This window comes from Hippocampus guttulatus, chromosome 11 (assembly GCF_054856545.1).
Source record: "Hippocampus guttulatus isolate MCC_2025c chromosome 11, RoL_Hgut_1.0, whole genome shotgun sequence".
Classification (NCBI taxonomy): domain Eukaryota; kingdom Metazoa; phylum Chordata; class Actinopteri; order Syngnathiformes; family Syngnathidae; genus Hippocampus; species Hippocampus guttulatus.
Genome location: NC_141271.1, coordinates 13615288 through 13756964, shown reverse-complemented (window position 1 = coordinate 13756964; position 141677 = coordinate 13615288). Strand labels below are relative to the sequence as shown.

Sequence of the window (141677 nt, the reverse complement as noted above, 5' to 3'; positions counted from 1 at the left end):
ATGTTGCTTTACCAAGGGGGAAGAGGAATAAAAAGGAGATCCTATGGAGAGAAATGTGTGTGTGTGTGTTGGGAGTGTATTGTAAAGAATGAAAGAGAGAGAGAGAGAGAGAGAAGCTGCTGCAGTGCGGCTGTTGGCTGCACTGACAGGTTAAGAGCGTGTCAGTCAGTCTTAAACTAGCCGCAAATGGATCGGAATGGGTAAGTGTCCCTTCCAAATACGTGTGTAGTTTGTGGCCAGGGCGCCTCCACGAACACACGCATAGTGCACACACTTTGAACTTCCTGTGTGTGAGTCAGTGCCGTGTCATGTCGGTGTGTCTGTAGGTCAAGCTCTTGGCCGCATTCACATGGGAATGAATGGGGGAAGCTTTGCGTTTCAAAAGATAATTCGCATGCAGGAGGGTGACAACGTCAGGCAGAATCCCCCCCCCCCCCCTCCCCCCCAAAAAGTCTATTTTAGAAACACAACATATACAGTGGCATTAAAGGCACGAAATAGAAGGAGCGGCATATGTTACTTTTTGCTGGATAACGGAAACTTCATCTTGTACGAAAATGCTGCCTAGTACAACAAAATGCCTATATCACGAACAAAATTATATTTATGAATCCATCTCTTGTCTTGCTGGAGCTTATCCTAGCTGACATTGGGCAAAAAGTAGCCGAAACCCTGGACTGCTTGCTCGTCAATCACTGGTCACATACAGACAGTCAGACGGCCATTCACACTCACATTCGCAGGTTACTGAGTAGGAACTGAACCCTCACCGCCTGCAGAGAAATCAGACGAGTGAAACACAAATTGAAAAGAAAGAATTTATTTTTATCTTCTTCAAAACAAAATGAAGGTGGAGCTATCAGCCGAGCTATCATGATTATCATTATTCCTTTAGGTGTGCAGCGGTGAGTCTTTATTCATTCATATTACGGTATTCAATCTGATAATATAAACGGGCGTATTATTCATGGGAAATTACGGTCGCTCACCGGTGATGAGACGTTGCGATTTCCTCGGACTGTTGTGGGTGAAGTGATAGTTATCTGGTTTGTAATTTGTGAAACCAACATTTATAATTATTTCTTCATGTTTTTGCAAAGTGGGAGGAAACCGGAATACCCGGAGAAAACCCACGCAGGCACGGGGAGAACATTCAAATGCCACACAGCAAGGCTGGAGCTAGAATCGAACCTTGCACCTCTGCACAGTGAGGCGGACGTGGTATCCAGTTCAGCCAAGCACAATAATGCTGCCAGATAATTATTTTTTATTACCAACAGTAAATGTATCTTTCTTAATCCACCTTTGCCAACGATGCAGCAAAATGTAATGCAAATAACCTATTACCATTCATACAACAGAATAACAGCTTTGTGTTGATCTATACATACTTAAATTTCACGCTTTGGACATATAAATAAATACAACTGTATTCTGTCAATTGAGTGGAATGGACTGTTTAATTGGGACTTGAAGCAACTGAGAGTGTAGTACTCGCAACCAGCCAGCAAAGACACAGTCTGACGAGAGCAACATGACGTCAGCTACTGAGAGAAGAGCTAAATCCAGTTCATTACTAAAAATAACATTTGATGGGCCATTTCACCATAGCCAATGATAGTCAAATGTTTGCACAGTGTGACAAAAAACAACTTGTGACACACATTTACGAAACGTGACATCATGCACTCATCTGTGGGTTTTTGTTGCATTATCTGCTGGGAGATTATGAGCCCATCTGCCAAAATAATAAAACGCATACGAAAGGCAGGTGAGGTTTATTTGGTGGAGAGAGTGGAACTGCGGAGCCATCTTGAAAGGAAAGCAGAGAAGAAAAGGAGAGTGGGAATAGGAGGCACAGATGGATGTGTACTTATGTGTTTGAGTAATTCCTGTCATTAGAAATCAGGTCAGAGAAATGTGTTACGTCTTCTGACAAACGACGCCGGGACAACTGCGAGAAGTGAGTCTGTAGTGAGTGCATGTCTGGATGCAGAGACAACCCCAAGAAGCCTGCACTAAAATTGCACCCGATAAATAATGCATAGGCACATTTGGGAAGACGCAGAAATTCACACCTCAGCTGCAGTGGTGAAACAATCACCCCCCCACCACCACCACTCACCACCCCCAACACTCTGCCAATGACACCACACGCTAACAGCGGAGGATGTGACCGTGAAAATGTCATGCTTTGAGATCCAAATGTCACATGACATTAGAGCAAGCGGGTGGAATAATTGTTTGGATTTGGCTTTGCTCTCAGGCTCCCCCTACATGTGTAGGGGGAGCCTACACCTGTAGCAACACCAAAACCACAGTTGTGACCCCCCCCCCCCCAAAAAAACTGTTTGACAGACGTTAAATTATTTTTTACTGGATTGCACTAAATGGTTCAAGTGAGGGTGACGATTATTTTTTGTTTTATGCTTGGGTGGGCCAATTTGGAAGTACATGATAAAAGTGTTGAAAAAAAATGAACGCAATCGAATAAATATTCTGTACTCATATCTGAAAGAGGTCTTCATTATGATTGCGTGTAGATTGGATTAACTCCATCAATGCAAGTATGATATCATCAAAATACACTGAGTACAAGTCCCCCGAACATACAGTATATGGTGGACCACAGCTATTTGCCTGGCTTTGAATAGTGAAAATACATTTTTATATACCGTATATATTTTTTTTTAACTTCCAAAATTTTTGCAAAATCTCAAAGGATTTTCTTATAAACATTTTATTCTCATGACAGAATGACTTTTTCTAAAATCGTTCATTAAAAAAACTACAACTATTAAATGTGACATGACAACTTTTTTCTCAGAATAGTCTGACATTCCTCCAAGCAACTTCTTCTCGAATACATTCAGGGCCCTATTTTCATGTGTAGTACAAAGTGTAGTCCACCCGTGTACATGGGTGGAGTTTGCGCCGTTGTGGGAGTGAACATGGCCAACTCAATTCCTGGCCATTGAAAGCAGCTCCACTCATAATTAATAAATATAATAAATATTATGATGATTAAAATAATATGTTCAGCTAATTCATTTTGGAAATTATTCCGAGAGTTCGCTGAATGCTGTTGGCATATTTTTATGAACGAAATATGATGACAGTCCCCCACACATATCAGTAGAGCACAGAATCTGTCTTCCTGCACTTTGATCAAATCCAACAAAATTGTGTTACGCTACCTGCGCCACAAGTTAGACCTGCTTTCAGCGGGTCTAGCACATATTGTGAACTTTGTCATCAAACAACCTCGATTTTCCATATTCCCACCATGGTGCAATGCGGTCTGCCAAATTCACAAACTAGACTTGCTCTGGCACGAAAATAATGATGTGCATGTGCACCTGTCTCTTTTTTTGGTTTCTACTTTTCAGTTCATCTTCTGAAGCTATTATAGAAAAGTAAAAATACGACAAGAATATCCTGTTTTTTAAAATACTCCACATCCTGCTATTAGCGCCCGCAGGGATGCGCCTCTATGGAGCACTGAAGGGCCGCAGTTACAAGGTGACACAAGTTCTCGGTGTGAAACACGACGCTGGAAGGCAAATCGAGACATCTCCAGCGAAGTAGTGAGCACGTAATGTGTGCGAGTCACGTCCTAATAATTTTTACCCCACCGCTGCTACAATTAGGTCATGCACCAGAACACAGTGGAGCTCACAGACAGTGCAGACTGACTGGAGAAAATATATTTCTTCTGGTGTTTCAATGTTTCACCGGAGCCTACAGTGGAAGAACATATCATCATTCTCACAGAAGATGACAAGTATGCTCACTTTGACGCGTGTCATCTGTCAGCGTTGCCCTCAGGGGCCAGTCAGCATTGTGGCTGTGTTACCACCACATATGAGCACTTTGAAGTCGGCGTACTGCTAGAAATGATTGAAGTCTTATTATCATTATTATTTATTTATAATTTTTTTTTTTTTTATATAATCAACACGAATATTGTATGACTCTGGCTGCTGAAAAATCCCCAATTATGGCAAAGCCAAACGTGGGTGAGGAGGGTTGGCGGTGAATGCATTAAACATGAAAAGAGAGATCTCTTTGGATTAATAATTCAGCATGTTTGACATATTTACACAAATAAATATTTATCGCTCATACCGGCTAGATTTTAACATTTTTTTTATTTGCATCAGGATTACGGCGTTTATGTTCTGAACTGCACGCAGGAGCAATGTGAGAAAAACCTTCAAATACTAACAACGTACAAGAGAACATTATTTAGAATTATTGTTCGTGAGAGCAAAATAACCCCCCCCCCACCCTCTTTAGATGAAACCCCCACCATCTGAATGAGAGCATTTTCTCCTTTTGCATTTCTTCTGCGTCTCTTCAAGGTTCAGTTTCAAGTTTGTAATCTATTATCTATTGCTGTTGCTGCAGAAGGGGTTGAAATTAAGAACTGAATATTACATGTGAACCAAATAGAGCTTGGGGGTTGCGTGGGGGAGTGCGTGGGTGTGTTCTGGCCAATGACCATTTGTTTCTTTTCCTCTCATAGGATACAATGGAAACATAACGATATCTGTCGATCTGTCCCACGATCAAACAGTTATCATCATAAAATCTCCATTAACTGTACAGTCAGCTTTCTAGGCATGATTTCCACGTTATTAAATCTCTGAGCAGCTTGGACAGAGAGGCATGTACAAAGTGAGCAATTTTGCGCTGGTTCCCATCTGGGAAATAGTCTAATAAGGTGACGTTTCATCAGATTTGGGTACTTAAAAAAACCAAAAAAAACAATTAGTACAGTAGATGAGTGCTTTTACTGTTTTTATGAGAAAGTTCAAGTTCCTGTTCAATGGTCGGCATCCCACTTATCCTCTGTCATCACTGGCTGCCTTCTGTGGTGGTATCCCCCCCACCCTGGAAAAAAAAAAGAAAAAACGTCTTTCCCGTTAGTCCTTAACTCATTCACTCCCAAAGACGTATTTAAACGTCTTTTCAGACTTGGTCCAGAATTGGCTGGTACTGAATGAGTTAACAAGCCCATCTAACAGGATTCGACAGTGTCTTGGGATTTTTTTTTTTTGTAACGACTGAGACTTATCTTCCCTCAATATTTTTCTTTTGTTAGTCGAGTTAATTGCATGACCCCAGGGGTGTTCAACTATAATTATAATTTTTAAAACTTGAACATCCATGGCCTTCCGATGATCTTTGCCTGCAGGGGAAAAGGTGGGGCGGGAATGATGACACAAAATAACTGAACATAAAGACGCATTGCATCACTAATGTAATAAAATTATTGCATCATTTATGCTTTTTGTGGCAAACCGCCTTCGAAACTACAGCACATTCACATTTCTTCGAGGAGAACCATTTAAGACAACAAAAATTAGGACATGATGGAGTCATGGCACGGGTGGGGAAATCTATCACAAAATAAGAGTTGAATGGAACCGTTCAAACGGATCAACGTGACACAAAGTCATGAAGAGAGATGGCGAGATTGCATGAAATGCTTGAGGCTTACGATCTGCTTCCTTATCATCAAAGTCCAAATATGTTTATCTGCTACCGTGTTTTTAGACCATATTTGACATTTAACAGTACAAACATTTCAGCACTTTGTCACTGAAGGCAGCGAGGGTGACCTCGTCACTTCAGCCCGCATCTCATCCGCAAATGTGTGCGCATGTAGTGTATGTTTTTTTTTGGGGGGGGGGGGGGGGGTCAGGGTTCATTCAGGTGCAAATAGGTGCAAACACGATCACCAGACATTCCCAAACAGTTTTAATGGTTGGGAGCAGTTTTTTTGGTAAATTCCAATTTTGAACATGCTCGGAATTTCCAAGAAAAAAAACATTTGTGACCATTAAAATTGTTGGCGACCGTCTTTGCTGCCACCTGCGACCTTGAGCGAACCCTGACGAGAATGTGAATGTTTGTATGTCTATATGTGCGCTACGGCTGAGTGGCGACCACCCTTCTCACCTTCAGTAAGGTGCAGGAAATGAGATACAGTATTTCACAAGAATCCCATAAAAACGTCAGTGCTCGGCATGGTCTCATGGGAAAAGACTTTGTTCCTTAGGTCATTCCGGAGCTTCTCACAACAGTGAACGGGCGACTATCAAAACCATTGTAAGTAGCAGATTGAGTCAGCAATCAAACAAAAGTGCAGTGCAGTTGTGCACAAGCCTGACTGAAACACACAATCGCCGCCGCTGACTAACACCAAGTGAATTTGTGAGTCAGGCAAGAAGCGTTGGCTGCGATGGTCCTCATCGTTCAGCTTATGTGCTCACAGCTGCTACGATGCGGGGAGCCGTTTTCCCGCAGATACCTGCTGTGAATGTCAGCAAATGTGCAATAACGCCATACTGATCGAATACCGAATATGCACACCACAAATAAAGTTGGAAAGTCTAATGTTTAGAACGATTTGAGTCGGCTATACACTGTTTAACAAACACCCTGGATGGTTACCTGGTTTCCATCTATTCATTTTCAAAAGGTCTTAGCGTTGAAGGTGAGATGTAACTTATCCCAGCTGACCTTGGCACCACCAAGTTCAGCTGACAGTGGTAAACTCGTGTTTACACGTGTGTGACGAGGACGTCAACAAACAGGAAGACACTTTGGCAGCACGCCTTCACTCAATGTCACACTTGAGACGCAGTGTTTTGTTGTTTATAGCATGTGGGCAGCCATTGTGGCTAACCATCATTGACTGATCTTGTGCGTGCAAAGCATATACACTACGGCATCTCGACTCCAAGAAACCTTAGCCACGGAAGTGCGAATATCAATGCGGATCATGTGCCTTCGAGGTACAATTGTGCATAATCAAGTGCAATTGTTGTTACGAGATCAGAGAAAACAGGATATTCAGTGTTGAGCGATGGTTAGATAAATGACTTCACGCAAATGCGTATGCAAATTTATCACTGTTGCATTTCCTCCCCAGACACGATCTGTCAGCACTGTTCTCACGCGCTTGCCTGAGGAGGCCCAAAACAGAGTAGAGCACGGGTGTGCAGCTCAAATGCTGGAGGTGGCCACATTTTTCTCATCAGTGCTGCTGAGAACTCGGCGAAAATGCAATTTGGAATATGGGCGAAATACTTGCATACGTGCCAAATATGTGCTCTGAGTATACTGTATTTCAATTGGGTAATGCATTTTTCAGTGCAAGTATAAAAGATCCACTTTCCTAACCAACAACAAAATGTTTGAAGCAAACAACAAAATAACCAAATACTGTGTTTTTTTTTTCCTATGCAAAGAGCTCTCTTGCATAAAAACGACCATTCAAGGGTGGCACAAAACTACTAAACAAGAAATCAACATTCAATGCAAGAGCTCATTTTGTCCTTTTTTTTTCACCCACAAAAAAATCAACTCACCCAAAATGTTGAGAGACTAGCTTTGTCCCGCATAATACTCCAGATCTGCCAAAAAAGATTAGGCTTACTCACGTAGTATTGGGTAGTACAAGACCCACTATAAAGACATGTCTGCCACCTAGTGGTTAAAGGAGATATTAAAACGTATGTGATCTCTTCATTATTTTTTTTAGGGTTTTTTAAAAAAAAAAAATCATATTTTGTGGGTTTCTTGGGGGACGGCAGGTGACTTATATCCCCATTTCATCCTTGTTTTTCATTGAAAACATGCATTGAATGTTAGCAGCATTTTTTAAAAGAATTTCTTGGGTTTGTTAAAAAAAAGGAAAATTCCCCCAAAATGATGTTTAAAAAACAAAATTGATCAAAGGGCCAATCAGAGTGGGCCATGTGGTCCGCAGGATGCCAGTTGCACATCCCTGCAATTGAAGGTTTGAATCTTGCGCTCAACGTAAACCACCACTTAGTCAGAGCAACAGATCTGTTGATCAGCTGGTAGTCCGGGGTACAGATTATGCATCCCATATCTAAATGCTGATCCTTTTATCCCTGATGTAATCCCTTTCCTCATTCAGGATGGCGTCCAAAATGGGGGGGGGGGGGGGGGGGGGGGAACCAAAAGACTGTTAAAGACTGCCGTCTGGTTTTGTAGTGACCCCTGCCAACTTGAGCTGTTTGTCCCTCAGGGGTCAGCGTGGGTCAACTGGGTCATTAATCACCCCGCCAGATGAATAGCATTGACTTTGCCAGTGAAGCCGCCGTGGGGTGACATGCTGAGACCAGGAACAACTGCTAACTCCAGGGACCTAGTTGGGTATGGCCAAGGGCAAGTGATTGACCTTGCGGTTTGATCGCCTAGAGGAGTCGTGACCACCAAACTTCCCTAAAATGACTTCGCCCTAAACGAAAGCCCAGCATGGCGTAACAAGTTGTCAAACTCGTGACAAACCTTGTTGTGAGTGCGCTCTGAAATCAATCATGCACAATCAGCTGTTCATTCCTCGCCCTACACGCGCATACATTCTTCCACAGCAAACTATATATTTAGATCTGAGGCAACTGCAACGCTGCACATCTGCTTTTTCTTTCATTCTCCAAGCGGCAGCCCCGAAGAATCACATGACAATCACGGACCTACACACAGACCATTCCATCACTTGGGTCAACCAAGAGAGGAATCACACGTGCGAAATAACACAGAGGAGAGCCGAGGTTTGGAGAAAAAAAGAAGACTTACCAGTGAGAATGCATCCACCGTGAAAAAAAACGCAAAAGGGGAGAAATGTGTGCCCGCCCGCCCGACTGACTGAGACCCAACGACAGCCGCCTCCCCTGCGCTCCGCCACCAAATCAATTTCACACTCCCCGACCTCCCCGTTGCTGTGATGTCATTCATTCATGCGTTTCTGCCATCGCCATGGCAACTCGACCGCTTGGATCCGCTCACACTTTCACATCTCTCTCGCCGGCTTTCTTTGTCCCTCCTCCACCCAACTCTCCAGACCCTAATGAACCCAGCCCACTTACTCCAGCCGAGAGGTACAGTTACACCCCCCTCCCGCCACTCCATCCACACAAGCACCGCTTCGCTCCCATACATGTAGGAGGAGTACTCCATACAAAAAAAAAAAAAAAAAAACACAGAGGAGGCGCGTGGACTCTCTCAAGCTGAAGAGTTTTGCAACGGAGTGCACTTTTATCAAGACGAGTGTCCGATAAAGACAACTGGCGGACCAGCCAGACACAAAGTAGCGCCTGGAATCTCGCCCATTTCGACACAAGGCAGCTGTCGCATTTGCACACAGACACACAACAAAAACAAAAGACGTGTTTGAGCCCACAGAACAGATGGGTTTGTCTGTGCTGCGCTGATATGGCGACATGAGTCCCCCCCCCCCCCCCAAAAAAAGAAGCATGAATAGTTAATGACTGCCGCTGTCGTTAATTGGGTGCTACGTTGACCTTGGGAAAGAGGAAGGTAAACCTTGCGTGCACTTTACACTCTCACAAGCTGTTTTCTCCAGAAGCTGCAAAGTCTTTCCCGATTTTTTGCATTTCCGGACGATTGCATAATCAGCTGGTCAGTCAAACGGGGGTTGGGCTTGACAGATCTTCAAAAGCTTCCCGCAGACAAACCACAAAATCTGTCAAAAGGCTTTCACAAAAGAGTGGAAGCTTTTCTAGGTGCAAATGGTCGGGGAATGAACTTGATATTTTGTTCCATTTTCACTTTCTGTCTGGCCATTGAATAAAACAATTCAATGCCGGCCCGGTAGTCCAGTGGTTAGCACGTCGGCTTCACAGTGCAGAGGTACCGGGTTCGATTCCAGCTCCGGCCTCCCTGTGTGGCGTTTGCATGTTCTCCCCGGGCCTGCGTGGGTTTTCTCCGGGTGCTCCGGTTTCCTCCCACATTCCAAAAACATGCATGGCAGGCTGATTGGGCGCTCTAAATTGTCCCTGGGTGTGAGTGTGGGCGTGGATGGTTGTTCGTCTCTGTGTGCCCTGCGATTGGCTGGCAACTGATTCAGGGTGTCCCCCGCCTACTGCCCGAAGACGGCTGGGATAGGCTCCAGCACCCCCCAAGACCCTAGTGAGGATCAAGCGGTTCGGAAAATGGATGGATGGATGGATGGAAATACGAAAGGGTGCTGCGCGTTGCCTCAAGTAATCGCACTGAGGCCTCTGCAGCACAAAGAGTTGCTTCACTGATAAAAAGAACTGGGGGATCGAAAGGTGAGTACTTCAGAGAAAATGGAGATTGCTTCAGCCTATCAAATTGATCAGCACATCATCTGCCTCTTAATTAGCTTCTCAAACGTTCCTCTTGGAAATCTCCGAAACGAACGTCTCACTCAGCTTCTAAACTGCCTTTCACACAATTACCGCCTCGCCCACCGCAAATTAGGCCAGCACTCTTTCAGACGCACTTTAGGTTCGTCTAACACGGCTTGTCAACACCGCCCACTCTTGCTTTTGCCACAGTTGCAACTGTGCTTGAAAGCTGATTCAAACTAAAAGCGTCTCCAGAAAAGCAAAAGCTGATGAATACGCACAGGTGGGACGGGATGAGCAGACATGGTGTACTGCAAACAGTGCCAATCAAGAACACGATGAATCAACAATGAATTGGTCACAATGAACCACATGAACAATAAATCTATTCCCATGACCAGCCCGAACTCAAAATCTTTAAGCGGGGTTCCGCTACACCGTCTGTGGTCCGAATTTCCAGATGGCCCAGCTCTTGAATGCGACATGACCGATTTATCAGTCATTGGGGGATCTACATTAAAAATAAAATCATAGAAGTGTAAATTCAAGGAGAAAAATTTCAACCACCTTACACGGACGGGTCCAATGGATTCTAGAAAGAGAGCATAAGCACACTCTCGAGAGGGATTCCATAAGCCCCTTCTCTTTTAATGCATCCCCCCCCCCCACTTCAACACTTCAAAACCCCAGGCCCTCCAGTGCCCCGCCTTGATGCGCTCTCTCATTGTTTTGATCGTGAACTCCTTCTTCTGCACGCTCACAAATTTCCTTTATCTTCCGTTCTATTGTTGAAGACACCAATGTGACACTTGGTTCGAGTATCATAGCATTAACAGTCAACGGCGGTGGGGAGGAGTGAGGGGGGATATCATGCTCCATTAAGTTTCGACCTAATTTGATTAGAATTGAATATGGGTGGTGACACGCTTGAAGTCACAACCAGACATCATCTTTCATCTCAGTTAAAAGTCCCTTCACAGCATCTCTGATGGATCAAAGTGCCACTTGAAAAACGGTTGTATAACCAATGGAGCAACCCCCGTAGGTGGACAAGTGTTTTTGTGCAAGGGGGGAAGGGCCTTGTGTGTGTGTGTGTGTATGTGTTACAGGGTTGATAGCAATACTCTAGTAGGAGCGCAGCAGTGGCATGATTACATTTCACACACCTGCCCTCCTACACGAGGGGAGGACCGGCTGCCTCTTGAATGGCTCATTCTCGCCTTTCACTTCCGTTCCACCTCTTCGATCGTGTCATCTCATCTAGAAAACCACACAACAGTCATCTCTCAATACCTTTTCCTGCTCAGTAAGCAAGTTAAAAGTTGGCCTCAATGGTCGGCACTGTAAGGCGCCATTTTGAATTTGTTCAAGGGACGAAAATCTGTATTTTTGCTGGCTTGGGACTCCTAAATCTTGAAACCACAAACATTTCGAGTCACACAAACAGAAACTGATTTCAAGAAAGTAGGTCGAAGGTGGACAGAGAGTGAAGCTTTGAAGGTCGGGGAGGAATCAAGTTTAGTCTGGGTTGTTTGTGGCAGTTACAGAGTGTCTTCAGCGAATGCACATGCATAAGTACAGTACATGCTAGGTTACCACAATGAAATTAATGTCAGATGAGTTTGAAACTATACCAAGGGTCACAGTTTGTGGGATAATTAAAGTCAAGTCAAGTCAAGTCAACAGTATTTATAGAGCACTTTCAAACAGCCATCGCTGCATACAAAGTGCTGTACATGGAGCAATTTAACATGCACAATAAACAGTAAGACAAATCGGTAATAAAGGCGGTAGAAAGCACCAAACAGTAAAACCAAGAACAAATCTAAGTCATGCTGAGTCGAATGCCAAAGAATACAAGTGAGTTTTGACGAGGGTTTTGAAGATGGGCAGCGAGGAGGCTTGCCGAATGTTTAGTGGGAGGTCATTCCAGAGAGAGGGACCAGCAACAGAAAAGGCTCGATCCCCTCTGAGCCTCAGTTTAGTTCTTGGTACTTCTAATAAAGTCTGGTCCACAGACCTGAGGCGCCGGGCAGGTGTGTAGGGGCGGATGAGCTCAGAAAATCGTAAGTATTTGTATTAGCAATTGTAAACATTTGGGAGGGCATAAATAACGGTACTCGAGGGCGGCCCGGTAGTCCAGTGGTTAGCACGTCGACTTCACAGTGCAGAGGTACCGGGTTCAATTCCAGCTCCGGCCTCCCTGTGTGGAGTTTGCATGTTCTCCCCGGGCCTGCGTGGGTTTTCTCCGGGTACTCCGGTTTAATTCCACATTCCAAAAAAACATGCATGGCAGGCTGATTGGACGCTCTAAATTGTCCCTAGGTGTGAATGTGAGTGTGGATGGTTGTTCGTCTCTGTGTGCCCTGCGATTGGCTGGCAACCGATTCAGGGTGTCCCCCGCCTACTGCCCGAAGACAGCTGGGATAGGCTCCAGCACCCCCCGCGACCCTAGTGAGGATCAAGCGGTTCGGAAAATGGATGGATAAATTACTCGAGGCATTTCGTTCTTCGCAGTCGGGCTGATATGAAATTCAGTGCACTACTTGACTGCAGCTAAGCAAAGGTGCTGTGGATTTATTCTCAACTTCACTATCTGAAGAACAACAACAATACAATTTCCTGCATAGTTGTTGAAAGAAATTTTCAGTCAAATGCCTACCACACACACACACACACGATGATTCCCACTACAAACAGATGAGCAGGAATCCATGGTCACATGCAAATACAGTACAGTAAATATAGCTTTGTCAAGTCCTGGCAAGTCCAGAGAACGACCCTGATGCTCCTTCTTGACATAGTGTCCAATAATAGTCTTGGAAGGGAACCAAGGTGCGGGACTTCCACCAGCAAGAGCAGGGCCAGCTTTCATATGAGGAAGGGCCATCGTGTGTCATGAGCTCACAAGAGAAGATCGTAAAGTCAAAAGGTCATGCTTTGGTTCTGATACACACGATACATTTTTTTTTCTTTTCACAGAAGGAGATCAACTCAGAGCAAATGTTGGAATTTAATCTTGGCCTCCTGGAAGTGTCCCATTTCCCAAATAAATCGCTGCTACCAGCTGTGACCCCGCGACTACCACCTGTCGTTAGCTTTAGCTGGACAACTGCCTGGTCTACTGAGCCTCACTCGGGACACAGTCCAAGATGTCCTCCTCAACTCGGGTCGTTTTCCTCCACCCAGGCTGAACAATCCTAAACATGTCTGTTCTTACAAAAAAAATAAAAAATAATAAATCATAATGGAAATCATGCTGTGCAGTTCCATTCCAGTCACATAGAGGAATGCACACTACACAGCGAGTGCCAAGATACAATAAATTTCTGACAGGCAGCTCTAGGTACTGGTCACCGAATCACTTGAATCCCAATGAAAGCAGACTGTAACGGTGAAAAGTGTAACTAAACTACTGTGCATCATCTTTTATACTCCTGGAAATCATTTTTTTTTTGTGCACCCTGCTAATTTTCTAGCACAGGAACATTTCATTACTCAAATGTCTCAATTACTATTACGCCTACATATGACCCACATAAACCGATGTTAAATACACTGTACATATCTGGTGCATTATACTGACATGTCATTATATATCACTGCCAATAATATTATCCTTCTCAATTAGACAAGATTTCTTATTTAGCATCTAATAACAGGCAACTAAATGTTCTTTTTCTTGTTTGGAGATTCAATTAAAAGGTTTTGTAATCCCTCCTCAATGCAGATCTTTTTTTTTTTTTTCGGTTGTACTCCATTATTTATTATGAGTGGTGATGTGTGAATATTGCTGCAGAGACCATTTAATTTCCTTCAGGGGATGAATAAAGCATCCATTTATCTACCGCTGTAATCTATCTAACAGTGGTCAAAACAGCAGTTTGTGAGGTGTGATTGACGGCGTGAAAATGATAACCTAACCCTTGGCAACAATTGCACCTTTTTCCCCCCACCACAAGTGCGCATCGCAGTCTGCCCTAATTCAATTTGCTGGTGAGTCAACTCCCCCCCCCCCCCCCTAATCCCACCTCCACTCCCCAGCATCAATCCCGTCTGCTCAGTCAGCTGTTCGGCCTCTGATGTCAGCCACGTGAAACGCTATCTAAATGAAATCTATCGACTTGCTGTGTCACAATAGGAACCGGGTGGGGCGGGGGTGGCGAAGGAAGGGCGGCGGGTATAAAGACTTCATAAAATGGCGAACCTCTTCAACCTTTCCGTATTTTGACATGGCCCTCACCAGGGAAATACAAAATGTGTTTTCGCTTCACTTCTGCCATTGCTGCAGGGTCAGCGAGCTGTTTGAATAGGTTCTGAACACATCTCAATCAACCTATAAGCACTGCATAAAGATCATGTGGCTCAACAGAGCTGACGACAGCAGCATCATCTGACTGAATGAGAAAGTGCTGATCTTTCTAGCTCAGTGCTGGTAAAAAAATAAAATAAATGGGTGGGGGTGTTTTTTAAAATTTCTTCTGCAAAATCCTCAAACATCTGCAAATACGCAAAACTGTGAGTGAACAAATCAAATATGCCAGGAGGACTGCAGTTTTACATCGTGTGTAGTAATCTATAGAAAATAGATTCACTTTTTTTTTTAATATAACTAGCGAAATGATTGTTTTATTTTTTTCCTGATATTCTAATTCAAGATGTCAAACCCAAGGCCCGTGGGCCAGATCCGGCCCGCTAGGTCGTTTTATGTGGCCCGCGAAAGCAAATCATGTGTGTCAACTTGCTAAAATGTGTCCCGGAATGTCATATTGTCATGTGTAATAAATAACATTGAGATTTTGCAATAATTTTGTTACACAGTTTACACTCACTTGAACAAACTATTATAATTGCCTTGACTGATTTCAAAGCTAGTAATCTGTTAATTTGTTGTGTACAAATAATAATTTTGTGGTTTCACTGTCATACCGGCCCTCCGAGGCAAGACGTAACTCCAAATTAGCCCGTGACTAAAATGAGTTTGACACCTCTGTTCCAATGGATTCCAATGCCACCCCTGATTTAGAGTCTTCAATGAACCGAAGATACATTTTGGAGTGAAGAAAGAAAAGGAAAACCTACGCAAGCAAGAGGAGAAAAATGAGCTTGTCGATCCTGCGGACTTAAACTCGTGTTCTCCTGCTGCTCAAAAACTTCTGAGATATGATACGACTATGAGCCTAAAAAAACACACACACACACATTTTGTGCGTGTAGGCCTCCTGTGTGAATGAGCCCATCTGTGAGTTCCTGTGAAACAAAAGCAGAGTTTGGTTTGGTGACACACAGCCAGAGTTATGTTCTTCTCCAACACTGTGCACTGTAAAGAACACAGATCCCTTTTTTCTTATGGGCCCCGTGTTTTGTTTCTACTTCCTTTGGTTTAACATCCCCTCTCTCTTGTTTCCTGCGCATCTCCTTCCACAAGACTGCCAGCAAACAAGCGCAGACTGACGAGGTCTTCTGAGAGGGGGATGATTTCCCCCAGGTGGCATTCACAGACAGCCTCGCAGGCCTTTTGGAGTGCTTGTGTGCACGACGAAAATCTTTATTTCATTTATTTATTTATTTTAGTGCTGCCGGCAGTATCTCAAGGCAAACAACAGCTTGTAAGACTGGGTGAGACAAAGGAGAAAAAAAAAAAAGCACCAGTTCGTCAACGATGGATACTTTCAAACATCTCTTCATAGGCAAGCAGGTGAGAGGAATGAACGCAGACAAAGATAGACTGTTTTCATTATTACAGAGCAATAAGGCCAACTGAATATTAACCAGCATACCGTCGCGGAACACACAAACAGACCTCAAAGTGACAGCATCCTTCAGTTCTTGATGAGCTCCTCTCCGACAAGAGGTAACATCCAAGAGGCCTTGGCGTAAAAAAGAAAAGAAAAAAAAAGACCTGAACCACTTTGACATGCAGCGGGTGGGAATGAAAACTCTACAGCTCCCTCCAACATCCACTCTCATGAGCTCCAATCCTCTACTGACATCCCATCAGAGACACTCACAGAGAAGGGTAGACAGGGGAGGGGAGGTGTTTGGTAGCGGGCAGGGGTGGGAAGTGTGCCAGTTGGGGTGAACCATGGAGGCGAAGGAGGTTATTTTAAAGTCCAGAGAGATGAGAAAGTTTACAAGTGCGTGTGTGCCCTTTCACATCATGCTTTGGGGGATGTTTTTCTTTCACCGGAACTGGGGCCTTAGACAAGATGGAGGACATTATGGAGAGTTGCAAATAGCACTCAATGCTAGTATAAAACCTTCAGGCTTCAAATAGAAAGAAAATAAATGTCAGAAAAAGCCGACTAGAACCGCTGGGGTTCATGAGAGGCACCTTAAATGATTGCAGGTGCTGACTCCGATGATTGAACACGAATTTGAATGTCGGCCACATCCCAGGTGATAAGAGGGTGTACAAACTTCCCTCAATTTATTTTACTTCCCCGGCCTCTCAAAATATATATTTCAAATTCTATTGACATGTGTAGGTCAATTTAATGGCTACAAAAAAGGTACGACCCGCCCCCCCCCCGTCATATTGTTTACATCACAAAAACCTTTCAACAGGGGTGTGTGCTCTTGAGAAACAACTGCACTTGCACTGAAACACCACGAAAAATAACAATCTTCACTATATTTCTACTCATTTTACGGCTTTTTTTCTTTCCCAATGGCCTGAAAATCTTTTGTAGATATGAAGCAGGAGGAGGATCAAATCTTGCCAGTCCTTGGTGGCAATGCGCGAAACCGGACTTAAAGCGCAGTTCAGTGTGTGTGTGTGTGTGAGAGAGACACAGCGGTTGGGAGGGGAGTCAAACAAACGGTCAGACAATAGAGTGAAAAGGAAAGCGTGTCGTTAAAACAGAAAGAGCAAATAAAAGAGTCGTGAGGAGCAGATGCGGAGAGGATGAATACAAGAACGAACCAAACCACCACCACAGCGTTAGCCTCCCTGGCCCACTCCTCTAATCCCCTTAAGACTCTTCTCCATTCCTACTCGCTTACTGCATCTGTTGGTCACCAGCAGGACAAACATAGCCGCGAGCAAAGATGCAGTCCAAATGGAGGAGGAGGAGAATTTACGTTTTAACCTCGGGTGAATTAAGGTAATTAAAGAAAAAATACCAAAATAAAGATTCCCAAACACTCATTTGAACGACAAAACACATTCCAAAGAAATTGGGATGCTGTTAAACATAAATAAAAACAGACTATGAAGAACAAGGTCCCAACTTTCATTGGAATTGCGTTTGTACTTTAAAAAAAAAACAAAAAACGATACAATCAAGCCTCCAAACCAGCAGGTGGCATTCCAGGGTGTATTGGTCAAGTGACCATTACAGAGCAGTTGTAATAGAACATTCCTGGAATGTAATAAAGGGCCAGCGTGAGCAGTGGTAATTTTTCCGATATACTCTTTGCGTTACTTCCCAAAATGAATAACAATTATACACTTTGAAATGACCAGCCACTTTAAAATTTTGAATTCCATAAATTTTCATGGCAAACTGAAAAGTGTAGAGAAGTGTAGTTTAGTGCGAATGTTCTTTGGAGTGTGTTGCTGGGTTGGTGAAAAATAAAAATTATATAGCTTTTATTTTAAATTCTTCTAAACTGAAGTACCATTTAATACATTTTAAGATTCTGATTATATTTCATTCATCAACTAATTTATTTAAAAGGAGACATGATGAATTTTTCCTACCATTTAAAACATGTTTGTGACATGCTTTTGCCAACCTACCAAAAATCAGGAAATAGAGCAAACATTCCACTTCCTATATATCATCTTGCTAAATTTAGACAAGGTTTAGGGCCTGGCCCCGTCTCATGCACTGTACACAGGTTCCTTCTACTGTTCTGCTAGTGGCAACTTCAGCTTCTGTTGCCAGGACAACCAAGGGTGTTCAAAGAGCCCCCCGCCCCCATTTACCAGAAGCACATGCTGTTAGCTTAAGTGTGTCTATGCTATCCAACAAAGAATCAATGCAGCTCTGCTTACCTTTTGGCTTTGACATGATAGCAGGGGGTGTTGCGCTGGTGAGGGATGCGGAGGTGCAAGATACGTCCTTTGCCCGATCGCTGCCCCATTGACGAATTGTTCGCCATGGCCACATGTAAGCCTCTCTAGCACTTGTCCGTGAATTGATCATCTGTTGCTGACCCCGTCTGGATAGTTTTTATCAAATGGAAATTCCAACGACAGTAATGCTTTGTTCCAGTGTTCTGCATTTGGATTCGACACACACCCCAATATCAGGCTGCTGCTTAAAAGTGGCTCAGGATCTTCTGGTTCTGGGTTAAAAAGTGCCACTGTTGCATAACTGAGGGTTGAAAGAGCACGAACGGCTGGAGATACAGTACGTTTTAAGAAAAAGGCACATCAAAGATTTACCCTGTAATGTAATTACAACTCCATAGACTAGTTTGCATACTCGCAAATACAAAAAAAACTCCCTTTTCCGATATGTCCCCTTTAATATTGTTTTCCTCTCTGTGAACGTTCCTCCTTTCTGTTCAAATTGTGAAGTTTTATAATGACTCACAGAGACTTTTTGATGTCCGTTTGTTTCAGGACATTGCCACTGGGAAATTAATTCCACTTTTAAAAAGTGCATCTGAAAGACAGAGTGCTGTTGTTTTCATGACTCAGGATAAAATTGGAGGGCATAGGATGAGATGCGCTCAATATTTACAGAGACAGTACAGACTCCCTCAGCCTTCAAGTGTGTGTGTGCGTGTGCGGTCTGTCAGAGCTCCATCCTGAAGCTATAAAACAGAGTAAAGTGCACGATGGAGAGTTTGACAAGTGGCTCTCGTACATCTCCTGCATGGGAGCCGTTTTCCAATGAGAGAGCATTTCACTTTTGCTAAAGTCCTATGCGCATACTATAGTAAACGAAGACAGATGAATAGTTTAAATTGTAAACATACTGCACCACAAACTAATCATCCCAAAGCACTTCAAAATATTTTCAAACTCATTTTCATGACACATAAAATAAATGGCTTGCAGATGATTGAATTTCATGTACATGCACGAAGCAAACACTTTGCATAACTTCCATGAACGACCCAGGCTAAACTTAGTTCCTCCAGACATGCAAAGCTCTCAGTCAACAATATTTCCTTGACATCGGATAATAGTTTATTAGATGGGGCTTTGTCTCTATCTTAGGGCCGAACAGAAAAAAAAATGAGTAAAGGAGAATTTATGAAAAGCGAATAGGGGTGGGGTTCATTGTACATTCCTGAAAAAAAATGTCACCCAATCAAAAAAATATTCATGCTTTTATTAAGGTACCAGCAACTGCCTGGCTAATTCTTTCTGTCTTGATTTTCAATAAAAAGGTTGAATTACGAACACCAAAGGTCACAAAAAAGCCAACAAAATAACTTGTTTTATTGCCACTGCCAATTAAAGTGTACTGGAAAACTAAACATAAAACAAAGACAGTTAAACGTTTCGTATATAACTTTGTTCTTCCAGTAGCAACGTTAACACCCAATGCAAAACGCCACAGATGGGCTAATGAAAGTGGATGTTGCTGTAGTTATAACCCTTTTTCCAATGGAAATATAAACACAAATGACGCAACACATGTAGACAGATAATACAACAATACTCACCATCTTGGGAGAGCTGCAACAGTTTAATGCGTCGTCATTCATTTCAATGGGGAACGATGATTTAAGATAGTTTTGCGCTCCAAGCGTGCCTGTTGGAGTGATGAAATTCATAAATCAAAGCACAACTGTGTATTTTATGTATAGTTTCTAAGTTTCCTCTACAAATGAAAGGATGCAAAGTTGAAACATAAAACCCATGAAGAACTGAACTTTTCAACCTGCTTTTAATTTCCTTCCGTGCAGATAGGGTCACGTTCCCCACAGCTTCACCGTACTTTCATTCCGAGACGAAGCTCAACCATCTGAATTATAGATCAGCGTATTTTCAGGCGGAGGAGAGATTAATAACGCTGTTAAAAACAAATAAAAGCTCCCACTGGGCTTTCGCTCCAGATCAAAAATAATTAGCGTCGAACCAGGCTGGATCGGTTGAAAAAAAAATTTGCCTTTACATCCAGTTTCATTGAGCGACTAAATTCTCAGCCAGTCCTGAAACGATAAACCCAAACGCTGATGCTGCCAGTTCGACTGGGGAGCTCTGGATCAGCGTGATTACTTTGGGCTGCCTACAGCAGATCAAAGTAATCCCCAAATACAACACAGAACAAGAATGCCATACCCGTATGCACGGTTAGGAAATGTCGTTTACCACATTTGGGGAAAACAATTTTACCTGCTATCACAGCTATTGAGCAAGCTGCTAACTTCTGTGGTGTTTCCCCTCAAACTTTTAGAGCAATTGTAGAAATGTGATTTCTAGAATATTGGCAGAGAATATGTTAAAATGTGTTCCAATAACAAGATTTCACCGAACCATATATTCTCATCGTGCTTGAGAGAGGAAAGCGGAGTACCCGGAGAAAACCCACGTAGGCACAGGGAGAACATGCAAATTTCACACAGGAAGGCGGGAGCCAGAATCGAACCCTACTCCTCTGCACTGTGAGGCGGATGTGTTAACCAGTCGTCCACCGCACCGGCCGTTATTGAGGGGTCCCCGACTTGCATATTCGCACGGGCAGTTGCCCCACTCCTCGCCCAGCATCACTCGGAAAAGGCTCCCGCGCACCCTCAACCTTTGCCGGCATAAGCCGAATCAAAAACATACATTCCATTAATTAGTAGGACAGATGAGCGTTGCGATAAGCGTCTACAAAACAAGCTATAAATATTACAATAGCCGAAATAAACGTTCGTTAGCTCTAATAATCTTTGTGTTAGTGTATCTAAATGTATGCGCCTCTGTGTCTTGTGCTGTGGGGTTTCTTCCCCCCAATGTATAGTCAGTGCCAGCATGTGTACTCGGTGGGTCTCATTTCCTGATTTCCCGGTCAGATGCTGATTTCTCTTTTGTGTGTCGGCTCCACAATGTCATGAGCTTCCGCCAAACATGCCAGTCGTCGCCATGGAATCACACAAAGACCTTTGAAAAAGGGAGGGTGGGTCAAGACATTTTTATATCATGTTTGACCCATTTTTCCTCCAAACAGGACGAATGCTTCTCCAATACAGCTGCTTCTTCTTCTTCTTAGCATTTCATGATAAATGGCTTCCGACCCCGGGCCTTGTCTCCTGCGATACACAGGCCTCTTTCCGCTAATGGCTGCAGCTCCGTCTCCATTTATCCATTAAGGCCATTTGGAATCGGTCTTCCTGTGCCTTCTATTTTTGACTTTCTTCTCCAACTGCTTCTATCACACAACCAGTCTCTCAATTTGCCAAATGGAGTCATGACTCTCAGGGCACGACACGGTAGAGAGGAGGCGACCACCCACTGGGCTTTGTGCCACGTTGGATAGTCGAGTAGATACAACGAGAATACTCACACAAAATCTCCAAAAGTCCAATAACACACAAACAACGAGCAATACTAGAACAACCAAAATACTTACAAGGATTTATGAACAAAATGAGGGTGACTGGAAATGGTATTGAGAAGTCTAGAAAAACCAGACTTGGATCACAACAGCAAGCTAATAATCAGGGTCCTTAAATACACAGCCAAGCTTGATGGAGAAACGAGGCACAGGTGCACCTGCCGGAGGGAAATGCCCTTCATTCCAGCTGACAAGACAAAAACATGACATACAGGAAGCACAAAGTATTAATATAAATTATCATTACTACTACTGGGCGGCCCGGTAGTCCAGTGGTTAGCACGTCGGCTTCACAGTGCAGAGGTACCGGGTTCGATTCCAGCTCCGGCCTCCCTGTGTGGAGTTTGCATGTTCTCCCCGGGCCTGCGTGGGTTTTCTCCGGGTGCTCCGGTTTCCTCCCACATTCCAAAAACATGCATGGCAGGCTGATTGGACGCTCTAAATTGTCCCTAGGTGTGAGTGTGGGCGTGGATGGTTGTTCGTCTCTGTGTGCCCTGCGATTGGCTGGCAACTGATTCAGGGTGTCCCCCGCCTACTGCCCGGAGATGGCTGGGATAGGCTCCAGCACCCCCCGCGACCCTAGTGAGGATCAAGCGGTTCGGAAAATGGATGGATGGATTACTACTACTACTACTATAATGGTTAGCATTTTTTTCAAACTAAATGTATGTGATGCTGTGAGTTGTTTGCGCTGATTCCAATACCCTAATTTTATTCTGTAGCACATCAGGTTTGCATGATAGCCATAATAATGGTGGCCTGGTGGTCCAGTGGTTAGCGTGTCGACCTCACAGTGGAGAGGTACCAGGTTCAATTCCAGCTCTGGCCTTCCTGTGTGGAGTTTGCATGTTCTGCCTGTGTGGGTTTTCTCCGGGTACTCTGGTTTCCTCCTATATTCCAAAAACATGCATAGTAGGCTGATTGAACAAGCACCAGGCACATTTCTCCATCATAGGTGGGGTGGCCATTTTGCCATGAGCTGTCAACAGAAAACGACAGCAAAGTGCATCAGAGCTCAGGTTGTGAATGTCACATGACCAAACTCAAAAAACAGGTGAGTCATGATTGTTCATTACCTGATCTGTGATTAAAGATTTGCTGTTGATCAATGTTATTATGACCTTCACTGTCATTATTAATTTTTGTTATCGCCAAGCCTCTCTGGGTGGCCTAAAAGCATGACGAGTGTCCAATATTTTATGATGATGATGTGTGTGACAGATCATATTTTATTACAGTGTAGCCCCCCGTGGACAAGCGGAATGCCAGTGTTACCCATCCTAATGTGCATGCTCTTATGAACCAATTAAATGTTTTTACCAGCTCGAAAATACAATAATGGGCCATGTGAATATCTGCTCCAAGATATTTTTTTCCATCCACTATATATTCATTTTACAGATGTTTTTTTTTCATCACGTCTTTCTTTATTGCAAATGGAGGAGTTTATATGATAATAACAAAGATCATCACAATGCATTTGCAGTCACTGTTGATTACAATATTATATAGCATTGCCATGGGGTCTTGATAATCTACTGTCCGAAAGTGACTTGCCTCTGGTTTAAATGAACATTACACACCAAAGATCAAAATCAGCATTGATGTGATCCAAAAACATTTAATGTTCATAAAAAAAGCTCATTTGAATCCCAGATCAATGAAACAACAACCAGCCAGGAATCAGCAATGAGTCCTTCAATTGTATCACTCGTATTTTAAATTGTTGACAAGTAATTTTAGAAATTAAAGACAAAGGTAAAAAAATAAAATAAAAACAAACAACCCCCCCCCCCCCCCCCGTCATAAAACAATCGCCAGCGTTGTGTGCACGTAGCGTCAAAAATGTCTTTTCTCGTCTTTGAGGTCACCAGAATTGCAGCTCCCTCTGCTCTCATGTGAGGCGACAGGCTTTAAACCAGCTTGACAGCGCCAACGAAGGTGGCGTCCCCATCCAGGGACACATTGGCAGTGGACCTGGGGATCAGCAGCTCCAACTGGTCACCGACTTCCAGCTTCGCGACACCTGAGGGGAACGTCGGCACACTTCACACCTTGAACTGGCATTGCTGTTTGCTGCTTAGCTCACGACGCACTGCACCGCTGTTAAAGGCGATGTACAAAGTACAGTGCATAATAAATAATAATAATGCACCTCCTGTGTAACACGTGTTGTAAGGGTACACGCTGTCCATGCTCTGGATGCAGCGGAACAGGATCACGTACTGAGCCTCGTCGCCCACCACCGTCCTCTTCCTGCGGATCACCACGTGGCCCATTGCAAACCTGCTGTCCATGTAGTAGACCTGACCGTGAGGTACAAATTAGGTCTAAAGATAATACAAGAACGATAATGCACTATCATGAATTTAACAATATGTTTAGCACCGTGGTAAAAGTGATTAGTCGATTTTAGCATCGGGGAATTCAAGCTAATTTCGCAGAAAATATATTTTTAAAACCTTTTTTATTTAACACAATTTTCTTATCTTATGTGTCCTAATGCACTGAAAGAAATTTGAAATGAAATTCAAATTCCATTTTATTACAGATTTTTCTTAAGGAAATGCTATTTCATATGTAGAGCACATTACATTATAAGGCGCATAGAACAGAAGCTACAATAGTGGCTGTGGTTGCGTTATGCATCCACTAGATGGCGCTACGCTAAAGGAAATACAATACAATACAATACCTTTTGTTTGTTTATTGAACATAAAACATATATACAGTAATAATTTGACAGAAAATAAGGTAGATAAAAAAAGTAAAAAGAAAGAAATCAATCTTCATTCAACACAGTTATTATGTTCAAGGGAGTAGGAAGAAGTAAAAAACTTATCTAGTCCTACCCCGTTATGTGATTGTATCTAATAAATCATTTTTATATCAATCAGAAAAGAAAAAAGTAAGAAGAAAGAAGTCTCCATTAAGGCTCATACTTTACCCTTAACCGTGATATTTTTACAACTTTTGGTTTGTATCGGGATTATATACTTCCACACCCTGACACTCGTGTCAATTTTCTCTTGTATTCATAATGGATATTTATATACCTTTCTCTATTTATCAACTTAGTTCTGATTTATCATTATATTTAATGTTTTGAATTTATCATTTTAACTCTGATTGATGTAGGTTGTTTGTACTATTTTTTTGAATTTGTTTTTGAACTCAGCAAGCATTTTAATGATATAGAGCCTTCATAGATATAGAGTCTGTGGCAGCTGTAACAAAGCACTTTACAGAAAATTTAAAATACTACGTCCAAGAAATCAGAGTATCAATCCCTCTAGAAGGCGCATTGGATTATCAGGTGCACTGTCGGCTTTTCAGAAAATATCTTCAGTTCACGACAAAAACAAAGGAATTGACCTTGCCGTTCCAATACTTTTAGAGAGGACTGTATTGCTGTGAAATAACAAAAGAGATACAGGACCAGGTAAAATGCATGAGCAGATTTAAAAAAAAAAAAATCTATCTGATGATTTTGTTTTTGGCCACAATGCATTCCGACTTGTGGAGAACTGCTGCTTTGTACTATAAATAGCCTTTAGTCAGCCCATAAATAGCCCTGTGCTGGATACAACATATTCGGATCTGCCATAGAACTGGAGATGTTTTTTTTTTCCAGACGTATACCAGTACAAATACTCACTCATGACTACTCACCGATACCAAGTACCGAGACAACCGATTACTTTTGATACACGAAATTGCAATGAACAATAATGACAGAAACCCGCGAACAAAGACATTTCTTTCTTTCTGTTACCCATGATGCCTGAATTATAAGTGGCTCGCAGCGGCAACCTCGAGGAGTACAAATACCTTGAAATTTGGCTGCTTTCGGAAGGAAACAATACTGATAGCTGCACTCACACACCTGCACATAGAACTAAATCACACACTGAAACCTCTGTGACAATATTCATGATTAATCAATATCTTACAGAGGTGGACTTTTTTGGGGGGATACGGCTCTTGTAATGGATTTCATTAGATTGGTGTAACTAATGAAGTATTCTTTGCATGGGACTGGTCGATTACCTGGGTTTTATCATGCGTGAACAATGATGTGTCATTAAATATTCATTTTACAAGCATGCATCATTTGCATAGATCGTTTTCTGCGCTGATTGCAAAGGAGTTCTTCTCCTCTGGAAAGCCAGGCAGTTTGAAACGCGGGCTGGCGGCGCCCCTGTGTGGTAAAACTAAGAACTAACTTGGGCATGCGCTACTAACCTGACTGTAGACAAAGTAAAAGCCCTCCTCTCGGACCAGCATGCTGTCTCCCACCACCTCCAGCGAAGACCCTCTCCTCAGACCAGTCATCCACGGGATGCCCGTGTATGGCTCTAGGGCAAAATCTGATACGAGAAGATACATTTATTATATTGATTTTGTTGATGATTTTGAAACTGTTGAAATCGGTTGTTGGTCTACAGCATGGTTGCCCATTACGCCGATCGCGATCGACCGGTAGATCGCGGACTGGTCCCAAGTCGATCGCGAGGGGTGGAGTGGAAAAAAAAGCAAACAAACATTTTTGTGTCTCTGTGCATGTTAGTAATATTTTTTTTTGTGTTAATGTACACTGCACCCTAATCATCCTATCAGTCTAATTTTCACAAAAAGTATTAAAAAAATAAAATAAAACAAAGCAGGTAAATCTTTAACCTATGGTGGCCCGTGACCTGCGTCACCGGAAATTGTTAGCGCTCGGCAGTCTGCAATTGCAGATTGTGATCGGAGCTTTTGCACTCTATCTTTTGTCGTTATCATTATTCTCATTCAGAGTTTGTTTCGTGTACAATTCACCGAGGGCACAGGCAAAAAATAGGAATCTAGAGGGCCGAGGGAGGCACTTCAAAACAGTACGTGTGAGCTACGATAGTTAACAGGTTGCAAAAATGCGCCGCATGCCTCCGTGTCAGGCTGTGGCTCATCATGGCGTGCGTGTGTATTTGCGTGCGCGGTAACGAGTCGATCGCGGGAGGTTGGTTGATCGAAAAGTCGATCTTCAGTCCAAAAAGTATGGGCACCCCTGATGTAAGGGGTCACCAACACAGTGCCCGCGGGCACTTGAGTGCCCCCAAGGACTCACAAGAGGCAATGTCTTCAGACACATTCAATTTCAGAAGTTCCACTGTACACATAGCCGACTTCAATATTTTACTTACCTTTCCTGAAGATTTTCCTGCTCTTGTTCGCCAACAATTGGAGACAAGATTGGGAAACTGTGGGGAAAAGAAGCACATGTGAAATGTCTGGTGAAATGTCTCAGACGCACCATTTTTTCATTTTTCCTCTAAAATCCAAGGACAATCAAAGAAAGACGATGACAAAGAGGAACTTCTGATACAAAGGCTTGTGACGTCTCACCTGATGTGTCTGTTCCAGACACCATCCTCCTCCTCCTTAAAAGGGTGAATGGGTGTTGACGATCTGGCTGGCCGCTTCTCTCATCACTCACATCCTTGCAAGCATACGTGTCGATTGTTATTTGCATAGATGAGGTATTTATTACATTTTTTTCCCAGTATTTTATTTTTTATGTGTCCAGTTCGGCTGTTTAGTCATGCAATGCAGGCAGCAAGCTAGTATGAGGTGGCGACGGCCCCGGAATAGGTACGGGTGATCCGGGTGAAAATGTTCGAACGGTTCACCTGCTCTCCACGCTTGGCCTCCTGACTCTCTTCCCTCCTGCGAAACACCTCAGACTTCAGGCCGTCCACCTCAGCGCTGAGGACCACCAGCCGGTACAAGGAGAGCGCAGACAGGGAGGACGAGGTGATGACTGCTAGCGTGAGCAAGAGGACTGGCCGGGACAGCCCTCGGACCTCAACAGCCTTCTGGCACGCCCCAGGATCCAAATGCAAGCCCACTGCCATTTTCAAGCTTACTCACGCTGGCAAGGGAGTCAATTCCTCACCGCCGATGTTCTTCAGTTTCACATTCGTTCTCCAGCAATTTCCAGTGTAATGAATACAGTATCAAGAAAAAAAAAGAGAGAGCGACGCTTCCCCCTCCTTGTTCTGCTTGGCTAACCACATCAACTTCCTGCCTCAACAGTGGCCCTGACCTCACGCAATACACACTAGTGGTGCATAGTCGAGAAATATTTTCAATCTAAGGCATGAATTTGGCCAAATGTAGAGATTTGGACCCTACTGTCCAATCGCGGTAATTGATTGTTTTTGTATCCCCCTTCCATGTATGCTGTTTAGTGTGACAGAAATGCCCCAACTGTACACCTGCACCACCTCAATTTCCCCCTCTTTTTATATAGGGGAATGCTTGTTGCACACTATTTTGAAGCCTCCGCACTTCAGAGCTGCGACTGGTGCTCTTTCAGGAGTTGGACCGGGTGTAGGGGAGAGGGGAAAAATTGGAAGCGTTTGAGAATTGTGCCTAAAGCAGCAAGAAAAAAAAGCAGATCTGAATACTGCATTTATTTAACTCGAATAATAAAGGTAAAGCCCGCGTTTAAAAAAAGGAAGTAAATGGAAACACATTGAGCAGAAAGATGACGGTGACAAAGTTCTCCGAACATAAAAAGTGAAGTGTCATCAACGGTCAAACAAAATTGTCTTCCATGATTAATTTCACTCATTTGACAGTGGCGCAAGGACTCATGTATCAATTTTATTGCATGTTACAGCACAGGATACACAAAGTGAAAAGAGGTGCTTACAAAAGCGATGAGTGGATACAAATTCAGAAATGGTGAAAGTGGGAGGAAAGGTGGTCATTCATTGACTTGAGGATGAAGACGATTCATTCGCATGTCCGCTTAGGAAATGTATATTTGTAAAGTCTTGATACAAAAAAGTCAATACAGTGCAAGTTTGTTACAGAAACAATCACATGCCAGTTCCTGAAAGCAACACACACACGTGCACTCTTAAACAATTCCATCAGTGTATCCTGATTCATGGTGCAGTCGCCATTTACGCAAACATTGATAAAAACAAACGCATTCCGACTGGCTTTGCAGCTTTTAATCACACAGGTGACTTTGAGAGAACCCCAATCCTTTCAATTTGCAAAAGCCGAGCAACCGCGGTAGCCCCGAAGGTTGACCTCAAACACTCTTGCGATGCAAACTGGGTTCACGCTGAAAGAAAACAAAAGCAAGCGTGTTGCATGAAGCGCAGTGTCAACATGTCAGAGGTAAACGAAGAAACCTCAGCTCACGATGCCATGGTGGGGAAGATTAACAAACAAAGAGAAGCCCACGCGCTTATCAAACACAAATAATTACATTCAGAGCAACTCTTTTCATTTGGCTTTACAAACTGTAGTACCAAATATGGCTGAAGAGCTCCGCTTGTGTGCCGTACTCAAATGGCTTCATTGTTCTGCACAAAAAACGTGTTTTTTTTTTTTTTAAATCATCAAACTCCGCCGGACCCCCCACCCCTTCCCTCGGAAGACATCGGGAAAGGTTAATTAGCTCATTAACAGCCCACCTCCCACCCAAAGGAGTAAAGCCGTTTTGGCACATTGCGGGAGGGTAACAAGAACCTCAAAACGTAGGAATACACACAAAAGATGGATTCTTAATAACGCATGCGTCCACTTGTCTGTTGAAATACGCACACTAGTCCATCAGAGCCTGGATTCCAATTGCTATTCCAGTGGATGGATATACTGTTGTTCTGACAAACACAATACATTAAAAATAAAATAAAAGAAAATAAAAAAGTGATGATGAATCCAAATCTCAAAAGGGACGACATTTTCATTCTGCGACTTGACAGAGGAGTATTAGGGCCACACTGAAAAGGACACGCCCCCAAAATTGGAAGGTTTCAATTAAAAGAAAGAACAATTCAGTGGATTATTTGAATGTATTTTTCAAAATGTTTAAAGTTGTATCATTTCAAGTTTTGTTATGGTTGGGGTTTTTTTTCTTCAAAAAACTATGTTAGTGCGTGTGCTGGAGCACCGTGGCTTGGTCTCAAGTCCATCGCAGGGCACGTAAAGACAATCAGTCACACTCGCGTTGACAGACAACTTTTTCAGGAAAAAATTCACAAGAAAACAACTTGGATTTTTTTTGTGTCTATATGTTCCTCCATGTTGGCCGTAACACTCCGTGTTATTTTCCTTGGCATCAAACTCAAAATATCATCAGGAGGATGGTCATGAAATAATGAAGTTGTATTTACATGTATGTGCATGTTTTATTGTGACATAGGGCTGAACGATTTCAGGAAAAGTTTGAATTGCAAAGTCATTTCACAATATTTTTGTTTCCCAAAATAAAACTTCAGGGGAATCTTCACTATGTACATTACCATTTACATCGATGCAATTTACATCGAATCATCCATCATTTTTTAAAAATGATTTATATTCCATTGCGGCATACGTCAGCCAGCAGTGGCCTATAAGCTTTAAAGTATATTAATATTGCGTAAAATATTTATCATATCAGTCCTGTTTTTTTTTTGGTCTTAACTTTAGGGGTCCGTACAATAAATACTCAATTTAGTCTCATCTTTTTTTAATTTTTATTTTAATCAATTTAGCTTTGCTAAGACAAAGTTTCGAGGCAAGAAACTGCAGTTTGCTGGTACACACCGTGGGAATTAAAAAAATTAGACGTATGACTAATACAAAGAATAGCAAAAAACAGCTGTTCATTTGTTATATTCTCATATTTTTATTGTTTAATAAAACCCATGATTCAGGTTGCAGCTCTCGCTCTCACACACACGCAGACAAAAACAAAAAAAACTAAGCTTTGACGATCCTGTGATCGCATCGTCTGGAGTCACGATTTCGATTACAAAAAAAAAATAATAATAATAATGCAAAATCGTTCAGCCCTCGTGTTACAGTCAGATGTCACGTCTTGTGGGGTGGACTAAAGAGTTGCCATGTCGTTGCCGCTCTAATCGGTGTCGCTCCGTAATCACATGACCACAGATTACGTCAGCAGCTGAAATACGTTTCGGCCCGCATGATCATTCACTCGTGACCTCATTTATTAAGACAGTGATCCCCAACCAGAGTGCTGCGGCCTTTTTTATGCGTCACTAGAAATTATTCAATTTTCACCACATTGGTCCCAATAGTATTTATTTGTATTAATGATGTGTTGCTGTCTATGGCAGCACAGAATAATTAAATGCTCTTCAACTAAATGAGAGAATGTGCATAATTAACCAGTGCATGAACCAGACTTTTGGTGACATTTTTCTTAGGTGCTGTCCCTTGAGATTTTATTCAAATCAAGAATATATCCCCTGGCTTATGAAAGGTTGGGAAACTCCGTATTAAGAGTCACAAATGAATGCATTCATGGCTGGAACACAAGACAAAGGTATATTTCCGCTCCCTGAACAAAACGATTTACAGATTGAGGGGGGAAATTAAATAAGAGTAAAAAAAGTGCCCTCAGATGATGGTGACACTCGCAGATGTCTGCACGCTCTCCTCATGGGCGTGGCTCTTGAGGAGCTCACAAACAAATTGCTCCAAGGCGGCAAAGTAGCCCTGGCACTGCCACGTGTCGTTGTGCGTGCCCTCGGGGAAGATGGCCAGGCGTTTAGTCCGTGACGGTGACATTTCGTACAGTTGCTTCATCATGACCGGCGGTATGAGCTGGTCCGACAGGCCGGAGACGAACAACGAGGGCATGCGGCACAGCGCCACCTGCCGGTAGGACAGGAACTTATTCCTGTAGCACCACAGGGGCAGCAGGCGCATGGGCAGAAAGGAGAAGAGCGTCGTCGCCATGTGTGGGATGCTGAGGAATGTGTTTTCCACCATAATGGCCGCCACGCGGTGAGGATTAGTCGACGCCAAGCGGATGACCACGGCGCCCCCGAGCGAGCGGCCGAACAGTATCACTTTGGTCTTGTCCAAATCGGGCCGGGTCATCACGTAGTCCAGTGTTGCCTCTGCGTCCAGGTAGAGGCCCTCCTCGCCGGGCTCGCCGTCACTCTTCCCGTAGCCGCGGTAGTCCACGAGTATGACGTTGGCCTTCAGGTTGACCAGCATCAGCAGCGCATTGGGCACCCTGTGACCAATATTGCCTGCGTTGCCGTGGAAATAGAGAATGGTGGGCGGCGCCGAGGATGTGGGCCCACTCTGATTGGCGGCCGCGACTCCGGGAGGCCCGTCCCCGCCCGTGAAGCGCAGCAGGATCAGGTTGAGCTTTACACCGTCTTTAGTGCGAATATACACGTTTTCGTGCGGGATTCCCGTCGGCACGGGAACGTAGAGGCGTGACGACGACGGCTGGTCGGGGAAGTAGAGCAGCGTGTCTTGGAATTTGTAGAGGATTCCCGCCACGGACACAAGGATGAGAGCCAGGAGGATGAAACCGCCGTACAGGTGGAAGGTTAGGATCAGAGCCAGCAGGGAGACACGGCAGGCGCCCCAGGACCAGGAGACTAAAGTGAGAGCACAGCGCTCTACTGAGCCCCACAACCTCAAGGGCTTCTCCATGGCAACACAGAGTGTGGTCACAATAACAACAACCTGAAAATACAGAGAGCCCCGCACATGAGCAGAAGAGACCTCAAAACCAAATACAGTACAAATTACAATTTTAACTAATTATTGAGTAAAAATTTGGACATAATGCAACCTTGATTCAACGGACAGAAAATATTGGCCATTCAAAATCCCCCTTTGAATAGTCCCTTTCAAAGTCTGGTAGTTGCAGGATTGGCCGCAATTTGGCACATCACCAGTAAAGGGCGCTGTGGTGCCATCACAACACTGGTCACGTGTTTCTGACTTCCTCTGTCATCATAGATAGTCTAACGTAGACTAGAGCTAAAAAGTGTGTCAATGTGGTGGCCATGTTGGCAGGGGCGACTTCCCGGTCAAATCATTCTCTGGACAAATGTGCTTATCTTGGGACCAAGGGTGAGAGTCAAAGATCACTTCAAATGTTTTCAAACACTTTTTTTTTACTTAAACATTAATTTACAATATTTTTTACAGTACTATTTTTAAGTTGCGAAAAAAGTACATAACATTGTTTTTTTGTTTTTTTTACAGAATGGTTGTTTTTGGTCCGCAAAAAAAAAAAAACGAACCAAAAAAAAAACAACACTTCGATGTAACACTCAAACAGCTCTCATGGACAACCCGGTCCATTAAATTAAGGTTCTGCTATATTTTATAAAACATCAGTTTGTCAAGCAAAAGATTATTTTCTGACTTTGTTTTGGTGGCATATGCTTCCATTAATGAAGCTGCAGCGTTCGTACATCTAAATGTGACCTAATTTCAAAATGTTTTAAAACTAAGTCAATTTGAAATCAAATTTGTTCTCTAGCTCCGGTGTTGTCCCAAGTAGTTACGGTGGCCTCCCTCACAAAAACCCCATCACTGTTTTGTTGTTTTCGCAGTCATAACTGAGTGACGTCGCAGGAATAACTCTACATTATCCATTAATTAATCCAACCTTTCTACGATCCGCTTTATCCTCACAAAGGTCACGGGGGGTTCTGGAGCCTATCCCAGCAGTCTTCGGGCAGTAGGCGGGGGACACCCCGAACCGGTTGCCAGTCAATCGCAGGGCACAAAGAGACGAACAACCATCCGCGTCCACGCTCACACCTAGGGACAATTTAGAGCAGGGGTGTCAAACTCAGGTCCTGGAGGGCCGCTGTCCTGCATGTTTTCTAAGTCTCCCTGTTGCAACACACCAGATTCAAATGATCAGATCATCAGCAAGCTCTGCAGAAGCCTGACACCTGTTCATTTGAATCAGGTGTGTTGCAACAGGGAGACTTGGAAAACATGCAGGACAGCGGCCCTCCAGGACCTGAGTTTGACACCCCTGATTTAGAGTGTCCAATCAGCCTGCCATTATGTTTTTGGAATGTGGGAGGAAACCGGAGTACCCGGAGAAAACCACACAGGGCCGGGAAAACATGCAAACTTCACACAGGAAAGCCGAAGCCGGGAACGAACCCAAGACCTCTGCACTGTGAGGACGACGCGCTAACCACTGGAACACCGGGCCGCCCTCTCTACATTACTAAGATTCTAAAGTTATGAGATTATGAGAGTGTTTACAATTATAAAATCTTGATTTAAGATATCTGAATGTCAATTACGGCCTTTTTAAATTTTATTTTTTGATTCATAGATTCAATTCTTTTGAGGACTTTTTCGGGACCTGCGAGATCCCTGAGCTGAAGGACACAAAGTCTAGACATCCATGTTAAAAATGTCACATTTTGGTGATAAGAAAACAAAAAACCGAGACCATGATGAATAATTTTTGAACCCTTTGCCGGCATATAAACCGTACACCTCAGTCAGAAAACAAATCTTGTCATGCCTCCAATTTCACATAACAGTGCCTATATCATTCGAAGAAGCCTTTTGGAAGTGTTGCACTTTAGATTGTATGCAACGACTTAATTGTCTCCATGGGGTGAATAATGTGTGTATCTGGGACAGTATCGCACAGGCTTTTCTCGAGAAGCTAACGCCCACGTTAAGCGTCGCTGTGAACAAAAACGAACGGCACACCCAGCTTTGTATTTTAAGTATTTTGTGCACAGTACTGTATAGTAGGTGACAGTGTCAATGTAGGCTAGTGCTAACCCAACTGTCATTTCCCGTCGACCTAACACCGAGTTTGTTAAATCCGACGTGGAACAAATTAGTAAATATTGACAAGTAAAGAAACAATTGGTAATCGTGTCGATCGTCAACGAGGGCGTTCTTTGAGTTTTTTTTAGCATGCCAAAGGCTATCGGGAGGCTACTAGCGTTAACTAGTCGATGTTAACCAGGCGGCCGGGTACTTCAGACTCACCTTCCTCTCATTTTCACTGCATCAGACCCGTGAAGTGCCGTCAACTCGGTCGCGCGAAAACAACGCGGAAGCTGTCATGCAGATCCTTGGGAATCAGGTGAACTTTTTGAAATTACCTGCCGTGACAGAAAACCGGTGCAGCTTGCTTTGCTACACAACTGGTTAGCATTCACGATTTGGGCTTCCGGGTGGAACTCAGTCCGTGTCATTGGTTCCGTATAAAAGAAAGGTCTTTGTTAATATACATTAGTAAATTACAGCCTTAACTTGTGTGCGTGTTTTGTAAGGATAATCACAAAAATCTAAATCCTTTCATTTGAATATTTTGAAAAATGGCATCAAATATGTAGTCGGGGGTTTAACAAGGCCGTTTCATGTAGTTCACACACCACATGAGGTCGCTCTTTCATCAGTACGGAATTTATTATTCAAAAGAGCTCAAAATTCAGCATAAATGAAATAGAGTACGGAATTGTTACATGTTATTACTGCCACTACCGTTCACACAAAACACATTCAGTGATTAAAAAGACAGGTTTATTGCTTACTTGTAAAGTGAAAAGCTGAAATATTGGAAATTTATTTTCAATGATGTTGGGTTAGTATTTCAAGTTCAGGGTTTCAGCACATTTAATTTTGATTATTGTTCCTCGCCCTGATCCAACCTTGGTAAATATATATGCATTTCCATAAAACTCACGTACAGTATATTGCCCATCTGAGTTGCTGGCAACCTGTCCAAGATGTACCCTGCCTCACAGCCAAAGTTAACTGGAATAGACTCCAGATCACCTGTAACACTACTGAGTTTAAGTGCAATAGAAAATCGATGGAGAATGTACATTAATAATTTTTAAAATAAATGTTACTACAACAAAAAATAATCAAAAAGGTATTTTGCCCAAAAAATTGTATGCCCGCTCGATAAATAATAAAATACCTAAAACCTTATGCTTGGGCACATCTTACTTCCCCCACAGTAAATCCTTGGATCAAAGGAAAAAGGGTGGAACATGTTAATCTGGAAATCAAGTACATTATGTATGCCTGTTTACAGCCATAAGACAAATGGTGAGTACGTTATCTGACAATAATAGGACAAAGAAATGTGAGACAGCCATGTGAAATGTGAGACACTGTTAGTAAAATGGCAACCACTTTACTATACATACATCATTATCAAACTATTAGAACGGCAACATTATTATTGGATACATACTGTAAATACATTATGGATGTTTCCGCGTTCTCTTCCCTGCTGGCGTTTAACATCTCGCTCACACTCCATCATGTGACCTTGGAGGGAGGCACACAGACGAAGAGCAGGCTAGCACAGCTGTTGGCCATTTAGCTCTGTCCTTGAGGTTTCACTGATTTGATTCCAGGTTGTCACAGCCAACATAAAAGGAAAACAAATGCCATAGGCTGGTGTGACGCTGTGCAATTCAAACCGCAAACAGTTTATTGCATGATAACTACAGCTGAAGAGAGGGTTCTGATAGTATCGAACAGTATTGCACCTTAAGCTGCATCAAGGAGAAGTAGGTCACAAGATCATCATTTGCTGCATGATGTCACTGAAGCCTGAGGTTAGTGGAAGCACTGCAAGCTGCAGTGCTAGATTCTTAGCCTAAATGCAGCACCATGCACTCTAAAAAGAGGCTGTGTAGTTCACTTTGATAAGTGCATGTATTTCCACTTTTATATATCGGACAGTACTTACCTACCTACCTACCTACCTACCTACCTACCTAACTAACTACCTACCTACCTACTGACATTTCTGATGGAATTCAATGTGGCGCTCAAACACTAGTCAGAATATATAAAGTGAAATGTTGCCCAACAACTGAATAAGAAGACATTTCTGACACATCAATTACTGTAATTGAAAAAAAAAATATCTGTCATTCAACACATTCAATCTGAGTATGCTAATCGACCTTTAGCTTGTTCAAATTTCAACACTATTTTCATCATTGGAAATAAGGCGAATATAAATAATCTGAATATCTGTTATCTGCTCCACAGAAAACTAGCTGAGAGTGAATCAACAGTGTGTATGCACTGGTTGCATTGAAACAGCGCATTTCATTTTAGAGTCTCTCTCTCACACACACACACACACACACACACACACACACACACACACACACACACACACACACACAGGTGTAAAAATTGGTGCATCTGCATTTTCATGCCAGGGTTTAGCTACCGTGCTACATATGGATGAGCTTTTTTTCTATTCCACTCCTCTGGTGCACCTGAAAAAACAGGGCTAAGAGGGGAGCCACTTCCATTGGATGGGAAACAAGGCAGGTCTGTTCACTCCCACAACAGTGCAGACACCCCTTCCTAACTGCACCCGTTGACCAAAATACCAACAGAAAGAAAAATCCATCCATATGCAAAGTTAGATTGCCCTTTCCACTCGCCTTGCATTGGGCATGAAAATAGGAACCCAAGTGACTCTTAGGTGAGTGGCGATCTCTGATGGAATTAGGTTATAAGAGACTGACAGCTGGCTTCTTCACTCACTCTTCACTACATTTTGGATTCTTTTGACAAATCGTCAAAACAAACACAGCCAAACAGACACGTACACACACTCTAACATACACACACCCACACACACCTACAAACCAGTACATACACAGGCACACACTGGAACTTCACTTACTACAGCTGTATGGCTCTAAACCACCGGAGGGCCACAGCTCAATAAAAGTGGGAGCTGCTGTAGGACGAGCAGTGATTTGATGACCTAGCGGGGAATATCATATCATCAGGCCCGGGGACATGTTTATCATTCACCTCACGCCAACACTGAAGCAGCATTGTGCAAGTGCAAGGCACCCATTGACCAAATTAAAGGCTGTACTGCACCCAATAGTATGCACTTATCATCCTGTAAGATTGGAGCTATTGTTGCTCAGAATTTTTTCGACTGACGCCGCAAGCTTATCTGATGGTGTGTAGGAGTTAGCATTTGTTATTATTTGTTTGTTTGTTTGTTTGTTTTTTGATGCATTTGTAAAAGGCGCACTTGAGCTCATCTGACATCTGATCTGCATGTAACTAAATGCCATCCACAAAAGTGATAGATTCGGTGTCCATGGTTACAATGTAAATGTGTTATCACCTTGGCGACAAGGGCTTTGAGTCACGGAGGACAGCCTCGACATGATACAGTGGAACCTTCATAGTCGAAGACAGTCATTTTCAGTTTACCACCAAGTTGTTCGAATTTCAACATCATTCTTCCTACTGGCAATAGTATAATAGTTCAACCGCTATATAATAGAATGAAATAACAATCATATAAAATAAAACGACTTCCCTTTTGAAGATACCTGACAAACATATAATAGAGAGGAAAGAGGAAATAGTTTCTTAAGAAGATAAGAAAACCTTTATTTGTCTCACAATGGAGAAATTCGCAAATTCTTCTGGTTATTCTTACGCTAGCCTTTTGCCATTACAGTAATATCGACTATCAATATATCCATCCATTTTCACTAGTGCTTGTCTTCATAAGGTTGTGGGCGAACTGGAGCCTATCCCAGCTGGTTTTGAGTGAGAGGTGGTATTTCCCCTTGGACTGGTCACCATCCAATTTTATGTTACTGCACTATGATATGTTTGACTTCGGAGGTATAATCCCCCCCCCCCCCCCAAATCTTTTGATTTTAGCACGTTTTCGGCGATAACTTTTGAGGTTCCATTGTTACGTAATACTTTTAACTTTACTTTAAAGCCAGGTAACAGGTCATGAGGATGCACAGATCTCGACTCATATTACCTGTCACTGCTATAAAATCTCACTGATTCATAATTAAATCAGTACCCGCAGCTCCGTCGCTCTGCTTTAGTGCCAGTCAAGTTTTAATGAGATTGCACATACAGTATAGTGATGGCTCAGTCAGCTGTAGTAAAATAGGCAGCCGGTGCCTGCAGCAATGCCCTCTGCGTCGTTCCCAACAGGAATGACTTGGCTGGAAATTGCTGTACATCTCCGATAGTAATTAGGAGGCCTCCTGTCGTGAAGAGGCCAACATTTATTAAAATCCACAGTCACCCTCATCTCCCATTGTACACTAGCCTACTATCAAACCTGGAAGCTTCCAAAACATTCCATAGGTCTGATCTTTTATGAGGTATGTACAAGGACTATGACGGTGGGTGAGTAGTTTTTCACATAGGGACAGGGAGTTTTTGATTTATTATTTTTTTTGTGCCTTAAATTAAATTAGCATTTAGAAACTGAATTTTGTATTTCCTTGAGTAGTCTCTGTGTGTTATTTAAATTGGTTTGATGAATTAAAACCTTTGTCTGGAAAGAACACAGAAATCAGGAAAGGGGGAAATACTTTTTCACAGCACTGTAGAGTGAGGCATTTTGACCGCTCTTGTTTATACTCTGCACCATTTTGTATTTTGTTTGTTTTGATAGTTTTTGTACAACTATGGGGCAATTGACTTAATACATACCACTGTAAATGTTATGAAATACAGTACAAATAACGAGAGTGACCAACTGCTTACCAAATATTTAGCCCTCTATCTCTAAATAAATGCTCACGATGAATCTAATGAAACTTATCAACCCTTAAGAGGGGTATTGTTATTCCATAGTGGTATAAATCTTTGCAATATATCAGAATATATACTGCATTCGGAGTGGAAACAATGTAAAAAACAAAACAAAACAAAACATTCTCCTCCAATTCTTCTTGTGATGGCACAGCTAGATAGATGGATAATTAGTACATTTGCCTATTGTGCCAAAAATAAAGATGAAAAGACAAACTTTCAGAGCAGGCTTCCTTTTGTGTCTCCAGACACTTGAGCAACCTCCTCAGTGGGAATGTTAATGTGCCAGAGCTGCAAAATTAAGCACTCGTCAAGATTGATCCAAACTCCTGTTTTGTTTTTAGCTCAGAAAGGAAAAACTCCTTGCTTGCCATCATTTTGCAAACCGACTTCTTTTTGTGTCGCACTTTGGCCAAATGAGTTTCAACCAGCAACTCAATGTCAATTACGTGACATAATGAATAGGTTGCATTTGGGGAAAAAAGTGGACGGATGGTGGGGTGGGGGGAGGGGCTATTCACCATTACTTGCTAACAAACAACAACAATAACCACAACCTACATTATCCACCTTTTTCCATTTTCAAGCTTATTCCCCCCCCGACTCCCACACACACAGAAATGCCCTGTGTGGAAGCCCATATTGCACATACCAGTAACCACCCCTGATTTTGAATCTACAATAATGGGTTTCAAAGTTATCACTGTGAAGGTCTGGCTTATGGGACAGGGCCACTATCATGAAAGCAAGTCGGCACGCTTCACAATTTGACCCCCCGCCCCACCAACCCCAAAAAGAAAATCTGCAACAGCAAGGACATACTGCGATGACGCGACGTGGCAGAAAACGTCTTTGGATTCTTTGGATTGCGGTTATAGTGTTAGAGCACAGTGAAGACCTTTGTAAAGATGGGGTAACTGATGGAATTTCAGCAAGGTCAAGATACTCTGCACTTAATAGCAAATCCACCCAATTTAAAGGAAAAAGTTACTGGCTCTGTGCAGGTCAGTGAGAACACAATCACTAATAACACCGAACAGAGTGAGATTTGCTGTTTGAGCGTTTTGTAGAGAAAAGGACATCTTTCAAGGTGACATACTCAACTATTCTTTTTTTTCTTTTTTTTTTAATTCACATTTGAAGAGTTTCTAGGTGCCTTAATAACATGTCGACAGCATGCTTAAAATAAATTACCCCAAAGATCAAGAATTATAGTCGACATGTTTTTATGAATGCTGTTTCCGGAGACACAAAAGGAGCGTTTTAAAATCTAGGGGTTTTTACACCCCATTTCTTGGCCTGTTTTAGGGGTTGAGCTCATGCAATGCGCCAGCCTTCATCGCTCCCCACATACTGTTTGGCTAATCGTGACTCTGGCTTTTTGAAAATCAATGCTGCTTTCCTTGCAGTGTGATGCCATCACAAGCTAATTTAAAAAATAGACACAGGTGCTTTGAGATACAAGTTTAATTTGTTCCATGTCCACAATTGTACATCAGAACAACTGCCCCTCGTCCCCTATATATTGTCTTGTGTTATTTTGTCATTTTATGTTAAGTTATCTTTTGATGGCGGCGCGGGCACCCGCAGCGGCTCCTCTTGTTGTACGTTGTTTTGAGAGGGAAGAAATTTCATCTGTGCTGTATGACAATAAAGTTGTACTTGATACTTGATATATGTAGAATAGAAAGTTGTGAAATAGTAGTGTCCAGACCCACACTCCATTACAGAAGGTGGCGGTACTGTAGCAAAAGTTGTTTGCCAACCGCCAAAAGACAATAGAGCAACAACAACAATAGCAATGAGACAGAGCAAGAGACAGCTTTATCCAATACTCCATCAACTGTCTTGTAAGTGAATGTTGTTACTTGGACCATGTTTGCGTGTTAGCGGATATTACATTATACGGACAAAGGAATTGGGACTGGTGACAACTGCAACAATGGAAAGTAAAATTGAAGAAGAGGTGGACTTTCATCAACATCTTAAAGATCCCTCTTCAAGTTCAGCACCCCTAGTTTGAATTGTGCTTGAAAGATGAAGTACCAAGCTAAAGGTGGAATGAAAGTGATTGATTGATTACTTAATTCATTAAGAGAAGTGACCCGATTTTTTTGGGCACATGTATTTGATTAAGTGAACTAATCTCTTTTCATCAATGGACGCTACAGCTTCGTGTTTGCTTTCAAAACTTAGCTTGTAGCAGACGTGTGCACATTTTCAGCATGACGTCTCTGATCCACTGGTGAAAGGTGTCATGATCCGTATTCGGCAGCAGGTGGCACGCGTTCACTTCTGCCGCCTGCACACCTGCTGCCTATTTGCCAGAGATTGCACCTGCTATATCTAGGCGCTCCGGCGGTCGACCCATTGCCGGAGTATTGCATGCCGTGCCACTGCTATTGCCTATGATTACACATATTGTTCGACACCATTCGCGGTTGGTTATATTATCGTCGTCCCACGGGAAGCATTATCTTAGCGTACGTAAATCAGTACTCATTTAACATATTTTTCCTTGCCGTTGTTTTGCAAGCGTTTTCTGTTGTCGCATTTCCTTATTTCCTGGTGCTCGTTTTTACCAGCGCTTTCTGTTGTCGCGTTCCTTATTTCCTGGCTATCGTTCTGAGACCAGCGTTTTCTGTTGTTTTATTAGGCGGGATTTTTGTTTATAATAAATATTATTGTTTTACAAAGTCCTTGTCGGTGTCTGCTATTTCGGGGATCCGCTTGTTTTCGTTTTCTCCGTTACGTACGAAGCAGTTCCCTTTTCCTGCTTCGTGCGTAACGTGACAAAAGGACACTTTGATCCTCTCCCCTTTCATCTATAACTGCTTCAGACAACAAAGTGTATGCAGAAAATTGGTGAAGATTGCACGACTGTCCGTGTCCTATGTGTTGTGTTGTGTTATTTTGACTTCAAAATGGCGCCACGAGAGTGGCTGCCTTTCCAGCAGCTCCTATATTTTGTTGTTCTACTTCTTCCTTTCGTAACTTTGCTGCTGTGAATTGGGAATTTCTCCATTGTGAGACTAATAAAGGTTTTCTTATCTTATCTTATCTTATGATGAATATCCAAACAGAATCCTCCCTCTGTTTTAATCTGGTTAAACAGAAAAAGAGGAAGCTACGAGGAGGAATCCCGCGCTGTAATTTATGGATGGACATCCTATAGCTGTGCCACTTGAGTCCCGTGACCCTGTAGTAAGTCAGTGTAATAGCAATCGCTCAGGGATTCTCGTGATTTATACGCTAGGCTTCCAACCTGCAAATGGGAATAAATCATTGCCACACCTCCTCATCCACCTCTCTTTATCTGCGCGCTCAGCTCTTAGTCGCTGTCTCTTCCCGACCCTTTCTCAGTCTGTCACAATCGCACATACTCACACACAGGCAGAAACACGCTCGGAGCCACTTCCCCTTGCTCACCCCTCGAGGCCCACACATAACCGCTTAATGAAAAGGTACTTTACACAGGCGGCCGTTCACTGGGGAGATATCTCTTTAAATGTCACTGTTAATGTCGGGAATTAGCACAGAGCAGCAGGTAGTGTATCAGCCCGTGGACATGGACATGCTGATGCCAGTGTATGACACCCGGCGCACCCACTTATTGCTTATTTGTCCTGCGCCTGCACATCTTATTTCGGTGCAGATCCCGCCGTTGATTTATAGGCCAGCAGGGCCATCAAACTCGCCACTTGATTACAACGTATGATTGCAGCTGCAACCGTGACCTCAGAAATCCGCATATATAATTAGATCAATGTGATCAAACTATATACAGTATATATACCTGTGTGTGTGTGTGTGTGTGTATATATATATATATATATATATATATATACATATGGCCTAAGAATGACTCTCCCAGGAGTCTCACTTCTGTTAATTGCTAATCCGCATTTTCATCTGGTGCGCGTTAAATGAGTCAAGGAGCTTCATTCTAGACCCTTGGGGTATCTGTTCCTGTACAACATCCCTCTTCCAGTCCCTAATTTTGTAGACAAGCTGTTTCGTTATGTACGTGAGCCTACTGAATGCCGGTGTGGCCCTGTGCAGCGCCGAACCTCGGTGTTGCCTCATCTACTGTATCCGATCACACAGAGCGGTCGACCTCAGATGACTTTGCAGACGCGCTCTGCAGTCGACCGCTCGTGCGCACGCCTCCCCCATTCATCCTCCGTTCTTTGCCCTCAGTTTGGATCATGCCGCACATCTGCTGTGTGTTTCCCGTGAACCTCTACAATATAGCGCACAATTAGATGTCTCATTAATTAGCCACTGTATGTGGGTGGACCTCTGTTAATTGACTTAACCTGAGATGTGAAATTGTGTTAAGTGGGGCACAAACATACTCACAATAGTGCTAAATGTGAGCATTTTCCCATGCCCCGGCAAGTCAGCAAAGGCCTGAATCTCAGATGTGTCTCAAAATTAATTCTGAGAGAGTGGTGTATTGATAATGTATGCATTTTACATAAACAGGTACAGGACCGGCATATAAACTGTATAGGTTCGGCCTGGTGGTGGCCACCTATATATTTTTTGTAGAGTCAACGACTCATGAAAACTAATTGTTGAATCCCACACACTGAGTGACAGTTCAGTCAGCTGCACCCACGTCACTCAGTGTGAACCCAGGCCTTCATCACCTATTTGTAGCTCAACTTTACCGTTTCCCTACTTTGAAGCAAAACACGCACGTACACACTTTCACAGCCTCCGGGATCCACATTCTTCACTTTCCTGCCTCGCCTTGCATCAGCCGTGCCCCTCTGTGCGAGGCTCTGTTAATAACTGCCACGGATAGAGTAAAGTCCAGCCCAAAGGTCAAAAGTGATAAATTCTGTGCTGTCTCTTGAAAAATAACTGCTTCCAAGGAGAAAAGTCCTCCGCCTTGGCATCGCATAGTTCTATCAACGTGTGTAACATCATATGACTCCATTTCCTGGCGTGCAAACTTCAATAACACAATTATCTGAGCGTCGATGGATGTATTTCTGTTTGGCTGAATAGCATTCGATTGCCGGTACTGTAATTGCCTTCTTATTTTAATCCAGGGTTTGGAATGTAGACATGATATGATAAATAAATAAAAGAAGTAAACAAAGTCGTTATTGCTGTACAGTATGTACCACTGTAAAGTTGACAGCAGGTCGAAGACAATGCTACAGACTACTGGGATTAACCTTGTCAGCGGTGCATATAATAAGCGCCCGCTGAAAGGTTCCAAGACTCCGCGGAGCACCAATCCAAACTGGAAAAGCGACTGGTGACTGGCAAGAGTGGCAGTGCGTTGGCCTTCCTCCAGCCTCATCCCAGGCACAATCTGGAGAGTCGCTGCATGTTTATTCTAGCGAACACACCACCCCCTTAAGCGGGAGAAAAGACTGAATCTCACTATTGGAAACGATTCAGATTCCACAGCCAAAATGTGACTTTATTTGCAACCCTTCAAAGGCTTCAATATATTTATGTATGTCTTTTGACATCCCCGCTGGATGCAGGTGCACTTTTCACCAGGAGGCGCTTTCTCTCTGTCAGCACAGATTAGCGGGAGGTAAATGCATTTCGAAGCGCCACGCGGGCTAATCTTGCTGCTTTGCATTAATAAATAGTTCATACAGGTTCAACTCCGCTCTTGTCTTGCCTACGCTCACATGGCATATGTGAGCATATATACTACCAGCAGATATGTCTGGGTTAAGGGCAGCTCCAATGTTGAATTTATTTTCGATGGACATTAAGGTGCATTGCAGGGGGAGACAAACGTCTTTTGGCTGTGTTTCAGGTCTCCCCGCAGGAGTTTGGAGCGTCAGTCTCAGTCCTGGAGTTCTTGTAAATCCCACCGTCTGCTGTTTACACTCGGGCTAAAGCTGATGTTGCTCGCGTCTGTTGTGCTGTGAGATGAAAAAGTTTGACATGGGGACAGATGGGAAAAGATCATTTTCAGTCGAGTTCAGTTTTACATGAAACGTAATTGTTTTATGATCCTACATGAAAAAAACAATGCTGTCACCCGCCAAGATGATTTGGTGGCGTTTAAACAAATATATGCTATCATATTGTGAATTGTGTCAAATCAGGGCAGTTCTACTGTTGAGGTGCCACTTTACTAGGAAAAGAAAAAAAAATTGTGCTAATTGGTGGTTTACTGCCCGACACATCATGCTAAACACAAAGCTTTAATGTTACAGTTTTTCCAAGATCAAAACCGACTGACTTTTTCTTTAAACTTAAAGATGCCTTGTCTCTTATTTTCCATTACGCTAGTCAAATTTTGATTACCATCTGAGCCGCTGCTGGTACTTTTGGAGCCTTCCCTCATGAATAAGCGTGTGTGGAGCATCAGGATTCAGTCCTGGGCCATTAATGATGCAACATCGGGGCAAGAGGCGATGAAGACAAACACAAATGCATAACGACTGAATGGTGTTAATCATTTGTAAAGCCATACTTGATTCTGTGATGCACAAACACCCAACGCAACCTTGTGATCTTCTGTCTTCTATTGTCATATTCCAAAATATGTCTATGCCTCCTTCTGAAAGTTGTCTTCCCTAACAGGCGCATTTCCTTTGAAGCTCCGGAAAATTATAGATTGAGGTGGTTCGACAGGGGTGTACAGCGCGGCGGCGTGTGGCACCAAGGGTATGGGAAAAGGCATTGAGATAGTGAGCCGTGTCGATGTGCCACTAAGGAATTCCTGGAATGGAAATGAGGCGAGACGATCGATCCGGAGACTAAAACCTGAGGCAGAGCGGGGCCGGTGATGGGTGGATGGGTTGATTGAACCGCATGATGGTATCTGGATCATTGCTCTAATCCCTCTTGATTTCAGTGACCAACTGAGCAAGCCGTGGGAGCGCATCTCAGCAATCAGCGGCATGATCTTCTCTTGGGAATATTTTTCTGCACATGAGATTTGTTTTGTTTCTTTCTTTTTTTTTTTTTTTTGGACATCATAATCATTTAAGACTCATTTTGCAACATCGCTGCAGAATTTTAGAAACTTTTGTCACATGCACGGCGGCAGTTTTAATGGTTCATTTCTGCTCACTTGGGAATCAGTTGTCTACGGAGCCTCCGTTGGTACTGTAATCCATCATAGTTGTTTATTGAGGGTTTGTGAAGATGTGCGGAGGATTAAACAATAATGGATTAATATGATGCTTTGGTGTAGGAATTAGCGACACGCATGATAATAAATGGATTGATTGTGAGGAATTCAACCAGTTTAAAGGTGCAGCACAATGGACTGATTGTTTGCACATCTGTGGTCAAGAGCTTTGGGGTTCAAGTTTTGGCTTGGGCTCTACTGCGTGAAGATTGCTTGTTCTCCCCACGCTTGCATCGGGTATCGGTGGGGGATTCCGGCTACCTTGCATGCTTCAAAAACATGCTGTTGAAGACTGTAAAGTCATTATAAATGTCCATTAGTGCGAATGCTTGTTTTTCTGGACTCTGAGCTATAGAAGCACTGTACAACCCGGAATGGTTGCCAGCCAACACAACATACGTGTAAAATGCTCACTCATCAATAAGAACTGCTCTGTATTAAATAGAAACAGCAAAAAATAAAATAGAACAAGAGAAGGTAAAACAGTGCCATCTGCCCTAAATACACAATCGCTACACATGTTTTTAAGATGATGCTCAAAAAAGGAAGTTTCATCGACATCACTGTGCAGTTAGGACCCCTCTATGCTATCTTGCAGGGCTGCCATCTTCATGAAGGCTTATGCATGAGGAAACACTGATGAGAAGGTCAACATCAGTGTGCATGTCTGTGACTAAGAAATGATGTCTTTTGGATGGCAGCTACACCTTCGATTGGAAGGTCTTGACGAGTACCGATTTTTCAGGTCAAATAAATCCATGATGTTTTCTTTCCTGGGCTATTACAAAATTACTGTTATGATTTGTGGAAGAGAAAACAATGAAGCGTAAGATTTGTGTTTATGGGGTATTTGTTTGTTAATAGGCCGCTTCCTGGCTCATGGATGGTGGGTAATACAATTAGGATTCCGGGGGTTGGATACTTCCATTGATGCCAGACTCAGTTAATGAATACATCCTGTTTTCAATCATTAGCGCTCGAGCACCAGGATGGTGTGAAGGAACCATGGAATTGCTTTCTTCATCCATTTTCTACATGCCCGAAAACACCAATCTTACCACAACACAAAATTCAGTGGACATGTCTGCCATTACAAGACACATGAAAATGTCTCCAAAATCCATGCCTCAAATAAAATAGGAAGATGGCTTTTTTTATTTGAATCAGACATTTTACTTCCCACAATTCCCGGCGATACACTGGACTGACAGGAAGTAAACAGATGTTGTTGAAAGGTTCTCAATTGTTTGTTTTGTGAATGTTAGCTAGCACTTAACTGGACTTTGAACAAGGTATGTCCTTTTGTGTTTACCTTTCCAAAGTTTGTGCTGTATGGAAACTTATACCACCACTGTATATTTATTTGACATTTGCTAAAGCTAGTTAGCATACAGCCTAGCCTGGACTTGTCATTGCATGACATTGCATTGTGGTAATTGTTTTTGCCTTCGATGTGCTTGGCATTTAGTTCTAACACTGCCAAGGTCAAAATGTTTTTTACCAAGCACCCTGTCAATAAAGTTTTCAGTAATTTAACACGTAATTGACATTTGCTAAAGCTAGTTAGCATTCAGCCTAGCCTGGCCTTGTCATTGCATGACATTGCTTTGTGGTAATTGTTTTTTTGCCTTTGATGTGCTTGGCATTTAGTTCGACCACTGCCAAGGTCAAAATGTTTTTAGCAAGCACTCTGTCAATAAAGTTTTCAGTAATTTAACACATATTTGCTCCAAATGAGGGATAAATGCAATCACATGACAATTTTTATGATTAGATTACAGTATAACATTGACAGTAATCTTGAGGTAATTGTAAATTTATAGATTTTTTTTTAATTTTTAAAAATCAAAAATTAAGTATTTCGCTTTCGATGCACGTTTGCATTAATGCCTCTTACAAATGAACTGTAAAAAAAACCCACAAAAAAAAAATAGGATAATGGCAATGATGGTCATTTCACTACTGAGTATGGTGTTTATTGTATTTACGCCGAATAACTTTTGGTACAGCAAGAAGCATAATTGAGCAATGTGATGATTCAATCAGCGGTGGTTCAATGGCGTATACACACACTCACACACCCGCGGCATCAATAGTGGATGAGTCATGTCTGCCAGCGCTTACAGTTACTGTGATGGGCTGCAATTGGAATTCACAGCACACATATTAGCGCTCGCTCTCTCTCTTTCTCTCTCTCTGTCTCTTGTCACATTGTTGCTCTTCCACTACCTTTTTTTGGGGGGGGCCCTTCAACTACCTGCCTTGTCTTAGAAACACACGCACACTCACACATACACAGTGCATGTGTTGGCGGTCAGGAATACAAATAATGTCTTTATTCATGTGGCCATGCCAGTGACATGTGACGACAGGCACAACAATTAAATGCTCTTCCACTAGATGACAAGGTACAATTAACCTGTGCATCCACCTCTTGTCTTGAATAGAACAGGATAGCTTTGTCTTCAACGAAACAGGCTAAGAAACCGGGAAGTAAACTGAGGCGAGATCATCATTATGTGAGCACAGTTTACGTTTTTTGACATCTATGCCTGGTGGTGTCCACATTTGTAACGATGGTAATGACTGAATAAAGGTTGGCAAATACTGCACGAGAATCTCCTCAATGAGTTTGGATATCAATGTGCATGAGGCTTGATGATGGAATGGAATGATGGAGTGATCATCTCAAGAGCAGGACATCACCCAAAGTGATGATTTCAGTGTGCACTCTCTGCACTCCACCGATCAGCTGACATTCCTAGCTCACTTTGCTTGAAAGGTGGGTTACAGCCCTCCAAGTCCCAGGGAACGTTTTGACAAATAACCATTCACACTCAGATTAACACCGGTTGACAGTTTTGGGTCTTCAGTTAAACCAAGAAACATGTTAGCAGACTGTGAATGCCGAAATAAGACAGCAGTAGACCTCTGCCAAGGTCAAATTATTTCCTGTGAGCTTAGCAGCAAGATTTAAAGGTTGAGGGGAAATGTTTGACTGTTGAATAGATGGAAGGAATAAAAAGACTCAGTGGAGGTTATAAGTGTTCAAAGTTGAAGTAAATATTTTGTACCATAATGTTCTCCAGTTCTTTGCTGAGACTACTCTGTGTTGCAAAAAATGCCACTGAAAAAGCAAAACATTCACGCAGAATCAACCCTTCGTTAACACATCCTCATCGCAGTTATTTAGTTAGTCTAAGGTTACAATATCTGCTGTGGCCTTTCATATGTTTGCATGTTCTCCTTGTACTTGCGTGGATGTTACCCACATACTCCAGAAACCTCCAGAATGGCTCACTGAAGCCTCTAAATTGTCCACAGGTGTAAGTGACTATTTGTTTGTATGTACCGCGCGATTGGCTGGCAATCAGCCCCCAGGTGTCAGCCGCCATATGCTCCTCCTCACTTGAGACTTTACAAAGACAAGTGCTTTGCAAATGGTAAGCGGATGGAGGAATGCCCTCACTTTAGGACAAATATGATCTTATCTTGTTCTAATCCCATCTTGTCTTCCAACAACCACTACAAACACATGAAGTCGGTGTGCTCCGGCAACCCAAACGATTGATAAAATATGTCCAATGTAAAATTTGTTGACCCCAAAAGGAGCTTTAGTGTGGATTGAGATCTGTGGGAAAATTATTGGTCCGTGAATGGCTTTCTCTCTTACATGGGTTGACGACAAAGCTTGTGCATTCATGTGATGTGTAAAGGGTGACTGGGAATGTCAATGCGAGATATGACCAGTCCATAAACTTCCTCGTTACAAAGCGAGCACGCGTTTTGACGGTTCAGCTGTGCAAGCGACAAAGCCACTGCACTCTATCAGGTGAGTCTTCTTTTCGACATACTTACACGTGTTTGGTGTGACGTTCAGTGCTTCAAGCTAGGATGTTTGTTGTCTTCGGTTGGCTCGCTAATCAGTCGAAGTTTGTTTTCAAAGGATCATCTTCAGTCTTCAATCAAATGTTCCCATGGAGAGACATGATGCCAAACCCGTCTATGAAAATGATGATTCGTGCACTTCAAAACAAGCGCTGCCCCCTTCCTGACCTCTGCCATCAACATCTGGTCCACTGAAATGCGTCTTATTCCCTCAACTGAGTGGGGCCTTGGCTGACGTCCAAACCATCCCTCCAGATCACAGGATGTACAGGTAAGACAAGCCTGCCTGACGCACTGCTTTTTGGATGAGTTTAAAATACGTGGTAATGTGCCTTTAAGAAATGAGCGTCTTATGCCTCACTTCAAAATGTAGTAAAATGGTTAAAAGGTTATTCTGTTGGCACTTTTACTTTGATATAAGAACTGATAAAAAAGAAGGTAAGCAAAAAAAAAATTTCTCAAAAATGGGTCTACATATTCATGACAAGTTCAACTACTTGCGATTTTTGAATAGCATCTTTGTGCACAATCTCAGGTTTATCTATGTCATGAACTAGAGCTCGCCTTGTCGGCGTGGTGTGGGATTTCCCATCCAGCATGAACACGACAATTGTCAATCAAGAGGGCTGTACTCTGCACTTCAATGTCCGCCGAGCAGTGTTTCTCCATAACCTGACCATTTGCACACACATTTTGTATGCTGGATGGCTGAGTCTGGCGTGTTACTAGTGGTCCATATATAGTCTTTAGCTTAGCATATAGCCTACGTCTCCACCGCCTTTGCTACGTCAGGTGACAGCTAGTTCATACACTTGGGCTTGGTGCTTTCACGGCATATCGTCAGAAGTGCTAAACCTGCTCATGGAAGGCTAAAAGGTTCACCAAAAATACGCCAAAGTACTGATAGCAGAAAGCTATAGTCCAGCATGTCTGAGGAAACATGGTGAGCTTTTCCCATGTCAAAAAGCACTCGTTTGTCTCGTATGTTATCTTTGGATGTGTGGTGCGATACTGCAGGGCTTTTATTTTGAAAACCCAAACTTACCAGCTGCAGGATGTTGCCTAACGTGAGACCCAGTCTCACGTTGCCTAGAGTTGTGTATATAAACTTTCAATAGTGGGATACGCCTTGTCATCCTATTGAACCCCTTTAGACACAAGATGAGCGTACAAACACTTAACTGTACCTAGATCTACGTAACAGCTGGAGGAAAAACAACAAACGAAGACGTCATCAACAGATGCGCCAAGCAGGGTGCCATTACAAGACTAAAAGAGCGTGCTTCAGGATACGCGTTGACTGTAATGTAAAGTGTTTGAAGATATAAGCATTTCAAATGCCACTCAAGGGTTGAGATTGTAGTTTGTGGTGTAAAGTATTAAAATATTCACTGCCAGCCATTTTCAAAGCAGAGTTGCCCTCCACATCGGCAGCTGTTTTATTGTAGAGCATTTTGACTGATCTTTTGAGATTTACGGGATATTGTTTCAATATAAGCACTGGACCTACCCGCAAAAAGATAAGAGACTTCTTCTTTCACTGGGGGAAAAATGCTTCTAGCTTTTTACATTTTTTTTTTTTTTTTAATGAGCAACAGTGGAACACCTAAAACATTTCCGGCCAAAAGGTGGAAAAGAACAAGCTCAGCCAGAACTGTGAAATTGTCACTCCAATTTAAATTTAGTTTTTTTTTTAAACTTTTTTACAAATTCTAAAATGACATGAAAAAGACTGAGATAGGGCTTTTGACGTAAAAATAAGGATTTATTTACAGATACATGACTAAGAAACACCCCGTGAGCAAAGCTGACTCACTGCATGGCTCAAGTGTGGCTTTTTTTACATGCCACTCTCCATCTTCACTTTTCTCACCATTATGACACACACGATCTGTGACTTACCACTACTCATGATCTTTTTATACCATCCATACACATACCCACTTCGAGCGTAATGTTGCTTAACTTGCTAGAGTTCCGTGTTGGCATTTCTTTCTCTCAAAGATGACGTGAGAAGATTCACCCCCTAATCTTTATCTTTAACTTAAAAGCTGTTCTGATATTTAATCCAAAGCAATGCAGCGCTGCCATATACAAGGCTCCATTTCATTCCTGTGGTTTTACTGAATTTCGCAAACAACCTTTTGCATGCTCAGTTGTTGAAACATCCACTTGACAAATCCGTTTGTCGGTGGCCATCGATAATTATTTTATCATTTCAATTAGTTGACAGAAATTCACTATTCGTGTTCGGGCTCAGTCACTTGGTCCTTAATTGCCGGTTCCACTATATGCTAACGGTACACGTACAATCCAATAAAGCTTATTACATGTATTGTGGTTGCATTGTGTGGTAGGGTCATTTACATAAGATAACAAACATTTTAAACAAATTTCAAAGGATGCAATGCACTTCAACACTGCTGCCAACAACGACCAAAATAGTAGACATCAGTGAAAATGGTTACCTTGCTGACTGTATCAATGAAAAATTGGAATTCTTTCATATGGTGTCTACATTCAGTAGATTCGCTCATTTGAAAGTATTTTGAGTCCTACTCAATAAAATTCAGCTTCTAAGCTGCATCCTAACACCGATTTTTGGATCGACGCTGAGTTAGTCATCCGTGCCAGCCTTCTCCACAAAAACACAAATTGAGGGGATCTCTTTTGGAAGACTGATGTTCATCCCACCAGAGGAGTTCCAGACGGAGACTCCTTGCCACGGTGCACAGAAGCAGACGCAGCCAGCTCGCGGTAAACTGGGCCAACACCTCACTAGGGCAGATTATGTTGGTACTTTGTCATCCATTTGCTTGTTAGTGTGTTTGTGTAGCAGTTTAACATACTGTAAATGTTTTGTTCATTCATGAACGGCAACAGGGACACTGATGCCAATATGAATATAGTCATTTTACTTTTGGCCCTCACAAGAATAATCATCCAACACATTTTATACCAAGACTACAAAAGGTTTGGGACAGGAAGTGAAAATAAGGAGTCAACAACCTCCCTTTTTTCTGTTACTTTATGTAAGTGTTGTTTGATCGAGTTTTTTTTTAGTTGGTTGAGCTTAGAAGTGCAGCTCAGAATCTCTGTTCTAATTCATTCCAAAGTGAGTGTCATAATATGCTCATCAAAGCATGCGTTTATGTATCTTATAGAATAGAAAATGACCTTCCCTAATCGGTTCTCTCCAGGTTAAGAGCATAGATGATTTCTGGCGGGGGTGGTGGGGGGGACAAAGATGTCTGGAATATAGCACATACAGTTTTTGTACCTTCAGGTAAACTTTGACCATAAAAATGGTACCCTCCAGTTTGCTATTTTATATAACTCTATTGTAGACAATGTACATATTGTAGACAATAAATTGTTACTGGACGGCAAAAGCCACTTGTTGTTTTTGCATCTGCTACAAGGACCATGCACTTCCACTTCAGACTGCAAAGCATCGGTACCTTTCAAAAAGTATGGCATTTTGTTTCCTGGTTCGCATGCAACTTCCCTCCACCTTTGAATCAGATTCTCATCGATTATGCTTAAAGGGTTAACTATTCGATGATCGTCTGCAAATACTGCAGGTACAACTATTTTGAAAAAAATGCACAAGGCCATTCATGCGGTTGGAGAGAAAAATCGACTCAGTTTATCCCATGCAATTAACGGAATGATGCAGAGTGTTAAACCTTGTGCCCAATCACCAAGCCTTCATTGAATGCATGGACCCTTGACTCCCCCGGCATCAAAACAAACGGGCAAGGCAAATATTTGTGAAAACGTCCTTTTAAATGCGTACCTGTGTACCCGCCCCCCCCCCCAATCACCGCGCCCCCTCCTTCACTCCCCCTCTCTCCCTCTCCCCCTCGCGTGTGCATATAGGCAATAAGCTGCTCGGCCACTGCGCAACGATGGAGCTCTCGCAGCGATGGAGATGACGCAAACAGCCTGTGTTCTCCGAAAAAGTGATTCCAGGCGAACATGGCGGCAACTTAGGCGCGCTCCAAGATGACAACGGCCAGCCGGAGACGGGATTCAAGCCTTCACGCTCGGCTTCCAGGCAGCGACGAGACTGGCCAGTGCGGGCCGGCCGCTTCACTTCAGTGAGAGAGTGCACTATCTGCGGCAGACGCCCCAGCAGCAGCAGCAGCAGTAGAAGCAGAAACATCATCAAAGGCGAAGAGGGAAACGAAGGGAGCACACCCGGGGAAGAAAGAAAGAAAGAAAGAAATAAAGGAAAGACGGAGGGACGGAAGGTAGGGACGGACGCGGCATGCGGTCAAAGAGGACGCCGTCCCCCCGCGGGGAGCCACGGAGGTTGCGGCAAGCTTAATCCGCGCGGGTGGGTTTATTGGACCGGAATAGAACCGATTGCTGCGGGCGCCAATCGAGCAGCGCCCTGCACCGGCTTGAGGCAACGGCACCCTGCGGAGAACTGAGCCGAGTCCGCCTAAGTCAATGAGTATTGAGACAGAGCAGCCCCCGCGGTGGAGTCGGCCAGGGCACCACTCTCCTAAAATATGACCAGGGGTGCTTGGATGCGTCGACAGCATGACGAAGGCGTAAAATACTGGTTCGCACCCCGAGGGACCGAGAAGCCATCCACCGAGTCGGAGCGGGCCCAGAGATGGCGACTGTCGCTGGCCTCACTGCTCTTCATCACCGTCCTGCTCTCGGATCACCTGTGGTTCTGCGCCGAGGCCACGCTCACCCGCACCAGGGACAAGCGGCGCTCGGGCCCGGGGAGGCTCGGGATTAGAGAGACGGGCGAGCAGCCTCACTCCCTCCACTGGCTCCCGCCGGCGCCACCATCGTCACCATCTTCACCACCGCCTGACCCCCATCACCACCACTACCACGCCAGAGAGCAAAATGCTATTTTTCTAGGGAATTCTACCGAACCTCTGTGGCGGATGGACACCTGTCACCCGGACAGCGTGTCCAAAGACTGCTTCACTTTCACGGACGCGGACACCGTGTGCCTGGGCCTGGCGGGGGGAGATGGGACGCAGTTGGCGCACGTGAACTTGAGCGATTTGTACCTTTCTTTTTGTAATTCCTACTCACTTTTGGATTTGTTTTACGGGTTTACGAGTCCACGCGACATGAATTGCGCCCTGGATATGGCCATGGGGGCGGACGCGCCGGGATGCGGCGAGTGCGTCCGGGCTTACCAGCTCCTTGACCGGCAAGCGGAGGACAACTACCGAGACTTCGAGCTCTTGGTGCGCAAATACGAGACGGACGCGTACTCGGTTCGGACGTGCATGGAGGAATGCAAGGTAGGGCACGCACACACGCACGCACGCACACTCACACGCGTGGAGTTGAGTGGGTGGGTTCGCGGTCGCCATAGCAACCGATGGTTATGTCAGGATATTTGCATTTTTGGTCTTTCAAGAAATGAAGCTTGCAGTGTGCTTCAGCTGCACAGTTAGAACACTTTGTGACGTTATTTTGTGCATTGTCCTAATAGTCTGCAGCGGATCTCAGCCACTCTTTGCATTGTCTCCCGTCTTGCACACAACCCTTTGGGAGCCCACTCACTCCATTTGTGGCCTTCCCGCTGTCCATGGTGCTGCAAACTAGGCCCCACGAGAGGCCCTTTTTTTTTTTTTTAACTGTTTGCTCAACAGAAGAAAATCATACGGGGACACACTTAACTCGGCGCTGCAGTGTTACTCTTTGTGTTACACATAGCTTGAGCGACATCTCTTGTGCTACGTGCACACACACACACACGTCTCTTTCCTATAACGTTGCCTTTTGCTGCTTCCTCCTCATGTCATCTAATCAGCAACCGCTAGCCTTTGCTAACGCAATTAGTCTCAGGCAGTGCCACGACTGCCTTTTAGCCCCTTTAGCCCAATCTGAATTGCTAATCGGCCTCGGTGTCCGAGTGACCTTTGAGAAATCGCGGCACCCCGGGACTGCATGACAAACGGGTGCTCCTTTCAAGAAGCACTCTGCCAGTGAGAGAATAAAGACATTACGCCACTTGATATGATAATTATAGCTATTCATCCTCATCTGCAATAGTTGTCTTGATGCTGGTCGCGTTTTGGTCAAACAGTTCAAGCCTCTTGGTCGCACTTTGCGGGAGCTTGCAACCTCATGATGACTTTGAAAGCTCAACGGTGTTCTATGTGAAGCATGATTCCTCAAATAGCGGTTGAGGGCATGTATTTATTCTACTGCAGCGAGTACCGTGGTATTTGATGGAGATATCGTTCTGAGAGGCCGTCTTGACTATATTTCCTTAAATAATGTGCAGGAGCTTTGATTTATCTAAACCCGTAGATGATAACAGACATTTATTTAAAGGAAGTGACCATTTATACTGCATTTCCTCAAGTAGTTGCTCGGGGCTTATGTTTACTCAACTGGAGCAAGCATGAGGTGTTTATTTGACTGAGGTGTCAATTTGAGTGAAAACTTTCATTATATTTCCGCATACACGAGCTGGGGGCTTTGATTTACTGAACTGCAGATTGTATGGCATGTTTATTTGAAGGAGGCATACATTAGAGAGGAGGCTGACGCTGTATTTCCTGAAATAGTTGCCAGGGGCTTGTATTTACTCAACTGCAGAGAGTACCAGGCGTTTATTTGAATAAAGTATCCAAGTAAGTGGAGGCATTGACAGTATTTCCTCAATTAATCACCAGGGTCTTTTTTTTTGTTTTTTTAAACACGGAGAGCACATTAGATATTATTTGATGAGTTGCTCATTGTAGATGAGGCCTGTACTATATTCCTCAAATGGTTCCAAAGGGGCTTTTATCTACTCAATTGCAGAGAGTATCAGGTTTATCTAAAGGAGGCATTCATAGGAAAGATGGCCTTTGCTGTATTTGCTCGAATAGTTGCCGGAGGCTTTTATTTACCCCATTGCAGAGGAAGTGTTTCTTTACTTGCGGCATTCATTGAGGGGAGGCCTTTCTTTTATTGTCACAAATGGTGGCAGGCATTCATTTACCCAACGACAGAAAATACCAAAATGTTTATTTGACAGAAGCGTCAATTTGAGAGACGACCTTTTCAATTATTTCCTGAATTAGTGTCAGGAGGCTTGGATTTATCCAAATTTGAGAGAAGACCTGTGCTTTATTTCCTCAAATAGTTTTATTCTACTCAATGGCAAAGAGCACCGGAGCGGAGACAATGACAGTATACTGTATTATTTGCTCCAAAAGTGGCCATACGTTTTTATTCACCCAAATTCTAAAAGAGTGTGATGCATTTATCCAAAAGAGGTGTCGATTTGGGAGACGGCCTTACCGTATGCATATTGAAGGAATGCAAAACAAAGACTAAGGGGCCTGTTTTCGGTGATAGGGGTACGCGTACTCAGCGTTAAAATTCTGTTAATTTTCGTGCCAGGGCGAGTCGAATTTACCGTGTTTGGGAATTTGGTAGCCTCACTGGGCATTCTGGTGGGCAAAGGGCTTTTTCGATGACTTTCCCCCGTGTCACCGGACAATTTGGTGACAGAAAGTAGACTAGACTATAGACCAGGTGAAACCAGGTCTAAATTCTGATGCAGGTTGTGAAACACAATTTTGGGGCATTTGATGCAAGCGCAGGCAGATTCTGCGCTGTGCTATGTGTGGTTGTTGTCATAGTATTTCATTCAAAAATATGATACCAGTGTGCATTCAACACTCAATTAATTGTAAAATCCATGAATTGAAATTATTATTATTATTATTATTATTATTAGGCGGCCCGTTGGTCCAGTGGTTAGCGCGTCGACCTCACAGTGCAGAGGTTGTGGGTTCGATCCCAGCTCCAGCCTCCCTGTGTGGATTTTGCATGTTCTCCCCGGGCCTGCGTGGGTTCTCTCCGGGTACTCCACTTTCCTCCCACATTCCAAAAACATGCATGGCAGGCTGATTGAACACTCCATATTGTCCCTGGGTGTGAGTGTGAGCGTGGATGGTTCTCTGTGTGACCCTGGTGAGGATAAGCGGATTGGAAAATGAATGATTGAATTATTATTATTATTATTATTGCCTCAAATGTATTTTTAAAAGCACCCCCATACCATGGCTGTGTGTGTGGAGGGGGGGGGGAGCGGGGATCCACGCACAGACGCATGATTGGAGTTTAAAGGTGGTCTCCAAGTTTACATCACCTGCAAGTGGAGATCTTCTTGTTGTTCCTTCTAAACGTACTTGGTGCATGTTGATTTCCGGTTTGCTTCTTCAATGTGGACCGTGTGCCTCACCTGCACTGAATTTAAAGGAAGGGGGAGCCGCTTTGATCGGCCGCGAATCAAAGTTCACTCCCACAATGTCGCACACGCCCGTTTCTCACAGTGCCTATCTACCAAAATGCCAAACCGAAAACAAAAATGTGCAGAGTGAGACTGCACTTTAGGTGAGACGTGCTTTGGGAACGAAAATAGGGCCATATGTGTTGCGTTTGTTTTGCGTGATGAGGATGAATTTAATGTAGCATCTACATTCACGGGTTTAATAAACATCCTTTGAGATTTGGTGATGCAGGATTTCATTATTGAGATTATACAAGATTTTCCTCTTGTGATCATATGGGGAATACACACTGTACGTTGCTAGGTTTTATGCAGATCATTTAACATTAAATATGCACACTTCCATTTACAGTTTTTATGGCCATAGCAAATGCTGCTTATTGGTGTTAAAGCAAATGTTTTGGGGGGGCTTATATAACGCTTAGTTCTCGAGCCAACGGTGGCTTACTTTTACTTGGCATATGTAATCTTTTATTTTTACCTGGAATTGATGTGAAGAAAGGCGGCACTGTGTATGCGTGTTAAGTTCATCGAATCTAAATTGCCCATTGGTGTGAATGTGAGCATCGTTGTTTTTTTCCAGACTATATGTATTGTTTTTCCATGTCATGTGCCTGCCGTTTGGCTGGCAACCTGTCTAGGTTGTTCCCGAATCGTGCCCAACGTGAGCTGGGCTAGGCTCCAGTACACCTTCCACGCTCATGAGGACAAATGGAAGAGCAAGTAGTTCATCTGATGAAAATCATTGTTGCTACGGCCTGTAATAGGACGCCGTTACATGCGCTGTTTACTGCAGTTTTGAAATGATGTTTTCTCAAAACTGGACTGTCATTCATCTACAGGCAATGGCTTTGCCCTTGTTCAAAATGAAACTCTACAACACACACACTATATATATATATATATATATATATATATATATACTGTATAGAGAGAGAGAGAATTTCTTTCGTTTTTTTTGGGGGGGGGGGGGGGGGTTCCAATCAGATTTCTCTGTGTGTTTACGTACCATGATATGTTCCGGGTCTTTAGGTCGTACTGGCGGTTGTAACTTCAACTACGGTATATTGGCAATGAGATTGTTTCTTTAACCAATCAGGTTTCAGTATGTACCCCACCTACTGCCTGAAGACAGCTTGGATAGGCTCAAGCAGATCCGTGACCTTCGTCAGAATAAGCGCTTCGGGTAACACATGCATGGATAAATCGGTGCAGGTGTAGTGAATAATGTCGCCTGTGTGTGAATGCTTAGTTTGAGGTACGACAGCCATTTTACATGTGAGCGTGACTCCCCGATACTCTGAATTCTCTTATTTGCTTTCTGGTTTTCACCATCCGAAACCTTTTTGTGCTCTTGACACCTTCTGATCCATAACACACAAACAAAGATACCCCCCCACCCACCCACCCCCATGCCCTGTCTTTTCTGCAGGTTCAGACCTGAGCGTCCCTTTCCGGTGTAATTTAATTTGCACTCCCATAATTCTCTGCTTCTCTTGTGGCTGCGTCTCCAGGGCCGCTCCGCAGCATGTCGATCCTCTTCCTCCTTCTATTCATCATTGTCTCTTGGTTACTTTCGCATCCTCTGCCTCTTTGTATTCCTCCCATCTGTGCCAAGAGAGATGAGGGACGGGCATCACATGTCCATGCGGTTGTTGTACAGCGTAGCTTTCTCCTACACTTACTTTTCTTGTACTCACTTCCCGTCAGTGGTCTTGGCCTCACCCCCCCCCCCCCCCCTCCCCACCCTCTCTCCGTCTGTGGAAATGTGTGAATGTTAGAGTGAAAGCTACTGATCTAAGTTATGGTCCTTTTCCCGTCTTCAATTACTCCTCGGACTCTTTGCACTGTTCAGGCAGTCATTTCACCCCCCCCCCCCCCCCCCCCCGCCTCAAACCTCCACTTGCTTTTTCTCAACATGACGTGACGGCCGCCTGACACGTCTGCAAATTACGCTGCGGCTCCGGTGAAATAATACCGGTCAATTGTCAGTCAGCGGCACCTTAACGTTTCAAAATATTTTGCTGCCATTGAATGTAATTTCTTTTTTTCTTGTTTCAAGCCGTCATCATAAAACCTTTACTTATAGTCTACAGTCAATGTTTGAAGTATCATTATAACACGTTGGCTGTCATACAAGTGTAAAATGGAGTTAATTATTAATACTATATATAACATATGAATAATTGCACAATGCATTGAGTACCGGTACACACTATTCACACACTATTTCATCTTCTAGAGAGTGTTCCAGACTTTTTTTTTTTTTTTTTTGAAGGAGACATTCATTTGAGAGGAGACCGTAAAAAAAAAATATTCAAATAGGATTTAGGGACTTTTATTTTCTCAATTACAAATGATAACAGGTGTTGATTAAATGGAGGCATCAATGTGAGAGAAGACTATGAAATCATTTCCTCAGATACTAGCCTGGGGCCTTTATTGACTCAATTGCAGAGAGTACCTGATGACTATTTAAGAGTCATTCGTTTGAGAGGAGGTCTTTGGAATATTTCCTGAAATAGAGTGTAAGGGCTTTTATTTTATCAACTGCCGACGATGGCGGGTGTTTATTTGATGGGGCTGTCGCTCTCCTCAAACAGCAGGAAGAGGATTTTATTTACCTGGCTACAAGGAATACCATTTGATTGAGTCATCAACCCCCCCCCCCCCCCCCAAAGATCTTTACAATAATAGGTTCTATGCAGCGATATGGAACACAGTATCCTGATTAGTATTACGTTTGTCGGATCGGAATTGGGCATCCATTACCAAACTCGGAAAACAGGCTATTACCTGAGCCCCGAGCCACCATGACGTCATTTTCAGTTGACAGCGAGTGGCAAAACGGCCACCCCCTGAGATGGATAAAAACTAGTAGAATTTGCTGCTTAATTCATATCTACCAACGGCTATATTAATGAGGATGATATGTTTCGACTTGTGGGGCCGCAAAGAACATAATATTGTAAAGAAAGCTTTTGAGTTGACGGCCCCTTTAAATTATAGTCATGGGAATAAATTCTACTTCGACAAAATGCGACAGAGATGTCGTGAAGTCATGTACAGTGTTTTCTCACTCGTGTGTATTGACTCAGCTGCAGATAGTTTATTGGTAGTAAGTGTCTGATATATTTATTTATTTTACAACTGACATTTGCATTTCCCCTTTGAGGGACTATAATGAGAATAATAGTCATAAAAAGCATTTTACTTGATTGACTGCAGAACAATGTTGCAAATTGCTTGACAAACTTCCAGGAACTTCTGTTGTTTACAGGACAGTGTTACGCGAGCCACTGAGAAGTCTGTTGATCATCACAATTTGTTCAGTAAAACGTACTGTCCTGTCCCTGGCTACAAGGGCCGCTAATTTTTATCCGAATGTTCAACCGCTAGCTTTTTAATAACATTACCATCGATGTAACAAATGACATTGGAGTGATCCGAATTAACGCCCCTCATTAATCTGGTTGCTATACTGGACATTCATTTCCATCACATTTCAAATTGAAAGCCCTGCATGTTGGAGCACATGTTTGTCATATATTACCCCCCCCCCCCCCCAAAAAAAAGTCCAGTTTGTTTGGTCCATGGTGCTGCCAATGGAAATCAATCATCACCGTGTAAGATTCTCTTTCATCCCGTGCACTTTAGCTGCTTGCCAAACGACAGTAAGGGATTAATGATTTTGAATGAATGGATGCGGGGATGCAGGAATGAATGGATTGATGGGATTGCTGCACGCACGATTCGTCAGACGGATGGATGGATACATCTGTACTGATTTAAGATGATAATATGTCGTTCTGACTGTTCGCTACCCAACATCAGAGCTGCACGCCCCCCGTGGGATGCCCGGGAGAGATTTTCTCTGGTGTCCCCCATCCACTGGCATGCGCTTAGTAGAGAAATCGAATATCATCATCTTTACCATTGTCTTTAATCGAAAAGATGAGATGTCACCTAATTGACATGCTTAACAGAAAAGTAAATGCCGCCCCCCCCAAAAAATCTGAAATTCAAACGTCACATTTTAGTAACCACAAAGTGAGGTTAAAAAAAACGTCATTTGACATGTTTAGTAAGTTCTCGGCGGCTGTGTCAAATTCATACCACTCGCCGAACAAAGAACAAGCAGGTTATTTGGTAATATTATTTGTAGTCATATTAACTCATTCACTCCCAAAGACGTTTTTAAACGTCTTTTCAGAGTTGGTTCAGAATTGGCTGGTATTGAATGAGTTAATAGGGGATTGCTTTACATTTAAATCCCTTAGTTTGAATTATAATTAGTTTCAGCCTCCTGGAGGCTACGGCGTCCTTGGCATTTGCCTGTATTGGCTCCAACAGGCGATTAGGCTCTGCCAAAAATGCAGCATAAGAGTGAACTTCGATTGCCAAATATGATACGCAGGCTGTGTTTTTACTGCATATTCGAGCTTGAGGATGATACGGTTCTTATTCCCTATGAATTAAAGAAATCCCAACTGCAAAACTTGCTGTCTACGAGTTCTCCCTCAGATTCAATTAGGTTGCCTCTGGGCCCAGTTCAAATAGATGTTGGGAAAGTCCTCTTTCAAATGAGCTACCAGTGTTTGCTTCCTCCCTCCCAAGCAGTTGATAAGGTTGTGTGTTTGTGTGTGTGCGTTTGAAAAGAGCACAGCAGCACTCCCATGGAAACACCTCTCTGTGCCCCTTTCCTCCTCTATGCACTGCATCACGATGAAAGTGTCCAACTTAAACCTCAGCTCTCCTCACCGCATTACTCATGTGCATATTTCTTCTCGAGTATAAAGTTGCCGCTACAGTTGTTTGGAGGACATTATGCATTTGTATTCACCATTTAGAGCAGTTCCAAGGTGTCTTGATAAAACGTCATGCCCTACGGAGCCCTACTTGTCTCACTGAAATTAGCCATTGTGCGGGGGCTGCCCCGTTTCACGTACAAGAGAGACTTTAGAACCAGCCCCCCACATATTGCCAGGAGTCCAGCTTTTGTTTTTTTGACAATTGGGCGTGAAGCCCTGTCTGCTTTACAGTAGTATCTATCTTTCTGTTGATGCTATTGTTCATTGATTGATTGATTTTACGAATGGGCATGCACATATATACAAATTCTTTCCCCAAAAATATTTACAAGGACGCTTATCCACATCCTTCAGTGTCAATAGGTTAATTTTGATTTAAAATCACGCACACCTAGGGACAACTTTTGAGTGTTCAATCAGCCTGCCATGCATGTTTTTGGAATGTGAGAGGAAACCGGAGGACCCGGAGAAAACCCACGCAGGCACGGGGAGAACATGCAAACTCCACACAGGGAGGCCGGAGCTCGAATTGAATCTCTGCTCTGTGAAGTCGACGTGCTAACCAATCAACTCCCGGGCTCGGTTAATTTTGATTAAAAAAATATTTATATATACAGTATATTTTTTTACTAACCTTTGAAGTTCATACATTCTGGAAAGTTTTAATGTATGCTTAGCCAAGTATAAAAGAGAACATTTAGTAAACGATTTGTGGGACTAAGAAAGTAAGAGGCATCTCGATAGCCGGAAATTTGCCAGCATACAGGTACATCTCATTAATTAGGAGGTTTAGAACAAAAAAATCTTTCGTGTTCTTTTCCATCCATTTTCTAACCGCGCCTCAAAACTGAAGTTAATCTGTGAGATAAAATTAAAGGTGTAGATCAAATTCTTGGTTCATTTTTAGACTGCTCACTCAGTGAGCACGGACGCAGTTTCCATAACTATATACTCTCTTCTGTGAGAGACAATAAATAGAAACATAGGCTCCAGAGACCTATTTGTGTATAATCCATCAAGTATAACTTTCATAATATAATAAAACGATCACTGTTTTCTCTCTGTGACAAGCGGAAATGAGTTGTTCTTCCTTACACAGTCTCGCTGTTATGCTTAGTTGAATGATTTGACGAGTGGGTGATGTGTTAGCTTTGATTTTTCTTGGACAAGATGAGAAGCGAGAAGGGTGATTGAAGGGGAGTGAAGCAGGGGTGGGGGGGGGGTCTCATCGCAATGGAAACGGCTGCTGTTCAAGACTTGACTCGGCGCATGCAGATATGCTGAAAAGTTTGTATTTACATATGAGAACATCTGCATCTTCACACCCTTTTGAGCAGCAACAACCTGCGCGGTGTGATTGAACAGATGTACTGTATCCGCTACGCATTACGGGCAGCGTTTGAGACTGGGTTTGTTCAGCTTTTGGGCATGCGTTTTGGAAACGCATTATTTTTCTCTTAGGAGTACTGACTCATTGATTTTAAAATAGAATTCCATTCAGTTGGAACCTCACGAAAGCAACTCAGCACTAAGGCTGGAATGCTGCTAATGCTATTATTACTGACGGTTCTTGTCCTCATCCTGTGAAAAGTAATAACAGCCTGCGTCATGTGATCAGGTAATCATGGCTTTGTCTTTTGATTTGGTGAAGCAGCATGTGGCTCAGTGGAGTGGCCTTTTTTTTTGGTTTTTTTGTGGGCGGTCCCAGATACACCTCCTGCAGAAATCCAGCTGCCTAAGCAGCATCTTTGTCACACCTGTGAGGTAGATAGACGGTCCAGGTAAAGTAGAAGCTCACTGATACAGATTTACATTTGTGAGTGATAGTTTGAGAGAAAGTGCCTTTTGTGTCGAGTGGAAAAAAAATCTGAGATCTTTAAATTCAGCTCAAGTGTCGCGATCATGTTTTTGCTCAGTTTAATTTCAGCAAAAAGTGATTACTTTTGCCACTTCTGCCGATGAATGATACTTAATGTAGCCGTTTTCTGCCAACATCCTTGACTTCCTGTGTGCTGTTGCACCGGTTCACTCGACAGAGCATAATTAAATCAAACAAGCTTTTCAGCTATATATCAGACTCGACAAGCACTTCCTGTTTTGAGCTCCCTTTGCTCATATTCAGGCAACGCTTAAGCAAACAACAAATGGCTGAAGCTTCTTGGCAGTGTTTGTTTTACCCGAATGAACAATGTCCGGTAGTTGAGGTCAAGTTAATACATATTCATTGTGCCAACTGGCACAACTTTCAATGTGTCCATCTTCTAACAAATCTGTTGTTTGCTTGATTTTGAAAGCCACAGACAATATTGAAGTTTTTCTCCTCTGTCCATGAAATCTTACTGAGGGATTATTTCTTGATTGCTGCTTTGTTTTCTTTGGTATTGTCCGGCTCACCTGACTTCATTTACACACCATTCAGGCATAACTAAGGGTTGAGTTGGAGTCAATTTCCCTCCTCCAAGGTTACAATTGACACTAATGCACCCTTAGGGCTCTTTATCGGTCTCCAAGGTAACCGTGTGTACCTTTTCCTTGTCCAAAAACGTTACAAGTCTGCTACCAGGATATAAAAATCAAAAGTCAAGGGTTGCAAAAAAGCAGTACCACCCCAGTGACAAGTTAATGTACCCCTAAAGGTACAATAATGCCCCCTTTTTTTTTTCTGGCGATTGATCGAAGGTATAATACAAGAGAGACAGCCTGAAGGAACTGAAAGAAAGATTTCACTTGACAACGTTGCTATGAAGCTGTGAGAGCAGCCAGTCATGCTCAGCATCACCGCCGCGCGCGCACACACACACACACTTGCATACTCACACTCGCACGCATACAAAACCAGTCACAGTTCCCAGAGCTTCCAGACGCTCTGGTGACATTCTCAGATCACTGAGTCATCATCATCATCCGCTCACAGCATGTCCTGTTACAGACGGAACATGAACGTTCAAGCTGAGCTCCAGGCTAGCTGTCTCAGCGGTTAGCGTCGCATGATCACAGCCGTACTGGACTAATTCTCAGAAGGAGCTCAACTCGATCGTTGCATGATTAAAGAGTGACGCGCAGACCTCAACCACGCCCAAATATGTCCAGGAAGGCACCAAAACATTTTGGGGAAAATCAAATTCAAGTCTATAGATGTCATGCAAGTGTATAATTAATGACGGACAATTAATGACTACCAAACATTTTCCAAATGAAATGGCGAAAAAGAGTTTAGCGTTATATCTCGGCATTTAAGAACTATGATATTCTCAGTCTTTGCACATTTTCCGCAATTATCTTGTGCAATGTATGTAGAGACAAATCTCTTTACACGGTCTTACAATTATCTGGTTTGAGATAAGAAAAAAAGACACTCACCAGATAACAACTCAACACTAATTACATTTTAAAAAAATCTGTTTGTTGTATCCTACGTTCATCAAAAGAACCTTTTGTGAATGTTTTGATTCACAGTTTTACAACATTTTGCCAGTACATCATCCGTCAGTGGCCTTGGCACCTGTCTGAAATCGATACCAGCCATCTTTGCTTTGAGTTTTTTTATCAATCGTCAGCAAAACGGGAGTCGGCATATGTATCTTGGCTACATCTCATATTTTTTTGTGGTTCTCAGTAGCTAATGTAATGGCTGATTACTGATTATAGTGCAATTAATGATGACAGCAGTACCTGGCAGGAATAGCGGAGACCCTATCTAGCCGCTGCACGATTTAGCACATGTACTCAACACCGTGTAGCATGTAACCGACAAGGCCTAGAGGCAAGGGGAGCGGGGGGCGGGGGGGCTTCTGAAGTGGTGGAGACAAGAACAAATGCTAAAGATTAGAGAATACCCAGTGATGTGTGCAGATAGGATCTGACAATATGTGTCACATCCCCAGACGCACTGTAATTTTCTCTAGGTTTTGCTCTATTTTTTTTTTCTGGAAGGCGGTGGGGTGGGCGAGAACAATTCATTTGACCACCTGGCCCGATATATAATCCTCTCCCATTTAATCAACCTTTCTGTCAATGGATAAAAGTGTGTGTGTGTGTGTGTGTGTGTGTGTGTGTGTGTGTGTGTGTGTGTGTGTGTGTGTGTTCGCGCACGCATGAGTGTATCGCATTGCGTAATGTTGAAAATGGTTTTCCAGAGTTGCGTGTGAGACACGGGAGTAAAAACAACTTTTAGAGCGCCACTCTCATATTTGACTACTTGGTTCGTAATCAATCAGGATTCACTAAATGTGTTGTACTTCCTGCTATGACAGGATGTAGTTGTACTCGAGACGACGAACAGCGCAATACACGCGATGATCTCCACTGGCGATCACGAGTCTCCCTCAAATACTGATGTCTGTTGTAGTACCCAGACTGACCTGTGTGAGGCAGCATGGTGCAACAGGGCATCCAGATTAAGAGGATACGAAGAAGTAGGAGTAATAGTAATGGTAAATAAGGAAGTTAGGCTGACTGCTGTCTTATTTTTGAAGTACATTGTGGTTACAAGTTCTTCTCGTCATTTTTTGTTCATGACTTGACAAGCAATTTCTAACTGGTAAAAGCGCACTGGCTTGCAAGAAAGAAAATTGTGACTCTGTCGTTGCTATGTCAACCTGTGTCATGAAATTCAGGGATTTAGAATATCAGTGGAACAGCCATGACACCTCATGTTGTGCTCGGATAAGCATCAGGGCTAGCGACTGTGACTGTTCGCAGAAACAAAATCAGACAATGTTTGTTCTGTTCTATTCTGTTTGACTTTCTGTCCAACGTCATCCATCCATTTTCTGAAACTGCTTATCCTGTTCGGGAGTCACAGGGCGCTGGAGCCTATCCGAGACGACGTTGGTCAAAAGACAAAACACGCTGAAAGTTATTGTAGAAATTACTCCATTTTATTTCATCAAGTGGTTGCATGAAATAAAATCGGCTGGATTCAGTTCTTGTTGTTGTTGTTTTTTTTTTTTTCAGTAGGCTATGTATCTATTTCTAAAATGTATCTGGATCCAGATGATTTTCTTTTGTGTAGCTACCTGACAAAATAAAATTGAGTACCGTATTTTCCACACGGAAAGGCGCACTGGATTATGAGGCGCACCTTCAATGAAGGGCCTATTTTGTAGGTTTTTTTTCATACATTGGGCGCACTGCATTATAAGACGCAGTCTACAACGCATCCACTAGATGGAGCTACGCTCAAGGAAACACCAACAGAACGATCAGATGTCAGTAAAATGCATTTGATAAAGCAGCGACACCGTTCACTTAACCAACAGCAAGTTATAACATAGACTCGTTCACGTTGAACTCTCTTGCCGCTGCTCTATTTCCGTTTTCAACTGCGTAACCGATCGCCTTAAGTTTGAACTCTGCATTGTCAGCATGTCTCGAGCAAGGAGCCATTTTGGGGTCGAAATATTACCGTAATAACCATACATAAGGCGCATCGGATTTTAAGGCAAGCTGTGAGCTTTAAAGAAAATGGAAGGCTTTTAGTTGCGCCTTTAGGTGCAGAAAATACGGTACCCATAAATTCAACACACTGGACTGGTAGCCAGTCAATCATAGGACATTACCACCTATCTACCTATCATCTCGATCAAAAGAAGGGATGTGATTCATTTTGAGGAGCCTTAACTTCAAGCCTCTGTTCTCTAAAGATATACGCTTGGCTCACTTCCAGTTGCAATTCCCAATCGATCATCTTCAAACTTTCAGGGTTTATTGGCCTACGCGTAAATGCTTCAAGCCCATTCATTTTGAAAGGATGCATGACCTAAGATGTTTGAGGCGGTTGAGTTCAAACGTCAGATGGGTTCATCGTGTTGAGTCCCGTCGAGGCTTTAAGAGGTGCAACAAATAATCTTCCGACAATTCTTTTTATTTATTTATTTTTTCAAAGGCAACATGACCTCTTTATCCCCACAAATAAATGTATGTCTATATTGTAGGCTAAGCTTGCTTGTTTGGCATGTGCCTATGGGAACGAGGACATAACATATTGATGACTCATCTCAAAAGTGACAAAGTCTCAATTGCCATGAATGGGTCAGGGTTACGGTTAACAAACCCGCTAACTCTTCTCATCATACACAAACCGACACGCAACTTGGAGCTCATCTTTAGTGGTTTCAAAGTCAAGAACAAAAATATTTTGAGACGGTCGCTGAGTCAAGATCTGTTCTCAGTGTTTTATTTTTCTGTTCTGTGATGTTTTCATTTTACTTTACCTCACGGGGAGTTAGGGCACACTTTTCTCACCTTCTGTGCTTGCATAAAGTTCTTGTCTAGTGTTAAACTATGGGTCTTTTCCCCTAAATAGCTCCTTTTTCCCCCTATCTGATGCAAATGATGGCTTCCTCTGAGCCATCATTACAAAGCCTAAGAGGCTGATTATTCACATCATTAATCTGGCAGCACCTAGCAACCACCTTGGAAGCCTGATATAGCCTCCAAGTGTGTGTGTGTGTGTGTGTGTATATATTTTCATATATATACTGTATATACAATATATATATAAAATGAGAGTCGTTTGACAATCCAGGTTGAGGGTTTTTGAGTGTTTGGCTGCAGCGAACACCGCCACTCCACACCTCCTCCCCCTTAAATACGCCCGAACACCCACCTCCATTCTGACAGTAATTTGATTGTGGACGTAGCTGGGAGGGGGAAGCGGAAGGGAGGTTATTGACGGGCGCAGAGAGTGCATGGAAAAGGAACAAAAGCAAGGCAGGAGAGGAATGGAGATAATGAGGGTCTTATCGTCATCTCTTCATGTTTTTTTGTCGATGTGTGAAGGGGATGGAAGGAGACTAGTTAGTTGGCTTTTCATCTTTTTGGCAAATAACCTGTTCGCTTTTTGGTCACCTGTTTTTTGTGTTCTTTAACGCCGTCTGACCTCCTTTTGTCGCTGCTTCTTTTTATCACCTCTGCCAAAGAGGTGCCATTTGTCTGTCTGACCCGACCCAGAGTGATTCTTTGTGTGTAGGCCGTGTTCACACATCCGGATATCCACTTGCTCTTGAAGACAAATGCACAGTAGTGTGTGTACATCTGGTGCAGACGGCATGTCCGTGGCGTGGTGTAATTTGAGGGGGTCACTGAATAAAAAGAGCGACTTGGAAATGAGACTTTTTGGGACGTCGGTTCTCATCAGTGTTATAATAGTTTTGGAATTTTCACGATAGTTTTTTTTAAAATTTGGTTTTGTTTAAATATATTTAGGTTTTTTTCATGCTTAATTTTAGTTTGTATTAGATGTAATGAGTGGTAGGTTTTTTTCTCCTCCGAATTCCTTAAAACATGCATGCGGGGTAAAGACTCTAAATCACAAGTATCATCCTCCGGTTCTGGAGGGCCACTATCCTGCCTGTCCTACACGTCCCCTCCCCCCACCCACCCTCAACACACCTTATTGAAATGGTCAGCTCACATGTAGACTGAGGGCTGTAGATAGACACTTGTGCTCTAAATTGTCCGTACGGTTGTACGCGAGTATGAATAATTGATGGCAACCAGCTCAGGTTATGCCCCAAATCTCACGCAGTCAGCTGGCATCGTCTCCAGTTTATCCAGGACCTTCGTGAAAATAAGCGGTCAAGAAAATGGATGGTTGTACAATTAGTTATTACGTTTTTACTCCATTATTATTATCATTATACACATTCTTATTTTGTATTGTTATCCTCATTATTATCATTTTTATTATTCTTATCATGATTACAAATGTTGAGTGATGCCTGGGATAAATCACCTGATATCACCGCCCTTGTAAAGAGGCATGTGCTCTCTCTTTTGAAGTTACAAAATAAATATTATTAAAAGGCGACGAGCTCATTTTTGGAAGATTTTATTTAGGTTTTTTGGGTTTTTTTTACATACTTTGACATGATATGGAAATACTTTGTTTCTGAAGATGTTTGCAAGAACAGTGGAGGATTCTGTCAAGTGGTTTATGATAAATTATTTCATATTTTTATGACCTTTAGGACATGAATTTCACTGCTGTGCTTTGTCTCCTCCGCTGCAGTTTTTTTTTCCCCCAACCTGTACAGTGGCACTGGCAGCCCCTCTCAGACTCGCTTTAAATTATTCATCTGCCAGAGGCTTTCTCAAAGGCACTGAGGAGGAACTGTAACACCACCTCTCCTGTGCGACTCTTTGTATGCACACGCATCCACACACACGGAAAGCATGTGCGTGCCGCCACAGTCATGTTAAGCACGTGAGCAAAGACCAACAGGCGGGTGGGTGTCACATTGTGTCTGGCCTTCATTTTACCCTGCAGGAAAGATTGCCAGCGCAACAGAATACACTCGCTGGATACTTTATTAGGTACACCAGCACAAGCTAATGTGATCCAGTATAAGAGCTGAGGGTGGCCTTGATTGACTGTGTGGAAAATTGACCATTAATTCATCAACTATTGGTTTTTTGCTAAATGTATTTCTGAACTCCTGTTTCCATGCCAGTGTTAGCTGTAAAATGCTGCCTGGAGTTATCATAGCATGGATACACACTCGTCCAACTTCCGATCGCTGATGTGAGGACTTCAGAAGATAAGGCCAAGTACGGTTTGCAACAGAGTTCTATGCCTACTTATTTTTCTGGATGTTACAAGCGAGTTTTAGATACAGCGATTGCCATCACAGGCGCCCAGCAGCTCAGGCACTGGTGTCAAACTCAAGGCTCGGGAGCCAGATCTGTCCCACCACATCATTTTATGTGGCCCGCGAAAGCAAATCATGTCTGTTAACTTGCATAATCCTTGCCAAAATTTGTACCAAAAAGTCAAATTGTCATGTGTACTTTTACTCCTTTGAATTGTCTTTTTTTTTCTCATTCCCATTTTAACAGGAATGCAGAATAAAAGCAGCAGTAGTTGTACCATTAATTAAAGATGCATACAACGGGGCGCAGTTCAAGTCGTAGGACGGCAGCGTAACCCAAATTTCTCGGAATGTCATATTTTGGGCCTTCGCTCGATTTTTAACCCAAATTAGCTTATTTCTGACCCAAATGATTTTACAGTGCAAACAGTTTTTTTATTTCCTTTGGGAAGTCACCCAACACAATTGTTCCTTCTGTTTTCCGCACCCTTTTACAAACAAGAGTGCCAACTATTGGATAGCAGGCTCCTCGTTGCAAGAGTGAGAGGTTTTGTGAGGTGAGAGTTGTCGTGTGAGGAAGGATGACATGAATAGGCAATAAGGGGGTTGGGTTGAAGATTAACGGCAGAAAAACAGGTGCTTCCCTTCAGAGGATTGACCTTACCCACACACCACCAGTGCCAAGCCTTTATGAGAGTAATTGCACCGCAGATGCTACAACTGTACATAGCACAGGAAACAATGGTGTATTTGAAGAAAAAAAGTCTTTTGGGAAATCTGGGAAAGTTGGACATTTTAGACCTCCATTGCACTTTTCCTCATCCAAGTTTGACTCCATTCCAAGCCCATCAAACAGGAGGCTTTGTTGCTATGACTTAATTTTGTCACTTTCACGTCGTTACAGTTTCAAATAAATAGTAGGTCAAAAGAATTACAATGAAAACTGTACTGTAGTCATAACTGAACAAAGTAGCATTTACAATTTATTAATTGAGTCCCTACGGGATGAATGAAAGTGTCCCCCCCACTCATAACCTTAATGGTACCACGCATGTAGCCTAGAAATAGCCTACTAACTGTCACACAGATGGGCCAACGCATACACTGCACTGAGCACGACATTTCTCCTCCAGTTTTTTTGGGGGGTGGTTTTTGTTAAAGGCCTTGACAAAACAATCCGACGTCGGCTGTCGGGACGTCAGAAAGCGGCGTTGTAAAGTGGGGGCCATTGTCCCGGAACTGGGGGGGTTGGGTGGTGTTCGGTTGATTCAACGTCTGATTGGATGTTCGCTAGCAAATCAGTGCACGGGACAAGAAGAGAAAGCGACAAATACTCATGGTTCAGCACCTCAGGAGTTGCATTTTTTCCCCCCCTAATTTCAAAAGAGGTGGTCCGGTGGACCAGTGGTTAGCGCGTCAACCTCACAGTGCAGAGGTGCAGGGTTCGATTCTGGCTCCGGCCTCCCTGTGTGGAGTTTGCATGTTCTCCCCGAGCCTGCGTGGGTTTTCTCCGGGTACTCCGGTTTCCTCCCACATTCCAAGAACATGCATGGCAGGTTAATGGAACACTCGAATTTGTCCCGAGGTATGAGTGTGAGTGTGGATGGTTGTTCGTCTCAGTGTGCCCTGCGATTGGCTGGCAACCGGTTCAGGGTGTCCCCCGCCTACTGCCCGAAGACAGCTGGGATAGGCTCCAGCACCCCCCGCAACCCTTGTGAGGATAAGCAGATCGGAAAAGAAATGAATGAATGAATGAGCTCACCCAGCTACCCTCTCCTCCTCCCCAGGTGTTCCATCAGCTGTCCCGTTTTCTTCCCTGGGCCTCTCAGTCACGTGCCCTATAGTTGCTATAATGGAGATGAATGGGCTGCTATGAGCTGTGTGGGATCGAGGGGCACCGCAGTGCTCACCACCATTGAGCATCGCTGGCCTTTATTGGACGTGTCGTAATTATTTTGAATTGCAAACTTTTGCAAAATCTTGAAAGTGGCTGAAATAAAACTGCTGTTGTTAAAAAAAAGAAATAGAGAAAAAAAAGTTGTACTTCAGCAATTTATTTTATTCGCTCCGAAACAAAAGGCATTTATGGTAATAACCCAGCATGGTATGCTGATGGTGGATTGACGACGGCTGGTGGTTATTTTCCCCGTAACATACGTCCTTTTTTTTTTTGCCTCTTATCGCTGATGCACACTACCTCCCTCTCTCTCCCATTCTCTGCGCATCTCTGTCACCCATGAATGTAACTGTACAGTATGACGCTGAGTTGCTTCTGAAAGTTTCACTTCTGTGTGTGTGCGTGTGTGTGTGTGTGTGGTGTGAATTACGTGTGTGTCATTGTGTTCTTGTCGTTTATTTGCCGTGTGTGGCTCACATCGAGGTTGTCATTGGCAGTGTAACTCACCAGTGTCGCTGAGAACACGCCAACGCCACATCCCACCATATCTGTGTGTGCGTGTGTGTGTGAGAGAGAGAGACGGATAGAGAGATGAGGGACTTAAGTTTTTGAAGGATTTTTTTCAGCGCATAGCTCATTTTCCTTCTCTTAGTCGTTAACACGCCGTCAATGCGCAAAATTAGGGCTAAACAGCTCGAGCTGGAGCCAGCCGTTAACTAGCATGCACTATTTAAAAGGTTTGGCGGGTCATGAGTAATGCGGAGCGCATGGATGAATCATGTCACTGTGCGCCACATTTCCATTTAAATAAGTCAAGAGTGTGTAGCATATGCCGCTGTATAGGAAGGATAAATGAGAGCACGGAAGAGGCTGGAGGAAGATAAAGTGAGAAAAATGTCAGAGATGGGTGGGTCCAGGAGAAAAACTATTTTCCATTTGGAAGTGCTTCGCAATATTATATATACCGTGTTTTCCACACTGAAAGGTGCACTGGATTATGAGGCGCACCTTCAATGAATGGCCTATTTTGTAATTTTTTTGTCATGCATTGGGAACACCGCATTATAAGACGCAATCTACAATGCATCCACTAGATAGAGCTATGCTCAAGGAAACGCCAACAGAATGATCAGATGTCATTAAAACTTATTTAATCACGCATAGTTCACTTAACCAACAGCAAGTTATAATATTGACTCGTGAACGTTGAACTCTGCGTTGTTCGCATGTCTCAAGCAAGGAGCCACTTAGGGATAGAAATATTACCGTAATGACCATGCACAAGGCGCATCTGATTGTAAGGCGCGCTGTGAGCTTTTAACAAAATGGAAGGCTTTTAGGTGCGCCTTTTAGTGCGGAAAATACGGTACACATTAGTCACTGCAAGTGTCTGCTTTTGTGCTGGGAGACTGCACTGCAATTGGGGAATTTGACTGCACGTCAATAAATATATAAACAAACAATTTGTTCATAGATTGCATGGATTAGAGCATCTTCTGATCGGATCGGGGATCCGTGCTATTTATTTATTTATTTACTTATTTTTAACTTGCTGATTGGCGATCGGCTCCAAAATCATGATCGTTTAAAATGTTATTCATAATCATTTACGTATGCAAATAATTAGTCCAAATATCGATTAATCTGTTGATGCATTACATTTATAAACCATGTTTTAATTTCCTTTATTTGAAAACAGGATATTTTTTTAAAACTGACATCGCAGAAAATTCCCTAACACGATTTTTTTTTTTTTTTATCATTGGATTACTGGTTTGGTCTGTAACATGTCAGAAAATAGGCAAAAATGTTGATCGCTGTTTTCCAAAGTAAAAGCAGATGTTTGTCAACGCCTTATTTTGATTTAGTACGATGATAATCAGTCTGGTTTCATCAAGGACAAAAGAAATTCACTGTTGAGAGGCTTCTAAGGATTTACACCGATTTAGGAGTCCAAATGATGAATCGATTATCAATCCAAAAAGGTTACTGATTAATTTGATAATTGATTAGTTGTCGATCAATCGTTGCACCACTATAATTCTTTCAGGCATGATCCCTCTTCCCTTTTCATACCATGGATTTCTTGTCTCGCATCATGTGCAGACTTGATTCATGAAGATGGCAGCAAAAATAAACTCGGTGCTGTTGTGAGTTTGAAGCGGGGCGGAAATAGGACACAGAAAGAGGAGAGCTTTCATCAAAACTCAAAAAAGGTTTTCATCTTATTCACGGTGACATATGTGCGTAACATTTCTCAACAGCAAGAGCCAGACACTATGAAACAGAATATAACATGGCTATCAATGGGTTAGAGGAGAATGCAGGGCAACTTTAAGATATTTCAAACAGATTTCAAAAGGCCTTGCTGAGCCGAATCTAAAACTTTTGTCAGTCCATCTACAGCCAACACATGGCTGTAGATGGCCCCGTGGCTGAATTTGCCTTGGGCCCGTAAATGACAATCTACACCACTGCCATGACCCTAATGAGGACAAAAACGACAGCAGTAAATCTCAAAGTTTGCTATGCGGTCTGTCTCGAGGTGTGCGTGAAAGATTCACTGGATTAAATGTTGAAATCGTCCCTAATGTTACACTTACTTAAACATTTTTGAACCCAAAGCAATATTAGTTATGTATTTTTTTGGGGGGAAATACAGTTCAGTTGTATTTAACTTTAAAGTGCAGTGCAGTTGCATTTAACCTTTCAGAACTGTTTGTTTTATTTCATTTTATTTCAGTAAATGATTTACTTGTTTTAATAGAAACTTAAGTCCATCCATCCATTTTCCGATCCGCTTTATCCTCACGGGCAGTAGGCGGGGGACACCCTGAACTGGTTGCCAGCCAATCGCAGGGCACACAGAGACGAACAACCATCCTTACATCTAGGGACAATTTTTGAGTGTTCAATCAGCCTGCCATGCATGTTTTTGGAATGTGGGAGGAAACCGGAGTACCCGCAGAAAACCCACACAGGCCCAGGGAGAACATGCAAACTCCATACTGCACTGTGAGGTCAACGCGCTGGCCCACCGGGCCGTCCAATACTTAAGTCACATTTTTATTTGCATACTTGACTGGAAGTGTTCGTACTTTGCATCCACTTATAATCCTCTGTCGCATTTTAAATTAATACGTACTATGCTACTGTCTTTTAGGTTTGGGGTATCATGTGGGACTTGGACAGCTATGCATTTTTTTTAAGCTGTACTTGGTTTAAAAATGGAGAACCACTGCACTGTCGAACATGGATGGCTGTTCCCCTAACATACTCTATGTTCCCGTAGTAGTACCCGTAGATCTACCAAAGCCATTTCCACACTTGCGTTCCCTTTCGGCCAGAACTCACCAAAGCGGGACATTGTTCATTAACACAGATGCTGCACTTTGCTTCATTAACATAATTAGATGCGAAGTGACACAACACGTGGGGATAGAAAGAAAATCTCAGTCGTTAAACTGAATATATAGCTGGTGGCGTTCTGACGATATTGCTACGTCGGGTCCTGGTCGACTTCAACGCCCTCATCCCGAGTCGGCCCCTCGCGCACGGGACAGTGAGTGGGAGGGAAAAGCCGGCTTAGATGGCCAGTTTGTAAGGAGCTTAAGTCTCAAAATATGGCCTGACCCAACTCGAAATGCTTCATGAATAAACATGTAGCAACTTAGTTGTGGTTAATTGTAGGAGGCATTACTGAGTCCAAAGTTTAAAGGAAGACATGTGTTTCAGGATTCAGGGTGACCATTTTGTATCTGATCCGAGCTAATCTAGCATTGTGCCTGCTTTGGAATGCTAATGTGGAAGGAAGATGCCTTACCGGAACGTCTTCTGCGGGCATGATAACGTTAATGAAGAGCTTTTTATTCCATCCATCCATTTTCTATTGCACTTGTCCTTATTAGGCTGGAGGTTGAGCTGAAGACTATCCCGGCTGAATTTTGGCGACAGTTCACCCTGGACTGATCACCATTGAATAGGGGGCAACACAAAGACCAACAAGCAACAATATCATCATCAATCCATGACAGACACTCTTTAGCTTTCGATTAGTTTTAGGTATTTTAGTATACACATAGGAGCATTTACTTCCCAACCAGATGTATGTCAGAAATGGCACTTTAAATATGGACAAAATACGTGCACACATGCAAAATACGTGTTCATAAATATATTTCATTCTCATAATATTTATCTCAATGCATATACAAAAGATTGACTATTCTCACCCAACAACTATTCTAACCAACATATATATATATATATATATATATATATATAAACACACACAATGCACCTGCTGAATAGCAGGTGCTTTTTTTGTTGCTTTTTTTTCCCCAAAAATTAATTCAATAAAATATTATTTTTGATTTACTATGTTTGTCTTGCATATAAATACAAATCTTCCCAAAATTTCTTTGGCCTAGGGTAGCATAAGATCCGGTGCCAGTGCAACCAAGACATGCCTGCCATCCAGTGGCGATTGGTGATTTTACAACTTAAAACTATAGTCGATACTCACTGGTCGGCACCCACGGATTGGTATATTTTCAGATTTATTGTCCTTTTTTTTTCGATATATACTGTACATATATATTTTGTTTTGATATATCTTCTGTTTTTGTTCCCCCGGATGGACAACATCAGCTGAGATAGGTTGCGTCTCTTCCGCAAACAGTGAGGAGTGCAATAGAATCTTGATGGATGGAGTTCAGAAAATCTAGAGAGGGATAATTTGGGAAATATTAATAAGCCATCATTGATTTTATGCATTGTAAATAAATCGGGGAAATTTTGTGAAATGCACATTCATTTTAAGTTACTTTTCAGCATTGTGAAAAATCGTGTACCGGTACTGTCGATGCAAAGCCAAGTGATGCACCCTCTGCTAATGCTAAGTATTGTATCCTTTATCTTTTCCTGTTTTCATTTTCATCCTGCGGTTTTGCTTGACTTTTTGAATCATATTTTCCTAGAAATGTAATTCTGTTCCTAACCGTTCCATTTGAAAGGTTCGTCTGCTGACAAATAAAAGGACAAGGCGAGCGCATCCGCCAAAACATTTTTGTCCTTCGTGTCCTGGGTGGCACCTGCAATGTCTCTCCGGAAAGAAAAACAGAATAACAAATTTGGGTTGTATTTTCAACTGCGGCTCTCTTACACACACACACACACACACACACACACACATATACACACATGGAAAATAGGGTCTCTTGCTGCACCATCCATTAAACACTTGAACCAACATTTGGTTTTATCAGACAGTTTTTGACAACTGCTTCACATCTTTTTCATGGCACCTGTGAACCGCTAGCCTGGTACTGGAAGTTTCTGTAGATGTGGTGGCTAATTACGAGTGCAGTTGTGAGATTCGGATGAAGCCAACCAATTAGATTTTTTCTTGGCATGGTGGTGGGCCAAAGTAGAAAGTTTTCTAAATGGCTGGCGGCTAAATTAATTTTCTCCAATTATCGAGGCTGCTTTAAGTTTTTGGATGAGGCCAAACACCAAATGGATTTTCAGCAAAACTCTTATTTTTCACTTTGTGGCAAAAACTAAAATAGAAAGTTCTGTGGAGGGTGTCACAGAGGAAGAGCAACACATACAGGATGTGATCACATGTTCACAACCCGAGCATTTGTGTCCACCAGCTGGGTTTCAAGCCCACTGTGCCCCCCCCCCCCCCACACACACACTAAGATTTATGGCATCCCGTCTGTGGTGAGATGACATCGTCCCTATCATTGCCCTTCTTGTCTGTCTTCTTCCATCCATCCATCCATTCATTTTCTGAACTGCTTATCCTAATCAGGGTCACGGGCGTGCTGGAGCCTATCCCAGCTCAGCTCAGCCCAGCTTTGGGCGAGAGGCAAGGTACACCGAACTGGTCGCCAGCCTTCACTAATACAGTAATGAGTACTTTGGGAAATTACAGATGAACTACAACCTCCCCTTAAACACCCCATACTAACACCGATAGCACACTATGCTAATTTTAGTGCAAGTAACATGCAGTGGACTCATGTAGACTGACCATGGACACTCACATTCACACCTATGGACAATTACAGTTTTTCATTAAGCCAAAATATTTCTTAAATGTGGGAAGAGGCCAGTTTTGTATGTTTAATGTTTTGTTCGGGCTTATGACTCTTGAGTTTTCACACTATACAGTAGTATACACATAGACTTACATCCATGACATACACATTTATTCAGTCATCTAAAGGACCCATTTGTCTTCTCAGGGGACGTTTTTTTTTTTTCCTTTAACTAGCGCGCTAATCACAAGCCCATGAAAAATACAATGCCTTGTCCTGCCCTTTTAGGTTGCTATCTTTACAATGAAACAGAGTGCCAATGTAAATGTCCCTTTAAAAAGATCACCCTCATCAATAAAGGCAATAATGCATGTGGCATGTATGTTCTGCTATAAATGGGATTACGTACATAACTCACCTTTGGTAAAAATCAAACTTAACTACAGGGGGGCGGGGTGTCTTTGTTTGCTTTGAGCCCCCCCAAATGACTTGCCTTGATCTTGGGCTGAGCCAGCCAGTGTGACGTGGGAACGACCGCACGTCAAATTCTTCTCTCGTGCCAATGGATAACGATTTGTGCAAACCAACACACCGCCCGACTGACACACAAACCATCGAACAAGGGTGAAAACAACATGCCTTCAATGCTCTTTGCTTGTTCAGCAAAGTTCTGATAAAACGTCTGCTCTGGCACCGCCTGTGCTTATCTTAGTTTTTTTCAGTAACGTTTACAAGCGTGCATTTTAACGGTGAGAACAAGACAAGGCGGGTCTTTGATGAGTTCTTGCATTCATGTAACCTGCCTCAGCACATGCATTGTGCAGTGCGCTTAATGGAATTAGCCTGCCTGGGGAAGCTTGCGCACAAACTTCTTGCCACTCTCTCACAGCCGCTTTCTGTTGTTTTGCCGCATGAAGATGATGAGGTGAATCATACAGCTCAAGATAAACAAATGTTCCTTTAAGAGTCCTTGAAAAATTAAATGTAGGCGGCCAAGGGTCCACCTTGCAAATGAAGGTGGACCCTTTGCCGCCTAAATTTAATTTTATATGCATGTCTCTATAAAATGCACTCAACCAATTGCATTGCGGGCTGTCGCACAGAAAAAGAGAAGACAATCGAATCTTTCTGATGCGGTAAAATATTTTTTGCTGAAAACCATTGTCAATTATTTTTTTAGGGGCAGAATTCTAATCCCCGCAGAAACAGTATTCAGACACTGACTGGCTATTTCGAAGCTATGACTCCGAAGCGTTGCTTCAATTTATGATTCATTCAAACAAAAGGAGGCCCTAAACGGGGAACAACTGCCTGCGTTGTTTACCGTCAGTTCCTTTTCATTTTACCAGACCAGGCTGCTACGAGTGAGTGATCAGACACTAATGCCTTGGTGACTTGGTGATGCAGCATGTGACTCATCCATCCATCCATTTTCCGAACCGCTTAATCCTCACTAGGGTCGCGGGGGTGCTGGAGCCTATCCCAGCTGTCTTCGGGCAGTAGGCGGGGGACACCCTGAACCAGTTGCCAGCCAATCGCAGGGCACACAGAGACGAACAACCATGCACGCACACACTCACACCTACGGACAATTTAGAGTGTTCAAACAGCCTGCCATGCATGTTTTTGGAACGTGGGAGGAAACCGGAGCACCCGGAGAAAACCCACGCAGGCCCGGGGAGAACATGCAAACTCCACACAGGGAGGCCGGAGCTGGAATTGAACCCGGTACCTCTGCACTGTGAAGCCGACGTGCTAACCACTGGACTACCGGGCCGCCCTGCATGTGACTCATTTTTAAGTTATTCTCCATCAGGGTCGGGGACGATGGCTATCAAAATAGTGTGGGGAACACTTTTTTTTTTCTCATCTTGTCAAGCAATCAGCCACTTCACAGAGGACTTTTGACCCGCTCGTCTGTTGTCGTCTCCAGACTATGCGGACTTCTTAGCATAGCACTCGTATCGGTAGCCTACTGCATTATAATGCAGTACCACACTGTTTGTTTGCGTGGATTAAAAAGATATGAGTGCAGCTGTGGCGGCTCACACCTGTGGAGACTGTACAGTGACACCCCACCGCTCCCCACTCCCAGGCCTCTCTTTGGCTGAGAGAGATTTTTTGTTTTGTTTTGAGGCTTAGGGATTGTGCATCAGGCATGCACCTGCAAAGGTTTTGTCCTATGTCAGCGAGGCCCCTCAAAGGTTGACGCTGTCAACCTCGGCTGATGAAAGGTGGATTTTGTCCTTTCCAGGTGTCCAGAGAGAATGAGGGAGCGACCAAGTCCTCCATGAGCCAGCCTGAATATTTATGATCGCTCCACTACACTTTATGCATATCAGTGTTGAATTTCAAATCCAGACATGACTCTTAAAGGAAATCCGACATCCCGCGGGCTTCTCATCACCCTCTTTCTTTGCGTCGCCTCCCACGGTGTAGTGAACAGAAACCATGATAATGGACTACCTTGTCACTGATTATTGAGTAATGTAGAGCTAATTGTCTAAATTGCTTCAACATGCCATAGAATATCTAATTACAACCGCAGTCTAGGACATGCAGTACATACACTGAGCTTCCACTTTAATAGGATCGTCTTTTGTTAGATGCGATACAGTTGGGTGCTAAAGGTCAGATTGTTTGGATTTTCAGGGGGCGGGGGGCGGGGTTTACATTATGAAGTTGAAATAATGAATAGGAAAAGCGATGAAATATGTTTTTCTTTAAATATATAACATGGCGCGTCATAGTCGACTCATGGTTAGAACGTCGACCTCAGAGTTGTGAAATTTTGTTTTTGACTCTTTGGTCCGATGTTCTCGCCACTAAAAAAATTGCTTGCTTAGTTTTATGAACAAACTCTAAATTGTCCAATTGTGTGTAAACGTCAATGTAAATTGTTGCTTGTGTCGAATGTGTACTGTGATTGACTGGTGGGTGATCCAAGGTGTATTTCGCTTTTTGCTGAAAGTCAGCTGGGAGAGGCTGTGTACTTTTGACCTTAACCCGTTCATGCACCCTGAATCCTGATAACATGATAAGCTGTCCACTGTTGTAACCGCTGTCATTGTAAGGATTAGTGATGACAACCACTCTTGAAAATGGATGAATGGCAGTTGAGCTTGACTCTTCCAGAGTCCCTAAACTATCCAGTACAGTCCAATCGAATAGTGTAACATCTGATTTGATCCTTATCTTTTCCTGAAATGCATGCGCTGTTTTGCACCTCAAAACAGCAACCAAAGCACACGTTCGCCATTCTCTGTGCGCCCTCGTTTCGTGCCTGCCAGAGAATATTCCCGTCGAGTATTTATTGTGCGGCGAGGGCCATAGGAAATGGGTCTGTACAGTAAGTGATGACTGTGCCCACCGCAATGACATCCGGGAGCCTGGAGCAACAGCACACTCGCTCAGAACATAGCGCTCTCTCTAATTAACTAATCAAATATTAACCACCTCTTCATTCTCTTTCTTTTCTGTCTGCACTTTTCTCCTTATTACCCGTCCATTTTTCACTAATGTTCCACGGCAAGGGCCCATGCCATCCCCCAGTTGCTCTGTCTAAAAAAGCTCAAAATTCTTTGCAGCTGTAGGTGTTCGGAGATTGTTTTTTTGGCGTCAAGCCTTCAAAATGTCATTCAAAAAAACACGCCCCCCCCCTCCAAAAAAAAGCACGTTGATAGTAGAAAGAAGTAGAAGAAACAATGGAGAGAAACATCACCAACCACACTAACCGACAGCCCCCGCGTGCCGCTGGGATATTGGCAGTTCGGCTCGGTGCCAATCAATAAAGCTCCGCAACAGGCCAGAGGGCCAGGACCCCATGTGGTTCTCCCAGGTTCCCAATCTATATTTGGGAGGGTCTCCAAACCAACTGAGCGGGTAGTAGATGCACAGCGAGGAGAAATTAAGTGGCCGGAAGGCTCCGCATAGCAAGTATTTAAAGACCACCCCCATCCCCCACCCTATATAGATGTGTGTGTGTGTGTGTGTGTGTGTGTGTGTGTGTATATACAGTATATATATGTTTATATACCCACGCACACAAAAGAGCAGATTTCATGACTGCAAACAAGGAAGGAGGAACATGTCACTTTTCCAAGTGAGTGTGAATGACCTGGGGGTGGGGGGGCAGGAATGACAGCACTCTTTGCCTCGCAGCCACAGCAAGCAGTTAGCTGAAGAGCTGCAGGAAGCATGCTTGCACACTCGCGCAGCTCTCTGTAGGAGAATACCCCTCAGGGAGAACGCACCATGAAGTGCAAAGCTTTTCAGAGTACTTAGTAAATTTTAAAATTTTAAAGGAGATGTATTGTGCAATCCCCCCCCCCCCCCCCCCGCAAAGGAAAACAGTTCCCAGGGGTTTGAATAAAATTGGACAAAACATTATTTAGGCCGTGGTGGCAAGAGATTCTGAATAAATTAATAATTAAAAAAAAAAAAACAATCAAGTACCGGTACATCATAAATCTAAACAGTTTGAAAAGGACAAAAAAAAAAAATACAGCGTTCAGTTCGCCCGTAAAGTGACGTTCATTGTGCCTGTGTTTTCTCCAAAATCCAATCAGAAGGCAAAGGCCACCAGGCAGAACCATTTGTCACTAGTCCAATTAATGACTTTAACTATACTATTGACATCTTGTTGCCTTTTTCCAACATCAGAAGTGTCCTCCTCTCCAGCCTTTAGAGAATAACCGTCAATCCTTCCAGCCTCTGTTGGAAGGCCAGTGATGTCAAAAGACTCTTTTCACCGTGACGTCAGGCCACTTCCAGTTCACTTCACTTGACTGTAGTAGTTCCAAGTAACGATGAAGGTGCACAGCAGCGCAGCAGAATTACTAGCTCTTGCAGAGAACCACGCCACTGTTTTTATTAATTTTTTTAAACAAACTGCAGCGAAGTGCAAACGAGGAACTCCAATCACAAGAAAAGAGGCCGTTGAAGTCATTTGTAGCTTTTTCACCGTTTCAAGTGAATGCAACCCTACTATCCTTCGCAACCAATCGATCCAACCAACCACTGTCGAAAGAGCTTGTCCTCATTCGAGTCATGGGTGAGTCGTAGCCCATCCCAGATGACTTTGGGCACCCTGGACTGGTCATCAGTCATTCACAGAACACGTACCACATTTACACTCACATTCACACATCTGGATAGTTGAGCCCAAATTTGGTCCTTGAGAACCCCTATCCCGCCTTTTTTAGATGTTTATATTAAATATCCTTGATTGATTTTTGATTCATCGGTTCATGATTCATTGCTCTTATTTGTTTATGTTCTGAGAAAATGTTTTGAACTCAAATCAGAAGTCAAGAAAAGTACCGGTAGTTGCTCGAATTACTGTAAAAAAGGGGGTTTGTTATGAAAAAAACGCTGCAATATTTGAGCATCTGTATTTTTTCCGTATGGCATTTTGACATTTCGGTCGAGTTTTAGCAAGAATCGTGGAAGTTGAACAAGCAAGTAAATGATCATCATGTCAAAGCAAAATCTGCCTCACTATTTTTGTGGATTCTGGATACGGATTAGCATTATAGCTAACGGTGCTAGCGTCTGATCAGCGGCACTGATCGGAAAAGATGTCATCGCATTGGGTGATGAGTTTGTTTGTCAATATGTTCATTCATCTATCACATGCGCACAGTGTGACGTATGAAGTGTTGCCACCGTGAGTTAAAAGGCTTTTATGTCTTTTTGGGTGCTCGTTTGCAAGAGACAGGTCCAACTCCTAAAAATGATTTCACCAGTCTCAAAATGACTGTCCTGGAATCATTGATTTTTCAATTTGTTATAAACTGGTCATAGTATTGTTATGAAGACACCCGGGGACTGTTTTAAATTGTGAAATACATGTGGCTACTTTAAATTTTAGTCTGCGCGCATTTTCGATGCATACGAACGATGTTTGACTGTTTATGACTGAATGACTCCACTTCTCGAAGGATGACTGCTGTATTTTGCACTCTGTCTCAGTGCCAGACAGTTTTCCTTTGTGCTAGAAAATGCACCATTCCGCTACTTGAAATTGCCTCGCCTTATGTGCCGCCTGTCCCACTTTTGATAAAGCTTGAAATCAAATAAAAGATGCAGATAAGGGATCCTTTAAAGCCGCGCACCTCAACGATGTGGTCCACAAGTAGCGGGAGTGATGCCATGAAGTTATGCTAATTGAGGACACGGTGCAGCGGGAGGCTTTGGTTTCACTTGGGAAGAAACTGCAGAAATGCCATGAGTTACCGCGGGTCTCCCACGAGCACCGCTGAGCAGGAACGGTTACTTGTCGGGATGGGAATTGAATTACCAAATTGAACTAAGCAATTTTAATTCCATTATGGATTTTGCTTATTGAGCCGATTCCTTACCGATTTTCTGACTGATTCTCATTGGATGAGGAAAATAAATAATATCAAGGATAAGATATCCGTTAGGATTTGTTAAAAGTATAACGGTAGTGTCATACGAAAGATGTTTCTGCGTATTGGAAGTATTACTCCCGTTTGAGAAAATTTAAACTTCACAAGTCTTGCAAGTAGTACCGGTCTCATCTTTTTGCATAAACTGTACCCAATTTTTAGAGCGCTTCTGCCTCAATGCCATGTTGAAAAAATTCAGAACCAAACTGCATTTGCATGTAGCATCATCGTAAGAGGATTCGACAAGTGGCAAGCAAACAAAGGATTCCTCAGCATCGAGTTACTGGAAACCGATTCAAAGGGAACTGGTTACTGATTTCCATCTGTAGTTGTGTGTTCGTGTGGGTACCCGTGCATGTGCAGAGCGATGCAAACAAAAAGGTTAATAAAACCATCTCCTGTCGTTAACTACACAGTACGTGTCATTACTATTTCAGGCAGAGATGTCAAGACAGAGGTGAGATTGTTTAGATGGGAGTTTATCACTCTGGATCCAAAAAAAGCTACTGCTGTCTCACTGATGAGTCATACAGACACAGGGTGTGTTTGTGTGTGTGTGCGTGTGTGTGTGTGTGTGTGTGTGCGTGTGTGTGTGTGTGTGTGTGTGTGTGAGAGAAGAAAAAAACACTCTTGCTAAGAACAGGTATTGTACTGCAAGAGAGAGAGAGGGCTTCCTGACTTGGCCTCATACTCGATCACATCATCTATACACGTACCTAACTGAGAAGTCATTGTTCGTCATACCGTCCACAGTCATGTGAAGTGGCCGACTGGTTAGCACATCCGCCTCACAGTTCAGAGGTGCAGGGTTCGATTCTGCCTTCGGCCTTCCTGTGTGGCGTCTGCGTGTTCTCCCAGTGTCTGTGTGGGGTTTCTCTGGGTTCTACGGTTTCTTTACACATTCGAAAAACATGCATGGCAGGTTAATGGAACACTCGAAATTGTCCCTAAGTGGGATTGTGAGCGGGAATGTTTGTTCGTCTGTGTGTGCCATGATTGACTGGCAACCCGCGCAACCCGCGCAGGTCTCCCCCCCGCCTACTACCCGAAGAAAGCTGGGATAATGAGGGCCATCGTGAGGACCCTCGTGAGGAAATGCGGATAACAAAATGGATGGATGACGTGAAGTTGTGCAGCAGGTTTCTTGCTCACGTCAGCTTCTTCTTGTCATCGTCGTCATTGTGGCTATTTTTAACAGCTTTCACTTCCAGCCGCCACTTATGATGACTCAGGAATACAAATTTTCTCTGTGGCATAAGGGCATGCTCAGTATGATCGTAAAATAACCCCGGATGCTAACCCATTTTAATGTGTTTGTTAATCGACTGTAGTTTGCACTCTGGGTGCCGATCTCACACCTATAGAGAATGTGTCATCGAAATTGAACCTAACATGCATGTTTTCAGTAAGTGGGAGGAAGCAATGCTCAGATTCAAACCCCAAACCACAGAACGATGAGTAACTAGCTAACCACTAGCCTCTTGCCCAAAGACAGCTGAGGTTGACCATAAGGAGGACGAGCCCTCTACGAAATGGTGTATTGTTTATGTTGTACTGAGCAGCCAGGACACTGTTGAGATAAGTTCCATTTCCTGTTCTTACGTCATCATCAATTATTTTCCTTCATCTTCACATACATTTTGTCCCATGCATTTGTCCTCACATATGTGTAAAAATGACCTGAAAGTTTGACTTTGTTGTGCCATTGGGTGCCATAGCTCAGGAACATTTAATAACTGATGAGAGATTCCTTCAAAGTGCGAGGTCAGCTGTGTATTCTTGGCAGAGGTGTATCACTGAAAGGGGGTAATTCATTTTTACGAGCTACTGTGCGCATGCATTCTCATTTGCATTTTTATGTGTTGTTACTTGTTTTACAAATGGCATTCGGGAGAGTTTTATATACCTGTATATATATAAAATATTACTGTGTGTGTGGTGAAAGCAGTGTCAACTGCCTTCTGACATACGCACACGCACATCCCATTTGTCCTGGCATCTCCAGTCCATAATCACCACTGATTACTGGTAATCCAGTTAGGAGAAGGAAATCTGGGCATGTTGTGATGAAGACGAAAAGATGGCACAAGCCAGCTGATTTCTTGTTTTCACATTTTTATTACCTTCACCAGAGAGGGCCACCGTCTCCGCCCACCTACCAGGTGTTTGTTTTGTTTTTAAGATTTATGCTTATCTGTCAAGTGAGACACAGTCTGTTGTGGTATCGTTGCTCATGAATGATTTTGAGAAATTAAAGTTTGTGGTTTGATTGTCTTTTGGCATCACAAAATCCAAGTACAGTATTTCCGATATATGAATTCCCCGAGGCTGAAAAATATTTTATTTTGAAAAGTGACTTCATTGCATCCGTCGATGAGGGACTCTTGATGCATGTGAAGATAATTAATTGTCTTGGGCAGTTCGTGTCGCCCGTATCATTCATGTACTTTATATTTGTTCTGTGGTGTCTGTTGCCTTTTGAAGTGTTATCCTAGTGACCTGAAGAAAGCAATGTTACTCTTGTTATGGCGCTGGGCCTGCTAGTAAAGGTACATATGAATACACAGTGTATTTGCGTTTGTTGCTGTGAGCATTTTATTAATCAGCTAGCACCCCCCTCTTTTTCTTCTTTTACTCACATGGGAAAATATGGACTTTACTGTTTGTAACAATGAAAAAAGGACGTGTTTCAGGAGACAGCCATCCTCCTCCTCTACCTTGGTGAATGTCTCAAAGCCTCTGTAGCAAGCCGTATGGAAAAGTCACCATTAATTAATTGGCACATGTACACAGTTATTATGCTAATTGTATATTAAAAAGTGACAGAAGCTTGACTACCTCAAATAATGCACATTGCCCGGGATTAGCTCGCTGTGCTAACACGTCTGAAAATGTAGTGATCGTCCGTTAGCAGGAAAATGAGAGGAAAACATCTAATTACATGGTTAACTGCGTTAATCTCGCCATTCACTCCACACCAAAAGAGAAAAAAGCAACTCAGGCTTTGCAACCTTGTTCAATCAATTGAAGTGTTAAAATATAGAGAAGAACAAAATGGAAATGAATACAAGTGGTTTTTATCTGCAGAGTGGAAGATTATGACAAATGTGAGGGGGTGTACATTTGAAATATAAATAGAAAATTCTACTGGGGGTTCATATTAAAGGCTACACAATGCATTTCTAAGTGTTGAAACTGATAGTCAACATTATTTATTCTGCCCCCAGTGATTGTATTACTGTGCAGTGCAGTGCCCCTAGTGGTGGAAATAGGTAAAACCACCCAAAAAGTGAGTGGGTAGCCGTTTTGAATCATAACAGTGGAGAGGTGTGATCACATCTACTTCCGCCCTCTTTCATTTGACAAGTTCGGACACAATCTGTAAGTACATTTACGCAGTTGTACATGTTACTGTTTGTTGTGCAAGTTATTTATCGGCATATATCAATATTTCACCACTTAATCTCCTTAAATACTTACCATGGTATTGTTGAATAAGATGGGGCTGTTACATGAGTGTCATTTCATATGTATAATTGGATGCTGTACAAACATTCGTGTTGTGTTTCTGTTTGTATGCAGTTTTCCAAGAAAGACTTCCATAAAAATACCAAACGGTTTTTATTGGAGGATTGTTTAGCTTGCGATCTACACCATGCTCTCATATCAAACGTATGGTTAGGGCAGAAAATTATTAGTTGTGGAGTTTGTTAATGTGGTTCTCTGGTGACCCCCTGGCTACGTGCTATTTATGTTAGCACCTGCTTGCAGAAATTAAATTGTGTATATTGCATCCCATCTTGTACTGATCAGCCAGGACAGACCAGTCCTGCTTTTGTCTCGATAAATTCAATCTTCTGTTTTATAGTCATGATCTATTTTTTCCCCCATTCATCCATCATCCCTTGCCGGCTTTTGTGGTGGTGGAATTTAAAAAAAAAAAGTCCAAAGAAACAGGATGCAATCCCTGGAATGCTCACTCAGATGAAGTGGAGAGAGTGTGTGAATTCTATTAAGGAAAAGAAAAAGCACTAACTGCCTAAATGCTCTTAAACCGTATAGTTTTTCAGTTGAAGCACTGCAAGAATGCCCCCCTCCACACTTTTTTTTTTTTGCTGACTGCAGGCTCTTTAGGTTTAATGGTTAAACGTGAGCGGGCCTCCGCTGTGCTATGTGTCATAATCTTGGCCATCAACGCCCACGCGCTTTGCGTCGTCACAGCATGGAGCATCCACTGCCTGTCAACACTCTAATGGGAGGTACAGCAAACAAGCCAGAGGGACGGCCGCCGGAATATACAACAAGTGCAAGTGCGTAACCATGGAGCGTGTCAGCAGTTTGACATTTGCAAGCGTTTTGAACTAACATGATAGCTGCAACCCATCGCTTCGGGAGAGTTTTGTCATGTCAGAAACAATTTTGGTCTGGTCCTGAAAGGAACACCAGACCTTGCTGTTCCTACTGTGCAATTTCTTTTTTACTCCCAACGTGCTTTTTTTTTTCCATTGGCAAAATCGCTACTGCGGTTCTGGCATCAATTCAGCTAAGAGACCAAACTATTTGGTGAGTGATTTGTCTAAAATCTCACTTACCAATGTTACAAGAGGGGAAATTTGTTAAAATGTCTGTTAAAAATTGAAAACCAGTTGGTCATACATTATTACACTAAGTGGAAAAAAACCATACATATATATATATATATATATATATATATATATATATATATATATATATCGTAAATAAAGTAAAGAAATGTCATGAATGTCATTAAAACAACAAGCAACACACGCATGCATACACACACATGCACACTTTCAGCAGGCAAATGATTTGAACGCCGCAAATCTGATGGTCCAGTTTTTGTGGATGCATCTTGAAGTCTGACAGCCTGTTTGCGTCTCACACTCTGATCGTATCTTCCTTGCCGCTCTGTGTCGTGTCTCTAAATGTGAGAATGTTCATTAAAACTTCTCCTGCTCTGTGTAATAAGGTTTTTATCATGACCTCGGTTTGACCTAGGAATGGCTTGTTTCGTTTTTCATTATCTTCAATGGGAAAATAGTTTCAGCAAGCAAACAAGTCTGATATCGAGCTGGAAGAAGTTGCATAGGACTTTTGAGGTACACTATGCAGCCCAGTTTAAGAAAGGATATTTAAGAATATTTTAGGATATCGTAAATCAACAACTATTTTGTTTTGGGAGCAAAAAACTTTGATGTAAAGCACATTTGATCAAATTCAGACACGGCCATCCAATATTTCCTGTTTTGTTGTCCACGTTCAAGCCTATATCAAACACAGCCTCGATTTCTTGTCCTTCGTGGTGCTCATCTGCTGCCTTAGCGATGGTTTGATGTATTGTGCGTGAAAATCCAAGTTTCAGACCAGCTCTTGCTATATTCAATGTCAATGAAGATTATATTCCTTCTCCTATTATGATTTTTGCTTTCAACATGTCATCCTGCAGTGAGTCGGCGATATTTGAGTTCCAGAAATGCGCAGGTCAACGAGAGCCAGGCAAGAGGGAGGGGGGTGGGGGGACATAAATGCGACAAACTGCGAGATGATTTAAAGCCACAAGTTGACACCAGCGGGGGGAAAAAATCCATCTTCATTGCCGTTTTATTGGCATCGGGGAAGATTTTATGCCGTGTTTGGATAAACTATGAGGCGCTGAGAAAAGAATGCCGCTGTGTTTGTGGCTCATGTCCTCACACTTCTCGGCACCGAGGCCTCCCTTTGGAACGTGAAGGCACGAATGGCAGGATCTGGATTGATGTTCTCCTTCAGCAAAGCACTGCAGAGGCCTCACTTGCCTCTCTACCCCACGAAAGCTCTTCTTCATGAACCTGCATTGCACCACTTATTTCTCCTTCAACTTAATATCTCCTTCTGTCCTATAGATTATTGGCTCTTCATCACCCCCCCCCCCCCCCTTACTCCCCACACACACACATACACACTTCCGTTTGTACCTCAATCTTTAACATGGTAAACACTGGAGGGATTTGTTCACGTGCGTGCTCAGGTCTGGGCCAACCCAAAGGCAAATGAAAGCTGATAATCCCTCCTTGCTCATCACTCGGAAATGCAAACACAAAGTGTGTACAGAGGTTGTCAAGGCTACTTCAAGCATTTCTTCGAAATGCTCCAGAAATGTTCGAGTCTGTCAGAGAGGTAATTTTCAGTTGAGGGAGACATGTCATGGAAACCGGACGTATTGTTTGTATACAAGTTGTTGAGAAAGTGTGAAAATTAAACAACAATAGACTCAAAAGTCTTTTTTTTTTTTGGCCACTGCTACATACCCAGCCCTCATATTGAGTTTTCACACTTATGACATGAGAGGTTAGGCTCGCCCAAAATCTACGACCACTTTCAAACCATTATTGGAGTCCACGTGTGTCCGTGCGGCACACCCACAACACGTCGAATCCGCAAAGAAATGAACTGCGGCCGCTGGGAGCACCTTTAATTGTACTTCATTTGCACCCACGGTTTCCTCTGTCTGAACATCCTATTCACAAAGGATGTTGTGCAAATGACATACCAGCGCAAGCACGCCCACAAAATTTGACAGCCGAGTGCACCTGTTTCCCCCCTGATTGCACACGTGGCAAAGTATAAGTGCTGGCTTTGCTCCAAGAACACTGGAGCAGAACAATGGCAGATCAGAAGAGACTCTTTCACAGATTACAAAACGGACGGAAACTGAGAGACATGTCAACAGCATATCAAACTGGCCTGAGACAAACATCCCGCTCTTCATGGAAACAAAATTATTGTGTTGAGGTGGGGGGATTTCACCCCCCCCCCAACTGAAATTTAAACTGAAAGCCTAATGTCCCTCACCTTTGGTGCTTTGTGTGAAACGTAAACGAAAACAGATGAATTAAAAATGCGGTGGTTCACAATGGAAGGGGTGTTCTGGTTTATGTACTTTCCTGAATTCATCACCAGGTTGCATGGAAATGCCGTTGTGACATTTTTCCCCCGCCTACACACCACCTGGTGAAAATGCTAGGCTCGCTTTTTTTACCTGATCTGAACCGAAACGATCTTTGAAAACCGCTGCAGAAGCCAATTTTGTTTGGAATTCAAGCACAATAAAGACAGATGCGATAGGCTCCAGCACACCCGCCACCCTCGTGAGGAGACGCGGAACAGATAATGGAAGGATGGATAGAGTTTTTGATCATATGTTAAATTGTGTTCTGGTCATTTTTGTAAGCACCTTTTGTCTTGTCTGCTTCTGAATGTTGTTAACTGTTTTGTTTGTCAATGCATATAGATGTGTCTTTCTTTGTGTGAAGCACATTGAGTTGACTTGTGCATCTAATGTGCTAGATAAATAAAACCGCCTTGTTTAGCCTTGCCTAATTTGAACCCAATCCACGATCCAATAATCTTAGAGAGAACTGCCAAACCCTAACCCCATAAATGTAACCAGAATCTCTGAACGTTAACCCCCAAATTTAGCCCTCAACACATAGCTGTTACCCCCAAACTTAACCTCACTGTTCTTGTTCATTCTCCACCTCACACTAAAAATTAAACTTCTAACATACCCACTTGCCCTATCCTAACTGCCTAATCCTAACGGCCGAATCCTAACCCCTTAAACTAATATCAGGATTGGGAACTATACTCCATTTTTTTTTTTAAAAAGCACAATTATTATTCTGAACACAACTGCATTGTTGTTCCAGAAAGCAAAGCAGCAGGGGAGGGAGTGCCATGAGGTTAAGTAGGCCAGCGAGTGCCACTCCAGCGGTGCTAAATTGACCAAAGTCTCCCGTGTGACAGAAAGTCTGAGCAGGCTGAGTGCCTTTGGGTCAAGTGTGATTTCCTCAGCACCCAGAGCATGACAGGCGACGTGAAACAGCAGCCGGCTTCACACCATCAACCCCGAGATGAAAGGCGGCGAGGGAAGGGAGCGGCGTTTGTGCGCACGATTGATCGCAATGGCGGGATGTGTTTACAGCGTCGAGCTGGCGGTGGTGCAGTGGGGAGCTTTACTTGTAAATCATATCCGGGCTTTTCCCTGTCGCCATGGCAATGACTTCCTGATTCACTCTGTTGTGATTTAATAGTCCTCGGGGAGCTCTAAACACATGCCGCCGATGCTCTCTGGTCTCCGCTCACCAGGCTTAAATTCAATTAGTTGCCAGTTACAGCACCTGTGTGTGCGCGCGCACGCCTGTGTTGTTGTCAATGCGCCGCTTGTTGGTGGCTGTTTATTTTTGCCTTCAAGAAACACATCGGTTTTCAGATTAGACCGGAGTTAGTCTCGGTGTTAAAACTTGAAGAAAATCCCCCACGGTTGGGAATGATGAGCTTCTTCCTCAACGCGACTTTGGGGAGTCATATTTCTTATTGTTAATAATCAATGGGGGTGGGGGGCAAAAAGCAGAATTACTTTTTATCTTGAAATCCCTTTTTTTTACCCCTCAATTCAGAATTCAGTTCAGTTTCACCTGGCCCTTGGTCATTGATAAAACGTTCAAACCTCCCGAAAAGAGGATCTTAATTTATTGTGATTCTATGAGCCGAACACAGCGAGGTACCTGAGCTGACTTATCAAATAAGAATCAAAAGAAGTGAAAGAGGGAAATTTGGTCTTAGCCGTGAGGCATCGAGGCCTTAAATGTCTTCTTGATGGAGATGTAACTTCTTGCCCGCAGTTGCCCACATCCACTTCCACTGATATATAAACTCTTACATCATTGCCAAGCCGCCTGATGCTGATCAGGAGACGTGAAATAGAAAGTGGACGGATGAATGGCTGATGTGCAAGATGGATACCCAATCATTCGGGTTTATTGCAGGTGCCATGGGTCGCTAGCCATGAGCTGATAGAAACTGGTTAAAGCACTGCATGAAACCTTCTTGGCTTCAAGTCCCTCGAAAGTGAAAATAAATATGTCTTGTCAATTTGACAGAAGAAAAAGTGAAGGAGTGTTTTGCGAATCGCTAACATTTTCAAGAATTTTCTTCAAATTTGTCCAGTGATATTTTGAAACAAATCTCTAAATTCACTTTATAGGGTCTTGAAAACAACTCTGTTGCTTATGCTTTTGCATTGGCAAAACCAGATACTTTTTCGAGAACCTGGTCAGCCGGGGCTCCGAACTTGTTGATACTAAATGGGTAAATTATTGCTCCAGTCTCTATTTGGTTGCAGCGGTCTACAGACTCCATCCATTGTCTAATCTGCTTTTCTTCACGAGGTTGGCGGGCGTGCTGGAGCCCATCCCGGCTGTCTTCGGGCAGTAGGCGGGGTACACCCCTGAACTGGTTGCCAGCCAGTCGCGGGTCTTCAGACTCATCTTGGACAAAATGTCTCCTCACTTGTTGTCAACTTACCATAGTGGATTGTTCTTTGAGCAACCGTGCTAGGTGAATCCTTGATCACAATTCTTGAAAAGTGAGTTCAGTGAAAAGTGTTTTGACAGAAGCTGATAGAAAATGTTCTAAATAATGCCCCTTTTCCACCGCACAGTGCCTCTCGTAGTCGTCGGCGGCTTTTGCAACGAAAGGTGTCGTATCGAGAAAACAAGTTAGCTATGCTTCTTGTTCATGCATTTCCATTGTTAAAAAAAAAAAAAACACGTCGTGGCAACTTTCTGTCAATTAAGCTTCAATGTGCCAAAGAGAGCAATCCATGGAAGTGTTTATCAGGGCGTTTTCTTTCCTCCTGAAACGGAGCGATGACATATATCCCGCCTGTTGATAGACATCTCCAAGGCGAGCGCTGGTTTCATGTGGCAGCGAGGTGATTTTTCTGAGCCGCTCATTTGTCTGTTTGATGCCTTTTCATCCCTTCTTCTGTCATCTTCTTGATGTTTAATCATGGAGAACATGACACATTTGCATTTCTGCCCTTTTGCATCCAACCTCGGTGGACGATAGTAGCGTCAGGAACAGATCCTGTGGATTTTTTTTTCTTTGCTTTTTGTGTCAGGGTTAAATTAATTTACTCTCGTCAGTGATTACATGAGATAGTACAGGCTCCATTTTTAGCCCAAAACTCGAACTTGCCAGATGATGATTTTATTTTATTTTTATAATGTTAAATTGCCATTCATGTTCTTTAAATTTCCCTAAAATGGCAATGCTTCTTTCACACATGCTCAAACGAATGCAATCTTTTAGGGTAAACATTTGAATTTGGCTTTCAACTTTTACAGTGTATAGCATCCAAATATGTTACAGGATTCAACTCGCCCACAATATTTGATTTGTATATATTAGGCTGAAGTCATTTTGTTGATGTACCCATGGACTTTAATGCGTCAAACCCCAATATCATGGAGATTTGTTATACAGTGTTTTATGTTTATTTCAGACTGAAGTAAGTTTCGAAAAGGGTTCGCACTTAGAGTTTGCAAGAGACACTCTGCATGATTTTTACTCCAATCAAAGACTGTGATTAACGGAGCTGCTGAATAGCACTGTCAAGTGGAGACAATAGCTCATCAGCAGGTGGTGTGCTACTATAAAAACTTCTTTCCCCCTGAAAATATAATCAGCCACTGTTTCATTTTGGTTCATCTCAATGTTTTGGGGGGGGGGGGGCGGTGGGGGGTGTTGATGTGACTGCACTACACGCAACTAACTTCAACGGGTACCGCTTTAGCATAAGGCTAACATTATAAAGGGTCGCTTAGAAATTTATTCTTAAATATCCGTTAATATCGTTAAATCATTAACAAACTTTTATAAATGCTTTGAAGATAAACGCCCGCACTTTGTATTCCGTTTACTGTATAAGTAGCACGGACTGTTAATTGTAAATTGTTGGACATATTTATAATGAGCGACTTCAATTGAAGGTATTTGTGAACTAAAGCAGTAGAGCCAAATCTGGGCTCACTATTTGTCAAGCGCTCTTATTGTTTTTCCTCAGGACCCGACTGACTAGCAAAAGTGCTGACCAGTAGTCTACATTCTTGCCCATAAAAAATACAATTTGGGTTCAAGTCTTCTCCATATCAATTTCAGAAACCCTATTTTCCGTGATGCTGTTGTTCAGCGCCGTATAATCCGGTGTACTTCCTGAAAAGTAGTGCTTACTATGGAAACATGCCTTTCCATTCACTTTTCACTTCGCCCATTCACTCAAAAAGCACAACTGGCTGTAATCCATAAAAAGACACCGCGATGGACTGGATGCTGTTCAAGTGGTTTGGCTAGTAGACTTGCTCGACACATGTATGCACATATTTTTGCTTCTGGTGAGCCCCAAGGTGTGATGTTAAAATAATAATCATTAAAAAAAAAAAAAAAAACTCTCAGCTGATTCCATGAATGTCGACGGTCTACACACTTGTTGGATGTTTCCAAGTATTTGGAGCAAGATGCACTTTTAGTTAACTAAAGATTGCAAAGGTCAGATCGATACATACACGTGTTCAAGCTGCCCGCTGATTCAAAAACATGATGGGTAAAAGTATAAAGGGTGTCAAAGGTCAGTGACATGTTGCTTGTCAGCGTTAGGCCTGTCACAAATTTGAAAAATAATTATGCTGATGTCAGTTTACAGGACAATTAGCTCTCAAGTCACGAGGTGGAACAAGACATCTCTTAATTTTACGGGCTGGCTGAACCAAAACGGCTGACGTCAGAGGTCAGGCTGTGAGATACACGTTGCTTGCTTGCACTCGGCGATACAAGTGAATTGATTTTCGAGAATGTTTTGCCAATGGTGCGTAACAATTGATCTCAATGTCCATTCATGCATTTTCTATCACACTTGTTCTCATTAGGGGTCACCTATCCGAGCTGACATTAGTTCAGAGGTGGGGTGCACCCTGGACTGGTGGCTAGCCAATCACAGGGCACATACCGTATACTCGTACACTCATTTTTACTTACATGCATATGTGCATAGAGATGAATCTCCGAATTGAGATCCTTCACCTCAATGTAATATATGCTCGACAATACCATCTCCATCCATTTGCTGCTGCACACTTGTCCTTATTAGCATTGTTGGTAACCTGGAAGCCTGGACTGGTCCCCAGCAAATATACATACGATACATACTGTATAGACAAACAAAGACTCACACCTACAGATATTTTAGAGTCTGATTATTTGTATTTATTTATTCGCCTTCGGTCTAACGATGGGGGAAAAAAAGGAGGCTTCGGAAAAGTAGTGATCTCTGGTGCTTATTTTTATTTTTGTATTCCAAATAAAAAGGGAGAAATTTCAGCTGTACAGAAAAAAAATATATTTCCATAGATTGAAGTACGATCTCAGTCAATCCAAAATCAGTTCCCCAAATGAACAGCAAATGTGTAGCAGTCATTCCGTTTGATATTTCATTTACAATGCTAAACCTGTATGACGTAAACACAACATGAAGTTTCACGGTTGTGGCAACTACCCCCACCGCTCCCCCCAAAAAAGCCTAAACAATGGAAAGTTGAGAATAAGACACCACAAGGTCCCAAGATTAGTTGTATTCTCTTAGTATGACTTTTAAAGCCAATGTACTCCAATTACCAACATTTAGAAAAAGGGTGCATAAAATATGGAAGAAATAATATACTGTCGTTGTTGGACATTATTATTGTCATAGTTTTTTTTTTCATTTTCTTAATCATGGAGGCCAATTTTTTTTTTTTAGCTTTTTTTTTTAACTTAAAACAAGAATAAACAGAAATGTACATCAACATGAGCAACAGCCTGTGGGGACAAGTCTTGTTTTGTTTTTCTTCAATATTTTTAATGTGTTAAAAACCCCTGGGGAAAAAAAAAAATCTTTACTACATAAAACCCATTAGCTACAATATTAATAACTATCGCCTCCCTGAAAAGAGCTGCGGTGCCGTGCTGTAGTCGTAAAGCCAAGTCATCGCCAGAGGTGGAGTTACACAAACTCTATCTCCAAGATCTCGGCTCAATGAAGGCCTATCTGTAATTAAATCTGTGTGTCTTCACAGACAATTTGCGGAATTGAATTAACAAATTCAATTAAGTCACGTCATTCTTACATTTGTTGACTTTGAACTGCACAATGAATTGATATCCAAGCGTGGAGTGATGGCCAACCTTAATGCAAGCCTTTGTAATGTGTTAAAAAAAAATGCATACACCGAAGAAGTCTGACCCCTATTCTAGTGAAAAAAAAAAGTTTGGACCAGTGGAAATGCAATTAAGAATGTCTCAAATGAAAGCTTTGACCAGGCATGATGGAACTGCACATATCAAAACGAACATCCCCATCTGGCTCGCCATGAATACTGAATCATCAAACGCTTACATATCGTTTCCGAGCGGGTCCCTTTAAAATTGATGCCCGCGCGTGGTAATGAAATGAAATGTCTTGCGAGTGTTAAAAAAAAAAATGCAATTCAAAAGCGTCACTTTTTGGGAAGGTTAAAAGCTGGAAACGACGATTGTCTTTTATTGGCTCTCTCTCCAGTTTGTGTCAGTGGCGGTGATGGTGAGCCGCTAATGGCGCCCTCAGTGGAAATACGAAGATGATGTATTGTGTTCACTGATGATTCTTTTGTCACGGCAACCCATAAAGATTCATCTGAAGATTGACATTTCTCAACGTAATTTAAACAAATGAGGTCAAGATGCAATTTCCGCAGCTGAGATATGAACCTACATCTTCCAAATGGTGATTCGAGATGCTTAGCCATAAGCAATAATCTGCTGTGCAATGATATAATGTCATGTATAGAAGAAAATTGTGGTTGATTTTTTTTTCTTTTATAAACTACAAACTCCCCCTTTAACTGTTATACAAGTAAAACAAGAACACCCCACAAAAGCATATTACATTAGTTTGTAGGCTTTACACCATCTGGATTAAATTAAAAAATATAAATAAATAAAATAAAAAGGAATTGATCCCCAGTCCGATCAGAAGAATGAGCAATCTAGCCAATCTATTTCAACAACTTTCCAAAAATTGACCAAAGTGTATGAATGCAAACAACATGCACACACACAGCAAGTGAACATAGAGGTTGTTGAAAGTCATTGTGGGAATCAATGGACAGGCCGTATAAATTCTATAGAAAGTAAGCGGCGCTCGCCATTGTCGTCGACTAATTGGTGATCTTTGTAATCTTCTCGGCCTGACGTGTCGCTCGCCGCCGCCCTCTCGCGATCTGACATGTGACCTTCCCCGTGAGGGCGCCCACCAATCACTGGGAAAAAAAAAAGAAATTCAGAAGAACATTGCCTCTGACAGCGGGCCTTCCGAGTGGCCTCATGGGAAATGCAGTCCTGGCAATCGAAAGCACGGCGATGACTCACCATCTGCCTCCCTCATTCAATCATTACGCACCGACACGTGTACGTGCGAAATTGTACGGCTGTGTGCGCGCTTTGCTATTTACTCTTGCTTGAAGTTCAGATCAATTGCATTTTTCAAAAATGGACACATTATAAACGTGACCTTGTGAGCTTGAATGCGACTCACAATGGAGGTCGTTTCGTGTGTGTGTGTGTGTGTGTGTAGGTGTGTGTGTGTGTGCGTGCGCACTTTCAGGTGATTTCAGGGATGAGTGTATGTGTGTGTGTGTGTGTGTGTGTGTGTGTGCCAGAGTTTCTAATGTACTCACACACACACACACACACTTACTGAGGACACACTTTTGCAATATCAACACACACCCACACACAGAGGGAGAGAAGCACCTCAAGGCTGATCCAGTCCTCTCCACTTGACGGGGTCATTAAGTATTCCAGGCATGGCTCCCAGGATGTATTGACATTCCTGTCTCATGCTACTTCCATTGTGCATTCTGTGAAAGCTAAGCCACTCATTTCTTCCTCTCGCCGACCTGCTTGCGTTTTCCCAAATCCTCAGACACACAAGCTTTGGTTGGTGACGCAATGATTTTCTCTCTTTTTTTTTTTTAAACCTCTACGCTCGCAGTAGCTTTTGGAACGTCTTACAGCCACTTGGTAGTTTGGCGTGATACATGTGAGTCCTGTTTTGAAGGTCCCCCCGATCCATTTATGACACCATGTGACGATGTCCATCCTGGAGTGGGCTGTTACAGAGCACGAAAAAATAATCATTAATTAATAAACATATTTTATGCATCCCAGTCCCTTCAACTGGCGATGCTCTTTTTGCTGGTTACAGCAGCAAACACTCAATGTAGCTCGCTTAACATCATTGTTTCATAATTTACATCTAATCTGGTGTTAAATTTTGTGTAGAGGCAAAAATACACCATAGAGCATTTTGGCCGCGAACCAAATTTTGTGAAATTGACGGGCGGCAGGGGGATGAGGGGGAGCTATTCTCTCAGATTTATTATCCTCGCTCTCAGCACCCTTGGGAGCGCGGCGCCGCGACAAATCACGGCAAATGCGGGCACATACACAAACGGTGATTACTGGCAATATTTGAAAGACATATTGATTGAATGACACTGTGACCGGTGTACTGATTTGACAGAATGTCAGTCCTTCCAGTCATGTGCCCGTCAGTCAATCAGCATGAAGTATGGAGTGGATGTTGGGAAGTCCAAATCAATTCACCCAAGTGTTCAATGTCTTTTTTTTTTTCCTCTCAAGCAATTGTCGATGTATCGACCCCAAACACTAAAATAGATTTTTTTGGGCCAGTTTAGCTGTCTGCTTTGAAAACTCTTTATTTTATCTTGAGTATGACAATGAATTTGTACAAGGACGAGCAAAGCAGGCGTTGACGTTGAGCATCCTTGTGATCCAACATAGCAAGGTTGCATTCATTCATCTTCCGAACCGCTTCATCCTCACTAGGGTCGCGGGGGTGCTGGAGCCTATCCCAGCTGTCTTCGGGCAGCAGGCGGGGGACACCCCGAATTGGTAGCCAGCCAATCGCAGGGCACACAGAGACGAACAACCATGCACACCCTCACTCACACCTCGGGACAATTTAGAGTGATCACTCAGCCTGCCATGCATGTTTTTGGAATGTGGGAGGAAACCGGAGTACCCGGAGAAAACCCACGCAGGCCCGGGGAGAACATGCAAACTCCACACAGGGAGGCCGGAGCTGGAATTGAACCCGGTACCTCTGCACTGTGAAGTCAACGTGCTAACCACCGGACTACCGGGCCGCCTAGCAAGGTTGCAGTCACTCCAAAATAGAATTGGGTAATGAGCCAAATGCTCTTTCTCTACGTTTAAAGACATGACACATTTTGCAGTTTTTTTGTTTCAATTTAAATTTAATGGAGCATTAATAAGAAGACTTGTGAAATGCGTCTTACGTACATCAATATTATAAGCGCTCACAATCCACGCTCACACTCACACCGAGGGTCAATTTTGAGTGTTCGATCAATCTGCCATGCATGTTTTTAGAATGTGGGAGGAAACCGGAGTACCCGGAGAAAACCCACGCAAGCACAGGAAGAACACGCAAACTCCATACAGGAAAGCCGGAGCCGGAATCGAACCCGCACCTTTGCACTGTGAGGCCGACGTGCTAACCAGTCGACCGCAGGTTGCAAAATCATAAGCTTTTTTCATACGAATTGCAATTTGTCCCACCCCAAAAAATTTTGAACAAGGAATAAACTGCAGAGAACTCTTGATATCTTCCAGTATTTATTACAGTAATTGAAAAAATGCCGTCCTAACACCCCACTCTGTTTTGTTAACAATCCATCCTTGGCAGAGTAGTGCACTCATATGCGTAGATATATTTCATGCTATTATAGCATTTTTTTTTCTTTTTCTTGTGTGTGTGTTTAGGCAAAGCGCATGTTAAATTTCTCATTTGGCATAAATTTGACACTTTCGGAAATTTTTTTTCTCCATGCTTTTATTAACTCTGCATTACAACTACAGTAGATGCTAAATCAAACGAATTTCAATATGTGCTCATCTATCTTGTTACGTTCACTTCCAAAATTCTTTGCACTCCCATTAAGAGCTCCATCTGTCTTTCACTTCTTCCAGCGTTACTCTGGGGATAAAGTCAAAGTTCAACCTGTTGTGTAAGCTGCCCTTTTGATTTTTCCAGACAGAAAAATAAAGTGAAGGAAGAAAAGCTAATTTGCTCTGGTCACTATGGGGAATAAGAACTTTAATAAGGCCGAGGGGAAAAAAAAAGTTAGAAATTAGTGTTTGGGAGTTAAAGGGGGCTTCATTAAGGTTTGAGGAAGCTCAGAGAAGCAAGGGCAAGATGAAGAAGAGCAAGAGGTGGAATAGGTTGAGGGACGTCCGATGCAAAGAGGAAAGAAACGATGCTTAGTATAACCCAGACAAGCACACTCCTTAAATCCCATTTCACGCTCACACCTATGGACAATTTCGAGATCATCACTGAACTGCGGACAGGAAGGCCCGAGTCAAGATTCGAAACCTATGAGGCAAACGTGCTTTATATGGAAGACGAGCTAAACCTGAAGAAACCTTTTACCGTACTGAAGGTCAGACGTTATAACTGGCGCTTGTAAAGGAACATGTATGCTGGGTCATCTTTATGTTTACGGGTTTGCCGAATGAGAATCATGTAAAGCTCGTCTTCATAAGCCGGCAGAGCATTTGGCGGCTCATCGTCGCGCATTGAGGCAGCGCCAACCTTTTCCTCGAGGGAGTTTGGAGGCTACATCTGCATGGCAGTTGACATTTAGCCAAGCAGGGACAGCTGATTTATATGATCGAGACACGAGGCGTGTTTTGTGCTCTTTGTTGTCATGGCGGCTTATTTGATGGAGTTGCGCTCGATTAAGAGGAGGACAAGAGCCGCATGTGGCTCTTTAGCGCCGCCCTAGTGGCTCCCTGGAGCTTTTTCAAAAATGTTTGAAAATTGAAAAAGATGGGGGAGGGAAATATATGTTTTGCTTAATATGGTTTCTGTAGGAGGACAAACATGACACAAACATGCTTGACGTTTTCTACTGCTGTCGAATAAATATTACGTTTCAACATTTCTGTCATCAAAGATTTGCGTCATAGGCTACGACACACGTTTCTCTTAGCAGGGTGGAATGTCAGTCAGGTGGCTGTTGTAAAAAGAACAGCATTTTCATGTGCAATTCACCAAGGTTACTGGCAAAGAATGGGAATCTGAAGGGACGAGAGAACCATTTTTAAACGGTAAACGTGAGCTACGTTAGTTAACCCGCTGCAAAAGTGCGTCCCGTGCCTCGTTCATCTTAGCGGCGGTTATGGCAGTTGCTCATTATGGCATGCATGCGGTCACGGCTCGATCGCGGGAGGTTGGTTTATCGAAAAGTAGATCTTCGGTCAAAAAAGATTTGAGCACCTCTGCTCTCCAGATGTACTGCAGGGGCAAAAAAAACTTTTTATCATCAAGGCTCATTGTGTATTTGTAGCCAACTTAGTCATTTTGATAGTAGGCTAATATAGCTAATATAGATACACGCAGCATGTGTTGCCTTCATTATAAGGCTTTTAATGTTTTTGCGACTCCAGACATATTCGTTTTTTTGGTCCAAAATGGCACTTTCAACATTTTGTGTTGCCAACCCCTGCCTTAACCCTTTCAGGGACAGCGGTTACTACAGTGGACAGCTTGTCATGTTATCGGGTTGCAGGTTATCATTTATTGGTGCATGATTGGCAAGTGTTGATCCACGTGTTAAAAAGAAGCCGGCCTCTTAACTTCATTCAGACCCCCAAGCTCTATTACCTTGCCTGATGGCAGGCCGTGTCCATATACGGACACGTGCGCACACACACGCACACACGTACACACAGTGTCCCCTCAGACCTCATGTAATAGAGCCGTCAATAAGCACCTTAATGACGGGACAAGTCGTCAGCGGCATGTCCGGCCTGTTTGGTGTCATGTATGTGCATAAGCGCACGTATGCGGGGGAGGAAGGGTTGGAAGAAAAGGATTGGCAACCAGTAAAAGATGGTTCTCTTCTTGTTGATCTACATGGGAGGATACCGTGGGGTCACGCGGGACTGTGGATATTCAGGCCTGTTTTCAATTTAAATGCAAATGTTTGGAATGCGAGCGCTCAGGAAGAGAGTCCTGGAAAGGACAAGACCTGGTCAACGTATGTGCAACAGGAGATGTTTCGAGGACCTTCCCACCATACTGCTGGTCATTGGCTGCTGAAGCAAAGAACCCCGGGAGCCATTATTGTTGCCACAGGAATAATTTCAGGGTCAGCGCGGCGGTTGCGGCGATAGCAAATGCGTGAGCCTCCTTGCCAACTTGCTTGCGTCGCTCACAGATGCGCTCTTCATAAATGCTTTCATTCATTCCCAGGAGTTACTCTGGGAGGCTCATTTGCATAATGGAATGGCGCGTTTGGGATTGTGACTGTGCAGAAATGTGCCGATAAATGGCTCCGCAAGCAATGTTGCCATACTCTAATGTTACTGGGATTCGCAGAATGGGATTGCACTTTGTCTCGGTTTTCACTGGCGGAATTATTGAAGTAGTTGGAGGGCATGAGCAACAAATGATGACGGTCTACAATTCACAGGGCAGATTTTTACATGCAGTTTGGCGGATGAACGCTGATGTTGGATATAAGGCTGACCGCAATACTGTTCGGATTTAGAATTAAATGGAGCTCATACGAAATCATGAAGGGGCAGCATGATGCAAGCGTGGCTGGGTGCCGCTTTTGGCCACATAGTTTGTGTTCAAGGTTTCAAAGCCTTTCATGACTTTGTCCTGACCGTGCTTGTTTGGGCTTTTTCTGAGTACTACAGCTTCTCCCCACATTCTGAAATGATGCACTTTAGGTTCACTGAAAACCCAAATTTGTCCATCGATGAGAACGTGACTCTGAATGGTAGTTTGTCTACATGTGCCCCATGATTGTCTGGCAACCAATTCACAGGGTAGCCCATCTCTCATCACTCTGTGAGAGGCTCCAATTTCCCCACAACAACAACCTGGACAGACGCTATTTAAAATTGAATAAACAAAAGTCTAATTAATCCATTGCAGGATCAATTTTTTGTGAGTACAAAACCTTAGACTTTACAGGATGTTCTCTTTATGGAATGGACTCTTATTGCCATTGCATGCAAACCTACAGAGCATTGAAATTTGCTTAACAGTGCAACCTGTCCAAGAAACATAAAAAACAATGACCAACAGAGGGAGGAAGAACAAAAAATGTTGACGAGTTGCCATGAACAGCACCGTTTTTTTGTTTGTTTGTTTGTTTGTTTTTTAGATGGAAAATCATAACATGAGGAAGTTCCAAGCTCTGCTCCAATAAGGGAGGGGCACAATATGAGATTGGAAAGAACCTCTGCCACAACCTCACAAATCGGAGATGTAAACACTCAAATACTTGCACATAGACAGGTATTGATGATAAGGTTGTTTTTGTGTTTTTTTTGGTGCTTGATGGGGGAAGAGTGGCCTTTCTCTTCATCTGCGTGTTCGTTAATTTCAGAGGATGAGGATGTTGGTTATCCAAATAAAGGCTGGAGTCGATGTACAGTACCTTGAAGAGTTTAATTTTCTTTTCTGCAGTTTACGAATCGATTCAGGCCCCTGAGAGTCTCAGATCTCATCAGAAGAGCGTAGAGAAAATACAGTCATAAGATTATATAGAGACAATATGATAATGAGAGGCGGGCAGTACTGCCCCTTATGTAAAAGTCAGAAACAAAGGAAGGTCAACGCAGTTTGATCTTGGCATGATGGCAAGGTACATACATCCTGAGATAAGAGGTCCTCCCAGGGGAGCTTAACAGTAAATAGGGACTTTCCCAAGGTGCGGGGGCACAACAGAGACACTCGGGGGAGCCGTTAATCAACCAAGGAGGACGAAGATACAAACTTGATACTGTATTCGTTGTTTTAAGTGTGTAAACAGATGTTCAAGAAAGAGACTGGGATCAATGGTACTCATAGTAAGGCGTAGTCCCTTAACTCATTCAGTACCAGCCAATTCTGGACCAAGTCTGAAAAGACGTTTAAAAACGTCTTTGGGAGTGAATGAGTTAATAGCTTGCAACACAGATACTTGAGATAACAGTTCCTCCTTTGATGTTGACATGTCCTCGGGAGGGGTCCGAAAGGTGATGGGGGTGAGGGGGCACCAAAGGTGATTGTAATCATAATCACAGTAAGCAGGAAATACCTTCAACAGCATTCTATATTGTTTCTTTCAAGTGTCTGAACAAACACAATCAACAGAGAGGCATAACACCGTAACAATCAAATCTAACTGACAGAGAGGAATAACACTTTATCGATCAAATCTAATGAAGAAGAGAGGAATACTACTGTAACATGCTGTTTGCTCATATGAGTGCGTGTGCGTAAGTCTCTGTCCTCGGTCCCAGCCGGCAAACCAAAACACATCGTCTCGTTGCCATAGAGACGACCTTGCTGAGTACTAAACAGTGACGCGGAGCACGGGAGAATGAGGTAGTGACGGAGGTAGGCGAAGGCTCCAGTGTCCGGCAGCATCAACATCCAGGAGATAAGAATCCAAGATAAAAGTTGTTTTGGGAACAGGCTGACAATTTCCGTCAGCCTCGAGTCTTTCATCGGACGTCTCAATGGGAAGTCGTAACACACAAGATAGCAGTGAACTTTTCGGCAAAGTGGTGTGCGACTATGTTATCATGTGACCAAAAAATAATAATAATAGGCATGCCCAGTTTCCGCTTTTATTTGACTGGATTAGATTGATGACACAAAACTGTTTTTCATGCTGATAGAATGTGACCCATCCCTATTACGTATGAACTTGGATTATCTTGGGAACAGAACTTTGTCGCTACCTGTGAACCTCCTGTGCAAGCATTGTTATTCTAAACATAGCACAAAAAGTAAAGAAATTTGTGTTTGGTATCTAACCTTTTTTTGTAACAAATTTGTTCCAGTTGGATGGTAGCGTGAAAGTATGGAGATGATACAGAGAACGCCATGGAGGGTTAGCTTTTTTTTTTTCTTTTTTTTTTTGTCAAGGTGCAACCCACACTGAGCTCATCCCGCAAATACGCTTAAAAATGGGGAATTACTTACAAGGGTAATAAAAGGCTTTCCACCAGTTTAAGATGTATTTCCAAGCAGCATTGTGACAACAAATAATCCACCAAATACAAATTTCCTTACTTTTTCTGCTCTGTCTATATTACCGTTTTTAACACTGAGAAATGCTATGAGCGGACATCGACGTGGCCTTCTGGGAAGACCTTGCAACACCACATGCTACTTCTCCAACTCTTAAGACCAACACCTGATTACCTAAATCTCCGTGACGACAGACAACGCTTAAAGTAGCATCCTGACATCTCTCACATAGTGTCATTTCACAAAACGACACAATTGACTAATTCCTGCATTTTGTCTTGTTTGTTTGTTTATTGGATTATTCTCGCTTTCAACTTCATGTACGGAGCAGCCGGCACGAATGCACCACCTTCCAATATCACAATTAGTTCAGTTTCCAGTTGTCCACTTTTAGTCAGTAGGCAGCCCATCGTATTTAATTCGTAGAGTAATCATCATTTGGCTGCATTTACCGTGACCAAAAACGCAATCACCATCAACCGTGCGGCTCGTTGATCCCATGCGGATAAGCCTGCAGAGTGGGTCGCATACAGGTGGTTTATCTCACCCAGATCATTGAGTCATGAGGTAAATCATTACTGCCTGCCAGGTAACGCTGCACTACCTTATAGCTACTGCACACACAAACTTTAGGGATCATTTATCACCTTGACATTTCATTCAGAAAATGCTGTCTTTTGGCTATTTGTTTTTCTTTATCAGCTGTCGTGTTTCCTTTTTGATAACGATGGAAAATATCATTTGATTACCTTGAGTTTGCCGGTCCCAATGTCGGCTTTCTTTTATTTTGAAATCTTGTGAAATGAGCAAGAATTTATGCTAATGTAAAGCTGTGAGTACTGTGCACTTTCTCGACTCTCCGTCACATTCAAACACAGTGTACTGTAATCTGTAACTGCACCCACAACCACCCTTAAGAACACAAACAGGTTTGCACGCTTGCGATTACCGGTAGTTTAAATGCTGCCTGTGTCAACTTATCTACCCACCGATCTGTCCATCTTTTCGTCGAATGATCCGTCAACTGTTCTGTCTACCCAGCCTACCTGTCTATCTGCCTGCCCGTCTGTCTACCCATCGATTTCTTTTACCATCTATCTACCTTTCTCTCTATATGTCTTCCTATCTGCTTGTTTAACTTTGTACCCATCTTTCTGTTTACCCAGCTACCCTTCTTTATCTCTGCCTCTAGCCATGTGTTTGTTAATCGCTCTATCCATCCATCTTTAACCGTCTACCCATTGATGCCGACCAGTTTGCCCACCTACTGATCTGTCTACCGTCTACCTGTCTGTCTGTCTGTCTGTCAACCCATCTGAGTTTCTAGCATTCTGGCCATCTATCTTGTTTATCATTTACCTGTTTACATCTATCTCCGCATCTGCCATTTGTCTTTGAAACTGTTTGGCAATCTATTTGGCTACCGTCTGTCTGTCTGTCTACTCATCTCCACACCTACTAAACTAATCTGTTTACCAATTTGTGTGTTTATCTGTCAACACATTTGCCCACATTTGGATCATAATGAATTACTCAACTAGCTAAGGATCTGAATTCACGTTTATATAGATTTTCCAGATATCATAAAGTGTGGTGTGTGTGTGTGTGTGTATGTGTGTGTGTGTGTGTAGATATATATATATACGTATATATACACAGTATATTAAAAAATGTATACATACATGTATATATATATATATGTGTATATATACAGTGTATGTATATATATATATATATATATATATATATATATATATATATATATATATATATATATATACATACACATACATATATAATTCCAAGTATAAGGAGCTGCTGTAATGCTCCACAGCCGAGAGGGTAATTGGCCTGAGCTATGCGTTATCTATCATTCCTCAGCACAGAAGAGGCCCTCGCACTTCCTTCCAACGGAGACAGTTGGCGAGAGGCACTGCTCATTAGGCTCGCTGGATATGAGTGGGTGACAGTGATTAGCGGCAAATGGGACGAAATGCACTTGATGAGGCTGAATTGGCGTATTAGCCTTTGTTATGTGGAGCATGTGTTTTGCGAGTGAAGCGGAGTGCACCGAGAGTTGCTATGTTCTCTCCTGCTCACACTGAAGGCAGCAAAGTGGAAAAATGGGCGGATTATCAAGGGCCTGACCTGGGGAGATCAACCCACAAGCACGCACGCACACACACACACACACACACACACACACACACACACACACACACACACACACACAAAGTGGCACAAAAACACACTTCCAGTTCATTTTAACAAAAATCACCTTTTTCTGTGTACATCTTTGGAGCTAAATCTGTAGTGTCCAGTGTCGTTGCTCAGAATCCCCCACCGCCACTCATGGCTCTCCTCCCTCGACTCCCTCCTGATCTTCTCTGATCCTCTCATATATCAACTCCCCCAAGCAGTAGCGAGTGGCGGGGTTCTTGAGGCCAGCGCTATTTTAGCCCCCTTGGCTATTATATGTTTCTTTTGTCATCACAGCCGTGGAATATTACATGTGGCTATATGGGAGCCATGGAAGGGCACATCCTCATTTCAAACATTCATCCATCCATCCTGCTTCTTAACTGCTTGGGTTGTAGGTGAGCTGGAAGCTATCACAGCGGAATATTAGGCGAGCGACAGGGTAGATGTGGTCACCAGCACAGTCACATTCACACCTGAGGACAATTTAATGAATCTGATCTTCTTTTTGAACGTTGAAGAGAAAACCTCACGCCAACTCCGTCCCTATGTGGACCCTGTATGGCGATATATGTGTTCATACGTTTACACACCCCTAGGATATGTAAACTTAAAAAAACTGCATACTTGCATGAGGGGAACCGTAGCCAGTAAAATAAACATGATCAAATTAGTTATTTCTCTCGACCTTGGCCTTGGGCCAATTAAAAATGATATGATTGTGACATATCACGTAATATAGTAATCCCTCGTTTATCGCGGTTAATGGGGACCAAAACCACCCGCGATAAACGAAAATCCGCAAAGTAGCGACCGATTAACATATTAAATTGTTTTGTTTTTTTAAGACCGCAAATGGTCTGCGAGAAACTGTGAAAGTCAGCAAAACAAGAGCGAGTCACATAGAGCAACATGTACAGTACTGTACTCCATGTATATGATTTTTTAAATATATATTTCTTTATGAATATGTTTGAAAAAATCCGTGATGCACTGAAACCGCGATAAACGAACCGCGAAATAGCGAGGGATTACTGTCCTGACATTCCTGCATAATTTTTTCAACAAAATTTATTATTACCTATTATCAAGAATCTATATTTTTTTGTATGTTTCAAGAACAACCCTGATTTTTCAGGAACACTCCTATTTTTTTTAAGAGAACAAAAGGCAAATTTTTTAGACCATATATTCGTTTTGTTTCCTGAATAAAAGGTACAATGTTATGAGAATTACCTTCCCTTGTAAAAATCACTTCTTTATGTGACACTGACATTAATATTACAAATTTCTCTGGGAAGGTGTTTGTATGTCTGTGTTATACTGCTTGGTGTTCAAGGTGTGCATACCAGATTAAGCCCAATGTGGGTTTGGAACAGATTAATGGCATTTTCATTCCTTTCAATGGCGAAAGGTGTTTTGATACGCATGTGTATATATAATCAAAACGAAGCATTTTTGAGAAAGCTGAATATTTGTTAGGTCTCTCGTGCACAATAGGAGCTAACACTTGTGACCAATCAGTGTATTCTATGACGTAGGCTGATTTCACTGTTGGTGGCCGCGTCTTAAATAATGAGCATTCAGTGATTGCTGTCCACTCTTAAATGGAGTCATTTTACTTGAGGGGACAAGAAAGATAATGATGCTGCAACATGAAGGAAGGACATTAATAGAGATTGCTTTGGAACTCAAGCTAAAACAGCAATGACAAACCTACAGGCTGATGAATGGCGACATGCAACTCGTGGCATCAAGAAGTCGTGGTCATTCCAGCGTTGCGGTATGCTTTGGTTTCATGTTGGCTTTCTTTAAATCCCCCTCATGGCTTATGACATGAAATCTCCCTAATACCCCTTCCATTGTGACTTTCATTTTCCAAAACATTTTCTTAACCCCCTTTTTGGATTTCTCAGTCGCTAATCTGCCGTTATGTTTGGTGTATGACTTTCTGGACGCTCCCTCCTCGCCCTCCCCCATACAGTAACAACTCTGCGTCATGGAAATCCAACTCTTAGCTGGCCTGCCATGCCTAGTTACAGTTGCTAAGCTACAATCTTTTTTTTTTTTAAAAAGACGATTTTAGCAAACTGTCCTTTATTATTATTTTTTTGTGCTTTCACTGTCACTGTTCTCCATGCAAGTCTCTCGGTCCTTCTTGTTCATTAATATGATATACTTTAAAGCTTCATTACTGCCATATAGTGCAATCAGATTCTTTTTCCCAGCAGCAAGCCCACCGGCAATGTGGGGGCCGCTTTGCTCTACCTCTCCCTCTCCCCTCTCTCTTTCTCCGACAGTGCTTGATGTCGTTCTGGCAGCGGCAATCAGATTAATAAGTAAACAAGCTTGTAATTGGCACCGAATGAAATATTCAAATGATGAAACGACACTCATCGTGGACTTTTAAACATTAACCACCCGTGATAATGCCATTTGTCATTACAACGCCCTCCCCACTTAATGCGAGCGGCGCATACGCCTGACATACATACTGTATGCATGCTTGGCTTTGCAAACTATACTGTCAGGACACGTATTGGAAAAAGGCTCAGATGTGTGTTTATATGTGCGTGCGTGCGTGTCTGTGTGTTTGTGTGCTAATCATTTCATCTGGCGGCGTATGCACCCCTGTGATCTTGCTTTCTGTCTAAGCGCAGCATTGCAGAGCACAAACTGCATACTAACCCAATCATTAAGACATAAATGAGAACATCAGAATCTATCTGCAGTCTCGCGCTCACACACACACACACACACACACACGCACACACATGCACACACACTCACGGACACGCGCGCGCACACGCAGACACGTACACACACTCAGATCGTCATCTTGAGAGAGAGTGAGGCAGAAGGGAGGGACGGAAGGGATGAACAATTTAGCTCCAGTCTCTCCTCTTCTAATGTTTACGTCTCCCACCAGAACCCCCCCCCCCCACACACACACACACAAACACACAAACCACCACCCCTCATCCTCACTCGCCCACTGATAGCTCGATTGCAGGACTGAATTTATCCTGTTTGAATGTGTCGGTTTTACTTGGTTTTTTGTTTTTTGGTGACAACAAAGCAGCTAAACTAATCTCGAGTCTTGCCTATATGACCATGCTGGTTGTTTAATTCCAAATTTTCTGCATTTCAAATTTCTGGCCGTTTGTTGTTAAAACAAGCAAAAAAAAAAGCGACCACAATGACAGCGCCATCTCAAGTGAGACGGTGCTACTTTGTTGTGAGGGAGCGGTTTAGACTGAGTAATCCTCCAATCATGACAGTGCCATTCCCAGATTGACAGGCGAATCCTCCAATCATGATGTTGGAATTCTCCGCGTGCGCTCGCATACAAAAGTAATTCTTTTAATATTTCATCTTCAAACCGAGCACGTTAGATGAAAAAGAATCAACAATCAGTTCATCTTCAAAACGAGCATGTTAAATGAACAAGAATCAAGTCATTCAAGTCACCATTTCTCAAGTCTGATCGTGAGTCTTTAACTCTCAAATCCAAGTCAAGTCTCAAGTCCTTTCATTTTGGTTAATTCACAAGTCATCAAAACAGTGACTTTATCCACTGGAGTCCCCATCTATTTTGTTTATGAACTAAACTTGCGTTTAAAATGCCCGTAAAGTGAAATTGTGGATTTTCTTTCCCTGAATATTGTTGGGTGAGCAGTTGGCAGTCACATTATGTCATCACCAATTCGTGTCAATTAGTTTGTATGCCTTTTGAAAATTATCATCCACAGTGCCGATACGCTTTTGAAGGTGAGCTTCCTACATTGTGTAAATTACCAGAGCGCACGTATATGCTGCTATCTACAGAAATTATGTTTGATTGGCAGTTAACTGTTGAGCGGTGTAAGGTTTACGAGCATTTAGCAGGCACCATCACACTTCATTTAAGAGTGGAGACAATGGCTTAATTTTCAGTGACAGGGCTTGTAATCCAAAATATTGACATAATTGATCATCTTTTGCCATTAAAATGAATGGAAATGCAATAAATTGGTTCCAGCCTACCCAAAATAATAATAATAATAATAATAATAATAATAATACCCATAATGCGTTTTTCAAGGAAAATAGCACTCTCTGATATTGTACTTCATAAAACAAAACTTGCAGTAATGACATATTTATTAAAACAGAAAATGTGACAGTTTTGTCCCCATTTTTGCTTCAGTTCAGTGGACATTGTGATGTCCTTTCTGTGCACCAGGGCCACCCGTGGGAGAAATAATATAGGCATGGAGACACGCAGAAAGAAAAGTTTCTCAGTATTTTTATTTATTATAAAACGGATGAACAATATATGCCTTGGAGTATTTCTATATTGGTTTTTTTATTTTTTGCCATTTTCCACTATTTGTTAGCATTAAGCTAAACTGACTTTATTCTGGTTTTTAAATGCACATTCTATACTGATTTTATTTTTTTTTTTGTCAGTTAACTTCAATGGGGAGTGGCAGTAAACAATTTGAAGCCTCTCTTTCAAATAATCTGTCAAACGGGTTGAGTTTAGTGCCACCAAACAGCATTCACAAGTCAAAGCAAAACAAAAAACAAAAACAAAACCCCCCACCGGAACCACAGGCCACTCTTATCTCAAGGTACCACTGTACAATATTTGTTTTTGTCTTACAGGGTCTTTCAACACTCCAGCTGCACCGTAACTTGCTCTTAAAACACAAGGCCTCTGAGCTGAGTACAACAAAGTCTCTCAGCTCGTGAGCGAAAAGTAGGTGAAAAGAGCAGCCTGGCTGACATGAGTTGAGTCATTGCAGCTCTTGTTCTTCGCCTTACCTTTGATCAAAAACTGTCACACACTCTCCGCGGCTTCCAATCCTTTGATCCCACCCAAGCCTACATTTCAATACATACATAAGATAACATAACCTTTATTTGTCCCACACTGGGGAAATTTGCAGTCTACAGCAGCAGAATTGTGTGTGTGTGGGGGGGTAGAAAAGAAAAAAACAAATTGTTGCATGCAACATAAGGAAGCATGCTCACATAGGGGGAACCTGTTTAAACAAACCATATTGCCACAGTAGTCACTTTTGGCTATGATTGTTTCGTTAATATTTCCAGCAGGGAATTAGTTTGTGACTCACACTCGTGTATAAACAATTTGTGTCTTACTGTATAATGATTCTCTACACTCCATTTCCTACTGTAAAATAATTGCTTGTTATCAGTCCAAGCACGCTGCATGCTCACCAGGGCTTTTTATTTTTTACAGAGGAGTTTTGACGTTAAAAATTGAAAGTTCCACTCAGATGTTGACCTAATGTCACACTTGCTGTCATCTGCCACGGCTGGCTTCCAAGATTACACCGTGCGCAGCTTGCATGGCGTCATGGCAATATTTTCAATAAAATTGTAATCAGCACTAGGAACAGCAAAAATAGTGTCTTTTTTTTAAGATAGGTTGCATTAATCAGGTATGTGTGACTGTATATACTGTATACAAGGTATTTTGGGTCACACAGCAGCCTGTACGAAACATCGGACTGCCTCGTGATTACACTTGTTTGGAGGTCATCGGGTCACGATGAACTCAGGGACATACGGTCACGGTAGGCATGTGAGGCAGCGCCGACCCCCTGTTGTCCCTTTCCCTGCATCTGAAGAATAAATGTTAAATTATGTTCCATTTTAGGTCTCTGGTCCCGTGCTTTACGTTGACTTTCTTTTCAATCGAACAATTCCCAATGATTTCATCATTGAAATAGATAAATGTGTACACTGTATTTCCTGTTCAAATACATAGGCGGGAAGTGAAGACAAGCATTGAACGTTCCATCCCTCCAGTGATTATGCACACATTTATTGCCGAGCACTCACGCAAGAAACGTTGCTGTTTGTCTTTGCATCGCCCAAAAAAACAAAAAAACAAAACAACAACAACATTATTTTATCACACCAACACATGCTGACGTTCAACATAGTTCACGAATGTGTGTGACATATCTAGTTATTCTTATAGTCAGAAAAGCAACTCAAATTGAAATGTAGGCGTATCTATTATGGGTTCATATTTTTATGTCCGACTGCCTCATCAGTCAGGAACCTTACCTGCACGTCGCTGGGTGAAGTACCATTCCTGTGCCGGCAACATAACCCAAATTTGTATGTCAGATGGACCGTATTATCTATTACTTACTTAGACTAACACAGTAAAATCTGTATTTTTTTTAACAGTAAATAGTGGTATGGAAAACACTTTAAAACAATGAATACAAAACAATGAAATGAAAAACAGTACCTCGACACATTGTAGGGAGCGGCTGTCGTAGCCTGGATTTGGAAGAGGACGTTTGAAATAACCTTGGGTAATGAGCCACAAGCCGTTTGCCCATGTGAGGCCACCGTGTAGCAGCCTATTGTGGTAAATTCTCATTAGACACTATAAAGGGAATCTCACAAGACGGTGCGGAAAGCGGCACAGAGTGAAGCACCGTGCCGAGTTTACATCATCGATACCAAGAAAGACGTTTCCCCTCTTGCTCGTGAATAAATGTCAAACGTAATCAGGAAAGCCTGTCATTTTTAAACGCTGGTAAACTGTTGAGTTTGGAGTCGCAGCGTAAAGCCATTTCAGTGAATTGCATTTCATCAATCGATACGATTTTTTTCCTCTCAAGGGCAAAGGATCTCATTTATGTGTGTTTAAATTCAACCATTTAAAATACTACCACTCAAAATGAGCAGAGTATCCTCTGTGATGGGTTCAGTGTTTTGTTGTTAAGATCCATGACTGGCTGGCGACCATTCAGGGGTGCTCCCCCTCTTGCAGAATCTTAAATGGGAGGCTAAAGCTAAGGACAAGCGATATGGAAAATTGAGGGATGATTTATAGTTGAGGACTATGTCATTGTTATTCTTTGGTCAAATAAATCTCCCTTTTAAGGTGTCGAGGACTTTTTCAAACTCTTTGGGGGGGGGGGGGCTTAGTAAAAGCCCCAATTCTTGAGTTAATAATAACAAACAACAAAAATAGTGATGCCTCACTCTCTTTCTCTCTCTGTCCGTGTTAAATGTTTTGTAAAGCGCTTATTTACAGCCGCAGCTGTTGTGAAAGCGCTGTATGAATCAGGATGTATTGTGTTGTATATTTAATGTAAACATGGAAAAAATAATTATGGTGTCAAAAACAACAAAATGTGTTTTAGCTTAGCGGCTCAGCTTAGTTAGCTCAGTTTAAAATATGTGCAATGGTAACGGCTCTTTTTTTTTAATGTGACTTAATTTTTACAGTCAAAATTAATATTGTAAAATAATAGAATTTTCATTTGTATCTTTATTATTTTTCATGAGCTGTTTGGCATTGAGGGCTGTGGTTTTGCCATGTGAGTTAAGTCTCTCTCTCTCTCTCTCTCTCTCTCTCTCTCTCTCTCTCTCTCTCTCTCTCCTATACAGTATATCCATCGATCCATTTTCTGATCCACTTTATCCTCACAAGGGTCGCGGGGGGGGGGGGGGGGGGGCTAAAGCCTATCCCAGCCGTCTTTTGGCAGTAAGCGGGGGACACCCTAAACCGGTTGCCATCCAATCGCAGGGCACACAGATACGAGCAACCATCCGCGCTCATACTCACACCTAGGGACAATTTCAAGTATTCAGTCAGCCTGCCATGCATGTTTTTGGAATGTGGGAGGAAACCGGAGTACCCGGAGAAATCCCACAGGCCCGGGGAGAACATTTTTCTTTTTTTTTCCCCACTCCACTTATAAAGACCAGTAAATTCTTCTTATGTTTGAAATATGCATCACTTAAACAAAAGGGAAAAACCTAGTTTTTCATTAGTCCTTCAATGCTCATTGATGCGGATGAGTGTGCATGTATTCATGGCCACATGGGGTCGAGAGTTTGCACCAGCCCCCCTGGATAGGTCTGTACAAGCCCTCTATTAACACCATTTCCTCAGCGCTGATAGCTGCCCATGTGCTGATTAAGTCACGTGTCCGTACATGTTAATGTGTCACTTTACTACAATCTATATTGTTTTGGAGTTTCCGGCATGGTAAAATGTGTGAAAATGTTGTCAACAAATAATGATGCCATTTTACATTGGACGCAATCATGTGAACATGGAGGTAGTCGTCACTGCTGTATTCTGTCATACTACTTATATAAGTCATGTTTTATTTTTAAACAGTTATTGACAAGCTATTACATAGCCTTATACGTTTTGGGTTTTGGACATGCACGGGCTGGTTAATTTTACAACATTTATGGCACCGTGAAAGCAAAGTGATGAAGCAGCTTTTGTCTCTTCTGCTTCCGTTTTTGTGTGTGTGTGTGTGCGTGCGTGTGTGTGCGCGTGTGTGTGTGGTGCCTTAGGAAGCTCCGGCATACCCCTTAATGGTGATATTTAACAGTGGGAAAAAGATTAATTTCCAGATGAAGTATTCCATCAAAGTCACGTGACCTCCATATATCATTTACCGTATTGCAGGGGGAGTTATCCTGAGCTTTCAGCCGCTCTCGTGGCTTTTGGATTTGATCTCCTCCACGCCCGTTTCAGCAGTTCATTGATCTTTCTATCAGCATCGAATTTAAAGTGAAGTCTCCCCTGTTGCTTTGAAGATTCCCACACATCCCATGAGGTCAAAAGAAAATGCTCCGGGGCTTGTTGAGTATCGAGGCCTCCTCGCGACCCTTGCATTTTACAAGGACTTTCCTTGTTCCAACCAAAAGTTCTTCAGCATTTTACTGTTGACTACCATAGGTGGGGAAAGTACTCTCTTTAAGTATAGTAGTACCTGTGTTAAAAATATTTTTAAAAAACAAAATTTCTAGTAGGGCGGCCCGGTGATTGAGTGGTGAGCGCGTCGACTCACAGTGAATAGGTCGAGGCTAAATATAGCCATAAAAACAAATTTGTAAACACATGGTCCGCTTTTTATGAATAGCAGCGGGTCTCCATGTTACAACATGCGGGATTTGCTTTGCAATGAAAGATGCCACAAATGGATTTTTAAAAACTTTTATTGATGCTTTTTATTTCCACCAAACAATGTCACGGCCTTACCCAACAGCATCCCAGAACTTTTCAGTCACTGTCATTGTCACACAAGTCAAAATTTGACACACCACAGAGCTGTGCAGTCTTTGGAAAGTCGTTTGTTACGTGTTGGAAATCCACAGGCTTGTTATATAAAAATCTGTGAGGGGATATCGTTCCATGGCCCGGATTTGCTCTCTTGCCATCGATTGCTAGCGTCGGTCATGCTGCAGAGGTGGCTTTATTTATGGCACTTGTTCCCAATCCTAATTAAATGTAAAGTGTTTGAACTGAAAAAGAGAAAAATAAATGATCAAGATCATTATTAGGCTTCTACAGAGCTTGCTTATGAGCTCATCATTAGAATCAGGCGTGTTGGAGGAGGGAAAACATGCAGGATATCCGCAGTCGAGGACCAATGTTGCCCACCCCTGCACTAGCGGGAGAGAATCAATCTCCCAAAGTATGATAAGGACTAACACGACATTATAACGCCATGACGAGCTTTAAAGCAAAAACTAGGAGAGTGTGATGTGTTCAATTTCTGTCTGGACTTGTTTTTGAAATCGCTTCTGTTACAGCTCACAAGTGCACACTTACAACTTACACGGTGATTCTTGTACAGATGCTGTCCCCCTTCTTTGAGCTTTTTATAGACTCCTCAAGCATCTGTGCTTTGTTTTGTGCCTTAGTTCTCCCGCGGGAGAATGCTTTTCATTCACTTTGTCCACTCAAACCCTCGCAATGATTTATGATAAGCCCTCTGTTCCTCTCATTGAGGGCTGACGGCTTAAGAATATAGTTGATATAGACTTCAATGATATCAACAACCAGTATATCGTTTTAGAATCATTACTTACTGTATAGTAGCCATAAAAGGTTTGTTTCGGTTCCATCCAAAATGATTTTTTCTTGATGTCGAAACAAGACTGCTGTTGATCTTTAAAAATATTAAATCTGTAATTTAGAGTCACGAGACCTTGGGCTCTGTAATTTAGAGTCAGGAGACCTTGGGCTAGATACGCTTTAGAAAATGAATGAATGGGTCATTTTCTAAGCTTTTCACTCCCAATGACTCCTTTTCAAACTCTGAGGCATTGTTGCGCTCCGATTCAGCAAGCTCATATTGATTTTAAATTTGGGATGTTCAATACAGAGTGACCAAGTATGAGTATTCACTCAGTGAGTACTCATCGATGCCGAGTACAGACACCGCTTGTACTTTTGATTATCTTTTGGTTTCGCAAAAGATCTGCGATCCCTAGGCTCAAAGGTGCGGATCAAACCGTCGCCAATTCCTAGTGGATCGCAGTGAAGTCCGTAAGGGAGCCTCCACGCCGAATTGACGGGACTTTCCATCACTGGAGAGTTGGTGCGAAGTGGTAATGACCTTCGGGTCAGCAAAATCCCGCGGGACCGCGTCCGGCGGTATACAAATCCACCACAGTCCTGGCGTTAAGCGCCTAGCAAGGTGTCGGACCGGATCCCCAAGCCGACCATCCCCATGGGTTATGAAGGAATGCCCACCCTTCAAAATAAAACACCGGGCCCGGCGCATCCACGGTCCAACCTCGGGTGCTGCAGACCCCCTGGACCACCACCGTCGGCCACCGCGCTGCCGTGGACCCTGGCCACGGGGTCGAAGTGCGGGGGCGGGGTTGCGACCCGTCCCCCTCCCTCACGCTACATAGCCCCCAGGATGGCAATTCTCCCCCCCCCTCTTCCCCTCCCCTCTGCCCCATCAACCCGTTTCCCCCCTCTCCCGATCCCCCAACCTCAAGAAGTCCGGCGGCGATGGCGCGGGGTGTCGGGGACAGGCTCAGATGAGGGCCCACGTCCCTAGCTCCACAACCACACGTCGGCGGCCGTGGCACGATGGTCGCTCCCCTTGCGAACTGGTGATGGTGCAGGGGAGAGGCAGCGACCACGGTGGCGGAGCAGGACTCTCTAGTCGCAGCGCTGCTCCCCTCAATCCGAGGAAGGGCCAATAAAAGGCGGCCTAAACACGCCCATCACCGCCATCGATCGGCTGGAGACCCGCCTCCGGCAGATTCATCCTTTATGCGGGCGAAACAAATACAAATATAAAAACCGGACTGCTTTCCTGGAAATCGGCGCTTGGAATGTACGAACCCTGATGGACAATGCAAGAGCAAAGAGACCGGAGCGCAGGACTGCCCTCATCGCCCTTGAGATTCAGAAGCTCGGCCTGGACATTGTGGCCCTCTCCGAGACCCGTCTTCCTGGTGCCGGGCAGCTCGAGGAGCCTCGGCACGGGTACACCTTCTTCTGGAGCGGACGAGCTGTGGAGGAGAGAAGAATTCACGGTGTAGGGTTCTGCGTTAAGTCACGTCTGGTTAGGGATCACAACATCATCCCCGTAAGAACTTCTGAGAGACTCATGTCCATCACCCTACCTCTGTGTCAATCCCAATCCCTTGTCATCATCAGCGCCTACGCACCTACCCTGGACGCCTCGGAGGAGGCGAAGGAGTCCTTCTATGCCGCGCTGCGTGGCCTGATCCTCCGCGTCAACCCCCGGGATAAGCTCTTGGTTCTGGGGGATTTCAATGCGCGGGTGGGCCGGGACCATCAGCTTTGGGGAGGGACTCTGGGGAAGGAAGGCGTTGGCAACTGCAACGAAAATGGAGAACTACTCCTTGGTCTCTGCGCAGAGACGGAGATGGTAATAACCAACACACTGTTTCGGATGGCCAACAAGCACAAGACCACCTGGCAACATCCAAGATCCGGCCACTGGCACCTGATCGATTACGTCCTTACCCGAATCTGCGACCGATCCGACGTCATGGTCACGAGGGCCATCCGCTCCATGGATGACGGATGGTCCGATCACAGGCTGGTAGCCTCAAGACTTAGGCTGAAGATCGCGCCTGCGAAAAGAAGGAAGAAGATCCCCAAGAGGATACGTTTCAATGTTGGGCTGCTGAGGAATCCCCAAGTCCTCGAACAGTACCAGACGTCCCTCGCGGACAAACTGGACACTCAACCTCGGACCCTTCCTGCCACTGTCCACTCAGACTGGGAGCACTTGAAAACTGCGCTCACCAAATCCGCGGAAGAGGTCCTCGGTGTCCAGAAGAGGAGAAATCCCGACTGGTTTGCCGAAAACCTGGAAGAAATTGAGCCACTGATTTCAAGAAAGAGAGAGGCTCGCATTGCATGGCAGAACTGCGTTTCCTCCAAGAGACTTGAAGAAGCCTACCGGACAGCCAAGAGTGAAGCACAGAGAGAGATCCGGAGGATCCAAAATCAATGGTGGGTCAACTTTGCCCACCAAATGCAGAGTTCCGCTGACCGTCACGATACCAGATCCTTCTTCGAAGCAACGAGGAAGATCATCGGTCCGGCTCACAGTCCTCCAATGGCTGTGAAGGCAAAGGACGGCACCATCCTGCAGGAAAAGGAGGATACTCACCAGCGATGGAAGGAGCATTTCATGGAGCTCCTGAACCGTCCGACATGCGCAATAGACGGCTTCCTCGATCCTGTCCCCCAGCTCCCCGTGCAACACTGGATGACGGAGCTGCCGACTCTCCGGGAGATCTCCGGAGCCCTGAGGAGGATGAAGAAGAACAAAGCTGCTGGAGTCGACGACATCCCCGTAGAACTTTTACAAGCTGGGGGTGCACATCTCCTCACCCGCCTCCACACCTTCATCCTTCAATGCTGGATCGAGGAGACGGTGCCTGGGGAACTGAAGGACTCCGTCATCGTCACGATATTCAAGAAGGGCGACAAACTCGACTGTGGAAACTATCGTGGAATTTCGCTGCTGTCAACTGCTGGAAAACTCATCTGTCGTATACTGGCCGACCGACTCACCTGTCTCGCTGAGCGGGTTCTTCCGTAGTCCCAGGCGGGCTTCCGTCCAGGAAGGGGAACCGCGGACATGGTGTTCTGCGCCAGACAGCTCCTGGAGAAGTGCCGGGAGCAGCGGAGGGAGTTCCACGCCATCTTTTATGATCTGGCCAAAGCGTTTGATTCTGTGCCCCGAGCAGCACTCTGGAAAGTGCTGGAACGTCAAGGCTGCCCCCCCAAATTCATATCCCTCATCCGGATGTTTCACGACGGCATGAAGGGTTGCGTCCTGACTCAGGGCGAAATGACTCCCCCATTCCCGGTTCGGACCGGAGTCAAACAGGGCTGCACGGTGGCACCGACGTTGTTCTGCCTCTACATCGCCGCGCTCATCCACCACGTCACCCCTGTCCAGGAGCACGGAATCACTCTACGCTACCAAACTGAAGGGTCGCTCTTCAACCTCAGCCGTTTGAGGAGCAGGCGGGGGACCATGGTCACGACCGTCAGCGAACTCCAGTACGCTGATGACAATGCTGCGGTCTCCAACTCCTCCGGGGGCCTCCAGCTCATCGCGGACGGCTTCGCCGCGGCGTACAGGACCTTTGGCCTCTCCGTCAACACCAAAAAGACAAAGACCCTCCACCTGAACCATCGTCCACCCCAAATCTCCATAGACGACGAACCCATCGAGCAGGTCTCGGCGTTCCCTTACCTGGGCAGCATTATCCAGGAGGACGCCGGCCTCACGGAGGACCTCACTTACCGTATCCAGGCAGCCCACACAGCCTTTGGACGCCTCGGTCGTCGGGTCTTCAGGAATCACGCCATTTCCACCAACACGAAGATCATGGTGTATAAGTCTGTCGTCCTCCCGACCCTTCTCTATGGCGCCGAATGTTGGACCCTCTATCGGAGCAGCATCAAGAGGCTCGAGAGGTTCCACCAAGGACGACTCCGATCTCTCCTCAACGTTTCCTGGGAGGAGAGAGTGACTAATAATGAGATCCTCACCCGGGCTGGCCTCACGAGTATCGAGGCCATGATCACCCTGGCCCAACTGCGGTGGGCCGGCCACGTGCAGCGGATGAGCGACGACCGTCTCCCGAAGCAGCTCCTCCACGCGGAGTTGCTGGAGGGCACCCGTCCCCACGGTGGCCCGAAAAGACGATTCAAAGACCAGCTAAAGGGTCATCTTCAGCGGTGCCGGATTCCCCCGGCACAGTGGGCTGACCTGGCCGCGGATCGGGCGGCCTGGCGTGGGGCTGTGCGGGGCGGGGTCCAGGTCCTCGAGACTCGACGCGTCGCTGCGGAGGAGGACCGGCGAGCGCGGAGGAAGGAGAGGGCCCGGCAACCGCCCGGCCCCCCAACCCACTTCTGTCAATCCTGCGGGCGGGGCTTTCGGGGAAGACTGGGCCTCTACAGTCATCGGAGACACAAGCACCAGGAGCCGTCGCCTTGTCCTGGGGGCCGCATTCCTCGATAACGAGGGCCTTCACCGACTCATCGATGCCGAGTACAGACACCGCTTGTTCTTTTGATTATATCATATTTTATTTAACGCAATGACAAAACATTTTGAACAAACACCTTTCTTTCTGACGCAGATGATGATTGTGTCAATCTGCCATAGTACAGCCTTAACTACTGCCGAGGAGGACTTACTCAATGTCAGATTTTTTTTTTATAGTATCGTCACTGGTATCGGCAGCCTCCATGGGTACCAGATAACTAAGCTGATGAGAAAAAAGTTACACCTGGTAAGTCATGATTCATACAGAAAATAAGGTTGAAATACTTGATTGTGATGACAAAATATTTTTTGAGAACATATACAGTATGTCATAATTAAACGAAGAAGTGTTTCAATTGTGGAATGTTAAAATTTAAAAAAAAATAGCAAAAATCATTCATATCAGAAAATAAAGTCAAACTCATAGGATTTATTTTCCCCCAAGAATATTATCGTAAATATTTTTACAAAATGCTGTTATAATATCATGACGTTGTTTTCATAATATTCTATTTTCTACATATTTTTTACATGCTTTAAAATGCTGGTGCCCCAAGGTTGTCATTGCACACGCAGACACGCAGAGCAATCATTCACTTCACATTACACAGAAAAGCATCACAGCCACTCACATCCGCCGCAGCATTTGCAACCGTCAAGCATAAACTAACAGTTTGTTTTTTCGCTGACATCTAAGTTCACGCTTAGTTTGCCTTTATTGACCCACTGATGTGCGAGTACAATGAACATAGCAAGTCTACTTAGACAGCCCTGTTAAAACGCCATCTTTTGTGGTTTCATAATACTTTTATGTGATAGCGAGTGTCTATAGCACGCATTGATGCCTTTGATGCACGTTGTGGATCTTTGCTTTGTGCATTTAGATGTAACTGAATAAGCAGGAAAAAGTCATCAGATGAACTTTCCAGGGGTTTATTATATCATTGTGAGATGTTTAAAGTTATACACCATTTTACGAGTTTGAGTGTAATTTGTCAACATATCATATATATATATATATATATATATATATATATATATATATATATATATATATATATATATATATATATACTCCAATATGGATTTCCATTACGAGAGGATGAGGTGCACGACATCATAGCATGTGTCATAATGTAATAACCATTACAGGTCTATTGTGAGGGAAGTCTTTATTTATTCAGCAATCAGCCCTTTGGGGAATAATCCAAAAGGAATAAATCCTTTTAAAAGGTTTAATACACTGACGCACATCGCTTCTGAGTTTACTGGAACTTTAACGTACTTCATTGAGACCAATTCCTCTTTCAACAGGGCATTGGCGCCATTGTGCAACATTTTAGAATGCAAAAAATAAAAATAAAGTAGGTGAATTGTGAGGTTATCAGAGATTTTAAAAAAAAAGTGAAGATGCGCATTCACTTTGAGGCACGGGATTACTGTTCTTTGGTATTCGAGTTCTGTTGGAATTTGTGTGTGTATTTTCATGTGTGTGTGTGCTCACTCGCCGGCTGCAACTACATAACACCCTCTATATGACCTGATATATTTCGCCGCTTGAGCGGTCAGCTCATTTCATCAAATGCCGCAGAGGCCTCATCGAATAATAACCACAATAATAACAATAATCATCATAATCATAATCCTAATGTCTGACTGCATGTGGAGGTAATTACATTCGCCTGCAGCGGACGGTGTCTGCACTGATTAATCTTGAGACTAAAATAAATACTCTTCTTTGGCTGATTTGTGTCAGAAACAAAGGAGGCATATTTCACAGAGGAGCATCCCGACAGGAACGCCCAGCTTTGTTTTCTCTCTCTCTCTCTCTCTCTCTCTCTCTCTGAGCTAATTTCAATAGACCTGCTTGTTAATGATCAAATTTGTAAAAATCAATTGGGTCAATAATTCATTTTGAGAAATATGCAAATGAAAACAAAGTTTGTACTTATCTTCAAAGCAGTGCTTTTATGATTACACGCTGCAGTGTGGAGCAATAGGAAGTCCATGAAGCCAAAAGATCCATCCATCCATTTTCAGAACCGCTTGATCCTCACTAGGGTCGCGGGGGGTGCTGGAGCCTATCCCAGCCGTCTTCGGGCAGTAGGCGGGGGACACCCTGAATCAGTTGCCAGCCAATCGCAGTGAAGCCAAAAGATCCAAAATGCAAATGGTTGAATTAGATGTCATTGACAATGCTGCATGCATCTATATGCTGCTAGCTGCTACAGGAGCTGCTCCCCCCCTTCCCCCCCCAAATAGTAATAATACAGAACTGCTGACAGGACAGAAGCATGCAGGGCCACTTAAGACCAATACCACAGAGCAGAGTAAAGGTCTTCCATCAATTACAATCTTATTATCTTAACTATAATTAAATATTCCAATCGGAGAGTCTTGTCCCCACAGAGCGGGTGAGGAAAGCTCAGGGTATGGATGAAATGAGCAACCAAAAGCCACAACAAGAATAAGTGCATCACAAGAGATCAAAAGAGGAGCGCCTGTATATACTCTAAGCTAGGGATGGGCAACTGGTGGCCCGAGACTACTATTTAAAGTAAACACTCGATACACATTTATGAAAATGAAAACAGGGATTTAAATGGGGGGATGGGAGGGAATCCAAAAGAAAAAAAAACTCAGTGAATATGTGAATCTGTGGGTGGTGAAGCCATCATTTATCTATTTGCATGTTTATCTTAAACTACTTAGTGCAGACAGACCAATTTGGACTGTAGCATGACCTTACTCTGAATCTTGCAATATGACCGCCACCTGAAAATTACGATGTGACCTCGACTCGAACTGTTTTAGCAACGAAAAATAATGTTAACACCATTTGCAGAAATAGACCAGACAACGCTCTAAGTGCATCTCTTGGCTAGCTTGCGGTTTCGCGCTTGCAGCTGTGTTCCAACCAAAAGTAGAGGCCCTGCGAATAAATAGGGTTTTAGTGGAAGCCAGCGTCAAGATGACTTTTCAGAAAAGCTAAAAATGTTGCAACAATAAATCACTGCCATTATGTTTTATGTCTTTGGAAAACAAAAGTATTTGATGATTCCATTAAGAAATGAAAAGAAGCCAAGAACATTAGAACATTAAAGCGGTCATCCTGAAACAGAAAGGATGATATCCATTTGGAGTTACGCCCCGCTTAGGATATATAAGACTTGTCTAGAGATGTTGCCTTTGCGCATTTGTGCCTTGCTTGTATCACATCATATATCACATCACATCATACATATCACGATTGCTTGTATCACACTTGTGCCCTGAACGTTCAGTAAAGCCTCTTGCAAGAACTTCTCCATTTCCAGCCTCGGATTTCGCACCTCACCTCAGCCCGAATTCAAATGAACACGCGGAGGACCTGTGGGGTGCAGAGGACGGTGAAAGGATCCCGCCGTGTCCACAACAACCTCTCCCTCCCCCGCCTCCATCAGTAGCTATTTAGTTATTAAGTCGGTCGGTTGGTTGGTTAGCTGTTATGTTTCTCCATCGGTTAGTCGGTCAGTCCGTCAATTATTCAGTTGTTTGATTGATTTCGTGGGATAGTCGGTTGGTTGGTCACTTAGCAGTCACTTCGCAGTCAGTTAGCAGTTTATTTGGGGAGGCAACCATTCAGTCAGTTAGCATGCCTTGGTTGTTACGTTAGATCTTTAGTTAGTCGGTCAGTCGGTGAGTTAGTGAGCAGTTTATTTGGGTAGGCAATCATTCAGTCGGTTAGCATGCCTTGGTTATTACGTTAGCTCTTTTGTTAGCCAGATACTCTGTGAATTTGTTGGTTAGTGGTTTTCTTGGTCTGTCGGTCGGTCAGTTGGTCATTCAACTCTCAACTCAACTTTATTTATTCAGCAGTTTAAAAACTACCACAGCTGGAGCAAAGTGCTGTACACAGATACAAGAAAAACTAATACATCATGATATCAAGCACCTTAAACATAAATCACTTAAAACACTAAAACAAAGTAAAAATAAATAAATAAATAAATAATGAATACAACATAATCCTAAAACAGGTACAGAGTCACAAGTCAAGTTGAAAGCCAAAGAATGAAAATGGGTCCACAATGCCTCATCAATTACATCAAGTATCCCTTCTTTTACATGTCATACAGAAGAAATTTACAGAAACAAAATACGTTCATTCACATTCGTTTTTTTCTTTCATGTACTTTATTCCACATTCGTGTCTTTTAATCCCTTATTATGCCCCCAACAGCTGTCTATTAGACAGCTTTATAATGAATGTCTCTTCTTTGTGCCATTTTGCCATGAATATCAACTCCACTCATGCTTTAGTAATTCCATTCTTCATTCCATTAGTAGTAGCACACTCACACTGCACTCACTGCAGTGTTCTTCTTTATTTCTTTATTTTTTTAACAGAGAATGAGTGTACACTAATGAGGCTTTTAAAATGTTTCTCTTTAAAAAGCCTCTCAGCAGGGCCTTAATTAATCCCTTTCTTTTGCCGTGCGCCTTAGATTTAAAACATTCACTGGAGTGGATGACCTTTACATTGGCTTCGAAATGATCGAGGAAGTCAAATGTTTGTGTTTTTCAATCCACTCGATAGATGACGAAAGGGGTTGTTGGCTAAACTAACCTACGGGTTGTTACGAGTGTATTGCAGTCATTTGACAGTGTGAAAGATGTGTGGCAGCAGAAATGGCAGCGTGCTAGTTGGCTGACCTCAAACTCACTTACTTTGAAAGTGAGGAGAAAGCAGTAAAAAAAAAAAAAAAAAGATGAAGCGAGTGAAGAGAAGTTATGAGTGATTTGGTTCCATCCCGACAAGATTTCCAAGCCATTTTTATCTCTCTCACTGGCTGTCCCCATTAGCGTCTTGGAGATACGACAGTAGCATGATGGATCGGCGGTCCTTTCGGTGCTTCTACTGTAGACCGATGGCTGGAGAACTGCTCCAAGCGACGGCAAAGTAAGAAGGGTCACGTTTATTTTCTATGCATTTGAGGGCACGCTCATAGGGGCCACACCCACGCCGACTCGACCTTGGGATTCAGGAACTTTAGTGAAATATGGCAGGATATCCACCTCCGGAATTATTTGACAACAACTGGGCGTAAGATTAGTAAAGTTGAGAGAATTGAGCTATGGCGGCTCAGAACATGCTAACCATGTAGCAAACATTGCTTATGTGAACAGCAATGCTGATGCGAGCTTACTATTGCCAGTGCTATAATTTGTTTAAAACTAGATATGCATTCTCTGATCACGACCGCACACTTCATGATTTCATGCCATGAATGTCTTTGAGAATTGCGCTCATGCACATGTGAGTGTGTCACAGTCTTGGAATAGTTTTTGTAATTAATGAAGTTGGGCTACATTCAGATCTTGCTAGCACTATTAACGCTGCAAACGTCCCTTTTAAGATTGAAAACAAGACGTGACACTGCGGTCTCACCTTCTTGATGCCTCCCCTTTATTTTGAGAGATAAAAAGTTAAAATCAATAAACAAGTATGGCTTAAATTAATCCCAATGTTCAAATTGATGTTTCACTGAGGTACCCTGATATTGCCTTGCTTGACGTTAAGCATGACGGCTGTCCATCTTTTGGAATAAGTGTTGGTTTAAAAAAAAAAAAAAGTCACCAAACATCCCCCAAAAAATAAATGTAAAAGCAAGAAGCACACGGTGAGTTATTGTTTGATGCTTGCTGAATTTGCGGATGTATGAGGTACGCTGAGGTTGTCTTCCATGATGTCATGCCTTACTATGGTTCATCTTTTGGATGAAGTGTGTTTAAATGGAAGTCAGCAAAAGCCTATGAAAACGTCAAACGTGCAAAGATGGTCGTTTGATGGTTGCTGAATTGAGGTTTAGTGCGGTTACATGGGTGACAACCCCTGGTGGTTTCTGGCATGTGCGTTATGTGAGGCCGCACACGCCGGTATGGTGGGGTGGACAGAATTTGCAGCTCCTTGTGGAGTCTCCCTCTATAGAAGAGATGCTTTTTCAAAGCTGCCCTCTGCTTCATTAGCATTGTGTGATGTCCAACATGACTTCTCTGTTTTTGGGCAACTTCAAGCATGTTTTTTGAACTGCTGTCTTGAGTTACAGTGTTTGCTTCTGGCGCCTCCTATAGCATCACCAACAACACTCATTGATTTGTGTGTGTACGTGCGTGTGCAAAAATAGCAAAAATAAATCAGACTGTCGTCCGTGCACTTTTTTTTTTGTTGTTGTTGGGGTAAAGGTGGCATTTTGCTGAGTCGCTGTGAAAACAAACACCACTGGACACATTTACAGCGAGGCTTGTAATGTAAGGTAGAAAATAGCTCTGAGAGTCTTTATCGCTAACAGCCAAGATGAAATGGAAAACGTCACTCAGGAGCAAAAGATGGCTGTGTACGATCACATTTTCTCACACATTCATTTAGGACTATTAGCCTAATGCGCCCGTGACATCAGGTCTTCTAAGCACATTTTCTGACATTCACACTATGCTATCTGATGAGGTAGAAGGGCAGTGTGTGTGTGTGTGTGTGTGTGTGTATTTGTGTGTGTGTGTATTTGTGTGTATTTGTGTGCACTGTGCAGCCAAGCTTATCTTTTGATTTCAAACGTAATTATTATCAGCACGTGGCATTTTAGCCCGCGTGTAAATATGTCTCCACATTGACATGATCGGTCATGCATAAAGCGACGTCCAACGGTATTTATTGAAAGCTGTATTTACATAATGATGTCATTGAAAATGTCATGCAGCATATGAAATGATTATACAGACCTCCACCCAGGCGTGAGGTATTGGGGAAAGATCCAAAAATTCCTTTTAAGCGGTGATTATGTTGCAACTTCGAGACCAAATAAAGTGTCCGTTTGTTTTTAAACGGACACTTTATTACTTCTTTAAAACTCTCAACTGAACAGACATTTTCCTCTTCGACAACGTGCCTTCTCTTTTTCATTCCGCTCAAGAGGCGTTCAAAGACCGCCTCCAAAAAAAAAAACGTAAATTAAGGATAACTTCAATGGCACGAAGAAAATCAAAATAGTGCACCAAAACAGAAAATCCAGTGTGGAAATCACGAAAATAAATTCTTTGAGCGATGTACACACAACAAATATAATTCTTCAAAACATCAACATAGACAATGCTGAATCAGCCCAGTCTCCTACAATTACAAACCCAAAGGTATTCCCTGATGAATTTATTGCCTGATTCACTTCTTTTCACTTTTTGCCTTTTTTTTTGTCACGAGACCATTTCATATCAAACAAAAGCAAAGAAATTCACACTGTCGTATTTTATTCAACATGCCGTCAGGTTTTGCACTCTGTGCTTTGCTTTTAGGCGCACCGATTAACTCCCAGCAGGTGATAGCTTAACTTGCAGACCTCGCAGTGATTCACAGGAAATGGCAGCTAATGACTGCGAGTGATAATAATACCACATAGTGCGTCTGCCACCTTGTTGTGCGAGGAAAAGAATAGCACAACAGTATCCAAATTGTAGGTGAGAAAAAAAAATCATTCATGTAGCGCAGTTTCCAGATTGTGATTACATATAATTTGTTATGCTGTAATGTTGTTTGAATTGGTGTCAACAAGAGACCCCTGGTTAGTCTGCCTGTCAAGGAGTATTTTATTACTTAAGTTTTTATGTTCAACTTGTTATTCTTAGTTAGTTCAATGACGTTTCTTATTTCATGCTTCAGGTTAAAATGTATTCGGTTATTTTATATATTCATAGTTTTTATATACAGTATATATATATATATATATATATATATATATATATATATTTATTTATTTATTAGAGGTGCAGGGATTGGTAGATTATTTGGCAATAAATTGATTATCAATGTAATCAATCATTATTGTAATTAGTCAATTAATTGTTTGGATATCTTTTTTAATTGAAAAAAAATGATCAAAATCCTTGGAATTTCAGCTTCTCAGCAGGAGATATTTTCTGATTTCTTTTCTCATCAATGAAAGCAGATAGATCATTTTTGTGTTGAATCCAAATTAAACATTTGCTTTGGAAAACAATGATCGACATTTTCTGACTGGACCAAACCATTACCTAAATCATACTTAATTTATGGCTGTGCATTTTCTTCACTGTCATTTAGAATTTATTTATTATATAGGTTTTTATTTGTATGTTATCCAAATGTATTATTATTTTATGGTTCATTTCATTTTATAGTTTAATAATTATTATTATTATTTGCATTTGATCTATTTACTTTTGATTCGTTACGATCTCATGCTTTTCAATGAACAATATTCCTTTAAAAAAATTTCAATAAATTCGCTGTTTTGATGTCTTTGGGAAGGAGGTGGTCATATAGATTGTGTGCAACATCGTTAGTTTCTGAACTTGGATTTGTATTCATTTTTCGAGGACGATCCCTGTGCACTTTGCTGACAAGACATCATCGCTATCAGTCAAAGTGTTACCAGAGTACATGCTTTGCATATGAAGATTCAGCAGTTGTAATTTCAAACCAAACTACTGATTCTGACCTAAATTGGGAAATCTCATTCATCATCTCCCACATGTCATGGGAGGAAGCCTGAACGTATGCTCATATAGCATCTCACAACTTTTTGTCAGCTTGGATATGAAACACAATCTGGATGAAGCCTTGGGGGAGCTTTGCGCTCACTCGTTTGTAAAAATGTCAAAATTAAAATTGAATGGTCTTGTTTCTTTGTCTCCCCCTCACCTATAGTTGGCGTACAAGCCGTGGCTGTGTTCTCAGTACTTCCAGACCACCCAGTTGCACTGCACTAAGAGAATCCCCTGTAGTCAATACTGCCTGGAGGTGCAGCAGCGGTGCCCCTTTGTCCTGCCCGACAATGACGATCTCATTCACGGAGGCAGCCCCAGTTTTATATGTACAGGTATGCTTCTTGATTCTCATTTTGAAAAGACAGATAACCATCATGTACTTCCAAGACATTTTTGTTCGCCACACTTTCACAATATAAAGTCATCTGTTACTTGAATGTGTTTATTATTATAGCATGCAGCGATGTAGGCATACACGGCATCGGTTTCTTATACGGTGGAGCAGCATTTTTAGTTTCAACTGTCACCATCTTGAAAAGCTACTCTGTTAGCGTTGTAACATTTCCCAACAGTCATACAAGTGTTAAGAAGAGTTAACCATTGTATAATAAAATTAAATACAACTAAAATACAGTAAAACTACTCACGCATCTGACAGAAACAAAGTGGAGAAGGAACAAGAAGGTGTTTGCAGAATAATACTGTCCCTTTGTGGCATTGCCGGAATTAATAAAGCCTTGTGATGTTTCATTAAATGTATTGCCAGAGGGCAGCGAGGTAGAGCGGTTCGAGACTGCTTCACAGTCGACGGGTTCCCGATTTGAATCTTGGCTCACAGCCTCCGAGTAGAAAGTGTGCCCTTTTTTTTTTTTTTTTGAATGAAGTCTGGTGACTGGTGAGGGGGAACATTACGAGCAGTGAATTGTAAGAGGAGCTGAGGTGAGGCGGCACATGAAAAGTGGAAAAAAAAACAGAATATGCAGTCATGAGGGGGTGTTAATTATTAATGACGGGATGTTGCTCCAAGCAGCAATGAGGAATATTATTAGCTTGTTTGCCTCACAGTTCTGAAGTTCTCGTTTTGACTCTCCGTTCAAGTTCTCCTTGCTGCAGTGCTAACATGGGTTTTCTCCAGGTACTCCAGTGGGACTTACTTGAAGAAAAAAAAAATTGAATTCATTACAAGCTTTGTCACTAACTAATGTTGATTAATCACATTTGAATCAAAACAGGATTTGCTCTACAAAAGCAAACATTTTTAATTTCAATGGATTTTAGTGGTCATTGAATAAAATAATAGAAACAGATGTGAATATTTTGAACTCTGGAGAAAATGCATTCAATTGCATTTTAAGATAAAACAGTAGAAAAACAAATTTGACCAAAGTTAAAGTGCCTTTTGAGAACGTATTTTCTTCAAACCGTATAGCCTATACTGTATTCTGCACTTTTTTTTTTTTTTTACCAGTGGTGCTCTACAGTCCACAGATACAGTCCAAGTTTTTTTCTGATGTTAACATCGCAGTTTTAGTCCTGAAACGCTTCCCATTTATGTACATGGCACCGGCCACAAATCTGAATAAAAAAACGAGGTACGCCCGCGCGTTTAGCAGCCCATCTCTTCGATATGCCTACGTAGCGGCTGTTGGTGGGGGCAAAGTTGCCATCAAAAGCAACGCATGGACATTGAAAATAAGTCCCAACTTGCTCAATTCTCAACTGACACACACATGAATGAGAAAAGTGAAGTTTGGTCCCTGTGGTCGCTGAGTAGGACCAGACACGTTTGTTGTAAATAATGTAGACATATGGATGACGCCCCCTGGTGGACTTAAAGAGTGTCATGGCTTTTACAGCGTCGTCGTTGCAGAAGAGACTTCCTTTTTATACTAACTATTCAGGCTGAATTAGTTCCTGTGACAGATGGATTTTTGTGAACATTTTACAAATACTGTTTTATGTCACTGTGCTTTATATCCTCTCATTCTGTATTTATGTAGCCAGGGGACTATACAGTACATTCTCAACTGCATAGAACAAAGAAGTACCTAATTAAAAAATATATTTATGATAATCTGATGGTATAGTATTCTCTAATGACGAATATATTTGTTTTTGTTTTGTGTTTTTGTAATCTCAGCTTCATTTTTCTCAAAACGGAAAAGTTTAACAGGAACCTGTCCACCTCTGCCCTGTTAATGTCAGCTTTATAGATACCAACCCTCTGTGTATTGTAATAATAATGAGAAAAATACAATTCGTCGACCACAACGGGTTATATCATTAATCACGTTCAAGCCCTTACAGGCCTCTTTTGAAACGTCCAATTGTTTTTCCAAAGGGAGAATAGAATTAATTTAGGGCCATGGATTTGAAGAAATATGTAGTAGGTGTATATAATATACAATACACACACTATAACAACAGTCATATGCATATAAGTTTTTTTAAATAACATACCATATTTGCTTAAGCTAACACCTTCCAAAAAGGGAGAAATAAAACAGAAGAAAAACCGACGTGAAAAAAATCAGTGGAACAACGAAGATGAACCGTGCGAGGTATTACGGCATTGTTTTTTTATTGACAACTCTGCACACTTGCACAGATAGGGAAAAACGAAGCAGTAATAATAAAGCATTATGATTCAAAAGATGTTTCAATTTATACATTATTGCTCTTGTATATATATACTGTACACTTAAAGGATCCAAGAGTCACAGTATCTGTGGGCCAGCCACATTTCGATTCTAAACCCTCTTTGCGCTGCGGAGTCCTGTCCCCAGTGCCTCCACTGACCCCAATGTTTTACCTCTCGCGTCGCAAGGTGTTGATTATCCCGACCTTGCTGACATCGCCGTGTCCTCTAGGATATGTTTAACCCCCGCCGTCGTGATGGCGTCATTGACCTCCTGCCAAGTTTGTCGCCTCCTCAGGGTTGTCGCTTCATTTTCATTGGGCCCTGAATGGGCCGCCAGCGGGGGGAGCGCATTGGCTCATCACTCGCTGCTGGAGTTTTCGGCCCAGCCGTTCCTCTCATCTCCCACTGTGGCGGGCTTTGTGAGGACAGGAGTCACGAGTTAGCGCATTCACATCAATATGTGTCACCTCTGTCCGCGTTGTTTGTCTGCGGATGACGTGTCCTCCTGTGCCTCCTCTCTTCTAACTTGAAGTCCACGCTAAATTCGACCCTGTTGCCATCCAATATTCCGCTGATTATAACCAAAACAACCGGGACAGAACCCATTCACTCACAGGGACACTCTGTTTTGTAGCTGGACTTCACTTTTCCATGCATCACAACTTTGGTGGCGGGCGAGGACAGAAAATGAGGTCAAAGCAGATGTCACAGCTCAGACTATTGTTGCATCAACAGGACGTTTGCGTGCATGTTCGTATGTGTTGTGAGAAATGTGCAAAAAAATAAAAATAAAAAATACGATGGTTTCATCAATTAAGTTGCTCGCGGTCATACTGTGCTGTGACAAACGTGATTGTCATCGACTTTGGTGATTTTTGCAGCAGCATTTGTTGCCTCAAATGTGAAGTTTTCACTGTATTACTGGACACATCAGGTACACCGACACACTGAATGTGATGCTCGCCATGGCAAAGATTAGAATGATCCTGTTTGACCAGTCAATGATACAAGATCAATAGGCTTCTTGCTGTGACACGGAGCAATAATCCCTGAACGTTTGAAGAGGATTGATTGTAAATTGTGAGCGATTAAGAGCTGTCATGGGACAGACTTTTTACCGAAGATCAAAAAACGGTTTGTGCTGCGATATGATGATTCCTTGAAGTTGGACATATCGTTTATTCCTTTCTGATAGAAAACCAGAAGACATATGGGTTCTACCCTGATTTCATGGCACGATAACACAATTTCCTATGTGTGTTTAGGAAGTGTTTAGGTTGAATTTATAATTTCAAAAGGTATGTTAGTCCCAAACACAACACTGCTCATTACCAAAAGAACACCTTAATAGGGACAATTTAGAGCAGGGGTGTCAAACTCATTTCATATTGTGGGCCACATACGGCCCCGGTAGATGTCAACTGGGCCGGACCATTAAAATTATACCATACTCTGCTATAAATAACCAAAATATCATGTCTTTGTTTTCGTAGAAAGAACATTAGGAAAATGTTGAAATGTAATGAACATATCTTCTCCAAAACATTTGACAAAATGACTTGACTCTGTGTTTCAAGTGGCTGTCTAAATCTGCAGATGGGTCCGAAATCCTCTCTGGCTGTGACTGCTGTTGTCTTCTACTCTGATCAAAACTGTGTTCCTCCTAGCGGATGATCCATGAATTGCAGCTTATTAAAAATATTCATTCCGTGTCTTTTATGTATTTTTTCACTTTTTAATTATCCTGCGGGCCTGATCGAACCTGGCCCGCGGGCCGTCTGTTTGACACCCCCGATTTAGTATGTTCAATTAAACTGCCATGTTTTTGGAATGTGGGAGGAAACCGGAGTACCTGGAGAAAACCCACGCAGGCACAGGGAGAACATGCTAACTCCACACAGGAAAGCCACAGCCGGAACCGAACCCTGAACCTCTGCACTGTGAGGCGGATGTGCTAACCAGTCGGCTACCATTCCGCCCTTGCAGTAGATATCGTACTTCAAAATAAAGTCCAAGAGCAAAAGCAGGACTTATTTAAAGTTTAAATATGTACATTGTGCCTGCTGTACTTTCGAGCGCAAGTGCAGTGGTTAAATGTTTAATATGTTTCTCTGCCACCCGCCCCGTGCACGGCGGACAGGGTTGCTGGAGGACCATCCATCAGGCGTGGACCCTGAGGCAGAGTGCTGCGATGTGCGGTGGGACTTGAAAGTGGACAACCTCTCCCGGGGGACGCTGAAAAGAACTCACCCGCCGTGCCAGCACCGAACCTCCCTCAGCTCCTCGGCAGCGTGCAGACTGTGTAACAGCCGCCTCAAACTCTGCCTGCTGGTGCTCGTCCTCCTACACACTGTCGCCAGCCTCACTGCATCCCACAATGCAACAGGCTTGGGCCTCCCCGCCATCACGCCTCTGGAGGAGAGCCCTGCCAATGAGGAGTGACGGAGCCGCCAAGCGGAGGTGAGGTTGTCGAGGTGGTGGGATGAACGGGGGGTTGGGAGTGAAAGAGAAAAAAAGGGGGGGATTCCCTCACCATGGCAACCACTATGGAAAAATACAGCCACAGTTTTTTGGGGGGGGGGTTGTTTGTTTTTTGTTTTGTTTTTTTTGCTGGAGCTCTGCGCCTGTGCGGCAACAATTCCTAGCCAAATTGGGGGGGGGGGGGGGGGGGGGGGGAACGACGCTGGGACGCTTTGACACAAGAGACTAACAAACCCAATCAAGACACAGAAATAAAAGCGGAAAAGGGGCTCGTCGAGCCCGTTAGGTAGGAACAGGGGACAATGCCACAGCCTTTGAGTGGGAACGTTCAGCTTCCTGCTGGCTGAGTTTCTCTCACTTTAGCTTTTTTTACACTGTGTTCCCATTCATGGTTTTCTGTTACACTGTATGAACCACCACAATCAGATTCTCTCTCTGACGCCCCATCTTTTGTGTTTGTTTGGCCGACAGTAGGTGACCTGTACAAGCAAAAGAATTTGCTGCAAGAGTGATGTGTGCTAGAGTTTTTCCTTTTTTATTCTTTTGTTTTAATCAAACATCCTTCGGACCTTTTTTTAAAAAACAAAAAAATGATTATATAGAGCCCTGACTGTTTTGTTATGCTCACAGTCTGTGAAAGCAACACAGGGTATTGAATACAATAACAAGCTTCAGCCCGGTTTAGACTCCCATCTTTGATGATTTGATCACAAGTTGCATATATCTGAATGAAAGCGGCCATAGCCTCTTTCGCACGGAGATCATGCCAATTTGCATAAACCATTTGTGCATTTTTTCACAACACCCCCAAGTCAAAGTCCTCGTTTTCCTTTTTCACATTAAAATCCTGGAAAATTGCTTAATTTACCAGTTTGGTGGATTTCACACAGAACCCAGCAAAGCATTATATTTGTCGATTACACTTTCACACAGTGGCACCACAACCCAAATCAAAGCTTGTTAGTCGTTTTCAAAGATCTCCGAAATACTACATTCTCATGGCAGATGCAGACGTTTAGCCATTTATGCATTTTACACAGAACCCAGCTAAGCAGAACATTTCTGCAACTGTGTGCAGTTTCACACAGTATCCCATGATCAGACAATGAGACAACGGCAATTAAGTCAGTACACACCTGCCACCATCTAAAGTGCTTCCGAAAATAACATGCTGATATTCTAGTCGGCTTTTCCTGACTTTTTTTTTTTTTTGCTTTCTAGCAGAAGCCTCAAGTTTTTGTGCTAACACTGACTGATATTTCGAACAGTTCAGAATTCCACCCATTTTTCCAAGACCCCATTTCCAACTGAAGAAAAACACCACCTGCTGCCACCACCATGCTTCATTGCAGATGTGGAGTTCTTTTGGTGATTAAGCAGTGTTGTGTTTGTTCCAAACCTACCTTTTGGAATGATTACCAAAAAAAGTTCAGCCTTGGTTTCATTGGACCATAACACACTTGTTTGGGATATTTTGCTCCATTTGTTGTGGTTTCTTTAATTGGAACTGGTGCCTTACTTCCACAAGGTGGGTGTAATTATGAAACGTTAGAAATACCTGACAGTGTTAGCGCAAAACCGTCGACAGCAAAAAAAAAAAATAAACCACACACACAAAAAAAAACTGTCATGACAAAACCACAAAAACATTCGGGGTTAATAAGAGCTCTTCCGCTGTTGACGTTTACGTGTCATGTGATCAAAGCACCAAAGAAGGGTTTTCATACAAGGGCCTCACTGTTGAAACACAGGTTTATGGGTCTCCCTCACTTTGTTTTGTGAGATATTTAACATGGGTTAATTTGTCAAAACCCAAAATAAACAGACCAGATTGTTTTCCACCTCAGAGATGTACACCATACAGTGGTTTCTGTTCCTTTTTGGCGTCCAAAATGACATCAAACGTGGTTTTGTACATCATCACCTAGATGAAGCTTTTCTGCACCTACGCAGGTTGTGCAATGACTTTTAAGTGCATCCCTTTTTTCACAAAAAAGGTGTAAAGACAATTTGGATTTTGCCTTCTTGTCTGTTTTCAAGTCACGTTAAACAATCTGTGCTACTTTTCTTGACTGAAATGAGTTTCCCATCACCATAGCTGCTAGTTTTGTAAAGCGAGACTTACATTTGAACGCGAGCCAAATGATCAAACGGAATGAAAATATGCTAACTGTGGCAAAAGAGAAGACGATGAGATTGATCTTGTTAAACCCCAAATTCCTATTCAGAAAGCAACAAGTGAGGGTAAGCAAGCGTTCACAAAAACACTTGTTATGAGATGTGATTATTGTATCTCACAGAACAAAGCCTGTCTTAACCAAAGATGTGATGGGAGTCATGTAACCACCATACAGGTTGTGGGTTTTTTTGTTGTTTGTTTTTAATTCAAACACTAATGAATACAACTGTGTTTATGTAAGAGCTCATCTTTTCATATATCTCTACGTTTTTTTTTTAAAAGGTACCGGCTAGTCCAGTATACCTACAGTCTCCAATTCCGTAGTTTCAGTCTCTGACCTTTTTCATTCCCCATCTCTGTGAACTGTTGCTGATGTGTGTCCAAGTTGTCACAATGTCTCAATATGTTGATTTTCTGTTTACACCTGAACCAAAACTATATTAGTAATGTAACTCAGGCCTTTTAATTCACAGGCAACCTGATGACTGGGTGTTATCTCTGATACTCTGTAAACTGTTAACTCTGCGTAGTTATGCTCAACATTACCTGTCAATCATCCAAGGGGGTGGCGGGCGCATTGGAAGGAAAATGTCACCTTTCGGAAGGCATATTAACACACTAAATGTCTGGCTCATGTGTTGAATGTCATTTTGTGTGTGTGTGTGTGTGCGGCATATTTGTTTGAAACACCAAATCCCAGAATGAACGTCCATAGCCTGGCGGCCATTTTTGTTTTGGTTTGTTTCTTTTCAAGACCGACTATTTCATTAAGTAAAGGGCTTTTTTAAAAGACACCTCATTATTATTTTCACATTCAGGAACAGCTTTACCATGTTCATAAACAGATACCATATCATCCATGAGGAAAAACATGCCGATGCCGGATAATCATGTCAGTCAGTCGACATTAGCGTAGTGTAGATGTAGATGTTGACCACAGGACAGACCGATGGAACCTCAAGGGCTGACCTCATTTTATTTTATTTTTTTAATCAGTTTTTATTCATTTCTATTTCGCTCCACAACTCAAAGGGATCAGGTATTTAAAAACAAAAAAAACATTCATTCCAGCTCACAAGCGATGTCCGATGCGATAACTGATGTCAACCATTCTATGATACACCCTACAGTAGAATGATTCAAACAATGACC

General features: G+C 42.9%; 3 protein-coding genes across 4 annotated transcripts; 1 reads left to right on the top strand and 2 right to left on the bottom strand.

Moving 5' to 3' along the window:
* Positions 1-23085: 23085 nt before the first annotated feature.
* On the bottom strand, positions 23086-27635 carry tnfsf13b (TNF superfamily member 13b). Its single transcript, XM_086123722.1, has 6 exons — positions 27331-27635; positions 27047-27140; positions 26845-26901; positions 25907-26031; positions 23817-23967; positions 23086-23687 (listed from the first exon to the last, which is right to left on the bottom strand). Exons 1-6 carry the CDS (start codon positions 27553-27555, stop codon positions 23575-23577), a joined length of 765 nt encoding a protein of 254 aa, XP_085979848.1. The 5' UTR covers positions 27556-27635; the 3' UTR covers positions 23086-23574.
* A 654-nt stretch (positions 27636-28289) lies between these two features.
* abhd13 (abhydrolase domain containing 13) lies at positions 28290-34627 on the bottom strand. 2 transcript variants are annotated; one of them, XM_086124407.1, is made up of 3 exons: positions 34466-34627; positions 33099-33253; positions 28290-32161 (listed from the first exon to the last, which is right to left on the bottom strand). In XM_086124407.1, exon 3 carries the CDS (start codon positions 32126-32128, stop codon positions 31073-31075), a length of 1056 nt encoding a protein of 351 aa, XP_085980533.1. In that variant the 5' UTR covers positions 32129-32161; positions 33099-33253; positions 34466-34627; the 3' UTR covers positions 28290-31072. The 2 variants fall into 2 exon arrangements, with proteins under 2 accessions (XP_085980533.1, XP_085980532.1); XM_086124406.1 differs by lacking the exon at positions 33099-33253.
* Positions 34628-53987: 19360 nt separating this feature from the next.
* On the top strand, positions 53988-138325 carry nalf1b (NALCN channel auxiliary factor 1b). Its single transcript, XM_086123764.1, has 3 exons — positions 53988-55354; positions 133385-133556; positions 138006-138325. Exons 1-3 carry the CDS (start codon positions 54593-54595, stop codon positions 138305-138307), a joined length of 1236 nt encoding a protein of 411 aa, XP_085979890.1. The 5' UTR covers positions 53988-54592; the 3' UTR covers positions 138308-138325.
* Positions 138326-141677: the final 3352 nt, after the last annotated feature.

Bases quoted from the DNA above. Each gene is read 5' to 3' on its own strand.
- tnfsf13b (XM_086123722.1), bottom strand. From the start codon at position 27,555: ATGGCAGTGGGCTTGCATTTGGATCCTGGGGCGTGCCAGAAGGCTGTT. The intron at 27,141-27,330 runs GTGAACCGTTCG...TATGCTTGCAAG, and splicing joins AGGCCAAGCGTGGAGAGCAG to GATGTGAGTGATGAGAGAAG. The intron at 26,902-27,046 runs GTGAGACGTCAC...TTTTCCCCACAG, and splicing joins GTCTGGAACAGACACATCAG to TTTCCCAATCTTGTCTCCAA.
- nalf1b (XM_086123764.1), top strand. From the start codon at position 54,593: ATGACCAGGGGTGCTTGGATGCGTCGACAGCATGACGAAGGCGTAAAA. The intron at 55,355-133,384 runs GTAGGGCACGCA...CCTCACCTATAG, and splicing joins CGTGCATGGAGGAATGCAAG to TTGGCGTACAAGCCGTGGCT. The intron at 133,557-138,005 runs GTATGCTTCTTG...CACGGCGGACAG, and splicing joins CCCCAGTTTTATATGTACAG to GGTTGCTGGAGGACCATCCA.
- abhd13 (XM_086124407.1), bottom strand. From the start codon at position 32,128: ATGGAGAAGCCCTTGAGGTTGTGGGGCTCAGTAGAGCGCTGTGCTCTC.